Source organism: Schistocerca nitens, chromosome 3 (genome assembly GCF_023898315.1).
Source record: "Schistocerca nitens isolate TAMUIC-IGC-003100 chromosome 3, iqSchNite1.1, whole genome shotgun sequence".
Classification (NCBI taxonomy): Eukaryota; Metazoa; Arthropoda; class Insecta; order Orthoptera; family Acrididae; genus Schistocerca; species Schistocerca nitens.
Genome location: NC_064616.1, coordinates 62,636,897 through 62,781,075, shown reverse-complemented (window position 1 = coordinate 62,781,075; position 144,179 = coordinate 62,636,897). Strand labels below are relative to the sequence as shown.

Sequence of the window (144,179 nt, the reverse complement as noted above, 5' to 3'; positions counted from 1 at the left end):
CCGTGCGTGTGATCATTGCTTGTACAGCCCTCTCGCAGTGTCCGGAGCAAGTATGGTGGGTCTGACACACCGGTGTCAATGTGTTCTTTTTTCCATTTCCAGGAGTGTAGAAAACGTTACGTGAGGAAGGAAAAGGTGACCTGCAACAGCTTGAAGACGGGTAGTCAGGGAGATGTGTTGGCTATGAACGTCATCCTGTGTGAGCAGCATGACTCCTCCATGAGATGGAATGCCGACCTAAGTGGGGAGATCGAAACAGACGGGGAAGAGATGCAAAAGCTCAAAGCGGTCGTGAGGACGCAATTTTGTTTCCTGAAGGCAGAATACAAGGGCACTCTGTGATTCTAAAAGCAGCTATAAATCATCTTTATTGGATCGAAGGCCGCGAACGTTCCATTCGAGGAGTCATGATGAGGAAAAAATGAAGGGGTGTCAGCGTGCTAAAACTCGGTGCTGCAGGGCGCAGAGGCAGGAGGTCCTGCTCCATGAGGTCCACAGAAACATCGGCTTTTTGGTGCAGTCGATCTGCGGAGTCCAACGCAGAAAAACGGCAGTTGGTTCACCCCGGCGACATGGAGGCTGGCTGGGCGAAGGTATCACGTGGCGACACCGTCGAAGAGGATCTTCTAGTCGGCGAAGGAGGAGACCCTTTTCCTTTGGTGGACTACTTCGAGCCTTTCCGGTTAGAGGAAGGCCTCTTTAGTAACGCAGTCCCAGAAGTAGGATTGACAAAGTATTTTTGTTTCTTCGAAGTCCATATGCAATGATCGGCCACGGCTGATTTAATGGCCTGGCGAACACAAGCGCCATGCCGAATTATGCCAGGCCACTAAATCAGGCGTGGCCGACCATTGTATAAAGACTGGTCATACTATGGACTATGAAAAAACAAAAATACTCTGTCAATCCTCCTACTTCTGGGACTGCGTTACTAAAGAGGCAACCGAAATTGGACTACAGGACGATCTAATTAATAAAGACAGCGTCCTTCAACTTAGTCAGGCTTGAAACCGTGCACTCAGCCTGGAGAGAAAGATGCGGTCCTGGAGATCGAGGATCGCCCCCCACGACGGCAGCAGAGAGATCGCAGACCCCAGTTCAGACCCAGGCGCCGCTTCCCCCACCACCTCTAGTAGCCGCCGCGCCGGCCGCACCAGACACCAGGAGAGGAACGGTGGAGGGGGTAACGGCTAGTATATATAGGGCGCCGATAGGAACAGCACAGCATTCGTCAGGAACCACCTGAAGATGGCAGCATGTACGTCTGCCGAAATATTGTGGAGAAATTGCGACGCTACCCGGTCAGATACCTGAGAACTGTTCAAATTGGAAATACGCCGCGAAAACTTCAGATCGCAAAACATACACATGCTACTGTTTTTGGAAATTCAACCCCTAAGGAGAAGAAATAGAGGGTGAAAAGTTTTATGAAAATATTTCACTGCAAAAGCATTTTTAAGCTAAATCTTTGAAAATTGGTGTTTGGCTTCTCGGTTAGAGAGAAGAAAAGTACGTGTATCACTGTTTTTGGAAACTCTGCCTCTAAGGGTGTGAAATAGGGTCAGACTGATTCACTGACTCGTCAGTTCCAAGCCCAAAACGCTAAGGATAGAAACTTGAAGTTTGGATAGGGTGTGGATCTTATACTGTTGGCATCGTTTAAAAAGGGGTCATCCGAAATAGCGGATGAAAGGTTTTCTTAAAGTATGTCGGTATTGAGGGAGTTTTGAAGTTAGAACTACGAAAAGTTGTATTTGGTTTCTCAATAAGAAAATAAAAGAATATGTGTTTCAGCATTTTTTGGAAATTCAACCACTAAGAGGATAAAATAGTGGGTGAAAGGTTTTTTGAAAATAAATAGTTACTAAATAACTACTACAGGATTGTAAAGAGTGCATGTGTGACAATTGGTATTTCACTTCTCAGTCGGAAATAAAAAAAATTCCTATTTCAATGTTTCTAGAAATTCACCCGCTAAAGAAGTGCTACAGGGGATCAAAATTTTTAAGAAAATATTTCGTTGCATTAAAAAAACTTTAAAGCTAAGTTTGTGAAAATTTATGTTTTACTTCTCGGTTAGGTATAAAGAAACATTTGCTAGGGATGAAAGTTGCTACGAAAATATCTTCCACAAGAACGCAAAAGGCATGATTAACAAAAACTTCGGAATACAGCTACCAAAATCGCTTTTTGATCGGAAGTACATTCGGAAAAGACCATGCTTATGCGTGAAAAGAAGATGTTTCAGTTTGAGAGCAACATAAAAATTTGCTTAAATAAAGAGAAAAAGAATCTCTGTAGGCCATACAGTCTACGTGAGCGAAGCAGCGGGCACCTTATTTATAAATAAGGAACATCACCATAAACGTGGCGCGTTGCGTAGTAAGCGATTTGGGCTGGTTCGTATCCGAATTCTAAATCAGGGTAAGCGTCAGAACACGTGGCTACGTGTAGTTTGTAAATGACTCTGTATAATGTGGATCTTATGTGCGAGTAGTCCGCCTCCGTAACTGAGTGGTCAGTATAAATGAATGCTGATTTAATGCCATTCCATTCCATATCACATCCGCATGACGCCGCAACGCATAGGATGTCACGGCGACCGGTAGACATCGCTTGGGCCTTCACAGCCTTGCGAGGAGTCCATAGTGGTAGGTGCGAGTGATATTTATCTAACTAGAATAAGAACGAGATTACCTTCATTAATATGATTTTGCCATGTCATTGAATAGATCATCCCCTTTTTTACATCTGCCTTAGACAGACAACTTGTCACTAACATTATAGTTTTTATCTACAGTATACACAAGAAAAATTTAAATTATTCACGCAGGTTTGAGTAGTGCGTCATGTGAAAACGAATATTAAGGACAGAAAAATTTTCTCGAGTTATTATGGCTCTAGGATGTAGAAGAATATTCTGGAGTCTATACTCTCTTCGACAGTATTAAATGGCTAAAATGACGTTAGCCCGTGTATGTGTTGGTATTTTAATTGCAGATTTCAACCATGGTGTGGCGCGGTAATTAAATCGATGATAAATACATCCTGGTTTTCATTAAATTTTATCCAGTCTGACACACATTCCTTTAACGAGAAACCACTGTGCCAAACAGTTTTAAGGGTAAAAGTTAATTTTAAATTCATAGTAGTAGAAACAAAACCTTATTTTGTTCCTGTGTTTCCTATTAAAAGTATTATTTCAAAAAAGCCTTTCGTGCTCTCTTGAAATTATATTTTTCCCCATGCTACTGGTATGTTGTGCAGACAGATGTGAATTGTATGAACATCTGCAGACTACGATTGAATGTTAACATTTTCGTTTATACCACAACCTAGTCCAGCGTAATTTATCAGTTTCTGTGCGCAAAACTGTATCGCAAGATGCACGACAAAAATAAAGTATGGGAACATTGCATTGGTAGCCAAAGTGAGGATAAAACAGCATGTTCTTCCCAATTGTTCAGCGCCTGTTTGCCGCCTCGAGGTTTCTTAATCACACCAAAAGAAAGGAAGGAATAAACAAGCGAAAACGAAAATGAAACTCTTTCATTACTGCGATATCGACCAAGAAGCACTGATTTTGCTTCCGGTAGCGTTAAGAGAGATTCCGAATTATTCGTCTCGTTGTTAAATATGTGTTGAAAATATCTTATTTCCATGCTCGTATTTTGTCACATGTTTTAGAATTACTGCTGTTCTGGAAACAAAGTTCACAGTCGACGGCGCTGTGGGAGACCAGAAGTGTTGACAATTATTCAGTTATAGATTTACTATTTCACAGAACTGCATTATTATTCAAATGGTGTCCATTCGATCTAATGTATTTATCTCACCGTTCCACACATTCTCTGAAACAGTATTTAAATTCGTCAGAAACCGTCACACGTAGCGCTTCCAGAGGTTTTTGTTTCACGTTTTCTACATCTTGAAAAACTTGCATTTTACTCTCTCTACATTCTGGCAACTAGTAATCACAGGGTACTAGATTTAGTGAAGGTGAGTGTGAAACAATCATTTCGATTCAGGCCAAAAAATTCCTGTCAGTCAACGCTGTGTGACTGTTGAAAGTTGACTGCGGCTTTGTCAACCCCTATATTAAGAATAATTTCTAGTCTTTATCAATTATTTGTTCCCTAACGATCAAAGGGCACGTACACGACCATCGATTTTTAATATTTCTCACTTAGTCGAAAGCGGTTCGGTCATGTACTGTTGCTTTAAACATTTACAGAAGCTCTGATCACTTACGAAGCACATTCCTTACCACAGACACTAGCGACATATTTAAATAAATAATAAATGGATAATGCTAGTTAAGGGAAAACATTAAGAAGTAATCCTGTTGGATAACAAAGTGAGCTGCTACAGATGGGTTAATCTTGACTATATGTTAATTCAAATAATAACACACAAATTTATGTCCGAATGATGGTCTGTCATTGATTGTTAACTCACCACATTACTGATTTATGACAGCACATAATGATTATTCGTAGTGCAAGGAAAGCAGTCGCAGACAGTAATAAGTGCGGACTAAATGATTGGAGCCGAGCAACAAAATCACTAAACTTGCAGGAAAAATATCAAATTTCTTCAATGGCTGGTAACCGGGCTGTCAATCTGAGTTCATCAGCATACAGAGTTTCAAACCATTGTAGGTCCCGAACTACTGGATACAAAAATAGCTCTAAGTACGAAACGGCACACTTAAACCCAAGTGACTCTGTAGCAGCACAGTACCTTGACAACACCTGACCAATCCAGCCACACACTGACAAAAGAATTCCAGCTTTGGCTTGGTGTGTCGATTTTAAATCTTACAAGAGAATCGTTCAATCTGACATGTCGAAATGTACCTTGGAACTTCACACGTGACGAGTACACCGAAAGAAATGCACTGTCAAAATTTTAGCTGATAAGGCTCAGTGCAACTATTTTAAAAAAATTTAAAGTTACTCATTTGTGCCGCACGAAGAACTGCTTATAACAGCGGTTTGTACAGTCCTTCCGGCTTAGCTCGCGATTCGGCGAACAACCAAACGGAGCCGTGCCAGGAAGACGTAGCGCTGCGTAGTGCGGTACAGTGCACATAAGCGAATTTTAAGTACAGACACCACACCAAAAATGTTTCAGATCATTAATATTTTGAATAACAGGTGAACTGTCCCAGATGTAATTTGTTACGCAAGTGACCAGCAGAGGAAACAAAATCAAGGTAGCGCGTGACACTACATTAGAGACAACTTCCATCTGTCGGCACTTTAATTTGTTGATACTGAATATTTTACGACAGTTCCTGTAGCGCATTTCTTATGATGATTTCCGAATAATCCAATGTAGTCTTTCACGGCCGGTATTGTCTTCACTTAAAACTTCCCGGCTGATAGGCCATGGTCGACGTATAAACCTCTCCCCTGACGTTTCGTCTCCGACTGCGGGAGACATCCTCGGAGGTACAGCGGCGAACTGCCCTTTGCATTCTTTCAAATCGTCGAACCAATGCTGGCATATCCTCCCCGTAAAGGCGTTTGATTATACAGTGTGGGCTTTCACGGCCGGTATTGTCTTCACTTGAAACTTCCGGCCTGATAGGCCATGATCGACGTATAAAACTCTCCCCTGACGTTTCGTCTCCGACTGCGGGAGACATCCTCGGAGGTACAGCGGCGAACTGCCCTTTGCATTCTTTCAAATCGTCGAACCAATGCTGGCATATCCTCCCCGTAAAGGCGTTTGATTATACAGTGTGGACTTTCACGGCCGGTATTGTCTTCACTTAAAACTTCCGGCCTGATAGGCCGTGGTCGAAGTATAAAACTGAGCCCTGACGTTTCGTCTCCGACTGCGAGAGACATCCTCGGGGGTACAGCGGTGAACTGTTCGCCGCTGTACCTCCGAGGATGTCTCCCGCAGTCGGAGACGAAACTTAAGGGGACAATTTTATACTTCGACAACGGCCTACCATCCCGGAAGTTTTAAGTGAAGATTTCCGAATAATGTTTATTTTGCTAACAGTGAAACAGTTCCTTGTTTATTCCCTGTAATCGTCACGAAAACGCGAAGTGTGTACTGGACGGCGAAAGCAAACATCTTCCTTACACCAGGTACACCTGATGAAAGAAAACTTAATGCATTCAAGCACTTCGCAGTAATTACTAGTTTTATTTAGACAGCACAGGAATGGAGTAAGAAATGGTTTGGGCCGTTGCTCTCCATATTGTGCAGCGTACCAGGCATATTTGATCACATTCGTAAAGTGTGCTGATGCAGACTGACAGTGCACAACTGACTAAAGTTTAACAGTACTGTTATGCTGATAAACCTGAAATGACAAAGAGATAACGGAAATTATATTGCCCGACAATTTTCTGAAATATGCTTCAGACTGTTAAAAAAAATTTTATCTAGAGGCTGAATCACAGTCTTTGTTCCGGGTGGAATCCGTATTATGTTAACAGTCTTTTCGTCGTATCCAGGCAAAGAATCCAACAAAAGCAATGAATTACTTTCTGGAAATGGTAAGAAGACGTTTCAGGTGCAACACTGACAATTATTCTCTCCCATTTTTCCAGATTTTGCTCCATCGATTACAAGATTTTTTTCAAGTAAACAGTCCGTTTTTAAGTTTCTGGTCCTAATTCATCTTGATGTTGCTGAAAAAAGATATAAAGCTATGGAAACAGTGATCCATTGATAATTGTTGTAACTAACCTGTTACTACGGGTTATTACGTTATTATTGGGAATGTAAATACTTATTGCTTATGAAATTAACGTGAGAAGAGTAGGGTCGCCACCGACTCTAACCATACAACTAATCAAAGGTTTGGTTGAGTCGGAAAATAAATTAATTTGATCACAGACCAAAAACTCACAAAAATGCATACGTTGTGAGGTAGCTCATAGCGGATACGATGTAATTAATAGTATTGACCGTGCACTGTTCACGACAATCAAACATTTAAAATAAAATAGAAAATGCATGAACACTGCATAAGATCAGCTCCCAGCAACACACCTGAAAATAAGACTTAATCTAAAGCATTTGTTATGAAATACAAGGGGAGACTAATCACTGGACCCGTGCATAAGGAAACGCATTGGATGTGCTAACGGGAAAGCTACGAGGTGAGTGGCTTAGGTGCAAAAACGTAATCTCGGAACACAAGAGAAAATTGTAAATAAAATCATTTATTCCTAAGATAAGGATGTGAGGCATGTACACGATTCCTGATAACACGTGGTTTGTGGATACACAATTTCTAGGTATAGTGCCAAATTCCAACAATATCACATCACACAATCATGTTAACATTATCTAAAACAAACATGCGATCGGACAGTTAGTGATGCCGGTAGCCCAACCACTATAATGTTCTACCACGTGGTTGGCTCCCCACGGACGAAAGACACATAAAGCAAGGAAAATTTTCGAGAAGGCAAAGCTATAAATATTTAGAAAGGTGAAAGCTTATACAGGCACAGCTGAAGGCAAACAGACATTCATACAGAAGCGAGTGCTCACTTCTTATCGACACCTTTGTGTGGCGCTCTTCCGGCGGATCCAAGTCTGCTACAGAAATTTGCTAAAAGAAAAATCTGCCAAAGTTTTGCATTCCTTGCTGCGACAAGGCAAAGCAATCTTCCATATTTGAAAAGCGAGACCAAAAGCTAACAGCTCTCCCCTCGCCAAGTAACAGCGCGCCACGCGGTCAGTCAGACTCACCCTTCTTCGACTGGAGCACCGCTGTGGACGCTTCCCGTACCGGCGGCAGACTGCCTTCCCGCTTCTTCTCCAGCCTCTTCCACGCTCCGCGTGGTCCGGAAAACCCAAAGATGCCATTTCCGCCACCAACCTAACGCAGGTGGATTTCTCACAAGTAGCGAAAACCTCTTTGCCTACTTGACCACTACGCGAGTTGGCTATTCTGTACAACTGCTGCTGAATCTGTACGACTATCGCAGACTTTCTGCAGCAGACTACGCCACCGTCTAGCAACGTGACACACAACCACATTCATTCAATCACGCCACTATGAGAGTAAAGAGAAAAGAGAAACAAGGAAAAGAAAGAGAAATGGTAATGAAAATGGGCTACCGGACTAATGAAAGGTGGCTACAGGACCCTTTCATTGTGACTGGTATTGTTGTATACGGATGCCTAACAACGTTCATTAACTGCACAAGCGACTATCTCTCTTTTCGCTCGAAATGATGTAGTGCAGTTTGCACTAAACCTGACTGACTGGCTTTATACACATCATTTTAGGACATAAAAATGGTTCAAATGGTTCTAAGCACTATGGGACTAAACATCTGAGCTTCACAAGCTGCGACATCGTCGCGAAAAAGCACAGTGACCTTATTAAACATCTGAGGTCATCAGTCCCCTAGACTTAGACCTACTTAAACCTAACTAACTTAAGGACATCACACACATCCATGCCCGAGGCAGGATTCGAACCTGCGACCGTAGCAGCTGCGTGGTTCCACACTGAAGCGCCTGGAACCGCTCGACCACCACGGCCGGCGAACATAACAAGAAGTTCCGTCATCACGTCATCTACGAATTTCTCTATAGTATTATCTATTAATGACAACTCTTCTACACGTTTACTTGAGGTAAACTACGTAATTCTGCGACTTACTTTTCTGTATAACTTCCTGAATCTGTTTAACCAAGTCGGAAAAGCCTGGAAATCAGTTATGTTCATGTCACTTGCAAATCAGAGCACTCAGTCTTGTAGATCTTCCTCGGTAATCGTGCACTGACTCTCAAAAGCAACTGTAAATCTTTCGAATAGTTTGTCTTCCACACTTTTGCGAGTTTCATTTTCGCACATGCTTCGTGTAACTCTTTCTTCCGTTTATAAAATTTATGTTCAAATTTTACGAAACGGAACTGGCTTTGCACACTGCTTATGTATAAGCGTTTTCTCCTTCCTTCGTTTAACTAAAATATTTATAGCCTTTTCTTTCTCACTGAAAGATATTAGGCCCACTCTACAACAGTGGTTCCCAAACATTCTTAGACCATTACCCCTGAGTGCAGTCAGCTATTAGCTGTTATCTCCCACCCCCTTCCAACAAACACCCCTCCGCTGCCCCCAACATCATCAGTTTCAGTGTCTAACTAAACTTTCTTCGAACAACGATATTTTTAAAATGATGTTATTTAGTTCTTGAAGATGTTTAATTAAGCCAAGATCTAATGAGACGGCTAGTACTGCGTATGTCTCAGAACCTCATTTTTATATGGGTTGTTCTCAGTCAATGCACATCATAAATCCTGTTCCCAATCCATTGAGTTCGTTCTTCTCATTTCCATTGCTATCGTAGTCAAAATTATTCTTGGTTCGATGAACGCTCTGCCAGGCACTTAAATGTGATTTTCAGAATATCCACTCAAATGTAGATGTAGATACATTATATAATCAGTAATAGATTCTTGCACAATTGTGAAAATAGTAACGACCTTTTAAAAATAGCTTAGTTTCATGACAAACACTATCGAACCCTTTTGGGTTTTACCCCTCCGAAAATTTCCATTAATCCCTCAGGTGGTAATTACCCTCAGGATGGGAACCACTGCTCTACATGCTTTCTGTGGGCTGGGGGTAATTTATTTTTGTTCTGGACTTTTATTAGCACAGCAGTCATCGTTCGGATCACAAGTCATGGTATCGACCAAGTTATTTCTGGTTCCCTCTAACGATTCCACAATTTATAACGGGATGGCGACGTCATTCGAATGAATGTCCAAGAAATTAACTAGTAATGGAACATATGTAGGTCTTCAGGAAAAGAATGTGATTTCGACTGCATCCCACATTCTTCATATTTCATCTTTACAAGGCTGAAAACGTTAACTGGATTCCACAGTGCTGTGAAACTCTGCTACCTGCATGAAATCAGATGCTGTTAGTAAGCATATAAGAAGGAATCACCAAGAAAATTAATTCAGTTTTATCTCAATTATTAACAACTGGCGACAATGCAAATGCAACTAATAACTGTTATTCATGTTAGATGAATTGCAGATCCCACAGAATAGTAACTGTGAACAATTGTATTCAAGAAACTATCAACGGAAACTCAAATTCGCTTTACCAATTACGATAGTATTGTGCCGTGTTACCTGTGTACTGATGTGCCGCCAACCTAGGGTACATGCCCGCCGTGTTGCAGACGCGCTGTCTGCCACTGCTGCGGCAGGGGTGTACATTTCTCCAGCCTCCCGGCGAGCTAATTTGACAAATTTCAACATAAAAAACTAGCAATTTGTCCTGTCGGCTAAAATTTTGACATCTTGTTTTTTTTTGTATATTCTTCCTGCACAAAAAAAAAACATCAGGGCAGGTTTTGACATGTCGGATAGGACACTTCCCTTGTGAGCCACATGGACACTGCATTAGTCAGCACAGTGTCTTTCAATCTGACAGCCATTCATGAAATTTGTCTGTTTGTAACATTTACACATATACATATTAAATACCCTCGATTAAAATTTACGATTTCGTCTTACAGTGTTTTCTCTACATTTAACGTTAACAGTCTGCTTTATTTATATTTTTCGCCATATCCGGAGCTGTTGCGAAAGCTACTCAGTACTAAGTTTCCACACACATTGGTGCTGCAGTCCTGTGTTTGTCAAATGACAGTATTACCCATATAAAGACAACGAAACATCATTAAATAAACTTGTGGGTTGATGGGATAATATTATAGGATTGTCATTCTGGCAATAATGAAATGGGTACATGTGGATAAATAATCCCTCAGGCTCGCCTTTTCAGGTAATTCACTAAATAACTTATAACTGTTTGGTTATGTGTTTAACAGTAATAGAGACTCGTTCATTCCATAGCAGGCATCGAGAGTTTCATTAGGGCATGTCATATACTTGTATTGCATGTTCGTGTCATTACTTACGGATTTTATAAGCAATTTTAGTTTCAAATCTTAACGCATTCGTTAATAGTAGTCTCATAAACATGACAAGAATTTCAATGCGCTCGTCTCACTATCACAAATCCGACACAGTCTTCAGATTTTATGTAACTTGTCTATATATACGTAGTTTAGACGTTTTAGTGAACATATCAGGATTTAATTTTATGTATTCAATCATTTCACCATGTTGCTCGCTCAGTGAGCATGCCACGTCCTTGGGATTTCCAAGCCACCGGCTCGCTGTTATTTTACGTGCACCCAGAGCCGGACATACTTCAAGTCTTACCTCCGTCACCCGGCCGCTCTGCTCTACGTTCAGCCTGAGTCACCGTGCTGGACCACATTACTGCAACTTGCCAGCCACAGACGGTGGACCGAATGTATACACATATAATGCTTAGCAGACTCGTCGCTCTTAACGTCACAGTGGAGGTGTTGGCGTTTTGGAGGAACCAGTCCTTTGATCGCTATAGCGGTAGCGAATTTTCCTGCAGTGCCTCATTCAGCCACTTTAGCACGTAAATTTAGTAACATTGGTAGACATTCGTACCTTGGAGAACAAAATCGTGATGCACTATCCTCCTTTCAAAAAACAAACAAATGTAACTTCAACTTGTTTGTCATCTATTTCGTCTTTTTGAGTCGCGTTGTAGAAGTGTTCTTTCACTGGCTCCGTTGTTGCTCGGGTTCTGGCCAGAGAAAAGTTTTCTGTTGCTGATTCCCTGCCGGGAAACAGAACGTGTTCTGTCATGTCCGCAACTCCTAAAAGAAGTGGTTCGACATATCTGAACGGTGATTGGTAAGCTGGTTTAAAACGCAGTGTAACAGAAGCACTTCGTGAAAAATCCTTCGCCTACACGAAAGGCATTTTCGTTGTTTTTAGACCCCCTCCCGAAATAAACCTGGCGTTCCTTTCCTCCTGTAAAGCGAAATGTCGCGTTTGTTGGTACACTCGCAAGACGGAGTAAATTGCGGTATCAGGACATGGGATAATTCAGTAGGTATTTATTAGAGCGACTTAAGTTGAAAGATGGAGTCAGAAACCTCTGATTTACTAAACGTGATTTACTGGCTAAGTTGAAGGCACAACACAACTTTTTATTCCCTGGAGAGAGAGGGGAAGGTGAGGGAAGGAGGGAGGTGGGAGGGGGAAGGGAGGAGGAGGGGACAGAGAGAGAGAGAGAGAGTCAAGTGTTCATGGGAGTCACAAAGTGCGAATCGCTCGCACCAGTTGCACTGCTGTTGGGTTCTGTATATGTGTTGTGGATTGGAAGCCCCTCACATCGGCTTCCGGCTGCACTGTTGCTCGTGGACATCGGCACTAGCTCGAGGTCAATGTTTCAGCCTTCGCATCGTCTCTGCTTTCAATTTTGCGTCAATTATCCTTTTAAAGACACTCTGCTCAGCACTTAAGTCAATTACATACCTACAATTTAGGTAGGGAAAGTGTAGTGGACTGACAAGGCAGCCAGTCCACAGAGACGGGTAGCCGAGAGGGCACGCGTACACACACGCCGACTGGCGCGAAGTCTGGAACAGGATTCGTAATGAATGTGATAAAGAAAAGAACGTAGCTACTAGAACACTTAACTTTTATATCGTCCTTTGGTATACAGCAATCTTGATGAGACAAGTGAGACTACCTTGAGATACATGCAATGGTACAAATGGCGCCTTACTAGGTCGTAGCCATGGACTTAGCTGAAGGCTATTCTAACTGTCTCTCGGCAAATGAGAGTAAGGCTTCGTCAGTGTAGTCGCTAGCAACGTCGTCGTACAACTGGGCGAGTGCTAGTCAGTCTCTCGAGACCTGCCGTGTGGTGGCGCTCGGTCTGCGATCACTGCCAGTGGCGACACGCGGGTCCGACATGTACTAATGGACCGCGGCCGATTTAAGCTACCACCTAGCAAGTGTGGTGTCTGGCGGTGACACCACATTCCTCCCCCGCAAATCGGCGAACGGTCGTGTGATAAGGCTTCCGCCCGCCGTGGGGAGGACCCCATGTTGACGTATGCGATGAGGTGGGGAGCCTAACAACAGGCGAGGCTGTGCCACCCGCACCCTGCCATTCGGTCCGAGGGGAGCTAGGAAACGCCTGAAAACCTAGTCCAGGGTGCACGTCAACATGCGGTGTATGCGCCCGTAAGGAGACAGGAGGGGCCGAAGGGTCGACCTCCATTGCGTCGGGGTATCCGACGCGCGATGACGCCATGTGGTCCAGAGCGGGCAAGAGTTCCATGGAGGACAGCTGGTCACGGGAAGCGAGCGGCGGCGCGTGACCCAGGGAGGCGCTGGGCGGCTGCAGCGAAGCGTCCACTGCGGGCGGCGCCGGGGGCGGCTGCGGCGGCGGCGCGACGCCATGTGGCAAAATGGAAGGCATCGTCGGTAACACCTGGGGATGAGGCGAGCCAGTAGATGGGTCCCCAGGGCGCTGACCGGACGGCACCGTCGCTGAAAGCAGACGGGGAGCGGCAGAACCCGGGCGACGACAGAGACGCAGCTGATTGAGATGCCGACGCACCTCACCAGAGGCCCCCAAAACCAAATACATCGCGCGGCCGAGGCAGCGAAGAATGCGCCCTGCGAGCCAACGCCGTGAACCTCGATAGGTGCGATAGAAGACAACGTCGCCAGGAGCAAAAGCAGGAGTCTGCCGCTGCACAGGAACCTGATGTGGCGGATGCAGCAAAGACATCAAGGTTCGATGAGGACGACCGTGGAGCAACTCAGCCGGCGAGCGACCATCGCGAGGCTGAGAGCGATACGAGGACAAAAAGAGCAATAACGCGTCCTCCCGAGAATGCGACTCTTTCAACTTCAACATCTGTGACTTGAAAGTCCGGACCAATCGTTCAGCTGCACCGTTTGACTGAGGCGAAAACGGCGCGGATGTCAGATGTTGAATACCATTGGCCTTGCAGAATGACTGAAATTCTGCGGACATGAATTGTGGGCCATTGTCGGAAACAATAGTCTGCACACGTTCAATCACACCTCGCGATTCTAAGTCGTTTAATGTTCTGGCGACCTCATCACGCAATGCGTGGCGAACATTGCGCGCTCTGAAAAATTTCGGTTGCGCGTTTACTTTCAGTTCCAAATGAGCTTCATAGTTCTTAGCGCAACCAAGGCCCGGTGCAAAAATGTCTGCAAATTCGTCACATAGACGAGAAACACTGGCTGAAGGCACCGTCTGGTTCACTGATAGGACCTGATTGACTATAGACAAGTTAAACAACTGAAATAAATCTAAACCAAACAAGTTCACTGACGAAGAAGAACGAAGAACTTAAAATGACACAAGTTTTGTTTGTCCCCTGTATGTGGCAAGAAGAGTGCACTGTCCTAATACAGGGATAGCTTGTCCGGAATAACTCGTGAGCTGAACATTTGCGGCACGCAACGGAGGTGCGCCCAGTTGTTTGTACGTGGTGTGATTCAGCAATGAAACTGCAGCTCCGGTATCGAGCTGGAACGGTATTACTTGTCCGGCAAAGTCCAAATCTACAAAAAGTTTATTGTCCTGCTGACGACAAGAGCGACTGTTGCGTGCAACTGGAACAGACACTGGAACAGAATCACGTGCGACAGGACGGGACTTCCATCGACGTCGACGCACACTTTTTGTGGGACGAACACAGTCACCGTTAGCGAGAGGAACACTGGGCGGAGGGGCATGAACGACATGAATGTCCATGGGCAAAGGTTCACGAGCCGGAGTGTTCTTGGTTCGATGCCGGCGCGAAGCAAAGGGCCTGGGAAGGTTGCGATTGTCTGATCTGAGATTTTGCTGGCAAACACTTTGAACATGTCCTTTCCTGTTACAGAAAAAGCAAATAGCTTGGCGTGACGGGCAATTCTCACGCGAATGTCTAGTTGCACACCGCGGGCATGATTTCACTGCATTTGCTTGCTTGCACGGGACACGTGGCTGCGCGGACGTGCGCGAGGGCAGGTTAGCGTTCCGTGCAGCAGGCCCGGTGGGCCGGTTAATGTGACACACGGCTGGCGAAGTTGCAAATGATTCCTGAGCAAAGTCAAGTGTGTCTTGCCTATCTAATATGTCTATCACTTGCTGAAGGGAGGGATTAACTAGTTTCAAAATCTGTTCCCGTATGCGAACATCAGAAACGTTCTGTGCTATTGCATCACGCACCATAGTATCTGAACAAGGGAGTCCACAGTCACATTCAAATGCACAATCCCTAGTAAGTCCTTGCAAAGTTGCAACCCACTCCCTATTAGTCTGACCGGCCGTACGTTTTGTAAGAAAGAACGTATACCTTTTTGCAACGACATTGACTGTTTCCTTGAAATAGGCACCTAAAGCAGACAAAATTTCTTCGTATGACAGAGTTGCTACGTTGCGCCGGGGAAACAATTTCACTATCACACGGTAGGTGGACACACCTACACACGAAAGCAAAAACGGCTGCCGCTCATTACCTTGAATTCTGTTGGCGGCGAGATGAAATCCAAATTGTCGGGACCATTCTGTCCAAGACTCAACGGCTGCATCAAAGCTACGAAACGGGGGTGCAACTGCATGTTGTGGCTGCGGTAGCGGCGAAGCGGCGGCGGCCGCATCGGGTGGCAGTGCACGCTGACCCTGGACGAGCTGTCCCAGGGCATCCAATAATGCCTGCGTCTGCTGATTCTGCAAGCCATAAAATTCGGACAGTACATCTGGAGAATGTGGCGAAGCCATGACACAAGCAAATTAATACAATACGAACGCTAAAGTCCCTTTTGAGACTCGTCGCCAATGTAGTGGACTGACAAGGCAGCCAGTCCACAGAGACGGGTAGCCGAGAGGGCACGCGTACACACACGCCGACTGGCGCGAAGTCTGGAACAGGATTCGTAATGAATGTGATAAAGAAAAGAACGTAGCTACTAGAACACTTAACTTTTATATCGTCCTTTGGTATACAGCAATCTTGATAAGACAAGTGAGACTATCTTGAGATACGTGCAATGGTACAAATGGCGCCTTGCTAGGTCGTAGCCATGGACTTAGCTGAAGGCTATTGTAACTGTCTCTCGGCAAATGAGAGTAAGGCTTCGTCAGTGTAGTCGCTAGCAACGTCGTCGTACAACTGGGCGAGTGCTAGTCAGTCTCTCGAGACCTGCCGTGTGGTGGCGCTCGGTCTGCGATCACTGCCAGTGGCGACACGCGGGTCCGACATGTACTAATGGACCGCGGCCGATTTAAGCTACCACCTAGCAAGTGTGGTGTCTGGCGGTGACACCACAGAAAGCGTGAGAAAAGGTGTGTCAGCGACAGCTGGTGTTTTCTCATGTGATTTGCTTCCTTAGAACTTCTCGTAGCCAAGAACAGAATTTCTCATAAGCCGGAGATTTGGAGTCCAGCAAGGAGATAAAAGCATGTGTTGTCGAGGTGGATGGAAGGTGGTGGGCCTGCTAATCATTCCATTCAAGGATTGTTGAATGGTTCATTCTGCCAGGACACACTCTGGTGGAAGGTGAGATCATAACAATTCTTGAGCGTCTTTTACTTTCGAATATATTATATTTCTTTGAGAGAGAAAAGCTTATATCCCCAAATCATCACAGATTCTAAAAGTATCTCTCGTTGCGAAACACGACTTGCTTTCTCGCACAATATCCTTGCGAACGATAGGTGACGTGCGAAAGGCAGATCCCATAGTCCAAGACTTACGGGAAGCGTTTGACATAGTGCCACGTTCCAGGTTCCAGCGTACGGAACAGATATGTGATTAGCTCGAAATTTCTTGAGTATAGAAACGAGTGCGTTTTTCTCAAGGGCGAGTGTTCATTGGAGACAAAGGCACCATCATGAAATAAACGATCTGAAGAATAGTGCGAGCAGCAATCTGCCTCTGCTGATGAAGCTGTAGTGTACAGGAGAGTGCAGTTTTTAGTGACTGTAGGAGGATACGTAATGACTTGGACAGAGTTTCTATTTTTTATGATGAATAGCAGCTTGCTCTAAATCTGAACACATTTAAATTAATACAGATGAATAGGACAAACAGTATTGTCACGTCCGAATACAATATTAGTGTTGTGCTGCGTGACAGTCGTGTCGATTAAAAAATGCCAAGTGACATGAAATGGAACTAGCACGTAATGTCGTTTGTAAGGAAGGAGAAGGGTCAACTTTCATTTATTGGGAGAACCCTAGGAAAGTGTAGTACATATACAGGGTGTTTCGCAGTTCATGGTACACATTTCTAAAGGTTGTAGAGGGGATTTAGTAGATCAAGTTTTACATAGAAACCCATATCCGAAAACGGTTTGTTTCCGTTTTACAAGGAAAACAAGAGCTACTCAGTCGCTCACGAGATGTTATGGTAGGCTGTTATGGTAGGCTACCCACATTGATGAAGGGTACGATGACGTGATGTCACGTGATGTCCTCTGTTTCCATCTGCCTTTTCTTCATGCTTCCTGAAGATGCGTCAGTTGACATTACGGTGACTAGTACTGCAGTACACGTTCTCAGAGTACACCGATATGTTGTTAATTTTGGATAATGGTAGAGAAGCTTGACGTCTGTACCACGAGTACTTTCCAACTCGTGTGTCTCCATCTCATCCCATGTTTGCCAGGGCAGAACAACGGCTGCGCAAAAATGGGAAATTCATAAGTAATAGAGCAAACTGTGCTGCTCCACGACGGCGGCGCGCTGTCTTATTGGTAGACGAAGTGATTCGTAAACTGTGCTGCTCCACGACGGCGGCGCGCTGTCTTATTGGTAGACGAAGTGATTCGTGAGGTTGAAGATAACCAGCCGACGAGAGCTCGAGCCATTGCACGTGACTTAACATGTGTCTCACTCGTCTGTCTGACGTTTTCTGCGTGAACAGCAACTCAACCATATCACCCTCAATAGAAACGCGCCATGCTCCCGGCCGATTTTGTGCCACGTGTCAATTTATGTACTTGGTTTTCACACCACTGTATAGATTTTCCTCAGTTCTCGGGGCGAATTTTGTTCACCGACGCGCGGAATTTAACAGGAAACGTGTTTTGAACACTCAAAATAGCCACATTTGGGATCAAGAAAACCCCAAAGCCACGTGTACATGAAGATTTCAGCACACTGAGGGCATCAATGTCTAGGAAGGTATTTGTGACGGTGCCGTACATCGGCTTCCTCCTCCACACAGCGGGTACGAGGTAGTTGATTCTCCTCTAATATATGCTGGCAGAGTTTTTGGAAGATGTGCCATTCGACATTCGGCAAGAATTGTGGTTCCAGCCTGATGGCGCGGCAGTACATTTTGCAGTTCGCGTCTGAAACTATCTGAACGTAGTCTACGGGGACGGGTGATCGGTCGAGGTGGACCACATACTTGGCCACCAAGATCCCCAGATTTAAACCCTTTGGACTTTTCTTGTGGGGTCGCATGAAGAGTCCTGTTCACGAGACTCCAGTCCAGTCGGAGGAAGGTGGCTGAATCGAGGTACAGTGTGGCGGTGCGAGTCTGTTGCAGCACCAAATTTAGAAATGGAAACAGATATGGTGGGATGTCTGCCACCGATGTTCTAATAGGCATCAAGCACGTCGCATTGGTATTCCAGGTAACAATACTGCCGTCGAAGCCATCAAGATGGAAAAGTGCCGAGTGAGATTGGATTGTTTTGCAGCATATTTAATCTCTAGTCACATCGTGCATAATGTGCTCCAGATTGAGAGTTTTGTGAGTTCGCTGCCATGAAATCTGACTCCTGAATTGAAACAACAACGTAATGTTGTGTGTGGACAAGTTCTGTGGTGTGCTGATAAAGAAAGTGATGACACCCTTGCAAGAAACATGGGTCCACCACCGAGAAACAGAGAGAGCGAGTAAGCGCCATTCCACGTCAGCTAAACGAATACAGGTCTGAACAATGCAGTCAGCATGGTAAGTTATAATGTCATCCTTTTCGGGCGTACTACACTTCGCGTGAGTCCACAATCACTAGTGCATCACACTTAGACCTTCTAAAACATCATCCTCAGCGTGCATACAAATCGAATCAATGTCGATTTCTGCTTGCAGATGTTTTTCTGGAACATCACCATTGCGATAATTGAAGACCTGGACTTTTAATACCTTATCCGCCATACTTACTAAACCTTCCCCCGAACGATTACCGTATATTTGGAATACTGAGAAAAGCAATGAGTGCAAGAAGCTCCGTTGTGAGGAAGAGGTACTCAACCTGATGCACGAGTTGTTGCGCGGATTCCAAAAAAAAAATTTTCCCTCGAGAATTTAGGCCTTATATAAGAGCTAGTGAACGTTCATTAAGAGTTACAGAGATTACGTTGAAAACTGATATGGCTTTGGGGTGCGTGCTCAGAATACACGGTGGGCATTTATAAAACCGACAAACTGCAGGGACGGATACTTGACTGGAAAAGGAGGGGAAAAGGTCCTACGAACATGTGTCCGGAAATGCATCGTTGCAACGGCAGATTGTGCTGACAAATGAAAGTTCCTTTGCTCATATGCCATGTGTTTCTTGAGTATGGTAAGCTGTGTGATTGACGCAACGCACTGTAAGCAGCAGAATGGTTCGGTATTCCTGTCGGAACGAGGTGAGTCGGCGTGAAAACGGTCGAGAGCCAGTACGGCTATCCAAACCAAGTAGCCTCACAGACACCAACCATATCACACAACATTTCAAGCCCTCCTGGTGCATTTATGTGATCATGGGTCCTTTCAGTCACACGCAAATGCAGGGTGGCGGCGGACTGTGCGTACACCATATTTGGAGGTCCGAGTTCTACAGGATACTGAGAAAAACCCTAATACAAGTTCCAGACAAGTGGCCCGCCAACATGGTGTAAGTACGATTATGTGTATCCTGCGTGACAGCCGCTACTATCCCTGTCACCTTCAATGAGTGCAAGGACTATCAGCAGCGGATTTCTCTCTATGGGAAAGAGACCATCGCAATTATGGGACTTAAGTCATCAGTCCTTTCACCGACGAAGCAACCTTTAGCAGAATTGGCATCGTCAGTCCGCATAATCATGTATGGGCTACAGACAATACTCGAGGAATGGTTGAGGCACGTCATCAGCATCGGTTCAGCATCAATGTGTGGGCAGGGATTCTTGGCGACCACGTACTTGGTGCAGTTATCATCCCATAACGCCTCCAAGGAGACGTACCTGGTCTTCCTCTGGAATAAACAGCCTGGGATGCTTGAGAATTTGCGTTTGGTAGTACTAAAGTTATGCGGTTTCTGAATGACGGACCACTACTCATCTTGTGCATTACAGTTCGGCAAAACCTCAACATCATCCTCCCCGGACAATGGATAAGGCGCGAAAGCCCTGTAGCATAGCCTGTTAGATCATCGGACTTAAAACCTCTGGATTTTGTGCATGGGGGCATCTGAGAAGCCTTGAATATGCTCAGACAGTTCCTGGTGCACAGCTCCTTCAACAGCGTGTTCACGATGCCTGTGACACTATTAAGAGAGAGGCCGGAACGTGTGAAAGAGTGCGGCAGTCCATGATGCGACGTGTGAACACGTGCAATGCATGCCCTGGGGGCCACTTTGAACATCTGTTGTGAAATTGGAAATTTGAGTCGGCCGGTGTGGCCGTGCGGTTCTAGGCGCTTCAGTTTGGAACCGCGAGACCGCTATGGTCGCAGGTTCGAATACTGCCTCGGGCATGGATGTGTGTGATGTCCTTAGGTTAGTTAGGTTTAAGTAGTTCTAAGTTCTAGGGGACTGATGACCTCAGATGTTAAGTCCCATAGTGCTCAGAGCCATTTGAACCATTTTGGAAATTTGAGGTAAGGATTATGGGACCAAACTGCTGAGGTCATCGGTCTTTCGGTTTACGCACTTCTTAATCTAACTTAAACTAACTTATGCTAAGGACAACACACACACCCATGCCGGAGGGAGGACTCGAAACTCCGACGGGAGGAGACGCGCGAACCGTGACAAGACGCCGAAGACCGCACGGCTACCCCGCGCGACCATCTGTTGTGATGTGGAAGCAGTGCAGCTCTGTACTGTGTTCCGGAACGATTTGTTGTCGTTGCACGTACACCGTCCATTTCTGGACACATGTATGTAGGACCCTTTTTCCTCCATTTCCAGTTAGGATTCCGTCCCTGCAGTTTGTCGGTTTTATTGATGCTCATCCTGTATATGATATATAAAGATATTTACGGTTCTCGTTCGACTCATCTTCGTAGCACATTTATGAACTCTCTCCATAGCCTTCCGAAAAAAAAAATTCAAACCATATTAAAAAAATTTGGTGTGTAGTCGGTAAGGATTTAATTACGATACCATTGTAGCTTCTGGATGGAGTGTTTGGCAGATACAGCAAAATTATCACCGAATAGCTGGTATAAAATGTATGATTTTCCACATGTTGTGTTAATGTTTGCATTTATACTTCATAACAAGGTCATAACACGGTACTCATCTACATTCACTATACGTTATCGATCTCAAAAACGTATAAAAATCTAAACTCCAATGAATTGCGGAACATATTAAAAAATTGCGTATCGCAGATGATTAAATCCGGGAGAATTTCAATATGCAGGCGAAGCGGCTTCTATGTTACAAGAGATTGTGCCACCCCAGGGCGCCGAAAGGGGCTGCTGTAGGTCGAGCCTAGGGAAAAGACTATAAAATAGAAGTTTTTTCTTTATTGTTTAAACTAGAAGTAGGTCAAAAACTTAAAATATGAAGAAAATTGGCAAGTACAGAGAGCAAAGAGTGAAACAAAAGGCAAACATGCGGAGAACTTCAATTTAAAATAATTTCGTCCAGAGATTCCTTTATACAGGACATCCGCGACTGCTCAACAAAAATCTTAAGTTATTCCACAATACGTGGAGGTGTCACACTACCCTGCTAAACACGTGTGCTGGATAATGACCACGTATCACACGGTCTTGCTCACACGTCAGTCACCTAAGCCCAATAATGCTTTGACACATCCCAAAAAGATAGTTCTGTTGTTTAGCTATGATGAGCACTCCCCATACCCGTCACTATAGGCAAACACTGGAAAGAAATTCGTGATCAGGACGACCTGCGCTTATAGAGGAGTCATTGTGAAACCATTAGATACCATTCCTTCCTCTAAAATAATTCAAGGTAATAATTCAAACGTTTACTGACGTATACTCATTCGTGCAATCCAGGATCTTGGGACTTGTGATCAAAGGTGTACAGACAAAAAATCGCAACCGTTGTAAGGAATCTGCCAAGGCTCTTGCCCTTTTTCTAATTAGGCAGATCATTTTTCTTAAGAGGAACTCTTATTGCATAAAGGAATGACGTTGCTGCCAAGAATACTGAGCACTGAGAAGGCTCCCATTTTAACACAAGTGATACAAGAATTGCTGCATCCCAATCAACTGTCAGAATCTGAATGGTTCTCGTAGTCACAGAGACTAGTTGTTCCAAAACCTGTTTTCACAGTGCAAAACCTGCAGAAGTAGTTCAAATAATAATCTCTGCCTTTCCATCATAGCCGGCCGAAGTGGCCGTGCGGTTAAAGGCGCTGCAGTCTGGAACCGCAAGACCGCTACGGTCGCAGGTTCGAATCCTGCCTCGGGCATGGATGTTTGTGACGTCTTTAGGTTAGTTAGGTTTAACTAGTTCTAAGTTCTAGGGGACTAATGACCTCAGCAGTTGAGTCCCATAGTGCTCAGAGCCATTTGAACCTTTCCATCATACCTGTTTCTGGGTGGCATAAGCACTCGCTCGCTGCAACGAATTAGCACGTTCCCCTTTCCTACTATACATAGCAATGGTCATCATGATGTAAGTACTTTTTCTGGGAACATCGTTTCCATGCTAGAATAAACAATGCACGTCACATTGCGATAATGTTACTCCTTCGACATCGTGTAGAATGGCTAAACAGAATCGCGGTTCGTGTGAGAGGGAACGGGATAGAGGGAAAGAGAAAGAGAAAGAAGGAGAGAGAGATTCACATTAAATCGTATTTCAAAGGTGACAACTATTCACAGTACGTTTGCAAAACCTTATGAGTGTAATACACTCCTGGAAATTGAAATAAGAACACCGTGAATTCATTGTCCCAGGAAGGGGAAACTTTATTGACACATTCCTGGGGTCAGATACATCACATGATCACACTGACAGAACCACAGGCACATAGACACAGGCAACAGAGCATGCACAATGTCGGCACTAGTACAGTGTATATCCACCTTTCGCAGCAATGCAGGCTGCTATTCTCCCATGGAGACGATCGTAGAGATGCTGGATGTAGTCCTGTGGAACGGCTTGCCATGCCATTTCCACCTGGCGCCTCAGTTGGACCAGCGTTCGTGCTGGACGTGCAGACCGCGTGAGACGACGCTTCATCCAGTCCCAAACATGCTCAATGGGGGACAGATCCGGAGATCTTGCTGGCCAGGGTAGTTGACTTACACCTTCTAGAGCACGTTGGGTGGCACGGGATACATGCGGACGTGCATTGTCCTGTTGGAACAGCAAGTTCCCTTGCCGGTCTAGGAATGGTAGAACGATGGGTTCGATGACGGTTTGGATGTACCGTGCACTATTCAGTGTCCCCTCGACGATCACCAGTGGGGTACGGCCAGTGTAGGAGATCGCTCCCCACACCATGATGCCGGGTGTTGGCCCTGTGTGCCTCGGTCGTATGCAGTCCTGATTGTGGCGCTCACCTGCACGGCGCCAAACACGCATACGACCATCATTGGCACCAAGGCAGAAGCGACTCTCATCGCTGAAGACGACACGTCTCCATTCGTCCCTCCATTCACGCCTGTCGCGACACCACTGGAGGCGGGCTGCACGATGTTGGGGCGTGAGCGGAAGACGGCCTAACGGTGTGCGGGACCGTAGCCCAGCTTCATGGAGACGGTTGCGAATGGTCCTCGCCGATACCCCAGGAGCAACAGTGTCCCTAATTTGCTGGGAAGTGGCGGTGCGGTCCCCTACGGCACTGCGTAGGATCCTACGGTCTTGGCGTGCATCCGTGCGTCGCTGCGGTCCGGTCCCAGGTCGACGGGCACGTGCACCTTCCGCCGACCACTGGCGACAACATCGATGTACTGTGGAGACCTCACGCCCCACGTGTTGAGCAATTCGGCGGTACGTCCACCCGGCCTCCCGCATGCCCACTATACGCCCTCGCTCAAAGTCCGTCAACTGCACATACGGTTCACGTCCACGCTGTCGCGGCATGCTACCAGTGTTAAAGACTGCGATGGAGCTCCGTATGCCACGGCAAACTGGCTGACACTGACGGCGGCAGTGCACAAATGCTGCGCAGCTAGCGCCATTCGACGGCCAACACCGCGGTTCCTGGTGTGTCCGCCGTGCCGTGCGTGTGATCATTGCTTGTACAGCCCTCTCGCAGTGTCCGGAGCAAGTATGGTGGGTCTGACACACCGGTGTCAGTGTGTTCTTTTTTCCATTTCCAGGAGTGTATAACTGACTCAGAATTAATCGTGAAACAGGTACAGCCTTGCGACTCAGTGCTGAAATTAATGTGCACTAACGCTGTAAATTATTTTGGCGTTAGCAGTGAATTTTGAGGTGCGGCACTGACGTAATATTTACCACTGAAAAGGACTGAATGTGGCAATAAATTAGAGTTTTAATGCACTCTGCGGTTTGGTATGAAAAGCACTGGAGTCATAAAGCATTCAAAACAGTTATGAATTTATCGACGTTACTATGACATACGTTCCACTTGAAACTTGTAAAACTAAGACTACCATTTGTCAAAGTTACTCGACGAGTTGGATTTGCTTAATTATCTTGTAGCTGACTTTGTGAAATGTATCTAATCCTGACTACAGGGCGATTACAATGACTGTTTGTCTAAATCAAGAACCGAAGAATCGTACAGATGCACTGATGAACATGAGACCGTGAAGCCTATCATGATTCTGTACTACAAACTATCACTTGTCCTAATATGATGGAGCTCAAAGCAACACTCACCATAATCTTTGATATAATACGAGCTGGATGGAGATGCCGTGCCTCTCTGCCACGAAGTTCGACACTACGATTGGTCTGATGAGGACTCGAACAATGGACACCAGTCAGCTCCTTCAGTTGACAACATAGCCTGCAGAGCTCCGATCTGTTCAGTTCCAAGCCCCATGACGAAGTCACCATTTTCACCTCCATAGAAAGCTGATTACTCCCTTCTTCTCAACAAAACTCTACCACCAATCCTCTCTAGAGTCACTGCACCCAGCCAGTGATATAGCTGTTCCTTTAACAAACTACTCCTCCAAGAAAAGGCGAAATGTCAATAAACTGAATTTCCTCCCCTCTTTTCTAAGAAAGAAAAGAAATCTTTCCACTAATGGTTACGCCTTGCGGAAACCGTTTCCATCACACCAATTGGTGCTCTCTCAGTCAGCAGATAGGTCCGCATTACAGATCCTGGGAAATGCTAAAAAAAAAAAAAACTGTCCACGTGGACAGTCGCCGACTCTTCTGCAACTTCTGAAACTTTAGTACTTCAGTGCTGTTTTGCCATTCTTTTTAGAAGTCCAGGAGATCTTTATCTGCCAAAGTATTTCTCTTAGTATGATCCTTCGCCTACCTCTCGCTGACAGAGATCCATCCTCCAGAAGGAATGCTTTTAACTTGGCCATCTACCGTGAACCAGTGCAATAAATAGCCTCTGTACCACTACACCACTCACAAAAGCGATCTTCTGCCCACGAAGGCGAGGCAGTTCTACCTGCTACTCTCTTCCCCCATAGTTCTACGAAGGCCCACGTACCCTCAGCTTACCGGGAATTATCACACCGAGCCTCGCTAAAAGTCACCTGTCTCATATTCACAACACTTATTACTTCCAGAGCTCGCCTGTAAAAGCAAACTGATATAGCCAATACCATGTTCGAGTACACATCATTAAACGGACAAAATGAAATAAGCATATACACTAAAGAGCCAAAGAAACTGGTACACCTGCCTAATATCGTGTAATGCCCCCGCGAGCACGCCGATGTGCCACAACACGATGTGACACGGACTCGACTAATGTCTGACGTAGTGCCGGAGGGAATTGACGCCATGAATCCTGCACGCTGTCCATAAATCCGCAAGAGTACGAGGGGGTGGAGATCTCTTCCGAACAGCACGTTGCAAGGCACCCGGATATACAAAATTGTTAAGGCTTTCGTGGCCACTTGTTCACAAACTACCTATTGGCTTCTGTCTCGGGTTCTTGTTCAGAGAAGCTCTAGAAATACAAAAACACGCGAAAAGCTTCAACAAGAAAGAGGAAAGCCTTAAGGTAAACTGATCCTGGCTTCCCGTACTGCAGCGAACGACCGTCGCAGGCAGCAGGAGGAGAACCGCACCGGAAGTGACCGCGGAGAAGTCCTCGGGCGTTCGCGCGCCAGGTACATATAGTCTGCGGCCACGAGCTCGGCTCCAGTTCACCACAGGCAGTGGAGCGTGAAGCTTTGACAATGCCAGCCACTCGTGCTGGCGAAACGTCAGTAAAATCATTAGATGAACGTCGGCCTAAGAACCCGAGACAGAAGCCAATAGGCAGTTTGGCACCCAGATATGCTCAACAATGTTCATGGCTGGGAAATTTGGTGGCCAGTGGAAGTGTTTAAAGTCAGAAGAGTGTTCCTGCAGCCATTCTGTAGAAAATCTGGACGTGAGGGGTGACGCATTGTACTGCTGGCATTGCCCTCCCCCCCCCCCCCCACACCCCCCCAAAAAAAAGAACAAAAAAAAGGTTCAAATCGCTCTGAGTACTATGGGACTTAACATCTGAGGTCATCAGTCCCCTAGAGCTTGGAACTACTGAAACCTAACCAACCTAAGGACATCACACACATCCATGCCCAAGGCAGGATTCGAACCTGCGACCGTAGCAGTCACGCGGTTCCGGACTGAAGCGCCTAGAACCTCATGCCCACCGCGGCCGGCAACACCACGCTGAAACTCACTTAAATGTTGATAACCTACCACTGTAGCTGCAGTTACCGAACTATCAGACACTTGTTGTCTTATACAGGCGTTGCCGACTGCATCACCGTATTGTGCCTGTTTTGATATCTCTCTATTTGAATACTCATGACTATACCAGTATCTTTAGCGATTCAGTGTATAATCACTGCAATCTCATTAACCCCATTAAACTAACTCTACTCGCTTGCAGTCGGATTATTAATGGTAAGTGACAAGAGACATTAGTCTAAACGTATGCACACGTTAACCATAGTAGTTTGATTACACAATATATCAGAAGCACAGTGCTGACCCAATACTATTAGACAGGTGTATCCCTCTAGAGAATGTTCAGGTAAATATCTTTACTTTTACACGATTTTCTTGGATAAATTCTGAAACACAACGGGAGAGGTGGAATTGTGTATACTTCCGAAGCATTAATTGAGCTCTGTAGCAGGATGCGACATACAAACAGGTAGGTTATCAATGCCATTTAGCAATACCTATACGATTAATTTCAAATACATACTGAAGTGGACCATACCGGTAACTGGTTCATCAGCTCATGTGGTTTTCAACATATCCTTACATCGTCGTTGGGGTACTCTACTGGTGAGCAAAACGTAAGGACAAAAGTGAGGCGGCCGGTGTGGCCGCGCGGTTCTAGGCGCTTCAGTCTGGAACCGCGCGACCGCTACGGCCGCAGGTTCCAATCCTGCCTCGGGCATGGATGTGTGTGATGTCCTTAGGTTAGTTAGGTTTAAGTAGTTCTAAGTTCTGGGGAACTGATGGCCTCATCTGTAGAGTCCCATAATCCTCAGAGCCATTTGAACCATTTGACATTATGCGTCACTGCCAAGTAACATTACTCGATGAAACTTAGACCATACACGGAAAGACGTCCTACAGTATGGTTCAGAAAGTAGCTGAAATAAATACGCAATTGGAGGAACAGAAATGACACTTTTATTCAAAGATAATAATTACACTGAGTACCGCGGTTTATGATGAGCTTCTGGACATTAAAAATGCGGGACATGGTTCTTAAACGGTGTGTGATCACGGCGGACGGCAGTGCATACTCTGAAACGTGCTGGCCACAAGGTCGGAAAACAGTTCTTGTTGTAGGGCGTCCTCAATACGTCTCCTCAATGATTCGCACACGTGATCGATGAGATTTATGTTGGGTAAACGGGCAGCACGGTCCCTTCGCAGAATATTCTCTCGTTTCAAGGGTTCCTTCGTTTGCACTGTTCGATGCAGTCGAGCATTATCATCCTCAAAAGGAGCACATGTGGAAGGAGTACAGTGACTAGTGAGCGTTGCGGAATTAACGATTTGAAGGTCAGTACGCCCATGAAACATTATGCCTCCCCACACTATATGACCTGGACCACCATGTTCGAGAATGTTCCTGGGTGGATTACGGGCTCTCACCTCTCGTCATATGAGGGTACGTCCAGTATTGCCCAACACGATCGTTCTGGCGGTCCGGGTGTTATACTGTGAGGAGGTACATTGCTGCATTCACGTGCTGACCTACAAATCTTTGAACACGGTACACCCACAGGTCAACATAATTGTGACACTCTACTCCTTCCGCACGTTCGTGTTTTAAGGGATGCATTCGGACCTACCTTCATTGTTACGGATGATAAGGAGCGACCGCATAAAACAGCCCATGTGGAACAGTTCTTGGAAAGAGAGTATATTTCGCGAATGGACTGCCCTGCCCGTTCCTCCGACTTAAATCCCTTCGAGCACGAGTGAGATGCGTTGGGAAGACGTATCACAGCACGTCCACATGCACGAACTGTCAACCGCACTGATGGCGGAATGGAGCGCCCTGTTGGAACAGCCTTATGGCCAGCATAGGACCACGTTGCACAGCATGCCGTTCGTGGTGATCACACACCATTGTAAGAACCATGTTCCACCTTTTGTAATGTTCAAGGGACCATCATGAATCACTACGACCCCGGTGATAATTATTGTTCTCGAATAAAAGTGTTATTTCTGTATGTCTCGTTGCGTATTTCTTTCAGTTACCTTCTGTACTATACTGTAATAGCTATTTTCATGTATGGTAAAAGTTTTATCGAGCTGTGTAACCTTGCAGTGACACATCGTGCTAAACTTACTTCCATCTCGGTGTGTTCTGCCACGGATTCATTGGTGTATTGGTATGCTGACGTTATTCACAGCGTTCTGTGACGTATGGCAGAAAAGTACTCGTTTGAGATACTCTGTATCACATAACGAGTAGTATTATTAACAGTATAGTTGCCACCTGACTCGTCTACTCGCTTTTGTAATCGGATGTAGCCAAAAAAAAAAAAAAAAAAAAAAAACACCTGTTAGCCATAAGTAGGTGAGATCGGTGTCAATAAAGTGTGCTCTATGCACGCGCGTTTACATAAAAAAAAAAGAAAGTAGAATCTGTAAGTAAAAGACTGTGTTTATAGAGTCAAAAATGCCTTCCCTTTGCAAAATCTCTCGAAAAACTCATATGGCTGACATAACCTGTAAATTATTTCCTGCTCCGTCTTTCTTTAATGTGAAAATATGTGGGAATGAGAGAGTGCCACTTTCTGTGAATAGGGTGGACGTCTTCAAAATACGTACTTCAATTCCAACATTTTCCTGCTGATGAATTAGCGATGTGTGCAGGTGATTTTCTCCTCACCAAATATTTCTTTCTTCTTCAAAAAAATGCCTCTGAGCACTATGGGACTTAACTTCTGAGGTCATCAGTCCCCTAGAACTTAGAACTACTTAAACCTAACTAACCTAAGGACATCACACACATCTATGCCCGAGGCAGGATTCGAATCTGCGACCGTAGCGGTAAGAATACGATAAAATTAAAGACTTTGTAGCCTTTCTAAAACGCGTATGTGCTCGATTTATATTCTATTCATCAGGGATTTACTCTGGAAAAGAAAGCCGACAAACATGTGAGAAACATGTGATGACTAATTTGTATCTGAACGGCATCAGTCTGCCTGTCGAATTAACCAGCCTTATTCATAGCAGCACTAATAACGCTGGACTGAGCATTTCATTAATCAATGTCGCTATCAATTTCTTCTCCTGTGTTTATGGAACCTGAGTAAACGGTCTTCGCTAATGGCCTCGTTGAAAACAAAGACGCAGAACGTAAAAAGAGCCAAACAAAAGTAGCCGCACACTCGACAGACCGCAAGAGTGCAACAGTGTACTAAGCCTCTGTACCCTCAACAACCGCCAACGACTCCTAAAACATTTCAACGTTCGAGATGCGAATTGGGGTGCACTGGCATCTACTTAAGACCCATGGCAATGAAAAAAACTTGAAAATCGTTATTTTGCGCACGATCTGAGTACCAGGTGCAACAGAAGTAAAGAAACGAGGATTTCTTGTCACAATTAAGCTTCGAAATTGTTTTGCTGTCGTAGAGACACTACGATACCATATTAGCTGCTCACTATGCTCGTGCGTCGCCCACTAACATGTGTACAAGGTGCTGGAATAGAAAATGAGCAGAGGAGCAAGTGCTTTACTATAAATTAATCTGAGAACAATTGACGGCTTTTAAAATTGCTTCATTACTAGAGCTAGTACAATAAAAAGCGGTAAGAGGCTTTAGTGCGCAACATGCAAAGGCAATGGCACCAGGTAGAGAGATTTTTATTCCAACCTCAAGCACTGGCTCCACTTCCTCTCCATTATAAATTTTGTCGATTTTGTGTGTCTGTATCTATAAAATATATCAACAAAGTCCCACTGACAGATGAAAACAAGTTGGAAACAACGGAAAAATGAAATCCAGTAACAGCATAACAATATTATATGATTCACACCAAACATTCCTGAAAATCTAACTTAAATCAAGTCCATTATGGGGCGATTCATCTCGAACATCAACAACCAGTAATCACAAGACTGAAGACGATGTGTTGCCTTTACGTGTTACCTCACTCTGTTTATAAATTCATTTATCCAGTCTAGTGACAGATCCGACTGGCTAAGGCCGTTTTGCAGCTTATCGCACCAGTTCAGTCTATGTCAGCCAAGAGAAAGCGTTTTCTATAGCATTCGTGAGAGTTACAGTCATCGCCTTTACCAGACATTCCCTCTAAAAATGTGCACTAAACCCGCTTGTTTCCTACGTTGTATCTACTTCCTCGTCTGTGCGCTGCCTACATTCTCCCACATCTGTGGCAGACCGTAGGCCTCAGTATTTGCGACATCAACCTTCTGTCCCAGACATGGAGACTTTCAATAGAAATATTTAGTAAGTCACATTTCATTGCCGTAAAGTACAATTGGGGTACCGATGGTGCAGTAAATTGCAATCCTTCTGCTGTGGATCTCAGAATACCCATTCCCTGCATGTATCTTCTTTAATTAATGTCTAATTCATTGTGTATAATGGAATATGCTTCTAGAAATCTACATTTCTTCGCTAATTTGAAACATAGTCCGTGTGTAAACATCCGAGTTTTGCCTTGCCCCAGCCTTGACATCTGTTTTTATTTTGTCTTAGTTTAATTTATCTGTAAACAAACGTATGCAGTTGCTACGTAAGTAAGGTAGATTTTAGCAACACTTGTAAGATGGGCAAGAGCTAACGTACTAGCGCACTCTGTCTCGGCTGCAATATCTCAGATATTGCATGGGAAGAGGATTTTCACAAGAAACAGTGTGTATACCGACAAGAAGAACAACTGGTTGCCTATAAACGCAGTGCCGTGGCCGTATAACAACAACTTTTGAGCAGCCATTCTATCTAGACACCTGACGTGGCTATTTTTTGCGGGACCACCACCCTATACAGTGGTTGACCACTTCGTGTAGTGTTGGGGTTGAACTGTATTTAGTGAAAACATGGTGGCATAGATGAATTGCAGTAAATGTAAATACCGGCCGATGGTAGGGTACGCAACTGTGAAATTTACAAGATCTGGTAGATGCCTCTTGCTATGAAGGCATAGTTCACGTTGATAAAAATATTATATGGTGAAGGATTGGATGGAACGAAAATGGATCTCTGGTACATGAACCATTGCCTCTCAAAGGTGAACGGGTTAAAGCCGGTAACACTGCACAAAATATGAGCTAAGCTGAATTCACTTGTCGGAAAGCGTTGTCCACAGAATTTTCTGAGGAGTAAAAACATTTGTTCTTGTTTATTACCATGCGAAAGTTTAAAGAATAACTGGTGAATAACACGAACGTTCTCTGTATCATTCAGATAACAAAATACGTCACAAGAGCTATCAGTTGCGCAACAAAGTAATTTCGTCAGGATAATGGATGATGTCTTGAAAATAGGATAACTGAGGGATCTGAACCACAAACTGCAGTAACATAAAACCCATTCACCAGATTCAGTTCCTTCTGGCGTCACTATTTGCACATTGAATAAATATATGACTCGAAAAATGCAGGGTGTCCATAAATTATGTATACAGCTCAAGACTTTAATATTTTTAAAATTAACTGGATATTAACAAGTGGTTTGCAACATGTGATAAGATAACTGATTAAGTTTTGTTTCCTCATTCATACACATCAATGTGTGCACCCGTAAGTGGCACGGATAATTTCTGGTCGGTCTGTAGACGTACCATTCTAGATCTTCCCGGTGACATGTTCAGCTGCACTGTGAACGCGTCACTTCAAGTCCTGTAGGTCTCTAACCTTGTTTCGGCACACCAGATCCCTTGCAATCCCCCCCCCCCCCCAAGAAGAGGCCTAGCGGTGTGAGGTGAGGGAATCGTGGCGGATATCGAATCGTATGAATCATGTCACACATTCACTTTCTCCAGCGGCGTCCACATATTATTCAGTTCTGCATTAGAGTTCTATCACCTAGACGGTAAAAAGTCGTATCACATTTTGAAAATCATTTGTTAATATCTTGTATAGTTTCAAAGTTATTAAAGTCTTAAGTTGTAAAGATAAAATAAGGACACCCTGTATATTAATCCACTGAAGATATTCTGACATCTGGTGATACTTGAAGAGGTTGCGTTGTAAATCTCAGCGATGTAATCTGCTCGAAACGTGACGTAAAAGTGGACGATGAAAAAAAAAAAAAAACCTCACTGGTTAATTACTTTCTTGCCATCGTACGTTGATTGTTTATGTAACACTACAGCTGTCAGTTCACATAATGCACTTCCTATGAATACGACTCTCGCTTGGATATAAGTCGACTAGGCAGCCACGCAAAACATTTTATATTATCACTCTCCATTATATAATCTATCCAGCAGAATACACCAACATTCACATATATAGTATAGCTTCGTGTGGTGCTCCTCATTTCCAAATAGAGTAAAAGAGATGTTACAGTATTATATGAGCAATTTTCCCGTACTGACTAAGTATTTTAGTATTTCTTCCAGTAGTCAATAGTGGCAGCTCTACATCTATTGTCCACAAGCCACTTGATGACAGGTGCCTCTTAGTCCGAACAATGGCCCGGCACATTGGCTCCACGGGTCACCATTGGAGTTACGTACAGGTCTGAAAATGGTCTAGCTATGATTGATGCCGGTTACCAGAAAGATAAACACCATTTGTGATTTAGACTGCTTGTTTTTTCGGTACCTCATATAGCTGCCGCGATGCAAACAGATAACAGGAATGCTTAAAAAACTAACATGACACTTGCTCAGATGAACAGTACATCGGGTCGCGTCGAAGACTGACAATACCGCGTGGCCGTTTGTCGTTGCACTCGGCATTAAATCCTGAGTTTTCTGGAGTCGCGTCTCATAAAGTTACGTCACCAGGTACCCTGCGTCGCCACTATATGTCACATTGAACGAGTCGTGTTTAAATGATGGCGGCACTTACGAACGGACGAAAGCCGAGTGGAAACTCCCCTGTTATACCTCTGGTACTGAGGCAAAAACGTAACATCAAACTGCGGGAAATACTCTAGTAAACATGTTTTGAACTATTGTATCTTACTGTACCAATAATACATCTCCCTAGCGTTATTTACACTAACAATATATGGAGTTCAATATAGGGAACGTACAAAATATTTACACAGGTAGGCCTACGTATTCTGGTTTAAAACTTATTCAGGAGACAAATCCTGAACTAACAACAACGTAGACTACAAATTTACATACTTCAAGATTTGTTTTCCACATCAATGCAAGAAGTTAAACATGAAACACACATTACGCCAGATTAGATAAAACCGTACAATAAAAATTAATGTCTTAATTTAGACAATAAATCTGCATTAATGCTATGTCATGAATCTACAAACTTTATAATGGTCCAAATGGCTCTGAGCACTATGGGACTTAACATCTGAGGTCATCAGTCCCCTAGAACTTAGAACTACTTAAACCTAACTAACCTAAGGACATCACACACATCCATGTCCGAGGCAGGATTCGAACCTGCGACCATAGCGGTTGCGCGGTTCCAGACTGTAGGGCCTAGAACCTCTCGGCCACAACGGCCGGCTACAAATTTTATAGTGTAAAGTACTGTCGAGGCGATTTGTTCAGCAAAATTTGTTCATGCTAAGGCTTATTTGCAGTAAACAGTTCTGCAGCAACCAATTACAAATGCGCGAAAAACCGAATACGTCCTCAGCGCCAACAGTCAGCGGTAAATGTGAAACCGAAGCAAAACTTGGTAGTCTGGATCTTGATAAAACTGAGATTGAAACTTTTCGTCACCAGCAGTGACTAGGAGGTACGTCCTCCATAAAGTCCGGTAGTCGTATACACGAAATTTTCCATACTTGGTGGAATAAATGATGTTAACACAAACAATTAAGTCACGTAAAACATTGAGAAATAGTGTGAGCAGAGTGAAAAAAAAAACAAATATCATGACAGGTATCCCTCACGCAAGTCATCTAATAGAATGTAACACCGCACGTAAAAATTGAAAACGCTGGGTTGCATTTACAGAAAGATCTCATAGTCAACAGCAAAAGCTTTTTTTTCCTGGGTATTATATATGTGCTCTATTTACTGCTAAGGGTCACTAATTTTTTCGTTGTATAAAGAAATGAGCATACGAAATGCACCAGTATTATTGATGAAACGCTCTGGCAGATTAACCTGGTTTTAATCTATGATGAAGTTTCATTTCGGCACACAACCCGCTTCAGAGTGAAAGTTCATTGATGATTATGACTGATGTACAGGGTGTTTCAAAAATGACCGGTATATTTGAAACGGCAATACAAACTAAACGAGCAGCGATAGAAATACACCGTTTGTTGCAATATGCTTGGGACAACAGTACATTTTCAGGCAGACAAACTTTCGAAATTACAGTAGTTACAATTGTCAACAACAGATGGCGCTGCGGTCTGGGAAACTCTATAGTACGATATTTTCCACATATCCACCATGCGTAGCAATAATATGGCGTAGTCTCTGAATGAAATTACCCGAAACCTTTGACAACGTGTCTGGCGGAATGGCTTCACATGCAGATGAGATGTACTGCTTCAGCTGTTCAATTGTTTCTGGATTCTGGCGGTACACCTGGTCTTTCAAGTGTCCCCACAGAAAGAAGTCACAGGGGTTCATGTCTGGCGAATAGGGAGGCCAATCCACGCCGCCTCCTGTATGTTTCGGATAGCCCAAAGCAATCACACGATCATCGAAATATTCATTCAGGACATTAAAGACGTCGGCCGTGCGATGTGGCCGGGCACCATCTTGCATAAACCACGAGGTGTTCGCAGTGTCGTCTAAGGCAGTTTGTACCGCCACAAATTCACAAAGAATGTCCAGATAGCGTGATGCATTAATCGTTTCGGATCTGAAAAATGGGCCAATGATTCCTTTGGAAGAAATGGCGGCCCAGACCAGTACTTTTTGAGGATGCAGGGACGATGGGACTGCAACATGGGGCTTTTCGGTTCCCCATATGCGCCAGTTCTGTTTATTGACGAAGCCGTCCAGGTAAAAATAAGCTTCGTCAGTAAACCAAATGCTTCCCACATGCATATCGCCGTCATCAATCCTGTGCACTATATCGTTAGCGAATGTCTCTCGTGCAGCAATGGTAGCGGCGCTGAGGGGTTGCCGCGTTTGAATTTTGTATGGATAGAGGTGTAAACTCTGGCGCATGAGACGATACGTGGACGTTGGCGTCATTTGGACCGCAGCTGCAACACGGCGAACGGAAACCCGAGGCCGCTGTTGGATCACCTGCTGCACTAGCTGCGCGTTGCCCTCTGTGGTTGCCGTACGCGGCCTCCCTACCTTTCCAGCACGTTCATCCGTCACGTTCCCAGTCCGTTGAAATTTTGCAAACAGATCCTTTATTGTATCGCTTTTCGGTCCTTTGGTTACATTAAACCTCCGTTGAAAACTTCGTCGTGTTGCAACAACACTGTGTTCTAGGCGGTGGAATTCCAACACCAGAAAAATCCTCTGTTCTAAGGAATAAACCATGTTGTCTACAGCACACTTGCACGTTGTGAACAGCACACGCTTACAGCAGAAAGACGACGTACAGAATGGCGCATCCACAGACTGCGTTGTCTTCTATATCTTTCACATCACTTGCAGCGCCATCTGTTGCTGAAAATTGTAACTACTGTAATTTCGAAAGTTTGTCCGCCTGAAAATGTACTGTTGTCCCAAGCATATTGCAACAAACGGTGTATTTCTATCGCTGCTCGTTTAGTTTTTATTGCCGTTTCAAATATACCGGTCATTTTTGAAACACCCTGTATATAAGTCATTTCAAATATCTGTATCAAATTTTGTTTCATGTATCCCATAACCGGAAATAAAATTATGTTATTTTCATTAGACAATTGTGATTCAGTGTTTTTTATTACAATTTCCACGTGACAGAATATATAGAATTGAAATAGAATTTTTTTTTAAAGTTTGGTGTAAAGGGAGATTTAACACAAGACCATTACAATTTCAAGCTTCAACGCTATTCATTCAGCTAAGAATATCAACTTAGTTTTTAAGACTTGTTTTGTATTTACCAAAACTCAGAAACTATATCAATTTTAGAGGCAAATTCTTCGAGTTTCATTTCCTCTTTTGAAATTATGTCGCACAGTTTTAGTAAACTTACGCACAGGTGGAGACTTAAGATTTTTTTTCTTTATTGAATTTCGATTCCCCCCCCCCCCCCCAGAAGGGGGCGAGCTGGCAGCAGTGTAATATGCCGCTCTGCAGCCTACAGATGTTACCTACAGATGTTAAAAACATAATGAGGAGATAATAAAACAATAAAAATAGGCGACAAAACGGTGACTAGTTAAAACTGGAACATGGCGAAAAAGACTTCCAAATTCTGTAACTGTATGCATAGGAAACCGTGCATTGACGACCCACGAGGTCCCCTTGTCAGCTAAAAGTTTATACATACGCTCGCAGGCGTAAAATCTATACAACCTGCTGTATGACCAGGGTACAAATTTGACAATAACTCAAATACATTTCAGTTCTTTTCAACAGTCTGGAGAAGAACGATTCATTAAGTGCGCTTTCTAGTGGCAGTCCCTGACGCCACAAGCTGCGACCCCAGAAAGCTCAGGATTTAACGTTGCTACCTGTCCTGCATGGTTTACCACTGCCACCTCTTCTGACGAGGGTATCGTCTCGCGGAGGATGCTACGCCAGACATCGCCTGTCACCGCCGAACATGGAAGGCTTGTCACGACACGTAATGATACGTGTTTCAAGCTCACGTTTATAGCATACCTTTTAGATCCTGTGGTTGTTGAGGTCTTCAGTCCTGAGACTGGTTTGATGCAGCTCTCCATGCTACTGTGTCCTGTGCAAGCTTCTTCATCTCCCAGTACCTACAGCAACCTACATCCTTCTGAATCTGTTTAGTGTATTCATCTCTTGGTCTCCCTCTACGATTTTTACCCTCCACGCTGCCCTCCAATACTAAATTGGTGATCCCTTGATGCCTCAGAATATGTCCTACCAACCGATCCCTTCTTCTAGTCAAGTTGTGCCAAAAACATCTCTTCTCCCCAATCCTATTCAATACCTCCTCATGTGATCTACCCATCTAATCTTCAGCATTCTTCTGTAGCACCACATTTCGAAAGCTTCTATTCTCTTCTTGTCCAAACTATTTATCGTCCATGTTTCACTTCCATACATGGCTACACTCCATACAAATACTTTCAGAAATGACTTTCTGACACTTAGGTCTATACTCGATGTTTACAAATTTCTCTTCTTCAGAAACGCTTTCCTTCCCATTGCCAGTCTACATTTTATATCTTCTCTACTTCGACCATCATCAGTTATTTTGCTCCCCAAATAGCAAAACGCCTTTACTACTTTAAGTGTCTCATTTCCTAATCTAATTCCCTCAGCATCACTCGATTTAATTCGACTACATTCCAGTATCCTCGTTTTGCTTTTGTTGATGTTCATCTTATATCCTCCTTTCAAGACACTGTCCATTCCGTTCAACTGCTCTCTGACAGAATTAAAATGTCATCGGCGAACCTCAAAGTTTTTATTTCTTCTCCATGGATTTTAATACCTACTCCGAATTTTTCTTTTGTTTCCTTCACTGCTTGCTCAATATACAGACTGAACAACATCAGGGAGAGGCTACAACCCTGTCTCACTCCCTTCCCAACCACTGCTTCCCTTTCATGCCCCTCGACTCTTATAACTGCCATCTGGTTTCTGTACAAATTGTAAATAGCCTATCGCTCCCTGTATTTTACCCCTGCCACCTTCAGAATTTGAAAGAGTATATGTTTGAATATTTTTTGGTGAAATGTTTGAACGGAGCGAAACCAAGACTCCCTAGAAATTACACAATGGATTTTGCTCCGAATTTTCATGCTCCACAGAAGTGAGGAAAAACGGCAAATGAGGTATCAAATTGACCAGCTTCACTATTTTTGCAAAGAAAGATTTAATTGTTTGATGTGATTGAGATAATTAAGAGAAAAATACTTGGTGTTTGGAAATAAAATTGAAATATTTGGTGAACAGCCGCTGCTGGCTACTTAAATGAAGTGTCAAAATGTTTATCTCCGCGAGGATTAGGTACTTTTCGCATGAACAGTTACATTGGTGTGATATTTAACTGCCAAAAACCTTGAAAATAAAAAAATAAAAACTGTCAAATGTTTTTTGAATTGATTTGTCTAAGATTAAGAAATAAAATAGGTTAGAGAAACATTTGATTTGCCATTGAATGAGGCTCGAAATCATGTACAGCAAATGAGGTGCTGATGGGGAATTTAAAGTTCAACGTTTAGCCCAGAATTTTAAAGAGTGCTAGAGGTTATTTTTCTGATAAATTATGTAGCCTGTGCAGTCTACTGCTGCGTGGCCTTGAGACACTGTTCCTGTGTAAAGTTAAACATTGAACTCTAAATTCTCAAATGGCATCTCATTTCCTGTACATGAATTTGCGCATCATTTAAAGGCTCGTCATATGTTTGTCTAATATTTGTATTTTTTAAGTGTAGACAAACCACTTCCCAAAAGTTATGACCATTTACTTTTTCTTTTTTTATATTTTTTGTTCTGTCATTCCTTCCATAGATTGTAAGTGAAGCTGGAATTGCCGCTGAGTGGTCAGTGTTTTGACAGGAAACATCAGTCTTCGGTCCCAATATTGGTGGAAGACTTAGTGTTTATCTTGGCTGGGAGAGTGATAGAGGAGGTAATCAGCTTCGCGATTACTAGGGTCGTTCAATATGTAATGCCCCACTTTTTTTTTCTCAGTACATATTTTTTTGTTAAGAGTCAGAATTTGGTGACAATATACATCAACATGTCTTTTCCATGTCCTATTTTTCAATGTAGTCTCCATCACTTTCTATGGCCGTACGCCAGCGTTGTGGAAGAGCATGTATTCCTTGCTGGTAAAAACTCGTGCCCTGTAGGCAAAGCCATGTCTTCACTGCATGACTGACAGTCTCGTCATCTTCAAAGTGTGTTCCCCGTAGAGAATCTTTAAGCGGCCCAAAGAGATGGAAGTCCGAGAGTGCCAAGTCTGGACTGTATGGTAGATGAGGCAATTATATCCAACACAATTTGGCCATGTGTTCCCGGGTTCTCAGACTTGTGTGTGATCGTGCATTATCGTGTTGGAGTAAGATTTTTACTGTATTCTTGTCCGATCGAACAATCGGAAACGATTCTTGAGTTTGGAAAATGGAAATGGCTCCGAGCACTATGGGACTCAACATCTGAGGTCATCAGTCCCCTAGAACTTAGAACTACTTAAACCTAACTAACCTAAGGACATCACACACATCCATGCCCGAGGCAGGATTCGAGCCTGCGACCGTAGCAGTCACGCGGTTCCGGACTAAATTGCCTAGAACCGCACGGCCACTGCGGCCGGCATTCTTGAGTTTATTCAGGGTCTTCACGTATGCCTCTGAATTCGTGGTTGACCCTTTTGGCATCACGTCCACGAGAATGACGCCGTCACAATCCCAGAAGACTGCCATAATGACTTTTCCGGCAGAGAGGTTGTCTCGAATTTCTTCTTTTGTGGTGAATGAGGATGATGCTACTCCATGCACTGTCTTTTTGTTTCCGGCGCAAAGTCGTCCCGAGCGTGGCTGATCATGAAGCTCTGTTTCTGCATTTCCTGAGTCTGTAACTCTCTTTACCCATCGCCCAACTGTACTCCCATCAACTGCAGCATCGCCATACACTGCACACAAATGTTTATGGAAGTTTATGGATGTTTCTTTTTCTGCACACCAGAATTCAATAACAGCGTGCTGCTTGTAACGTGCGTCGTATGTAGACGCCATTTTGACGCAGTACTACGGCTCTCCCATCTCCCAGAACGGGTCGAAACTTCACCGGCGCAAAGAAAAAACACCGAATGTGTTGCACCAACAAGGACGTTTGTCTATGTATATTAACGACATTTTTAAAAAAAATGTGGGGCATTGCTTGTTGAACGACCCTAGTACAAAGGAGTTTTCTGAAGGCTAGCTCGCTTTTCCGTTTTCTTTATATGATATTGACGGCTGTATGTGTTGACCGCATCCAACTGCAGTACTGCAACCTTAACGAGAAATCTTACTCTGCGGCCGATCGGTAGAACAAAAATGTTCAAATGTGTGTGAATTCTTAAGGGACCAAACTGCTGAAGTCTTCGGTGCCTAAGCCTACACACTTCTTAGCCAACTTAAACTAACTTACGCTAAGGACAAGACACACACTCACATCCGAGGGAGGACCCGAACCTCCGACGGGGAGAGCCGCCGGGACCGTGACAAGACGCCCGAGACCAAGCGGCTACCCCGCGCGGCAATCGGTAGAACGAACTTCAATACTTATGATCACACGAACGAATTTACAGTGGCTAGCCAAATTGAGGTGCCCACCTTTGAATGCTGAATAACCATCTTCTGCAGAGCTGACCGCTGCGAGACGTCATTGAGATTGTGGTGGTTACCGACAAGGATGTAGTGCCATGCCGATTTCAGTGACGCCCCTGCTGCACTGGGTTTCTCGGTTAAGGGGGCATTGTGCGGACGCCCGATAGACGTGCTCACAAAGACTCTATTTGGTTTAAATTGGGGAGTTTGGTGCTCTTAATAACAGGACAATCAGTGCAAGCTATATTAAATACTGTCTGTCAGTTTATTAATCAATTGTTTGACAGAAGCTGCTTGTTGGTAGTATTTTATTTTACTGGACTAGTTTCGGGCATTTCCCATAACCAGCGGTATCTCCATTACACAAAAGACGCATATTTATTATAGTACTTTACTTACAGTTTATGTATCGGTGTTTTATGGATATGTTATTTTTCAATTAATTGTAATGTGACTTGCATCACACATAATGTTCACTAGCGTATGCCAATGGCAGTACTTCGTAATATTCATGTCAGGTATGACATCTGAGTGAGAGTTTTCAGTTGAATCTGCACACTGTGTTGCCTCTTACAATATTTTTGTATTTTGATTTTCGTCTATCGCGATTTTATACATAGTTAGGACAGTGCATTAACAAAATTCACCAGAAAGCATGGTGTCTTAGACCAATGGTTACCGACTGAGCAAAAATAAAACTTGCCTGCAAGAAAACTGGTATGCTGGCCTATTCAGGAAATAACTCAAGCCATACGGTTTAATACAGAGTATAACCTTCTAGCGGATCTTACATTTTGGCAAGCAAAAACTGGAGCTGAGTCATAGATATGCGAAAAATAGTACTATATTAATTCTTGGCTCAATGTACTATTTTGATTTTTTTGCGAATAGAGCTTCCATACGAGTGGCGTTCGACATATATACTTTTAACATATATCATACAAGTAATGAATAAGTAAACATGTAATACTTACTCAGAAGTATTGTATACCGATATAATTACTACTTATTGACACGTTGTAATTCTCTCAAAGACGGCAAATGTCGTGCAATAGCAGTTGAACAACATTGACATTATCTTGAGAAGAGGGTATAAGATGAATATCAACATAAGTAAAACAAGTGTAATGGAATGTTGACGAATTAAATCAGGCCATGCAGAGGGAATTATATTAGGAAATGAGACACAAGAAGTAAACGTTGAGACGTCGTAGGAATGACGATATAGGAAAGTTTGTGCGATATTGCAGTGCAACCGAAATACGATGTAAAGTTCCTTCGGACATGCATGTGTGTCCGAAGGAACTTTACATTGTAATTCGGATTACCACAGGCACTGCAATATTGTTTTTATCTGCCAACACCGGGCAAGCGATTTTCAAGTAAAATGTCTCTCATGTACGGGAATGTACATAATGGATGTACGAGTACAGGTTGTAGACGCATTGTTGACGACATAAGGACGTCTGGGTGTGGCCGTGAGCCGTGCACGGATAACCAGATCATATAAAGCGGGCAACCCGGGTTCGAGACCCGGTCCGGCACAAATTTTCGTTGTCGTCATTCCCTTATACAGCTGATGGTTGTTCCTATTCACAACTGCGAATAAATTTCACGTAACCCTGCGTATGCCAACATGATTTGATCAGTATTCTTAGGATCAATAATTAAGTAAATACATTCACGATTTGGTAACCAAACTTATTTCTGAGTCTAAGAGACGCGCTGTGACGTTGATACGCGTTTCACACTTACAGCATATGCTCCAACGAAGTAAAATCTTTGTACTCCAAATAACGCAATAAATCGTTGTACTGGTATAAGTCTTTTTCGATTTCCCACGTTATCACGATTTACTAACTTGGCGTTAACTGCATTTAGGCAAGCTCTTAAACGAAGCAGTCGTTTAGGGCGCACTGCACTTCATTTTGGGGTGTGAGTTACCTACCTTCCGCCGGCCGCTGGTGGCCGAGCGGTTCTGGCGCTACAGTCTGGAACCGCGCGACCGCTACGGTCGCAGGTTCGAATCCTGCCTCGGGCATGGATGTGTGTGTTGTCCTTAGGTTAGTTAGGTTTAAGTAGTTCTAAGTTCTAGGGGACTGATGACCAGAGATGTGAAGTCCCATAGTGCTCAGAGCCATTTGAACCATTTTTGAAACACTTTCTCCACGTACGCGTATACCATTATTACTCTACCACACAAGCACTGGGGTTACACTCGTCTGGTGCGAGACGTTCCCTTAGGGGTCCACTGAGAGCCGAACGGCACAATAACCCTGGGTTCGGTGTGGGGCGGCGATTGGGTGAGTTGACTGCTGTAGCCTGTTGTGGGGTTTTGTACCACTGAGGGCTACGGCGGAGACGAAGCCTCTCCGTCATTTCTAGGTCCCGGTTCAATACAATACAACACAATACAATCCTTGAGCCAAAGTAAGGAAACAACAAAAAATCTAATACAAAATGGACTCCACTGTTCTCTGTAAACAGTTTCTGCGCTACGTTATAATATATTTCTACATTTATTTCTTGTAAGGAATCCCCTCACGACAAATTCGCATATCTTATCGAGTCATGTTAGCACAATCGCACCTAATGTTGTTCGCATTTTGTAATATTGCTTGGAAGGATGAAAAACATGTAGAATAGCTAGAGGAAACGGGGTTGTAGTGATGTGATACAATATTATTAATTCCTTTTACTGACCTAACTTCCCTTTTTAATTAATTTTTAAGGGAACTGAGTGCTAAAATTTCAGAAAATGGTAACATTACGTGAAATCTCTCAGCTACTTCTCATAAACTGCTAGCAGTAGACTCAGAAAAGGAAAACCGTGGCACTTAACGTCTGTGCAGGCAGCCAGAACTGCCTATCGTGAAGTTAAATTGCAGTTCCACGCCAAGAGTCTCGACAGCCGGAAGGAAGTCTTCAGGCGCTACATTGTTCCTTCAAGATAATGACAACTCCACCACGGCTGCTAAACAAAGCGAACAATGATGCATTTTGTCGCAAGGATGACAAAACACGTAGGATTTTTCAGACACATGTTTAGGCAGTGTTTAGCTCTCTCCCTCGTCCTCTCAGAACCGACATTTCTTCGTAACAATAAGTGCACTGTCGAAGACAGGAAGAAATACAGAAAACAATATTTTCTTAATTTTGCTTGTTTAGGGCTAGCAACATGATATCCGTCAGATAATGATATGATTATTAGAAACATGCACCAGAAAGCTGCTTATAATAACTAACCTTTCTTCACGACAGGCTCTTTCGGCATTTTTGCCATTGTCAAGCACTTCTAGATAGATCTGAGGTCCACATTACGTCGTTAATGAACTGATTTACAACCGTAACTGTTTGAATAAGATGGTAAATAGCATACATATACTGAAATTAATACGATAATTATGGTTTGAGAGAATATAAGAAAAAAATGTTCTCATTCTTTTCCAGTTTGATGTTTATTATTATTTTTAAACAAACATGTTTCACTTATTCGTGTTAGGTATCATCAGTAGCCTATAAATGAAGTTATAATTGTATAACTGTAAGTATTTTGTTGTGGTGTATACTAGATGTAGCAAAAATGTACGGCAAAATTTCAGAACAAATTCTTCACACGTAGACAAAGAAATTATGTTATATGAATATGGAAACGGAAATTCCTTGTTTCCATGCCACAATGCGCTGTCCCCAACTCGTTAATCATGGGAAAGAGACATGAACACAACATTATAATCATGGGGAACATGCACACTTCGTGAATCGTTACGTTGTGCACCACCAGTGTTCGTTCTACACGTTCCTGTTCCCATGCGATGTGCGTCATTGCTTGTTTACAGGTAACAGCAACTGTTCCAGCAATCAGAACAACCGCTGCAAGCACACGGGTTACTACGTAGATCTAATGACAGACTCGGCTCGTGCAATGGCAGTGTACACAAACGCATAGACGGAAGCTGCCCATTTGATGTATGGATTAGCTGGCGGCTGCGGCGCTCGTGCTCAACGTTTGTACCGGGCGGGATTTCCAGGACGAAGGTGCCCGGACATGAAAACGTCTGGAGCTACTGATCTTCGACTTAAGAACCGTGGGGCACTTAAGCCTGATACTCACGACCGGCGGATGCCTAGAAGGACGAGGACACCGCAGTGGGAGGCGGCAGATCTTCATGTAGTTGACAACGACCCTAGTGTCAGTACAAGACATGTAGCTGCAACACTGAATGTTAACCACATGTGTTTCGGGCGAGTGTTACACGAGAACCAGCTGTATCCATACAATTTACAGCCTGTGCAGGTACTCGCAGTAGGTGATTTTCCTGCACGGGTACTCTCGTTCGACTGGTTTATTCAACAAAGTGTCGGTCCTAATTTTAGTGCAACGGTGCTATTCACAGATGTCCGCCCCCGGTAGCTGAGTGGTCAGCGCGACAGAATGTCAATCCAAACGGCCCGTGTTCGAATCCCGGCTGAGTTGGTGATTTTTCTCCGCTCAGGGACTTGGTATTGTGTTGTCCTAATCATCATCATTTCATCCCGATCGACGCACAAGTCGCCGAAGTGGCGTCAAATCGAAAGACTTGCACCCGGCGAACGGTCTACCTGACGGGAGGCCCTAGGCACACGACATTTACATTTACATTCACAGATGAGGCATCGTTTCAACGACATCAGATAGTACATTTTCCCAAACGGCGTATATGGCCAGAGGTCAGTTCTCGCGCAACTATTGAAGCAAGTCATCAACAAAGATTTTGTGTCAATGTTTGGGCTGGCATAGTTGGTGACTGGTAGGGCCTCAGTTTCTTGCACCCAGTCTCAACGGACAGTTACCATATTTTCGTAGAGAATGTTCTACCTGATCTGTCTGCAGATGTGCCTTTAGCTGAGCGAAAAAAACATATACTTCACGCACGATGAAGTACATCCTAATTTTAGTGATAATGTCCGTCTGCTTCTAAATAATAGGCTCGGTGACGGCTGGATAAGTAGAGATGCACTAATTGCTTGACCTCATTGCTCCCTGGACCTAAACCCACAGGACATTTATTTGTCGGGGCATTTGAGAGCTCTCGTGTGGGAAACCCCAGTACAAGACGTTCAGAGTCTCCGTGCCCGTATTATGGAAGGCTGTGAAACCACACGCAATACTCCAGGGAAACATCTGCGCATCCTAGATTCACTACGATGGCGTGTTGATGCATGTACCAACGCCCACGAAGTGCATTTTGAACATCTGTGACAAAGAGATGACTGTGGTATGCTGCTGCGTTATGTTCGTTTGTTTTCCCATGTTTAATGAGCTGGAAAAAATGAGTCGTAACATGGAAACAAAGCGATTCCAGACCCATGTGCATATAATTTCTTGGTCTTCGTGTGAGGAATGTTGCCTGCAATTTGTGCCGTACATTTTTTTCACACCCTATATAGTGTTTCCTGGTAGCAAATTTAGATTATATCTTACTATGGCGATACACAGTGAACGTTCCACAACAGAGTATCTGTAGTTAGACAGTTGTATCTCTTTATTTTTGTTGAATTCTAATGATGCCTAATATGAACAGGCAAGTCATGTTTCTGTAAAAAAATCAATCACACTGTTTATTCATGTGTACGTGGCGAACATAATCGGTGTATCAAAAGGACGGAAAATTGGGTTTAACGTCACGTCGACATCTAGGTTATTAGAGACGGATAGATGAATCGGCTTAGAATAAATGGCTGCAAATATTAACAATATAATTTTCAGATCATAAGAAATGCACTGCAATGATAGTCCACCAGAGAACCTTTTTACATATTTCTTTATTGTCATCTGTTCCAGACATCGCTCAGTTTCTAGTGGAACCTGAATATAAAAAAAAAAATGGTTCAAATGGCTCTGAGCACTATGGGACTTAACTTCTGAGGTCATCAGTCCCCTAGAACTTAGAATTACTAAAACCTAACTAACCTAAGGGCATCACACACATCCATGCCCGATGCACGATTCGAACCTGCGACCGTAGCGGTCGCGCGGTTCCAGACTGTAGCGCATAGAACCGCTCGGCCACCCCGGCCGGCCCTGAATATAATCAATGTGTTTTTAACACATATTTCTTTGTAGGCTGACGGAAAAAACCCAAAACCAAGGAGGAGTTGTGCGAGATAAACGAAAGTTGGTAGGCGTGTTTCTACAACGGAAAGATGTCTACTCAGAATTCGCGCCAGTAGCAGAAGAGTGGCGCTACAAACAAATCAGGTAATCTTTAAATACGGGCTATAACCGTCGTGAGAGTTAGTTACCCTTGAGATTAGACATGACGAGTTTATATGAGTTAAGAATGTCTTCAAGATGACAAAGAGGCCGTTACCAACAGCTCGGCGAGTTTGAGTGAGGTCGTGTAAGCTACGAGAAGCTGAATGTTCCTTTTCCTGATATTGCAAATGACTTAGCAGAAATTTAGCGACTGTACATGATTGCTGGCAGGGATGGTCACGAGAACATACGGACGCAAGAAAACCGGGCTTCGGCCGGCCACGTGGGGCTACCGAGAGGGAAGACCATCGTATTCAGCGTATGGCTCTGGCCCATCGTACTCCGTCTGCAGCAGCAATCCGAGCAGCAGTTGGCTCCACAGCGATACAACGAACCGTTACAGATCGATTACTTGGGAGAGCACCGATCTAGACGCCCTGTAGCATGTTTTCCTCTGACCCCAAACCACCGCCGTTTGCTTCTTCAGTGGTGTCATGTGAGAGCTCATTGAAGCGAGGAGTGTAGATCTGTTGTGTATTCCGATGAAAGCCGGTTCCGCTTAGATGCCAGTGATAGCCGTGTATTGGTTAGGAGGAGGCTAGGTGAGCGCCTTTAACAAACCTGTCTTCGGTCTAGAGCCGGCCGCGGTGGTCTCGCGGTTCTAGGCGCGCAGTCAGGAACCGTGCGACTGCTACGGTTGCAGGTTCGAATCCTGCCTCGGGCATGGATGTGTGTGATGTCCTTAGGTTAGTTAGGTTTAAGTAGTTCTAAGTTCTAGGGGACTAATGACCACAGCAGTTGAGTCCCATAGTGCTCAGAGCCATTTGAACCATTTTTTCGGTCTAGACACACTTGACCTACACTGGGAGTTAGAGTCTGGGATGCGATTTCATGACAGTAGGAGCACTCTCGTGATTATCTCCCGCACCCTGACTGCAAATCTGTACGTCAGTCTGGTGATTCGAGTCGTTGTACTGCCATTCATGAAAAGCATTCCAGGGGGTGTTTTCCAACAGGATAACGCTCGCCCCACATACCGCTGTTGTAACACAACATGCTCCACTGAGTATCGACATGTTGTCTTGTTCTGCTCGATCACCAGATCCGTTTCCAAACGAGCACGTATGGAACATCTTCGAACGACAACTCTAGCGTCATCCACACCCAGCATTAACAATCTCTGTATTGACCGAACAATGCAACACGCATGGAAGTCTAACCCAGCAACTGACTCCTAACATCTCTACGAGACAATGCATGCATATTCGCATGTCTACATTCAACATTCTGGTGGTTACACCGGTTATTGATCTACCAGCATTTCGGATTTGCAGTGGATTTCTCGCCCTTACATTAACCTCGCAACGGTAATCACTTAAATATATTGCGTAGCCAACGTACTCCAGAAATTTCAGTGTGAAAACATTTAAATGTGTAACATTTGGTTATATTATAATTTTTTATCTACACATTAATATCGTAAATACGTTTTTTCAAATATGATGTATTTTTCTTGTGTTATATTTGTTTATGGATTTTACACTATCGGTCTGCCGGGCGTGGTGGCCGAGCGGTTCTAGGCGCTTCAGTCCGGAACCGCGCGACTGCTACGGTCGCAAGTTCGAATCCTGCCTCGGGCATGGGTGTGTGTGATGTCCTTAAGTTAGTTAGGTTTATGTAGTTCTAAGTTCTAGGGGACTGATGACCTCAGATGTTAAGTCCCATAGTGCTCAGAGCCATTTTACACTATCGGTCTATTTGTCAGGAAAAAGGTTTGCCTTTAAATTTTTTTCTTTGATAAAATCTGTTTTTATCGTACGTAAAATTTAGGTTACTCTTTTTTCTGAATTATTTGTCATCGATAAAAATTTTGTCTAAGTTTTGGATGTATATTTTTATGTCTGATGTTTCGTTGTTTTTTCTTTTTCTTTTTTTTTTCTTATCGTGTGTAGATTTCTGTTTCGTCCAAGATGCTCAAGTAGCTTCCTTGTTCGGCTCTATGGAGAATGGAATGATTAGTGCCTATTTCTGCTGTAGAGTGTTGATTTTCCGAAGATGCATAGGACCATTTTAAGAAATCGTCCCGTCACTCGCCTTAAGCAAATTGAGGAAACCAGAATGGATGGGAGTCGAGTTGAAGATGATTCCTTCCGAACACACGTCCAGCTAGTTTGGTATACAGTTCTAACTGAGACAGTTTACACGACATCCGTCCCCTCACAGTAAAGTGGCATTGTCGCTCCAGAAAAAGAATCCAGCCCTAAAAAGTGCTAATGCAACCACGATACCCAAACATTACGACGCTCAGCTGCGGACCTGGCACACTTCAACAGCCTCTAAAAACTGAAAATAATTTATTGAGGGGAGCTCTAGGTATAAATGAATGCTGAAATGAATGCGTTTCTGAATAATTAGTTTTTGTGGAGATCTGTAGCTATACATCAGGGCAAAAATAATCTGCATTCTTGTGTTTCAAATGGTGTAATACGTATAAACAATTTCTCGATTGTGCTAACAGTAAGACGTCGTCGACTATGTCGACTAACGCTTCAAAGTCAAATCGGTGGCAGAAAGATTAATGAGCTTTTCCCTCGCAGAAATTGGGTCTTTGTTGTATTAGCCTTGACGAAGAGATTGGAAGGATAACTTATCATGTCCATGAAAACATAAATCTATTATAGTTCTACTTTTGTCGACCACGTGTGACTGCAGTAAATGACACTATACAGAAATAAATATTTTCCTGGTCACACTTTCGTAGAGAAACCTGTATCTGCATCTCTAGGTTCCTGGGGTTTTCAGTACTATCTTACTTTTACGTCATTATTCTTTAATTTGCGAAACGGTTTATAGAAATTAGTAATTATATCTAACAGATTTTGTATGTAAAACATAAGATGACACTGCAAGAAGTGCTGATGAGTGCTTAATATGAAAAGTTAATGTATTATCTACAGAAGTAGTAACTTATATTGCGTAATTTACTTCATACTACAGAAAGAAATATATGACAATGTTAAATTTATAGTGTATGAATTGGAACTGATAAAATAAGATATTACATTGTGCTTACTAAAATATACACTGCCTGACAAGTGACGCACCCAGGAGGGAAGGAGAAAACGAAACGGACCACGAATTGAGAGGGCAGTGGTTACAGCGTCCAGTCAAATTTATGAATAACTTGGCAGTATGAGCCAGACACCACCTCCGGCCTGAATACACGCACTAATTCTGTTGAGAAGGGTGTCATAAAGGCGTTGTATACTCAATCTGGCCAACAACTGTTGTAACTGATCCTCGCTGTGGTGTCACCGCTAGACACCACACTTGCTAGGTGGTAACTTAAATCGGCCGCGGTCCTGTAGTACATGTCGGACCCGCGTGTCGCCACTGTGTAATCGCAATCCTAGCGCCACCACATGGCAGGTCACAAGACACGGACATGACCTCGCCCCAGTTGGACGGACGACATAGCTTGCGACAAGACGTATCACGTCTTCCTCTCATTTGCCGAGAGACAGATTAAATAGCCTTCAGCTAGTCCATCGCTACTACCTAGCAAGGCGCCATGTGTATCATTGCTAATTGCTTACTACTATGCAAGAGATGTATTTCAACAAGAAGAACATCATTAAAAGTTAAGTAGATGACAATCTCTCTTCTTTTCTTTATAGTTTTTCATCCAGTCTCCTGTTTCAGAAATTACGCCCGTCTGCGTTAGTTTCGCGTGCACCTATCCACTCATTGTGTCGAGACCTTAGGGAATCGACACAACACTCGCTATCTTGGATACTGTCACTGGGACTGGGTTGACGTGAGAGCTGGTTCCCCACATGGTCAGACGGGGATCTTGCTGGCCCCAGGAGTATCTCAACATCACACACACAATTCGTAAGGACGCAGGCCATTTGTGGACGCGCACTGTTCTGTTGAGAAATAGCACCACGATAATGCTAAATGAAGGGCAACACTTGAAGACGTCCACGACGTATCAGTATGCCGTCAGACTTCCTCACTCACTACAAGCTTGACCTGAGGTCATACCCGATGGTTACCCACACAGTGTCGCCACAAGGTACACCGTTGTGTCTCTTCAAAATACTGCAAGAGTGGGACCTCCTCCCACGACTGCGCCATATTCGACACGATGATCATCCGAGGTTGAGCAGAACCGTGACTCGTAACTGAATGCACTGTGACACCATTCATCAGTAGTTCCCTGTCACGGCACCACTCCAAACGCAGCCGTCTCTGCTCTGTCGTCAATGACAGGCTATTCGTGCCAGTCTCCGACCAGACCATTTCAGAGAGTCCATTACGCGTTCTCGGATGATGGGCGCAGAAATAAAGAGGTTACGATGTACTTCTTGTACAATACGGCGATCCTTCTTTTTGATGGTCGGACGTGGCCGATCGGAAATTAGACGACGAGAATGCCTGCCCTATCGTCAGCATGCAGTTCGACATCGGGCCACTGCCACATCCAAATGCCCCAAAAATCTGGATATTTCACGATTCGACCATCCGACCAAAGGGAAGCCAACAATGAGGAGCCTTTCAAACTTTGTCAGGCGCTGAGAACGCTGTCCCGCACGAGTACGCGGAATCAATGCGTCCTTCATAATGATCACGCAACATCTGACATCGCGTTAAAGTGGTGTAAGTTTTTCAACTGTTTATTGCGTCTGTCAATAAAGTACATACATGGGCCATGTGTGCATCTATATTTTCTTAACATTTATTTCTTATTTTACTACACTACGCACTGATCAGCCAGAACATTATGACCACCTACCTGACAACCGGTATGTCCACTTTCGGCACGGTTAATAGCGGCGACGCGTCGTGGCATGGAAGCAATGTGGCCCTGGTAGGTCGCTCGACGGCACCACATAAGCACACACAGTTCAAGTAATTCCCGTAAACTACGAGGAGGGGCGCGATGAGCCCTGACGCGTTCACTCACACCCCAGACTTGTTCGATCGGGTTCAAATATGGCAAGTTACTGGTACGGGGCAGCACATCAATTGTAGCTGGCCACTATGTTCTTCAAACAACTCCATTACACACTTTCTTAAAAAATGCCAATGTCGTCGGGAAACATGATCGTCATGAATGGTTGTACGTGGTCTGCAACCAATGTACGATACACCTTGGCCGTTATGATGCCTTACAGGAGCTCCACTGGTCCCATGTATGCCCAATTCAATGTTCCCCAGAGTATAATGGGGCCGCTAACAGCTTGTCTCCGCCCCGCAGTACAGTTGACAAGGAGCTGTTCCTCTGGAAGACGACTCACTCGCGCCTTCCCATCGGCATGGTGAAGAAGGTGTCGGCATTCATCAAACCATGCAACGCTCTGTCATTGTGCCAACATCCCTTGCCGATGGTCACGTACCCATTTCAGTCGTAGTTGCCGATATCGTGGTGTTAACATTGGCACTTGCATGAGTCGTCGACTGCAGAGGCCCATCGTTAGGACTGTTCGGTGCACTGGGTGTTCAGATACACTTTTACTCTGCCCAACATTACAGTATGATGTTAGTTCCGCCACATTTCGCTGCCTGTCCTGTTTTACCAGTCTATCCAGCCTATGAACGCCCGATATCAGTAATGAGAAATGACAGCCCAACCCACGATGTCTGGACGTGGTTTAACCTTGGTTTCGCCACGTGCTGAAGACACTCACCACAACACTCCTTGAACATCCGACAAGTAGTACAATTTCCAAAATTCTCGTGCCGATCCTCCGGGCCATCACAATCTGCCCTCGGTCAATCTCAGACAGATCGCGTACCTTCCCTTTCGCGCACAGCCCGCTCTTTGAGTACAGGTTCCTTACACAAAAACAAGAAAAACTGTCGCGTAAACATGAACCCTAAAATGCATACGGCACCTTAACAGCTACGATCACTTGTTCATCACCGCTGCACGGTGACATCTCCTATATGGAACAAGTGGTCATAGCTCTTAAGGTACCGTATACATTTTAGACACCATGTTTACCAGACATTTTATTCTTGTTTTGGTGTGAGGAACCTGTCCCCAACGTTTGCAGAAATATTTTTGAAACGCCTTGTATAGAGTAACGTTGCTAATCGGTATGGAACTGGATCATGATACAAAATAAATAAAACGGAGGAAATGATATTAGTATTCAACGTACTATCCAAAAAATTTTAAGGACAGGGTGAATTGAACGATTCCAGCTCAGTGAAAACCTAGAAAACCTGATGGAACATTACCAAGAAACTTCTTGCACGATCTGTTCTTCAGCATTTACTGAATATTAGGGATCGTCCACAGGTATGGTTAAACGAAACGTTTAATGGACTTCAGTGCCGTAGACGTAGATGCGAAGTTATCTGGGGCAGTTATCACGAAATTGTTGAGTAGGTGTTCAAAGACCTTTCATAGTAATCTCTGGAAGATATATGACGTTCATCTCGTTTGACGGCGACAGAAAATGACATTTTTCTAATCTTTAGGGCCGTAAATGGTATGGAAGAAGCTAGTGAAAGAAACTGAACCGGTCCATGAGATGTGTACCGTGAACGTGTATTTTGAAATGACTTACATATGAGAAGGCTTATTCACGCAGTATTTCGCAAGAATCCACCAAAATTTAATCAAACGTCCCACGCCCATGAAATATCCGCACTCGGATTGCTGTACGTTTTCTGAAATGTCCATGTGAGGGTAATGCCCTCGAATGTAGGATCCTTTCGTCTAGACGTAATTACGGAATCCTACCCAACCCATGCTAAGAAATATAAAATTACATTGAGTCCCAAAGCACTGTATGAAGACTGTAACTTTTAAATGAATTTCTTTTTTTAATTATTTTACACGTCTAGTTCGGTAGAACCAAATTGAGGAGCAAATCTCCAAGATCATGAAACGTGTCAGTACATGAAATAACAACATACAAGTAATAACAAATAGAATAAAATGTTTATGAATCAAAAAAAGAGAAGCCATAAGTTTATGTAATCGCAAGTAATCGCAATCAGCAATATAAGACAGGAATCACCTTAATTTTTCAAGGAATTTCTCGACAGTATAGTAGGAGTACCCAAGAAAAAACTCCTTAGTTTCGATTTTAAAGCGCTTGGATTACTGCTAACGGTTTTGAATTCTTGTGGTAGCTTATTGAAAATAAATGGAGCAGTATACTGAACACCTTTCTGCACAAGAGTCAAGGAAGTGCGATCCAAACGCAGATTAGATCTCTACCTAATATTAACTGAGTGAAAATTGCAAATTTTTGGGAATGAGCTGATATTGTCAACAATGAATGACAGCAAAGAATATATATATTGAGAGGCGAGTGTCAGAATAACCAAACTAGTGAACAGGGGTCGACAAGAGGTTCGCGAACTGCACCACGTATTGCCCGAACCGTCCGTTTCTGAGCCAAAAATGTCCTTTGAGAATGGAAAGAGTTACCCCAAAATACACTACTGGCCATTAAAATTGCTGCGGCACGAAGATGACGTGCTACAGACGAGAAATTTAGCCGACAGGAAGAAGATGCTGTGATATGCCAATGATTAGCTTTTCAGAGCTTTCACACAAGGTTGGCGCCGGTGGCGACACCTACAACGTGCTGACATGAGGAAAGTTTCCAACCGATTTCTCATACACAAACATCAGTTGACCGGCGTTGCCTGGTAAAACGTTGTTGTGATGCCTCGTGTAAGGGGGAGAAATGCGTACCATCATGTTTCCGACTTCGATAAAGGTCGGATTGTAGCCTATCGCGATTGCGGTTTATCGTATCGCGACATTGACAATGACTGTTAGCAGAATATGGAATCGGTGGGTTCATGAGGGTAATACGGAACGCCGTGCTGGATCCCAACGGCATCGTATCACTAGCAGTTGAGATGACAGGCATCTTATTCGCATGGCTGTAACGGATCGTGCAGCCACGTCTCGATCCCCGAGTCAACAGATGGGGATGTTTGCAAGACAACAACCATCTGCACGAACAGTTTGACGACGTTTGCAGCAGCATGGACTATCAGCTCGGAGACCTGCGATGGTGTACTCAACGACGAACTTGGGTGCACGAATAGCAAAACGTCATTTTTTCGGATGAATCCAGGTTCTGTTTACAGCATCATGATGGTCGCATCCATGTTTGGCGACATCGCGGTGAACGCACATTGGAAGCATGTATTCCTCATCGCCACACTGGCGTATCACCCGGCGTGATGATATGGGGTGCCATTGGTTACACATCTCGGTCGCCTCTTGTTCGTACTGACGGCGCTTTGAACTCTGGATGTTACGTTTCAGATGTGTTACGACCCGTAGCTCTACCCTTCATTCGATCCCTGCGAAACCCTACATTTCAGCAGGATAACGCACGATCGCGTGTTGCAGGTCCTGTACGGGCCTTTCTGGATACAGAAAATGTTCGACCGCTGCCCTGGCCAGCACATTCTCCAGATCTCTCACCAATTGAAAACGTCAGGTCAATGGTGGCCGAGCAACTGGCTCGTCACAATACGCCAGTCACGACTCTTGATGAACTGTGGTATCGTGTTGAAGCTGCATAGGCAGCTGTACCTGTACACGCCATCCAAGCTCTGTTTGACTCAATGCCCAGGCGCATCAAGGCCGTTATTACGGCCTGAAGTGGTTGTTCTGGGTACTGATTTCGCAGCATCTACGCAGCCAAATTGCATGAAAATGTAATGACATGTCAGTTCTAGTATAATATATTTGTCCAATGAATACCCATAATCTGCATTTCTTCTTGGTGAAGCAATTTTAATGGCCAGTAATGTATAATACCATACTATAATGGTGGATGCTGAAGAAATAATACCATACATCAAAAGTCAGTGCAAATAAGCAAAGTAGATTAGTTTCCGTGTGTAAAGTAAGAGGTGAACCAGTTGTGAGCAACTCCCTGTATTCCGTAATGGTCCAACTTCTGGAGCAATATTTTGTAATCAACACAATCAAACGCCTTATTTAAATCAAAAAAAGATGCATAGCTTTCGAAACATTTTGTTTAATGCATCCAGTACCTCATAGAGAAAAGAGAATATAGCATTTTTAGTTGTTAAATCACTTCAAAACCCGAACTGTACATTTGATAGCAAATTATGTGAAATAAAATGGTTAATTATCCTCCCAAAAAATCTTTTCAATAACTTTAGCAAACACTTATGGCATTGAAATATGTCTAAAACTGTCTATATTATCTCTTTCTCCCTTTTTATGCAGCGGCTTTACTACTGAATGCTTAAATCTGTCGGGAAACTGATATTCTTAAAGGAAAAATTACAAATATGGCTAAATACACGGTTAACATGTGCAGCACAGTACTTCAATAGTTTTCTAGGCACTCCATCCTATCCATGAGAGTCCTTATGCTTCAGTGATTTAGTTACTGAATGAATCTCCCCCTTGTCTGTATCACAGAGGAGTATTTCAGGATCAGTCTCGGAAAGGCATTTTCCAAGAGAGTTAAATGATTGCCTCGTAGAAACTAAATCTTTATATAATTTACAAGCAATGCCCAGAAAGTTATTGTTAAATACTCTGCATATATCTGACTTACCAGTAACAGAAATATTTTTACTACGAACTGACTTTATATCGTCGACCTTGTGCTGCTTACCAGACACTTCCTTCACGACTGACCATATGTTTTTAATTTTATCCTATGAATTAGCTATTCTATTTCCGCACCGCATGCTCTTTGCCCTCCTAATCACATTTTTAAGCACCTTACAATAGTGCTTGTAGTGGGCTACTGTAGTCTGATTGTGACTACTTTCAACATTTTGATATATTTCTCGCTCTGTTCTACATGATATCCTTATCCCACTAGTCGGCCACCCAGGCTGACTTTCACTCACAGTACCCTGTTTAGAACGTTCTAATAGAAAGCAACTTTGAAAGAGCATGAGAAATGTGTTGAGGAAAGCTTTATATGTGTCATCTATGTTATCGGCACTATAAACATCCTACCACTCTTGTTCCTTAACGAGGTTTAAAAAATTCACTATTGTCGTTGGATTAGCTTTTCTACGTAGTTTGTAATTATATGCAACCTTTGTTTCAGTACAAAAACCTTTAAGTGTAAAAATTTCTGCATCATGGTCTGAAAGGCCATTCACCCTTTCACTAACAGATTGCCCATCTAGTAATGAAGAACGAATAAAAATATTATCTATGGCTGTGCTACTGTTCCCCTGAACCCTAGTTGAAAAAACACAGTTTGCATCTGATCATATGGCTTTAGGAGATCTAGCAACATCCTTTTTCTTGCAAAATCATATACAAAGCTAATATTGAAGTCACCACACATAACTAATTTTTGGTACTTTCTATAAAGTGAACTAAGAACTCTCTCTAGATTTAGCAGAAATGCTCTGAAGTCAGAATTATGGGACCTATAAATAACAACTAGACGTTTGGTTTCACTTAATTCAACTGCCCCCTTCACAACATTCAAATGCCTCTTCAGCGCAGTGCCGTGATAATCTACGGACTCAAATGGAATACTGTTTTTCTCGTGCATAGATACTGCCCCACTCCTCAAAGATCTCCTTGAAAAACAGCAAGTTAATCTGTGTCCTGGTAAACGAAGCCTCTGAATAGTCACATTATTTAAGTGGTGCTCCAGTATACCAATAATGTCAGAGTCAACATCTATAAACCCTTCACTAACTTTATCTTTAGTACCTCTTATATTTTCGTGGAATATGCTAATTACTTCTCTACTCTGACATCTGACCTTCTCTGAAGGTGATTCCCTTGTTAGAGGGGCTCCCCTCAAAAAATGGCTCTGAGCACTATGGGACTCAACTGCTGTGGTTATCAGTCCCCTAGGACTTAGAACTACTTAAACCTAACTAACCTAAGGACATCACACACATCCATGCCCGAGGCAGGATTCGAACCTGCGACCGTAGCAGTCGCACGGTTCCGGACTGCGCGCCTAGAACCGCGAGACCACCGCGGCCGGCGGGGCTCCCCTCAAGAAGATATAGCTATCAGCTGACTTCTATCTAAAAAAGGTGTAGCTCAAACACCATCTACTACAGGAATTTTCCCATGCATGATCCCACCACCGCCCACTACACTGTCACCGATAAGCTTTGCCAGCCTCCACTTCCCATACATATTGAGGTGCAGGCCGTGCCCATTAAAACCCCATCTATTGATAGACTCAAATGGCACGGCTGCAAAGTGAGCCATGCCGTCCGCAATCAAAACCTTCTTCAGCCTCATGTTAACACGCCTAACAGCAGCATAAATATAAGGCCGACCATGACGCCGAAACAGTTGCACGAAGTGCACGTCGGTGCCACCAGTCTGAGTAGCAGGTCCCCAGCTACATCATACCCTCAGTGCCTATCAATACTATTCCCGGCTTCATCTAGAATCACCACCTGATCCTCTTTCGTAAAATTCTCACTTAACTCCTCTATGTTAACTGTTACCTAAGCCAACCGGGCAATAGGCTTCAGAGTGCTGGTGACCTGGTACTCACTCCCCAGCACTTTCTGCAACTGCTGGCCCACACCTCTGCCGTGCGAACTACCTAGCAGCAGAACCTTCGACACACATGTATCTACGCGAGAACACAATTAACTTTTCGAATGGGCAAAAGAACTGTAAATTAGCAATGGTGGTTAAGGTATTGTCCTCTTATACGCAGCTGTAATAAAATATCTAATGAAACTTTTAAGAACCGTGGATTAAGAGACATTTGTGGACCTATTACGATGTGGAATGAGCATACGTTCATATGGAACTAACCGGGGCGTGTGCGTAGACAGTGAACACGAATTTATAATCCAACCTTAAAAATAAAGAAATGATGACGTAGTGGTGAGACAGATATGCAAAACAATATTTGTGATACAGTCATGACGGCAGGTGCAGTTGTGCAGCGACAGGACCACACTTAATGAATGGCACACATCTTGCTTCACTAAACATAATGTACTGAAAACCAGTTATCCCAGTCGGAGACGTCGATCATGAATACGCCGGCCTTTGTGGCCGAGCGGTTCTAGGCGCTTCAGTCTGGAACCGCGCTGCTGCTACGGTCGCAGGTTCGAATCCTGCCTCGGGCAGAGATGTGTGTTATGTCCTTAGGATGGTTAGGTTTAAGTAGTCCATAGTCTAGGGGACTGATGACCTGAGATGTTAAGCCATCTGATCATGAACACAGTTGTGCGTTAGACTGAGGGGGTACAGTAAAGAAGCGGGAAAACATGCAGATGGCGCTGAAACAGATTTCACACCATAACTATGTTTATAATAAAAATTCCAAAATTAATCCGCGGGAATATTAGAGATAAAGAACGTTAATGAAGAAATGAATACGACAAGACACACAAAAATTAAAAAGATTTAAAAGAAAAATTTGTATAATACACCAACAGACCGCGTGCACAGCAGTAGGCTATAGTAAGGGACGTAGAATAAAAAGAGGAGAAAGTAGAGTAAAATATGTGAGTAGGCCTATCACAACATAAACATTAATCCAACGATATGTCTGTTTGCCATTTAAAATGTAAAAATCAGAACCCCAAAAGTTTTATAAGCTTAAAAATATGACAGAAGTATAGCTACAGGAGAAAAAGCATCCATAAAAGAACTGACATTTAGAAAAAAAGGAGTGTCATAATAGCCAAAAATTTTACACAGGCCCGACCGGTAGTAATTTTAAATTCAGCGAACACCTGTTAAACAAAAAAGGCTATATAACGCGGCATTCAGCCTTTGCTGAGCATTTGAAGTCAACCAACCACCCACGCTCGATGATCATATTTTGCATTATGGCCAGAACAGCAACAAACTTTACATTCTGGAAGAACTGGAAATTTTCCAGCATATGTGCGCGGTTAGTGAATAACTGCTTAACGATCAGCTGAATAGTAAAATCCAGAACTACCTTGACGCCGTGATGTCAGTTTTTAAAATATTTACTTAGCCGATTTATTAGCTTTGGGTAGTTACATTTAAATCGTTTATACCTTGTCATTGTTATATGTATTTTTAGATGATACATTTCCTGCCCCTTTTTATGCCGAATGTCCCTTTGCTTATGTTACCCATTTAATTATGGGCACTTGCTTTTGTGCATTTATTTAGTTTCTTCCCTTGGGTACCCCTCCACATTTTTCTAAATGATGTCAATTCTTCTATGCCTGCTTTTCGTCCTGTAGACCCACTTACGCCATATTTTCAGTTTTCTATAATCCTTTACCCTTTTAATTTTACATTTTTAAGTGGGAAGTAGGTTTTTGTCGTTGTACTTAATGTTTATGCGATAATTCTCGCATATTTTACTCCACTTTCTCGTTTCTGTGTCCCGCATGACTTGCTATCGCATACTACTATGCGCGCAGCCTATTGGTGCGTTATATAAATGGGTTCCCTTTACATCATTTTAGTTTGTAATGTGTATTCCGTCGCATCCAGTACTTCATTTTGTTCTTTATCCATAATGCTTCTGCGGCTTCCTCTTGGAATTTTTATTCTAAACCTTACTCATGGTTTGAAAACTGTTTATGAGCGTCATCTGTATATCTTCCCACTACTTACCTCTCGATTATGTCCCATAAATGTTCGATGGGATTCATGTCGGTCGATCTGGGCAAAGCGTTCGTCGGAATCGTCCAGAATGTTCTTGAAACCAATCGCGGACTATTGTGGCCCGGTGGCATGGCCCATTGTTACCCACACAAATTCAATCGTTATTTGTGAACAAGAAGTCCATGAACGGCTTAAAACACTCTCCAAGTAGCAGAACATAACCATATATAGTCAATGATGGGTTCAGTTGGACCAGAGGACACAGTCCATTTCATGTGAACATAGCCTACACAGTTACGGAGTCACCGTCAGCTTGCCACGGCTCCGTGGGCTCTGCGCCACCCTCGAACCCTGCGATCAGCCATTACCAGCCGAAATCGGGACTCATCTGACCAGGCCACGATTTTCCAGTGTACGGTCCAACCGATATGGTCACGAGTCCAGGAGAGGATGGTTCAAATGGCTCTGAGCACTATGGGACTTAACATCTGTGGTCATCAGTCCCCTAGAACTTGGAACTACTTAAACCTAACTAACCTAAGGACATCACACACATCCATGCCCGAGGCAGGATTCGAACCTGCCACCGTAGCAGTCGCGCGGTTCCGGACTGAGCGCCCAGGAGAGGAGCCGCAGGCAATGTCGTGCAAGGGCACTTGCGTCGGTCGTCTGCTTCCATAGTCCATTAACGCCATATTTCGCCGCACTGGCATAACGCATACGTTTGTTGTACGTCCCATATTGATTTCTGCGGTTATTTTAAGCAGTTTTACTTGTCTGTTAGCGTTGACAACTGTACGCAAACGCGTCTGCTCTCGGTGGTTAAGTGAAGACTGGCGGCCACTGCATTGTCCGCGGTGAAAGGTAATGCCTGAAATTTGAATTTCTCGTCACACTCTTGACATCGTAAATTTCGGGATATTGAATTCGCTAACGATTTCCGGAATGGAATGCCCATGCGTCTCGTTCCATCTACCATTCCGCTTTCAAATTTTGTTAATTCGCGTCGTGCGGCCATAATCACGTCGGACACAGTTTCACACGAATCATCTGAGTACAAATGACAGCTCCGTCAATGCTTACGCGATACTACCGCCATTTGTATACGAGCATATCGCTATCCTATGACTTTTGCGACCTTAGCGTATGGACAGCAAATGTTACATTTATGACGTTTTAAGGCTGGTGGCTGTGCACTACTTTCGTGATAGCCACGGTGCTGTCTTTGAACAAGATATTGTCGCTCGTGGTCTTGTGGTTAGCACTGTTGACTCGACTGCGGAGTCCGGGACTCGATTCCCGGGCGGGTCGAACAATCATCCAAGATGGGGCCTCACGGCCAGTAGTGCCATATGCACATTTCACTTACATTTTGCCGGTGCCGTCCTGACCTCTATCAGAGTGTTCGACTATTTCCGTAGCGTCAAGTTATCCAGATGACTGAACCATTGAAAATGTCTGGCCGTGGGCTGTCACTGCGACTGATATATTCGGACGAAGAGTACAATCATCATTGAATGATGTACACATATCTGTCATCCGTGTTCAGTTCGACTTGATTTCAAGCCGTTTAGAGGTGTTGTTACTTCAAGAGGTAGCAGCTGTGTATACTAAATTTAGAAACCTGTACATTCTAAAACACCTTCAAATTTAGTTATGTATTCTTCCCAATATATCGTGTAGGCAGGACAAGTGAAATTTTGCTGCTTGCTGTCTCTAATGGCGTTGAAATTTTGATAGCCAGCGGTGTGTATTCTGACAGCTGGGTAGGTTGATATTGAAATAGCGACATAACCTCATTTAGGGCTGACTATGAAAGAGTGTGCTACGTGTTTCTAAATTTTGTGGAGTGTCTTGGTTCCCGGACTGACCCATTTTCTCCATCAGCCAGCCAACTGCAGAAGGTGTAATATTTTAGTGACTTCTGTACCATCACCTTAACGTATCTACGCCAAGTAGGATATTCTACGGGCGGGCAGCAATATAGAGATGGAACCGATTAGTTGCCTCGATAGGGGGCTGACATTAACCATAGACACGGTTCAGTCACATTAATGTGAGCACCGCCTATGTTCGACGTCAACGTGCAATAACACAATAACAGCTGACAGACTGCAGGTGGCAGCACTAGCAGTGGAAGGTATATAATGCGTGCCGGGGGCAAGCTGTAAATACCGTGGTTGTCGTAATGTGAAAATGGAGCGATTCATCTGACGTTCAGAAGGGCATCATTGGATTTCTAGACAGGGGTGCAAGCATTTCCGAAATGGCAAAGTTTGTAAACCATTCGCGTGCCGCCGTGGTTAGAGTATACGGTGCATGGCAAAATGACAACCGGTGCCATGGGGACAGTGATTCACCACACGCCATATACGACAGGGATGAACGACTGCTGCTGAGATGTGTATGGACGAATAGACGTACAACTGACGGGAAACTGACAGCCCAGATGAACCGAGGGGTTACCAGCAGCGTCTCCTCCACGACCGTTCGACCGCTCAGCGAACGTGCTGCGTACGGGCTTCAGCAGCAGGTGCCTGGTTCGTGCACCCATTTTGAGTGATAGTAATTGGCGGGGATGGCTGGAATTTGCACGCCAGCACCGCAACTGAAGGTCCACGGACAGGCGAACGGTGGCCTTTTCAGGTAAATCACGTTTCATTCATCGGACAGATGGTTGTAGTAGTGTACGGCGTGAAACATCTGAAAACAAAGATCCTGCAACAATTGTCGCAAGGGTCAGGACGGAGGAGGGAGTGTTGAGGTCGGGGGAATGTTTTCGTGGCATTCCTTGGGTGATCTCGTAATTGTGGAAGGCGCAATGGATCAACACAAATATACGTCAACCCTTAGGACATGTCCCCCCCCTACATGTAGTTTGTTCTTTCTTGGCACGATGACGTCTACCAAGGTAACAGTGGAGACTGGGAGCTGATTTAAAATGCCATAGTCAAATGCATTAGGTGCGACGGCTAGGTAAGACTTCGAGCCAGTCACACATGATGTAGAGAAAGAAGAAAAAATGTCACATTTTCATATAGTGTAACATGCTATGAAATGGTATAACAATCAACTGCCTAGAGAGTTACGTTTTCAGTTTGATTCGATTTAGTGTTGGAGAACGTTAGCATACTTTTGTTCTGTTTGTATGTTTATCTCGTCTTCACTCGCTGCATGTGATGTAGCATGCGATTCATTGTCTGTGTTTGTAGCTGTGTCGGTTACTATGTACTGCTGATGCGCAGTCTGTATTAACCTAGCGCATGGTCTATCCCCTTCGAATGCTGTTCCTCGAGAGCCTGGATATTCTTGTCTGTGGTCGACGTCGATGACCTTTCTTCTCGATCGACATCACCCATCTGTGCGGCCGTGGTCAAATTGTTAGCATAATTTCATTATGACTGGACGCGCATTGCAATTGATCCGTATACCGCCTGAATTTCCCAGTGAATCTGTGTGCTGTTTAGGCTTTTTGACCCGACGAATAGTACTACCGCGTACATTATCAGTAGTAATATTTTATGGCGTGCTTAATTGTAACTGACGTTGGTGATATGGACCATGAGTTAAGTAAAGTTGGCGCTTACCTCAAGGGCAGAGGGGTAAGTAGTGCTGCTATAGAAGGGTTAGTGGATGTGAGAGGGCTGAATGTTAATTGTTCGTCCTCCAGTGCTGACAGTTCACGGGCGTGCGCAACTGGTAGCGATCAGCTGCTATGGTATAAATTTTGACACGGATTTAGCATGGATTAGTGAATGCGCCTTATGGAGACGGCCAGCTTCAAATGCAGTACATATTTGTAACAAGGAGTAAGATTTAAAATTAAGGTTGTTCTAGTAATATGCCATGAATATAAGGAAATGACGTTAAAACATTTAGGAAACATTTATGATTGTGTCTCATGATGCATAATGCATTTAAATATTAGTACAATGACCGTTATTAACCAATTAATCATCCGCTCACAAAGGAGAACCCAAGAACACTTCGTCAGGCAATTAGAATGTCACAAATTACATTTACAGCAAAAGGTGAACGATAATTAAATATAACTGAGAATAAAGGCATATGTAGGTTAATTAACAAATTTGTGTAAAATAATTGTAATCTTCCTAGTGGTAAGCGCGTTGAAACATGGAGCGTATATAAAAGAGCTTATCAAAAACTGTTCGAAAGAAGCATGTTCGTAAAATAGTTAAAAACCCCTCTAATTTATTTTATGAGCATTATATGGAGTCATAGGAGCAAGGACGTACATATCATAATATACTACTAAAGAATCATCAATAAAGTAAGTTATAACGCTCCTAGTACATCTACAGATATGACTTGATCCTACGTCAAAATCATATGTGTCGCTAATGTATCCACTGTATAATGCTTCCGTTTTAGATGCTTGAAAATGACCTAAGGCCTCATTGTGCTATCGTACATGAAATTAAGAGAATGCCAGATGAAGGCATCACGAAATCACTCGGAAAAAAAATTGAAGTCGGTAAGGGAGGCAGTAATCGGAAACAGACGACATTCAACACGAAGTTTCCAGAATGCTGTCGACTTTTCAACTATTCGGACTTGGAGGTCAGCGGCAAACCTACCGTACCCTTGTCTACTGAGGACTCATAAAATACTAATTTATGTACGTTACCAATTAATAATAAGATCGGTACACAAGCGGTCAATGGTGCATCCGACAATGTCAGTATTGGCTCTTGAGCAAAACAGTTTGACGACCACTGCTCTGTAGAGTCCCAACAGCCAGGCGCCAAAGGTATCAGACAAAATCTCTCTGTTGCTTTCGGCACTATATGTCCACGTCTAGCCAACTGTGAGAGATCCTCGCCCTTGTCATGAGTAAGGGAAACGTCAGGGGTTGTTGTTTCCAAATCACCCCCGCTTAAGTTGATTTCACCCGTGTGTTGGAATGTGGACATACGAAGTAAACATGGTTAGCAAAAATATTTCATGTTGAGAAGATTTATGTCCATGGGCGTACCCAGCGAAGGGCAGGGGGGGGGGGGGGGGGTAGCTGCCCCCCCTTGAAGATATTCGCAGTTTTTCACTAGTTTACTGTTTTATTTAATAAGAAATGCTGCATGTTTTCTCGAATTGTACAAGTGCATTCTTGTATTTAAAATGTTTATTAAAAGCAGTTTTTGACTGGTTTACTGTTTCATTTAATAAGAAGTGCTGTATGTTGTCTCGAGTCCTTGTTTCCTGAGACTAGTATGACCTGCCCCCCCTAGTTCAGATCCTGCGTACGCCCTTGTTTATGTCCTTTAATTTGTTTACAATGCCTTCTTACTAACAGAAACTATTTGTAGTGCAGTTGTCTCCGCAAATTTTGGAGGTGTAGAACGTATAATAAATAAACAAATAAGAAATAAAAAGTCGTTAATGCAAGCGAAAAAAGGAAAAAAATAAAAAACAACAAAATGTCGTAGAGCGCTTGCCCGCGAGAGGTAAATGTCCCGTGTTCGAGTCTCGGTCTGGCAAAATAAAATAAATAGTTGGTATCAGCAGGCAGACTGTGTGAGACCTGTTCAGTGGAAAAATTTGAACGGCGAGGTTATAAGGCCACCATCATCGCTTTGTTACAGCCTTAGCGCTCAATACCTAGAGCTCCGCCCTCAGTCGAGTTATACGGCCGTCTCCATCGCTGCCGCTGAGCCATTATGAGAACAGCTTTCTACGAGGTGAGCCCGTCTCCTCATTACTCTCCCTTGCTGCATACTCCGTCATTTCCACCACGGTTAGGCCCTTCATAAAGCGATTCCAGTATGAGTAGCTGCTGTGGAACAACGTTCTGTCGTAAGCCGACGTGAGGAGCGAAATCCTTACTTATAAGCTCACGCTCTAATCAGAGGTGAAGCGAGATTTAAGGTCATTCGTTTCTTGGTACACGAGCGGCTTTGCACATGAGTGAATCGGTGAAGTGGTCAAGCTGAGATTTTTCAGGTCTCTGTGGCTGGTACAGAAGGATAATTTTTTACAGAGTAAATCGCCATTTGAGGGTGTATTATTATATTTATCTATTACACTATGCAGATTTAGGCTTTTATGCCATTATCGAGTACAACGCTAAAAGTTGTTAGACCATTATTAAGTCATATCTGTTAAGGCAGTCAAAAGCAGGTGGTTGTTTTCAGGTCTTGGACTGCCTTAACAGACATGACTTAATGATGGTCAAACAACTTTTAGCGCTGTACTCGATAATGCCATAAAAGCCGAAATATGGACAGCACAAGAAATAAATATAGTAATACACAGTCAAATGGCGGTTTCTTCTTTTAAAATCTTGGGTATTAGGCTGAAGATGTAGATACGGTGATGATAGGGAATTGAAACTCTGGGTTGGCTAACTGGTCTGGTTTTATTGCTTCGTCACTTGTCAGCAATGAACACGCAGAAGAGCATAGACATTGGTTTATTAGAACACAAATGAGGCTTTCTAGATTCTCCAATAAATTATCGGAACAAAAGGCCGCCCCGGACTATAACTTTAGTATGATTCGGGTACACACAGTAATGTATAGTACTACAAATCACGAATCGTCGTAACTGCCGTCTACTTCATATCTGCTGTGCAGCGAGCTACGTAAATTTAAGTATTAACTGTGTTTTTCTTATTTGTCACTTCTTTTTCCGTGTGTTTTTGCTTTTAGGAAGCTTTAATTTTCGAGTACTAGTAATAGTGTTCCATAGATTTCGTGTTTGTTTTGAATACAGTACAGAGACAGGTAGTGCTTATTTTCATTGTTTCCAACAAGAAGTGTCTAGTAACCACAGTTTAGTCAGTGAATTAGCAGTCTACTTAAAAGTTGATTAACTCTCTACAGTAAACTGTTGATCTCTTACGGATAGATAGGATGAGTGACTGCTGGGTACGAACGCAGGAGGAGCTGGCCACTGTTCGCGAACAGCTGAAAGGGCTAGTGGCCGCTGTCAGCCGTCTTCAGGCTGCTGCCTCGGAGTGTAGCGGCAGTGGGGAGTCTGGTGCGACAAATGGTAAACCCCAAGTGTTAAATGCTTCACCCACAGTCCCTGCTGTCGAGACATCTTCGCGGGTACCGGGCGCGGTTGGGTCACCCTCTCCCCAAAGGGAGTGGCGGGTTCAGCGGCGTTCGCGTCGCACGAGGCGGAGGGAGTGCCAAGCAAGATCGTAATAGATGGAAAAGAGCCGCCGTGGTACAACAATCGAGTTAGTAAACTGCTACGGAAGCAAAGGGAACTTCACAACAAACATAAACATAGCCAAAGCCTTGTAGACAAACAAAAATTACACGAAGCGAACTGTAGTGTGAGGAGTGCTATGCGAGAGGCCTTCAATGAATTCGAAAGTAAAGTTCTATGTACTGACTTGGCAGAAAGTCCTAAGAAATTTTGGTCTTATGTCAAAGTGGTAGGTGGATCGAAACAAAATATCCAGACACTCTGTGACCAAAATGGCACTGAAACAGAGGATGACAGACTAAAGGCCGAAATAACAAATGTCTTTTTCAAAAGCTGTTTCACAGAGGAAGACTGCACTGTAGTTCCTTCTCTAGATTGTCGCACAGATGACAAAATGGAAGATATCGAAACAGATGACAGAGGGATAGAAAAACAAATTAAAATCATTCAGAAGAGGAAAGGCGGCTGGACCTGATGAGATACCAGTTCGATTGTACACAGAGTACGCGAAGGAACTTTCCCCCCTTCTTGTAGCGGTGTACCGTAGGTCTCTAGAAGAGCGTAGGGGTCCAAAACATGGGATAAGGGCACAGGTCATCCCCGTTTTCAAGAAGGGTCGTCGAACAGATGTGAAGAACTATAGACCTATATCTCTAACGTCGATCAGTTGTAGAATTTTAGAACACGTATTATGTTCGAGTATAATGACTTTTCTGGGGACTAGAAATGTACACTGTAGGAATCAGCATGGGTTTCGAAAAAGACAATCGTGTGAAACCCAGCTCGCGGTATTCGTCCACGAGGCTCAGATGGCCATAGACACGGGTTCACAGGTAGATGCCGTGTTTCTTGACTTCAGCAAGGCGTTTGATACAGTTCCCCACAGTCGTTTAATGAAAAAAGTAAGAGCATATGAACTATCAGACCAATTGTGTGACTGGATTGAAGAGTTCCTAGATAACAGAACGCAGCATATCATTCTCAATGGTGAGAAGTCTTCCGAAGTAAGAGTGATTTCAGGTGTGCCGCAGGGGAGTGTCGTAGGACCGTTGCTATTCACAGTGTATATAAATGACTTTGTGGGTAACATCGGAAGTTCACTGAGGCTTTTTGCGGATGGTGCTGTAGTATATCGAGAGGTTTTAACAATGGAAAATTGTACTGAAATGCAGGAGGATCTGCAACGAATTCACGAATGGTGCAGGGAATGGCAATTGAATCTCAATGTAGACAGGTGTAATGTGCTGCGAATACATATAAAGAAAGATCCTTTATCATTTAGCAACAATATAGCAGGTCAGCAACTGGAAGCAGTTAATTCCATAAATTATCTGGGAGTGGGCATTAGGAGTGATTTAAAATCGAATGACCATATAAAATTAATCGTCGGTAAAGCAGATGCCAGACTGAGATTCATTGGAAGAATCCTATGGAAATGCAATCCGAAAACAAAGGAAGTAGGTTACAGTACACTTGTTCACCCACTGCTTGAATACTGCTCACCGGTGTGGGATCCGTAGCAGACAGGGTTGATAGAAGAGAGAGAGAAGATCCAACGGAGAGCAGCGCGCTTCGTTACAGGATCATTTAGTAATCGCGAAAGCGTTACGGAGATGATAGATAAACTCCAGTGGAAGACTCTACAAGAGAGACGTTCAGTAGCTCGGTATGGGCTTTTGTTGAAGTTTCGAGAACATACCTTCACCGAGGAGTCAAGCAGTATATTGCTCCCTCCTACGTATATCTCGCGAAGAGACCATGAGGATAAAATCAGAGATTAGAGCCCACATAGAGGCATACCGACAATCTTTCTTCCACGAACAATACGAGACTGGAATAGAAGGGAGAACCGATAGAGGTACTCAAAATACCCTCCGCCACACACCGTCAGGTGGCTTGCGGAGTACGGATGTAGATGTAGATGTAAAACTGTGGAAGTGCCAGATTCTTTTGCTGTTGTCGAACCCTTAGGTTCAAGTACTCGTCACAGTGCAAGTGGCATACTGACATAGTTACGTGTAGGGAAATGTACGATGTAAAACAATAATCCTAATCCAGAAGTACGTGCAGGCAAGCTCTGCACGTCTTTCTTAGTGTACGAGAATTAAGTGATGGCAATGCATACTCACATGGGATCCGGCGGTCATCTGAAGTTGGAACTCTCCTGATCGCTGGACTGTGCCTTGCTTGACGTTTGAGGGTCTGTACGTACGGCGTTTGAGACTGTTTGCTAGCATATGATACGTGCTTGCGTTGCTTTTTACGTCCAATTCGCGATCAGTGAGCGTGAAATCAGCGGTTTTCTAATACATTAGACCTCGTAATGGACAGCCGAAAGCGGCGTGCACTGTTCGTCTCTAAGTAAATTGCAAAGCTTACAGTTAATATTCATATTAAAATTATTATTTTTTCTTTTCCTGGCAACCCATCACGTTTCGGTATCTAGGTTTTGTTCTTGACGTGTGTGTGTGTGTGTGTGTGTGTGTGTGTGTGTGTGTGTGTGCGTGTGTTTCGGCTCCAGTGTATTGTATCATTTTATTTGAATGAATCCTTTATCCACAGCTGGGTGTTAAATACATTATACGGGAAAAAATAAAATAAACGACGCTTCACGAAGACATTATCTAACTGAGACGGAAATCTGTAGAAGTGATTTAGATGTACAGACAAATAACTGATTACAATTTAAGGAAAAATTTGATTGTATATTGAAGAGAAGACCTTCACAAATTGAGCAAGTCAATAACGCGTCGGTCCACCTCTGGCACTTATGCAAGCAGTTACTCTGCATGGCATCGATTGACTTGTTGGATGTGCTACTGCGGGATACCGTGCCAAATTCTATCCAGCTGGCGCGTTAGATTGTCAAAATCACGAGATGGTTGGAGGACCTTGCCCAGAATGCTCCAAACGTTCTCATTTGGGGAAATATTCGGCAACCTTTCTGGGAAAAGTAGGATTTGGTAAACACCAACAGAAACAGTTGACGTTCTCGACTTGTGCGAATGAGCGTTATATCGCTGAAATGTAAGCCCAGAATGGCTTACCGTGAATGGCGACAAAATGGGCTTACATTTCAGCAAGATAATGCCTGTCCGCACACGGCGAAAGTTTCTAATGCTTGTCTTTGTGCTTACCAAACCCTGCCTTGGCCAGTTAGGTCGCCGCATCTCTCGACCACCCAGTCGACTGGCGATGCCGCCCTATAGCAGGCGGACACTTGTTGCAGGGCGCGCCGTTCACGTGGCGCTGGGTGCGCGCGTGGTGCGCGGCGTGGTGGAGCTCCAGCCGCGAGGAGGAGTGCGCGCCCGACCTGGAGGACACGCCCAGCGACATGGGCTACGCCACGCCCGTCAGCGTCGAGACGCCGCTGCAGTCCAGCGTGTCGCGCTGCACCTCGCTCAACGTCATCCGAGACCCCTTCAGTGCGGTGCACACGCCCACGCGCCACGGCCACGCCCACGCCGGCCGCCTCGCCGCGCGCTCCGTCTCCAGCGACTCGGTGAGTATCGCCTTCCGCGCAGTCTTATCTTTCCTCTTCTGAATGGCTCGCTGCGGCCAACCGCTCTTTCGTCGCCTGAGCCAGTACCTCCGTTTCAAATTAGCCCTTGCACCCAACGTACTGAATTACTTGTACGTAATCTAATCTCCGTCTTATTCCGCTATTTGTGCCCTCTACTGCCAGCTGCCGTATTTACAGAAACCAGACTGCATTTATGAGTCAGTGTACATGACAAAAAAGCTGTAGCTGAGAAGGGAGTGAGACGGGTTGTAGCTTGTCCCCGATGTTTGTTGATCTGTATGTTGAGCAATCAGTCGAAGGAACACATGAAACATTTTGGTAATAATGGAAGTTCAGGGAGAAGAAATGACTTTTTTTCCTTATTTAGGGTCACTAGCATAATATATGTCTCATGATAACGTTATTATTAGAATAAAAGCACTCCGTCTTCAGGCCACAAGTGGCCCATCGGGACCATCCGACCGCCGTGTCATCCTCAATGAGGATGCGGATAGGAGGGGCATGTAGTCAGCACACCGCTCTCCCGGTCGTTATGATGGTTTTCTTTGACCGGAGCCGCTACTATTCGGTCTAGTAGCTCCTCAATTGGCATCACGAGACTGAGTGCACCCCTAAAAATGGCAACAGCGCATGGCGGCTGGATGGTCACCCATCCAAGCACCGGCCACGCCCGACAGTGCTTAACTTTGGTGATCTCACGGGAACCGGTGTATCCACTGCGGCAAAGCCATTGCCATTTATTATTAGAATAGGTGCACCGAAACAGTTGATTATAATAACTAATCTTCATTCACAACAGACGGTTGCGGCATTTATTGCCATTACAAGCACCTGCGATTACAGTTTTGCTGTGAACGTGTATAAAAGTGAATGTCATTTATATTAAGGTGACTATATTTTACTTATGTCTAGACTGATGTGACATCCATATTACGTCGTTAGTGAACTGTCTTATATCTGCCACTGTTTTAGTAAGGTGGTAAATAATGTAAATATATTGAAAATAAAATGTTAATTACTGTGTGACAGTGGTTTGGCAGTTCCACTCGTACAACCTTATACATATACAAAGATTATATAGATGATCAGTGATATTATTTTATTAACTAAAATTTGTTATTGTTGTCTTTGGTTGTTGCATATGTTAATTCGTTTTATTCATTTTCGTGTTATGAAAGTTCAATGAAGTTTTTGAGGTATTACTTGTGTCTATATTCTGTATGTTTGTTTAATATTTCTTGTGGGTATTTTCTCGTGTGTATATAGGTTTCCAGTTCTTCAAGAATCTTCATTTCAAAACCTTTTGTTATTCTCTACAGGATTTAGAGTGTACTTTAAATCGTATCACCAGTGTCGTTCTGAATCTTCAAACGTAGAATCAAGCTCGGCTGATTATTTTCGCTCTCTCTAGTGTGTTCGTTATATCTCACATTAAAATTTATTCCTGTTTGGATAATATAAAAGCTAATACAGTTGCCACATGTGATTTTATATTTGCGTGGGTTATCATATTTCGATGTTCTTGTGGTGGTGGAACGTAATTTTGTTGAAAAGTTGTTATTGGTTCGAAAGGCCACTTGAATATTTGTGCCTTTAAAAAGTTCATTAACTCTGTTGGAGAGTCGACCCAGGTAGACTACTGCTAAGTATCTTATTTTCTGCTTAGGTAATGTTCTGCACACAATACTAAAACGTCTTGCAATGAACATCCCTAGAGAACTGGAGAACACACGAGAAAATAACAGAAATTTAGACACACGTCCTACCTGAAAAATTTTATTGAAATTTTAGAGCACGAAAATGGCTAAATCGGAAGTAATACATGCAACAACCAAAGACAATCGTAAAAATAAAATCATATTCCTCTTCATCTTCAAAATCTTTGTAAAAATATAGCATCGTAGCACTGGAAATGTCAAACATCTGTCACTCCGTAATTAACGTTCTATGTTCAGTATATTATATTTCATCTTTTAACATTTTACTAAAACAAAGACAGTTTACTAACGACGTAATATGGAAGTTACATTAGTTTAGACGTGACTAGAATATAGTCACTTTAATATAAATGACATTCACATTTATACACGTTTTCACCAAAGTTGTAATCATAGGTATTTGACAATGGCGATAAATGCCAAAACATTCTGTCGTGAATGAAGATTAGTTATTATAAGCAGCTATTTTCGTGCATGTATTCTAATAATCATGTCGTTATCAGACAAAGAAATAAATCTTCGAGGTTTGCCAATGGTACTGTAATTCAGAGACGGCAAAGGAAATGGAAGATCGTTTGAATGGAACTGATGGTGTTATGAAAAGAGTTTATATGATAGTATCAATAAAACTAAAGCAAGAATAATTGAATGTAGTCTAATTAAATCAGCCAATATAAACGGAATTATATTAGGAAGCGAGACACTAAAGGTAACAGGTGTGTTTCACTATTTGGGCAGCAAAATTACCGGCGATTTTGCAAGTACAGTGGATGTTAAATGCAGACCTGTAATTACAAGACAAGCTTTCTCGGAAAAGAGAAATTTACTAACATCAAGTATAAATTTAAATGTTGGAAAGTATTTTGTGGAGGTCTGAAGTGTAGCCTTGTACGGACGTGGAACATGGGTGATAAATAGTTCAGACAAGAAGAGACTAGAGGATTCTGAAATGTAGTGCTTCAGGAGAATGCAGAAGATCAGATCGATAGGTTGGGTGATTAACGAAAGTACACTGAATCAAATTTCGAGCAACAGAAATTTATGACTAAACTTTGGTTGATAAAACATATCCTGCGACATAACGGAATTGTCAGTTTGGTATTGGAGGAAAGTGTGAGGGGGTAAACATTATTTATGGAGGCCTTAAAGCCATAGGAACATAATAGCATCGATGAAATTTCGTGTATCAAGGTCCACTGGGTTACTGTAGAAGATACGTTATGGAATTATTTATTCAGACAAGCTACTTTCGATTAATACTGGGAGGAGGATGAAAATAAATGTGGAGGAATATATTTTCATTTGGTATGAAGTAGTAAATGATAATTGTAAAGTAACATTGTCAGATGATGCAATGTATTATAGACAGAGACTACAGTAAGCAGATTCAGATGTATGTAGGTTGAAATAATTATTCAGAGATGAATAGACTTCAATAGGACACAGCAGAGTGGAAAGCTACATCAGACCTGTCTTCGAAATGAACACCTTAAGAACGACTACAAATGCGGCTGCTGCTACTACTGCTACTCCCTTCTGTAACGCATTGTGTTCTTTTGGTTAGTGTTTTCTATACACTCCTTTCACAGATCGTTACTTCTTATTGTTGTTGTTGTTGTGGTCTTCAGTCCTGAGACTGGTTTGATGCAGCTCTCCAAGCTACTCTATCCTGTGCAAGCTTCTTCATCTCCCAGTACCTACTGCAACCTACATCCTTCTGAATCTGCTTAGTGTATTCATCTCTTGGTCTCCCCCTACGATTTTTACCCTCCACGCTGCCCTCCAATACTAAATTGGTGATCCCTTGATGCCTCAGAACATGTCCTACCAACCGATCCCTTCTTCTGGTCAAGTTGTGCCACAAACTCCTCTTCTCCCCAATCCTATTCAGTACCTCCTCATTAGTTATGTGATCTACCCATCTAATCTTCAGCATTCTTCTGTAGCACCACATTTCGAAGGCTTCTATTCTCTTCTTGTCCAAACTATTTACCGTCCATGTTTCACTTCCATACATGGCTACACTCCATACAAATACTTTCAGAAATGACTTCCTGACACTTAAATCTATACTCGGTGTTAACAAATTTCTCTTCTTCAGAAACGCTTTCCTTGCCATTGCCAGTCTACATTTTATATCCTCCCTACTTCGACCATCATCAGTTATTTTGCTCCCCAAATAGCAAAACTCCTTTACTACTTTAAGTGTCTCATTTCCTAATCTAATACCCTCAACATCACCCGAATTAATTCGACTACATTCCATTATCCCTATTAGACGGCTTAATTTCCAGCGTCCTCCTGTAACAAGTAAACGCGAATGCTTAGTCAGTAATACATTTCTTTTGTCTTCGCATTCTTTCTTTGTCTGTGCTAGTCTGTTTATAACGTGCTCTTTGTTCACAAGTAGCAGAATTTCTTGAGTACCTGGACTCCAATATTGATATTAGGTTTGTCACTAATTTCATTTATTCTGCTCCTCAGTACATTCGGTTTTCTTTGATCCTAATACATACTTCGTTCTCAATAGATCATTCATTCCATTCAACAGGTTCATTAATTCTTCCTCACTTTTACTGAGAACAGCAATTTAATCAGCGAATCTTACGACTGATATACTGTCGTTCTGAAATTTAATCGTAGTTCTGGACTTTTCGTATATTTCCTTCTTTGCTTTTTAGATACATAGGTTGTACAGTTGATGATAGGGAAGAAAGACTGCATGCCTGCCTACTGCTCCTTTCAATCCGAGCACTTCTTTCTTGGTTTCCTATTCATGTTGTGCGGTCTTGACTCTTGTACACGTTGTTGATTGCTTTCCTATAATCTTGAGGGTTTCAAAAATATTCCATTTTACAGTGTCGGACGCTTTTTCTAGTTGGAGAAGTCCTATGAATGTGTCTTGGATCTTCTTAAGTCTGTTTCGTTTTTCTGATTCGTTTTATTTGCTAAAGCCCAATTAATCCTGCTGTAACTAATACTCAATTCTCTCTTCCATTGTTTTGCTTTTGTACTCATTAGTAATTTGGATACATAAACTGTCAAGTTTATTCTTTGACAGTTTCATACTTATCTTCCCTTGCCATTTCCGGGATCTCGTAGTCATTCTTGGAAAAAAAAAACTTGTCTTTCAGTCTGTCAGATAGGTTACTACCACGCCGTTAGCGTCGGGAGTCTTTCCTTGTTGGGAGTAAAAGAATGGAATCCACTGAGCGCTAAGGAGGCATAGTAGCTAGAAATACAAGCTGAAACGTTGTCTACCAGACGACAATAAGTCACAATTGCTCTTATTTTTCCACTCATCCCCCTTTATATTAATGAGCTTTGTCAAACGTTACGAAATCCGTTTCTTAATTGCCATATTACCTTTGTAGGTAGAGGGTGGCGCACGAAATGTGTCACCATTTTGTTTTGGAATAATCACATTACTGTTAAGACGAACGCAAAGGAACCTATACTACCATGGAAGACGTTCTGTGGAGAACTGTTGTAACTCAGCACATTTTCAATACGTCAATCAACCTGATTACAAACTTCCTTCACACGAACACTGATGTTAGCGATAATCCTGCGGTACATGTCTTCTATGATGTCACTGCAAGTCTGAAGAATAAGGCGTCTGATTTCCATTAAATAATGTGGACGTTTCAGGGAAATTGTTCCTTTAGGTACACCCAAACAAAGAAGTCATATAGGATGAGGTGTGGACTATTATTTGGGGGGGGGGGGGGGGGCAGAAATTGTTCACAATTGAAACGACCCAGAAACCAGAGTTAAATGAGCCGCATGTCGCTCATGAACGAAGTTGTTGCGGAGCATGCTCAAATAACGCGCACTGTTGACAGTTTGTTTAAAGAAAAAGGTCCGATATGTTCGTAACTGGAACGTGCGACCCACACTATAATCCTTGGAGCATGATGTTGTTCAGATTTTCCGTAGCCCAAAAGCATACATTTTGCCTGTTAACCACACCATCCAAATGAAAACTCGTCTCATCTGAAAACCAAACCTTGTTGAGAGTTTGCTGGCTGTCCTCCGGCCAGCGGGCGCACAGTGGTCTCTGCCGTTTGTTTTCTGCAGTGAGCTTCTGAATTGAGGTCATCTTGTACGGGCACTTCTGGAGCTCACTGTCAAGAGTCCGTTGAACGGAACGTCTAAATATGCCCTACTGCACTGTTGCCTTTCTCATCAATTTGCCAAGGCTTCTCTGTAGAGCAACTCGTACCACTTCAGCATCCTCGGGCGAGCAAACAAGCTTCGGCTGAGGTCGCTTCGCTTCAAACATTAATCCTCCTCATACAAACTGATAATACACCCTGTGAATGGTTCTTTTGTCAGGGGGCCCCCGCAAGTTAAACTGTCGTCGAAACCGCCTCTAAGGCGCAACAGGATTTTTTGTTTCGTGAAAAATTCACACAACTCCCGATAGCTACTGCATTGTTAGTCGTCCATTGTCAGCCATGTTGTAAACACTACTCTCCTAACAACGTTATCGTGAATGACAATTTATTTCGTAACTCATTGGCTTCTCCAAGCTCTACTGCTACTGCTGTTGAGACGCTCTGCAGCAGGACGGACACGGTGTGCCAGACTTCATTCGCGCTGTGCGTGTGGGCCTGGCCAGGCACTCGGCTTTGCTCAGTCCTTCTCGAAAGTACCCGGAATGGCGCAACATTTCATTAAGCATTACGGCATTGTTCACTCGGCACAGCTCCCTGAGTTCGGTAGAATCGCGGTGTCAGCGCTGTTTAATCTTAGCTATTTGTTCGTGATATGAACAGGACCTGTGGCTGTTTGCACAAAAAGAAGCAATCTAGCGATCTATCGAATGCTTTAAAATGAATGGGAATGACAGAAGAAGAGAGGTATGAGAATTTTCGTTACGCATAAGCGACGGATACTTCATATTTGCTATGAAACGACACTACAGTACCGTGCAGAAAGAATTTAAAGATTTAATTGACAATGAAAGAACAGAAATTGACAACGATCGACAGATGGGACTTATTGTACTGTCCCTCAAGAAACAGTTTGTGCTAAATTTGCAGGCTTAGAGCACGTGAAGAAATTGGTGGTACGAACAGTAAAATTTCTGAAGTCGCACGCATTATTCTATTCTCAGTTGCAACAGTTTTTAGTGGAGCTTAACGAAGAGCATAGAGACTTCACATATTACTACAAAGTACGTTGTTTAAGTCAAGGGGCATGTCTGGGACGATTTTTCTATTTAAAACTGGATTTAAAAATGGATTGCCGACATCGCATTTTAAGTAGATTTGACTACACAGTGCCCACGGTAAGACATTGCATAATTTCTTTCTGATTTGATGGGGATGAACTTAAAAAGAAAATCACTTTGCAGAAGGGACAAATTCTGACAAAGAAAGTCTGCCTAAGCTCACTGGCATTAAAGGAAATGCCAGGTCTGAAGAATTCATTGTCGTCCTGAACGATGTAAAAGGATAGTTTTATAAATATTTTGAAGAAACTGTTTGTCTTACATCTGTTATCGAGCCGTTTTGGAGACCTTTTGCAGTTTTAGTTGAAAGGGCCCCTGTGCAGGTGCGGAAGTAACTTACTAATCTGCAAAGCAGTTCCAGTTATAATAACAAACCTTTTTGTGTTCAACTGTCCAGAACATCTACAATGCTTTCCTCAGGTAGAGTTTTCAAGTCTCCATAATAAGGTCGCAAAAGTGCTGCAATATTTTGATCGACATATTTCTGTGAAAGACCTTTTTTCCTTTATTAAACTAAAATAAGTCACGATTACATGGCAACTTGAGTCCAAAACTCTGTGAAATTGTCTGTGTCTGTCTGTATGCTGACAGTCTGTGCCAGATAAGATATTATATCTTTAGCGCCAAAAATAAAAAGGGTGATACTGAAAATTTGTTTTCTTCGTGATCTTTGTTGTTGAAAAATGTTAAATATAAAGCCAAGCTATATGCAGTGCGTCTGCGTTGCCATTTAAATGCGACGCGTTCGCAGTTTTCCCCTCTTCACCCTCCACGCGCCCAGACAGTGTGGCGTGGCGGTGGGGGGCGAGGCTGAACGCTTTGGCCCTCGGGCCCTGGCACGGCCCTCGAACCGAAATCTTGGCCGCCCCTGCTCCACAGGATATCTATGATGACTCATATATTATGTACGAAACAAGCGGTGACACATTTCGCGTGCCATCCTGTAGTTGCACTGTCCTGATTAAGAGATGATTTTCGTCTTTATCATTACCCCCCCCCCCCACCCGTCCGACGTCCCATATTTACTCATACAATTCTTCCAGAGGGCTTGCGTATCCCAATCATTCGCCTGTAACTTTTTAACTCCGTGGGAGGCAATCAGTGATGATGATCCATTTCGTATTTCAGAAAACAGACATAACTGTTCTAGCGGATGAAATAGATTTTGCCTTTTTTATGTAGCGCCATCCACTTACATTCACTGCTTCAGTTTCAGTTTCGTTTCTGGCGTGAAGTGGTACACCATTATTAACAAACAGGCGTATACAGTCATCTGGATTATTTTTAAAACTCTGAAATATTGTCTACGGTTCTTGGTCGTCATACATCAGATGTGATACTCATTTTGGGAAAAGCTGCTGAGCAAAGTGGCACCGTGGAAACAGTTGAACTATTTCTGGGACGATGGTTGCTCCGATTTAAGTTTTGCACGGTTTTCATAAATCACTTAAGGATTCCCCACCTCTGCGAGAAGGCTAACCACAGGGCTAGTCGCGAAGGCACCAGTTGCAAGTCGTTCCCCACAATGATGGATGGGGTCTAGTATCTGCAGTGTCAAAGGTGACGCGTAACCATAGACTGGACTCCCATAATCTAAACGAGACTGGACCAGTGCTTTGTACAATCGCAGGAGAATAGAGCAGTCTGCACCCCAGGTGGTATTGCACAGACCTCTAAGAACATTGAGATGTAACCAGCACATCCTCTTGAGCTGTCGAAGATGAGGGAGCCATGTCAACCGGGCATCGAAGACCAGACCCAAAAAGCGATGGGTGGCCACCACCTCGAGGGATTGGCCGTCGAAGAACAGCTCAGGATGGGGATGGACTGTACGGCGACGGCAGAAATGCATGAGACACGACTTGGCCACCGAAAACTGAAAGCCATGGGAGAGAGCCCAAGATTGCGTTCAGTAGATTTCCCCCTGTAGACGGCGTTCTGCAGCACCCACGACAGAGGAAGTGACATAGATACAAAAATCGTCAGCATACAAAGAGGGCGACACTGTCGGCCCAGCAGCCGCCACCAGGGACGCTCAGCAAGGAACCCTGTGGAACCCCATTTTCTTGCTGATGGGAAGTGCTGCAGGAGGAACCAACTTTGACCCGGAAAGAGCGTCAAGAGAGAAAGTTATGGATAAAAACGGGCAGAGCGTCACGAAGGCCCCATTCGTGAAGGGTGGTGAGGACGTGGTTGTGCCAGGTGGTGTCGTACACTTTATGCAGGTCAAAGAAGACTGCAATGAGGTGTTGCCGATGGGCAAAAGCCGACCGGATAGCAGACTCCAGGTTGACCAAGTTATCCACTGTAGAGCGGTCACAGAAAAAAACACCTTGAGTCTATGACAAAATGTCGCGAGATTCAAGGATCAAAAACAGTCGCCGACTCACCAGCCATTCAAGGAGCTTACAGAGGGTGTTGGTAAGGCTAATTGGATGGTAGCTATCCAACTGAAGAGGTGGATTCTCAGGCTTAAGCACCGGAATAGCAATGGTTTCCTGCCACTGGGTAGGAAATACACCCTCACTCCACAGACAGTTCTAAAGGGTTGGTATATGACGGTGCCCAGCCACCGATTAGTGTTGGAACATTTGGTTATATATCCGATCCAGTCCAGGAGCCGTGTCGGGACAAAGGGCGAAGGCGCTGGTGAATTCCCACTCGCTAAATGAGGCATTATAAGGCTCCAAGCAGCGAGAAACGAAAGACAGTCGTTCCGAGCGCTCTTTCAGGAGGAGTGACGTAGGAAGATACTGTGTCGGTGCAGAAGCTTCAGCATAGTGTTGATCAAAATGCACTATGACAAATTCTGGATAGGTAAGGACAACACCATGCACATAAATTCCTGCAACGCCAGTGGGAGGACGATGGCCAAAAATTCGCCTGAGTTTCGCCCAGACTTGTGGAGAGGGGGTGTGCAGTCCTATGGCAGCCACCTATCGTTCCCAGCAAATCCGTTTCTGAAATTTGATTAGGTAAAGGGCCCGGGCGCGGAATCGTTTTAAAGACCAGAAGGAGAATAGTAGGGGGTTGCTGCTTGAAGCATTGAGGAGCGCGGCGGCGGACTTTTATGGCTGCAGCTATTTCCGGGGTCCACCAAGGGACCATCTTTGAAGGGGGGGGGGGAGGGGGACCGAGTAAGAAGGGATGGCTGAAACAGCTGCGGAAAGTATGGCGGCAGTCAAAGTCTGTGTATACTCATTAATATTACTGCGTAGTAGTACAGGGGGATGGTAGCAGAGGAGAAGGCACCCCAGTCAGACATGGCCCACCTGTGAGGGCGACAGAGCGAGATATACTGAAGGAAGGTCAAAACAATTGGGTAATGATCACTGTCACGTAAGTTATCGTGGACACCCCACTGAATGGAAGGAAGAAGGCCGGGACTGCAGATGGGTTGGTCAATGGCAGAGAAATTGCCGTATGCCACACTAAAGTGTGTGGGAGCGCCGGTGTTTAGGAGACAGAGGTCAAGCCCTGCCAGAACAGCTTCAACTGTCCTGCCCAGGGCAGTAGTCGTGTGACTATCCAAAAGAGGGTTGTGGGCATTAAAGTCCCCTATAAACAGGAAGGGAGAAGGGAGTTGTTGAAGAAGGGTGGTTAGGGAAAGGGATGTGGGCGGCCTGTCAGGCGGGAGGTAGAGATTACAGATTGTGATTGAAGTGGCCATATGGACTCTGACAGCAATTGCTTCCAGAGTGGTATTGGAGGGGAACCCATTTACTAACAATATCCTTGCGTACCAGGTGCGAAAAGCACCAGAAGCCCATAAGTGGCCAATTCGATTTCGAAAGAAAGTGTGGAACCCACGAAGGGTGGGTGAGTAAGAATTGACAAAATGGGTCTACTGGAGAGCAATGCAAGCCGCAGAGTAGCAGGAAATAAGGGGCTGCAACTCTGGGAGGTGACGCAAATAGCCATCACAATTCCACTGAAGGATTCTCAAACTGGAATCCAAATGGGAAGTGAATGGACTGGAGCCGGTCACACCACTGAGTCGCCATCCATCACCGCTAAAGATGGGGTAATCTCCATATAGGTGGGGTCAGACTCTATAGGTTCAATGGCTCGAGGAGGGAAAAGTGGCACCTCAGTGGGTACTGGAGGGGCCTTGTTCTTGTGTTTTTGCTTCTTCTCTTCTGATGGAAGAGTGAAGGTGTGGCAGAAGGTGTGGGGCGAATGGGAGTGGGGATGGGAAGAGGAGGGGGTAGGAGGGGAAATGGACATAACTGAAGCAAAAGTAGAAGTTATAGGCACGGGATGGAACAGGTCATACTTTCGACAAGCCACGGTGTAGGTAAGTCGATCTAAGGTCTTGTACTCCTGAATCCGTCGTTCTTTCATATACACTGGTCATGCCGGAGAGCGTGGGGAGGATGCTGTGCATTACAATTTACACACACTGGCGGGGGAGCACAGGCACTCCCCTCATGGAGGGGGCGCCCACAGTCACTGCAGAGGGGTTCATTGGTGCAGCGGGAAGGCGTGTCCAAACTATAAGCATTTAAAGCATCTCATCGGTCGTGGAATGTTAGGTTTTACATCACACCGTTACACCATCACCTTTACCTTCTCTGGGAGGATATCCCCCTCGAAGGCCAGGATAAAGGCGCCTGTATCCATGCTTTTGTTTTTAGGGGCTCGCTGTACGCGGCAGATAAATCGGACTCCTCGCTGCTCGAGGTTTTCACGGAGCTCCATGTCAGTTTGGAGAACATCCCAGTGGAAAATGATGCCCTGTACCGAGTTCAAAGATTGGTGGGGTGCGACGGAGACTGAGATGTCACTGAGATGGCCACAAGCACACAGGGCTTCAGATTGGGCAGCAGAAGGTGTATTTATGAGCAAAGAACCGGACCGCATTATACTCATGGATTCCACATCGCCATACTTATCTTCAATCATCTCCTCGAAAAACAAAGGCTTGGTGGTGGCAAAACTTTCACCATCCGTCCTGGTACAAACCAGGTACTGAGGGAAAGGTTTCAACCCAAGCCAGTGAGCATGACCCTCTTCCCAGGGGATGGACAGGGAGGGGAATGTCAAAGGATCAGAAGAAGGAGTGTCATGTCTCGTATCACTCTTAGAGACCGCCACATAATGGTCAGGATGTTGAAGCTTTTGTCGCTTCATGCGCAAAGCGTCTGCCCTAGTACCAGCCACTCCAACCAGGGGCTCGCCCCGTGGGCACAAACGAACCACAGCAAGGGCCATCTGGCACAGCGGCCATTGCCGGGAGTTCTGATGCCCCAAAGTGATGAGCATCGACTCCTTGGCACACACGAGGCGTTAACAGCTCAGGTAATAGCAATGTGATCCCAGTGTTGTCAGGGGGCTCAGCCAAGTGGGTACTTAACAGCCCCACCACACGGACTGGCTACCGTGCTGGTGACCTAGCAAGAAGGGGGGGCAGGGTGCATGAACGGAAAACGTTGGAAATGGAGGTCTACCCCAAGGGGACCAAAATCGCCGAAAAGGAGATGGAAACAGCAAACTAAACAATAGCACACACCAAAACAAAGCCAGGAGGATAGCCAGGCCGATATAAAGAATTCCACCAAGAGGGAAAGGAGGGGGCAGGGAGAAAGGAGCAAGGACAGGGAAGGAGAGGAACAGAGACGCTAATGCCGTCTGGGAAAAGGAAGGAGACTGCAATAGCTCGGGGCCTCGTGTGTGCCACACATGTACCCACAAAAGGGACTGTGGGCTCCCTGGGGGGAGAGGGGGGGGAGGTCATACGGACCAGGGGATTTATGGCAGGTGGAATTAGCAATAAAATCACATACTCCATCATCCTAAAAATCCGCTATAAACTCAACATTCTGTTCAGGCATTATAACCTCACCGATGGTCGCAAACCTATGAGCTTCAGATGGGGGAGGGAGGGGGGGGGGCACCGTATCTTCCGATACATACATCTGCTCATAGTATTAATGTAACGCTTGAGTCACCTCACCTTAAGTAGTCAACTGACGGTCATCATGTATGGGGTTAAGGAGGTAATAAGAGAGCGACAACGACGAGGGTGATTGGCGAAACAGGTGGCACAAGGATGTCAGTTCTTTGTTAATGAGAGAACGTGGCTTGTACTTTATCCTCAACATTTTCATCTGTTGCTTCTTTATGTGCAGCAACTTAGCCCTGATCAGCCGAACGTCTGTGATCCTCAGACGTGCTTCACCTGCTTTTGCATATAATTCACGAAGAACGGTATAATAAAAGTCACTCGTTTTCGTAAGGATCTCGCCCTTGCAGCACAATAACGTATCAGCGTTTTACGGATTCGCGGGTTTTCATTCTCAGACCTGCATCCCAATAAGGATGGGTAAAGCTATACCAAGCAGAGACAAACTCACACTCAGCACCAGTCACGGCATCAACGGACGCATCAGCAAGATGGGAAACGTTGAGCATCCACTGAACACGACATTATTTCATGGGTTGTCGGGCGAGGTTGACAGTCGCAGTAACAGTACAGTGATTAGCGAAAGGTGCAGGAATTACGTCAACTGCAAGAATCTGGTGACACGAAACGTCGGCCAAGTAAAACCTGTCGAGTCTGCTACTAGACGTTGCAATAAAAAAAATGATTTTTACCAACGTCGGAAATTTTCTTTCCAAAACATCTGTCAAACGCATCGTACGAACCAATTCACGGACATCACGGTTAAAATTAAGATGAAGGGACTGCTCAACGGGATGCAATACACAGTCACGCAAAAGATAACGGAGCTCCTCTTTGTAAAATTTCGAGGTGTCATCGTTTGACTCGTGCCAGATGCTGCATAAGGCACAACCAGAGCAAGGACAAAAAGACGACAACCAATTCCGTGGCCAGAATCAAGAACTTCAATGTCAGTGACAGGAATAACTTCACGAAAAATAGAGCAATATCCGTTGAATCTTCTGGCGCTACTTTAAAAAAAGGTCTGATATTCCGGAAGAGAATGGATGGAAAAGAATATTTTCTCCAAGAATATAATATCTACACTAGAATAATAAATAAATGTACGAAGAGCAGCGAGACCTAACTCAAATTCAATGCGATCGACATTCAAAGCAACAGGGGTGTGTGACTGAGTCATCTACCAAAGTGGGACAAAAGTAAAGTCCATGTGTGCCACATTCCGACCATCAATCCACTGCCGAGTAAGCAGACGACTCTGAGGGAGGGGAATCAGTCCCACGACCTGCAGAACTCTTACGCCGTGATTTCTTGCGCGAGACAGGGCGATCCGGTTGGACGCGGCCGTGAGACTAAATCGCCTCAGCAGCCGGAAGATTAGAGAGATCAAACGCAAGATCTGAATCCACCGGCGCTGGCCCAGGAAAAGTAGCCTGCTCCGCTGGGGGATTACCTTGCATCGCAGACAGGGACAGAACAACAGGCTCAGCAGACGACAAGATGGAAAAGAACCTGGGGCGACGCCTGCACTACGGGGTTCAACGGAGGATGCTCCGAACGTTGTGGAACTGAAGGGCCGTCGACAGAGGGCGACACGGAACACAGAGGATTTGCTGTCCGTCAGACTGCGATATCCCGATATCCTTGGGAGCGGGAGGAGGGGGAGGGGGGACAGATCAGACACGCTCGATCCCTGATGCGACTGCTTAAGATGCACGCACGCCAAAGACCAAACAAATGCTCGAATTCGCCGCCCCAACAGCCTCCACAGGAGGACAGGAGACTATTACGCAACCTGTATCACCAAGAGAGACACTTGATGCAGTAGGGGTTGACACGGGGGATTCCACATCGGACAGAGCTGAGGTCTCTTATGCTGCAACACCGGAGCATCGACACGGGGGACCACACGGCGCAGAATCCCTACGGTGGATAGAAACCTGTGTACTAGGAGGGTGCTCGTTAATTTTACGAAAAAGACAAAGCTCAGTGTCAAAATACGCGGTGCGAATCTGATGTGAAGTAATACAAATGTTTCAACTAACCAAGCATAAATTTCGAGGGGACGTAGCTGTTGATTACGGGTGGACTTTTCAAACGCAAATCTGACCGTACCTTTATGCTGAATCATCCTGGACACCACTGACACGAAAATAGCGGCCGAATCCGTCACCAAACAAAACACCACAAAAAAGAGTATTGCCCGACGACGATATTACTACACTTGTTCTCCCGTGCCCATTATCGCAGACACGTAGTGACGCTTCAGTAATCATGTACTGCAGTGACTAACGAGGAGAACGTGGCAAGTGCCGTAACGAGGTTTTCCAGAAACTTCGCTCAGTGGAAGACCGTTCAAAATAGACGAACACGTGCCCAGCTTATCCGTAGATACTCCACCGTTTTCGAGAAAACGATGGTCAAAGTTTCCGAGGTACTTTAAGTGCCTGTTAGCGAATAAATAGTTCAACCAAAGCGGTGGCACAGTTGTTAGCGTCGTCGCTGCAGAGTTTTGCACCCCGTGTTCGAAAGCCGATTATTATTTTTATTTTTGCTTTTCATTACTCTGCCCATGGCCGAAGAAGATTACTACACGAATGTTTCCAATGTATATTGAAGTTAAGTTGTCCTTATTTGTATAATAATTGTATGTCTGGTGAAGGAATTAAAAAAAATTAACGAATGACAAAATTATTTGAAATTGTTTTCAGTGAAATTCTTCTAGTGTGCTTGATTCATAATCAATTGCAAGCTGCAGTTTTCGGAAAAGTGATCCGTTATACTTGGTTTGCCACGACGTTATGGCCAACACGTGAAATCTTCAGCAATGTTAACGATATTTCTTTCCCGGATGAGATCCATACGAAGAAATGTCGCTGTGAGGAACCTGCCTTCGCGTGATGTTCGTAGTATTCGGTATTTCTATGTTTCTGCGATCGCTATCATCGACGGAAATACACCAAATATTCCTGAAACATAAGAATAAAATAATTGCTACAAGAATTGATATATGAATGAAACATAAGAATATGAGAATTTAAAGAGCCTGTGATCCCTGGAAATATACCACACACATATGTTATACAATAGATATGACACTTATTGTAAAATCCAGTTGTAGTTCTACAATTAGTATGACGCTTTTGTATCCCCTAACTTGATAAGAATCATTCTTGTCGTAACCTTCTATGGACATAGTTGAATAAATTAAATAAATAAACATTAATCAGTTTTCGAACACAGGGCACGAAAATGATAGTCCACTACATTAGCCATTGTGCCACCATTTGTTTGAGACAAACCAAAAGCAAAGGAAAAAAGACAAATATACTTGTTTATAGTCATAGAGCAACAGTTGTGTTATTTTTTATTCATTTATTAATTTTTTATTCATTTATTTACTTTTATTTTTATGTATATAGGAAGAACTAAAGGAGAAGACTTATAGTAAGCCCTGTTAAGTCGGCGGTGGAGAACTAAATGACGCTTCTGTCGCGTGTTACAGATTGAGGAGAAAAATAAAAACAGGATAGTAATAGAAAAGGCGTAAGTGCCGCATCATCCTGCGTGACGCCGGTCACCCGCCGTGTCTTCTCGTCTTAGTCTGTGTTGTTCCACGTTCGTTCGTTAAAGTTTATTATCAGTCATATCAGCTTCCCTCGCTGGGGACGTTCCAACTGCTGTGTGAATGGTGCAAGACACTCCGTAGGTAATTTAAAAAAAAGTTGATCGTGTTGTGGACGGTAAATAACGGTGTGGTACCGCTCATGGAGGTAACACCAGAAATCGAGAACGTGTTTGGGGTCGTCACGGTAGAGATATTTCATGACCTGGCCGCGGATCCTCAAGACTGCGTTTTCCGGAGCTCTGGGGTAGAACGCTACATCCAGTAGAAGAATCATGTATGCACCGATATGGAGCAGTGTTGCACGTATTGTATACGCTAAAATCTACCTCGCGGCATGTCGGGCAAGTGGGTAAATCCTCATGTGGATCTTATGAAGGCGTTCGTATGTCACATACTTCCTGTTGATAGCCACTTACTCCACAGCTTGTGCGTCAAAGTAAGGGGGGTTCTCAACACCACTGTCCACTGCGTATTTGGGTATTTGGATTCGATCATGTTGAGCCGGCGGGACCACTGTAGTTCAATGTAGAGTCGTTTCGCCGTCACCAAGAGCAGGGTCGCGGTCACTTGGTGTAGATAGCTGTGGCCCAAATAAAATCGCCTAAGGTGACTGAAGGGAGCCCAGAGGTCTCCTAACATAATCGGTGGGTCCAGAGAGGACGGTTCCATCGCTGTCAGTAACGTGTTCGTAAGCCTCAACGGGCATTTACGCCGCAGCTTTAGGTGGGTACTGATTAGAAGGCCACCATCCCGTAACAGACATTGACGAGCCCGGGGCTTTCTCTGTCCTTGGGTAGGGTGAGGGAATCGTATCTAATTTTAAACATCTTTTTGCTTACAAAGGAACAGTAACCGGCCATAATGCTATAAACCAGTGGGTGCATGATGAGAGAGTTTGTGCGACACGTGGTAGCCGCGACGCTAAGTACACATTGGCATAATGTGCTTGCTGTACGACAATGAGTGACCATAAGCTTCGATCCATTATGTGAGGTTCAATAGGCGCCTACAGCTGAGTGTTATCGTGCACCGGATGTCCCCTCATGCATTGTAGTGCGTCGATAAGCTGAAGGGGGGCAACACACTCTCGTGACAAACCCGACCCTATAGGCAGTGCGATCAACTTGTCAATATTAGTTTACTTCCCATTGCGGCTCTGTATATTGCAATCCAGGGCATGACCTCTGTCATGTCATCGGCTCCACGGACGACAAGCATTACATCGTCAGCATACACCGTGAATTTATAAGCTCAACTGGTATATTGGAGTCTTGTTAATTGCTGGTGCAGGCCACATGGCAAAGGTTCCAAGGCCAAAGCATAAAGCACTGTAAATAATGGACAGTCCTGGTTCACTGAACGGTTGATATGGAGGATACCCATCAGGTGGCCATTGACGAGTACCCGTGGCGGCGCCCGATGTAAGAGGCATTTGATCGCATCAATAAAGATATCTGGGAACTGCATATTGGATAGCGCTGCAGTGTGAGAGGTTTGGTCGACACGATCACACGCCTGACTAGAATTCAGTGAGGCCAGCCCGCATGCGAAGCGCTGGATCCATGCTAGGGAGATTAAGACCCTATATTTTCACAGAGCAGACCTGATATTGTATGAACCTCATAGGGAAGTTTAGTCTGTAGAGATGACGTGGCAGATTGAACATCGTATATGGTATGCTGGTATCTGTGTGAAAACTTACAAGTCACTATTAAGCATCGTCAAAGGTCGGTGGTCTTGTCTTCAGTTCTCACCTTTAGGTTTGTGTATTGACACTACAAGACCTCTTAGGAGAGCCTTAGATGGGTACATGTTGGGGACAGTAATTCTCTACAAATCTCAGTCCAACATGGTATCAAAAGCTGCTAGAAAGTCCTGTAAACCTCCAAGGGGAGGCCGTCGGGTTCTCGCGATTTGTTTGCAGCCCCTTTACAGATAGTGTCGTGAACTTCTTCTTTCGTCACATCCTGCAGTAAGTCTGCTGCCATGTCTGATGGAACCGTATCATGGAGAAATACAGAAACCTTGGTTACCGTCGTATGGTCTGCACACTCTGCCCCATAGAGCAGAGAAAAATGCATGTGTAAGGAGGTTCATACAATGTCCCGTTGCACCTATACAAGTTGGCCGTCGTCAATAACCGAGTTATGCACCAACACTCTTGTTCGCCTTTTACTCTCCAAGTTAACATGGTGCATCGAAGGTCATCCCTGAGGTACCACGTCATTACCTCGCACCGGTACACTGGAACCATGTAGCTGAAGGCTCACCAGGACGATGATCTTAGCTTTGGCGCAAGTGATCAGCAATGGGTAATCTGACAAGGATAACATGTAGTAACATTCTCGAAGGATAGTATAAAAAAAGTCGTCATTGTGCCATCTCCATGTTGTTGCATCCCTGCGATATGCCATTAGTGTCCACCAGAGAGCAGGCTCGGCACATTTCATCCACTAAGTTAATGCCGATCACAAGTGAGAACGACCGATGACGGCTTGGTCCACGTAGTCTCCACTACATACCTGTGAAGCGATTTGGTCCCTGTACATCTTCCAGGGGAGTCGAGTCCTCCACAGATCGAAGGGACAGAAAAAATGTTCGAATGTGTGTGAAATCTTATGGGACTTAACTGCTAAGGTCATCAGTCCTTAAGCTTACACACTACTTAACCTAAATTATCCTAAGGACAAACACACACACCCATGCCCGAAGGAGGACTCGAACCTCCGCCGGGACCAGCCGCACAGTCCATGACTGCAGCGCCTAAGACCGCTCTGCTAATCCCGCGCGGCGAAGGGACAGAGGGCTATTGAACATCTATATGTCATGTGATCGACGAAGGCCGTAGGCCATACTTCCGCGCCACTTATTGCCACCGTTACATTACATGTAATGTAAAACCGATCCATCCTGCTGGTAAGGTGGATGAATCCAGTGGTGTCACCAGATGTGTGTCACCACATATCGACCAAACAAAGATCCCGTATAAGGGCCTCGAGTTCCAGGCAAGGTGAACGGCACAGCAGCTGGTCGGTAGGTGCCTGTGTACAAATGAAGTCGCTAGCTATTACTATGTCATCCAGCCGACCCTGGCAGAGTTGCGCTATATCCTCTGTGAAAAAAAACGTCAGCGTTCTCTCCCTTGTCCTGAACCAGAAGGAGCGTAGAAGTCAACGAAATGCACGGCATTGACTATAACGGCCATGCCCATCATATTCAGGAGGTATCACATATTGGTGGCCGTCAAACCCTCCCATAGAACGGTGGCAACCCCGCTGTCAATGGGAGATGCGTGTGAGACACAATCCGTATATCCAGAACAGTATGGTGGACTTGACACATCTCCGTGGATATGACAACATCCTGTGCTGAGGAGCTCGTAAGACGACGCTGAAGGCACACAGACCTAACATGGAGTTCTTGTCCACAGTCGGAACACGTTCGTGGTTGGCCATCGTAGATGATGATGGCACGACATCCACCTACGTTCATGTACGATGGGACATGTTCCGAGAAGTCGATTTTCGACTGACGTACTCAGCTGTCTACTTCGCACGTTCAAAAGCTGGCCACTTTTCCGCCATATGACTGATGGAATTACAATATGGACGAAAAGCTGGCTTGACAACATCTTCCAGCACTTCAAAAGGAAGCTCAAATACTCGCAGCATGCATGAGCCAAGTCTCGCCTGGTCTACTGTGACAGCCCCATAATAACCGTCTGAGTGTTTGAACTTAGAAACATCAGCGTACTCATTGACCACGTGAGTGTACACGGCCCAGTTGTCATCTTTGCATAACCAATACTGGTCGTGATGGACAAATGTATGCTCACAATGAGCAATGGATCCATCCTGAGTTCGTCTCGAAGGTAATGCTCAACTATGAAAGCCTGTTGTCGGGTGTGGTCCAGTTGGAGAGTAATTTGTATCGTATCGTGCCTATAGGAATATGCCACTTCTTTATTTATTTACACGTCAAGTTCCGTAGGACCAAATTGAAGGGCAAATCTCTAAGGTCATGGAACGTGTCATTACATGAAATTGCAATACGAAAATAATAACAAATAAAAATAAAATGTTTATGAACCGGAAAAAGGCAGTCTATAAGTTTAAGTAAACGCAATCAACAATGCAACAAGAATGAGCTTCATTTTTCAAGGAACTCCTCGACAGAATAGAAGGAGTGACCCATGAGGAAACTCTTCAGTTTAGATTCGAAAGCGCGTGGATTACTGCTAAGATTTTTGAATTCGAGTGGTAGCTTATTGAAACTGGATGCAACAGTATACTGCACATCTTTCTGCACAAGAGGTAAGGAAGTCCGATCCAGATTCAGGTTTGATTTCTGCCTAGTATTAACTGAGTGAAAGCTACTTATTCATCGGAATAAGCTAATAGTGTTAACAAGAAATGACAGTAAGGAATATATATATCGAGAGGCCAATGTCAAAATACCCAGACTCATGAACAGGGGTCGACAAGAGGTTCGTGAACTTACACCACTTATTGCTCGTTTCTGAGCAAAAAATATCCTTTTAGAATGAAAGAGTTACCCCAAAATAAAATACCATACGACATAAGCGAATGAAAATAAGCAAAGTAGACTAATTTTCATGTCGAACGATCACTTACTTCAGATACCGTTCGAATAGTAAAAATGGCAGCGTTAGGTCTTTGACAAGATCCTGAACGTGGGCTTTCCACAACAGTTTACTATCTATCTGAACACAGAAATTTGAACTGTTCAGTTTCACTATTCATATGCACATTCTGCGAAATTAAAAAGTCAGGTTTAGTTGAACTGTGTATTAGAAACTGTAAAAACTGAGTCTTACTGTGATTTAGCGTTAGTTTATTTTCTACAAGCCATGAACTTAGGTCATGTACTACACTATTTGAAACCGAGCAAATGTTGCACACAACATCATTTACTACCAAGCTAGTCTCATCAGCAAACAGAAATACTTTAAAGTTACCTGTAATACTAGAGGGCATAACATTCATACAAATAAGGAACAGGAGTGGCCCCAACACTGATCCCTGGGGCACCCCACAATTGATTGTATCCCATTCAGACCCCACATCACAGTCAGTCTCAATGTTATGAATAAAGACATTTTGCCGTCTGTTGCTAAAGTAAGAGGTGAACCAATTGTGAGATACTCCCCGCATTCCGTAATGGTCTAACTTCTGGAGCAATATTTTGTGATCAACACAATCAAACGTCTTACTTAGCGTTCGAAACGTTTTTTTAATCCATCCAGTACCTCACACAGAAAAGAAAATATAGCATTTTCAGTTGTTAAACGACTTCTAAAGCCGAACTGTACATTTGACAACAAATCGTGTGATGTAAAATGATCAATTATCGTAACATACACAGCCTTCTCAATAACTTTAGCTAACACTGATGACATAGAAATAGGTCTAAAATTGTCTGCATTGTCCATTTGCCCCTTGCTGTGAAGCGGCTTCACTACTAAGTACTTAAGTCGTCCAGGAAACTTACCATGCCTAAAGGAAAAATTACAGATATGGCTAAACACAGGGCTAACATTTGCAGCACAGTACTTTAATACTCTGCTAGTCACTCCATCATAACCATGAGAGTCCTTAGTCTTCAGTGATTTAATTATAGACACAATCTCCCCCTTGTCTGTATCATAGAGAAGTATTTCAAACATCAATCTCGGAAAGGCATTTGCCAAGAAAGTTATATGATTACCTGTAGAATCTAAAGTTTTATTTAATTCACCAGCAATGCTCAGAAACTGATTGTTAAACACTGTACGTATATCTGATTGATCAGTAACAGAAATAGTTTTACTGCGAACTGACTTTATATTGTCGAGCTTGTGCTGCTGAACAGACACATCCTTCACAACTTCCCTAATGGTTTTACTTTTATCTTGTGAATCAGCTATTCTATTTGCATACCACATAGTCTTTGCCTTCCTAGTAACATTTTTAAGCACCTTACTATACTGTTTGTAATGGGCTACTGTAGCTTGATTGTGACTACTTCTAACATTTTGACATAATTCCCGCTTTGTTCTGTATGATGTACTTATCCCACTAGGCAGCCACCCGGGCTACCTATTACTTCTAGTATCCCGTTTAGAGCGTTCTAATGGAAAGCAACTCTCGAAGAGCATGACATATGTGTTAAGGAAAGCATTATATTTGTTATCTATGTTATCAGGACTATGAACATCCTGCCACTCTTGTTCCTTGACAAGGTTTAAAAAACTCTCTATTGTTCTTGGATTAATTTACCTATATAGTTTGTAATTACATGTGATATTTGAGTACAAAAGCCTTTTAGTGTTGATATTTGTGCAGCATGGTCTGAAAGACCATTCACCCTTTTAATAACAGAATGCCCATCTAGTAATGAAGAATGAATAAGAATATTGTTTATGGGTGTGCCTCTGTTCCCCTCTACCCTAGTTGGAAAATATAGTCCCGACATGGCCATATCCGATTTCCATCTGTTAACAAAAATTAAAGGAAATCTTCAAGGACTTCGCTGTCATACTGGTGAAGCGGTGCAAGCAGAGATGAGGTTGCGGATCCGTCATCTAGATAAAACGTTGAGGAGTGTCGATATCAACAAACTGGTCTGTCGTTGGGTGAAACGTGCTCGTCACCAGGATGACTATGCTGAGATATAAATATGTAGACATGAAGAATAATAGTATTAAATGTTAATTATGTTTGTTGTATTTAAAAGTCTTTAAGAGTTTCCACTTAAATTATTCTGAAGCATTACTTCTCAGCACGCCCTCGCACATAACGACAACATGTTAAATTATACTGGAAAATTGAATGTAAGAAGTATACAAATAACGAAATTTACAGAGGACTAATCTGCTTGTTCGTATATCGTAATGCGCAGCACGCTGGCTTGCCAGACGAGAATGTAGGCCACACCAGCATAGAAATCGTGCATCGGATTAACGAGTATAGCCGGTACACCGGTAAGCCTGAGTGTGGTTTTTAGGTGGTTTTCCCATGCTCGTTTATGCAGATGCTGGGGTGGTTCCCATTTTCCGGATCAAATATGTAGACATGAAGAATAATAGTGTTAAATGTTAATTATGTTTGTTGTATTTGAAAGTCTTTAAGAGTTTCCACTTAAATTATTCTGAAGCATTACTTCTCAGCACGCCCTCGCACATAACGACAACATGTTAAATTATACTGGAAAATTGAATGTAAGAAGTATACAAATAACGAAATTTACAGAGGACTAATCTGCTTGTTCGTATATCGTAATGCGCAGCACGCTGGCTTGCCAGACGAGAATGTAGGCCACACCAGCATAGAAATCGTGCATCGGATTAACGAGTATAGCCGGTACACCGGTAAGCCTGAGCGTGGTTTTTAGGTGGTTTTCCCATGCTCGTTTATGCAGATGCTGGGGTGGTTCCCATTTTCCGTATCAGAAAATACGGTACACAAGCAGTTAAAGTACGATCATAACTAGAACACAGTTTACACAATTCACAGACAGGTGGCGCACATGACATCCCTCCTTTTGGTAGCTGACGACTGAGTCGACAGGAAAGGAATCCGGTGTCAACGCTAAGTGAATTATATCTGTTAAAACCTGAGTAGCAGAAACTGGATAATCGCCAAGTAAAATAACAAGAAGACAAAAGATTAACTTCAAACACATTCATAAACACTGTTGTCGTACAAACCATCATTTAAGAATTAGTACGTACCCTTACCGTTTACGTACGTTGGACATGGGGCTACGGCACTAGAAGACCCCCTGCATGTTCCCGTGTTGATCCAACAACATCTTCATTTACGACTGGAGTGGAGTAGAGAAAATCGCGAACCGAAACATATCGCCGAGTCAGATGAATCACGTTTCTTGTTACACCAGATCAATACTCGAGCCCAGATACGCCATCATCCAGGAGAACGGCTCCTCAAAACTTGCTGCACTTCACGAACGCAGACCGGTCGGGTTAATGTTACGCTATGAGGGATGTGCACGTGAGATTTCATGGGACCCGTGGTACTAATCATATGCACCGTAACATCTGTGGACTAGTTGATTATTATTGTGAACTACCTCCATTAATTCATGCTGAAGTACCTACGGCGATGGCATCTTCTATGAGAATAACTGTCTCTGTTACAAATACAGAATCGTGCCACAGTTCTCTGAGGAGCGTGATAGCGAACTCACTTTGACGTCGCTTGATATGAAACCGATGGAACCCACCTGTAATGCCATCGGGCACCAGATCCAGGCCCACGAACCACCGTCCCGTAATTTACGGGAATTGCTTGACCTGTGCGTGCGCGTAGACATCCAGCATGTCGACGTAAAATGCAAGTAACACATAATATACAGGGTGTTTCACATTGTTTTGACGATTTCAAATTTCAATTATGCGCTGTAAAAACAAGATACAACGACGAGACGCCGTCTTTTAATACTGCAGAGTGCAAAGTTTCGTTCCGTGTACGAGTTGTGTGAGAAAAATAATGAGACTGAGAACACTATGAGCGATCTGGCAACACTGTGTTGTGCTACTTGCGTCAAAAATGGTTCAAATGGCTCTGAGCACTATGGGACTCAACTGCTGTGGTCATAAGTCCCCTAGAACTTAGAACTACTTAAACCTAACTAACCTAAGGACATCACACACATCCATGCCCGAGGCAGGATTCGAACCTGCGACCGTAGTGGTCGTGCGATTCCAGACTGTAGCGCCTTTAACCGCTCGGCCACTCCGGCCGGCGCTACTTGCGTCCATCCCTTCCAGACGCTCAGCCCGAGTTTCAGCACCATACAGCCATCACGTGAATTTTTAAAGCGCCGTCGGTGAAGTTGTGTTTTTGTTGCATCTTCAGTGAACATGTTATTTTTTAGAGTCCCGTCAGTGAAGTTGTCTTTTTGTTGTACGTTATGGAAATAGGACAGCGGAATTTAGAACAAAGTTATACCGTCAAGTTTTGTACTAAACGAGGTTATCTTCGAATGTAGGTTTTGAAATTTGAAACAAGCCTATGGAGAACATTCTCTATCAAGAGCACAAGTTTCCGATGACACAAATCATTTTTGGAAGGCCGAGAACACTTTGCAGATGAAACTCTGTCAAGCGAGACATTCAACTTCAAAAACCGACGGTAACCTTGAAAGTGTGCGTGCTCTTGTGAAATCAGACCGACGTTTAGCAACAAGGATGTTAATCGCTTTCACCCTACTTCTTCTTTTGACCGAACTTTTGCACATCCGAAAGATTTGTGCCAAAATGGTGCCGAAAAACCTCACAACTAAGCAGTAGGACTATCGAAGAAACGTTTGCGTTTATATTCTTGAGAGTGCTGCCAATGACCACAAATGATTCAGTCATGTGATCACAGGTGATGAATCCTGAATTTTTGACTACGGTCCTGAGACAATGCGGCAAAGTGAGAGTGACACACTGACACATCTCCTCGACTGAAAAATGCTTAATGAACAAATCAAATATCAAAACAACGCTGATTTGCATTTTTGACATTAGAGGTATCGTGCATAAAGAACTTGTAGCCCCAGAACACGCTGTCAACCAAGTATTTTACAAAGATGTCCTTCAAAGGCTCAGGAAAATGATGATTCAAATAAGACCAGGCCGGCCAGGGTGGCCGAACGGTACTAGGCGCTACAGTCTGGAACCGCGCGTTCGCTACGATCGCAGGTTCGCATCCTGCCTCGGGCATGGATGTGTGTGATGTCCTTAGGTTAGTTAGGTTTAGGTAGTTCTAAGTTCTAGGGGATGATGACCTCAGAAGTTAAGTCCCATCGTGCTCAGAGCCATTTGAAACATTTTTGAGTAAGACCGGAAAATTCAGACAAGTAGTTGTTGCATCATGATAACGCCCTATGCCACACGGCCACTCATCACGTAATTTTTCACCTCGAAAGGCATTCACGTTGTTCCACAGCCCCTATTCAACTGATACGAGTCCTTGTGATTTTTTCCCCGACACTGAAAAGTCTGTTAAAAGGACATCATTTTCGGACTCTGGAGAACATTGAAACGAATGTGACCGACAGGCCCTATCCTCGAATCCTTTCAGCGCTGTTACCAAGAACAACGATTCCGCGGGGGTATAGTTGCCGAAGGGTGCTACTTTGAGGGGGACAATACTATTGTTTGAAAAAATAAAATCGTTGTTACATAAAAGCTCAGTTTCGCTACTTCTCTCACAAACATCATACATATTGATGGGCCGGCCGGTGTGGCTGAGCGCTTCTAGGCGCTTCAGTCTGGAACCGCACGACCGTTACGGTCGCAGGTTCGAATCCTGCCTCTGGCATGGATGTGTGTGATGTCCTTAGGTTAGTTAGGTTTAAGTAGTTCTAAGTTCTAGGGGACCGATGACCTCAGATGCCCCATAGTGCTCAGAGCCATTTGAACCGTATTGATGGAGGCAACATCGTGCGTTTGCGGTGGAGGGCTATTTTCGCTACGACGAATCTGTCATGCGCGTGCGACGTGCGTTTCGTAAATATTTCAAGATTCAACTGCGATATCCAATTTCTGCTCATCAAACAATATTGAACTAGGTAAGAAACTTCCGTGCAACTGTCAGTGCATCGAATCGAAAGTCAACTGTCCTAACTCCCGAGCGCATCGAACGTGTGCATAGTAATTTACAGGCAAGCCCTCGTGGGTCGTTACGAACACTTGGTTCCAACAAGTCGGCGCGACATGCCACACATCCAACATGACCTTGCAAGTTCTCGGTGAAGCGTTTGGCAAGTCAAACGGGCTTTTGTCGAGTGGCCGCATCGCTCGCCTGTTTTAACCGTGCCAGACTTTTACCTATGGCGTTATTTGAAAGTGAAAGTGGACTCCGACCGGCAGAGAAGCTTGCAAGAGTTAAAATATCGAGTTCATATTGAAATTTCAAGAATTTCTCCTGCAGTTAGGAAAGATGTGTTCAAAAACTGGGTGAAACGCCTCGCTTATTCTGTAGCTGCGAATAGTCGTCATTTTTCCACTGCAGTATTTTATAAGTAAACGTGAATAGATGTTGTACCTTGGATAAATGTAGAACTTTATTCCGCTATTCGTTTACGTGTTATTAAAATCTGAAATCGTCAAAACATTGTGAAACACCCTTTATTATTCGTACATTACTTCTGACAGTAACCATACATTGCAATCAACTGTCGCAATTGTTGAATATTGTCTAATAACAAATACAATGCTGGGTTCGTGTTAAAAAAACTTAAAAGATTTTTTGCAAGGACATATCCTACTAAGTTCAGATGACGGAAATTAGAGACGTGTTAGAAAATCTAACATTCAACTTACAACCGATGATATGAGCGTTAACGCAGCGTTCGAGAAAAAAAATCTCTAGACGCAGACGAACGCAGGTTGAAGGTCAGTTGTAAAGATGGATAGCACCCGTATGCTGTTCCGTTGACCACGCCTCTCCGTCCTGAGTAGATGTACTCCTTTGCATGTTGCCTTTAATGAGTGAAACCAAAGGTGAGAATATTGGAGTACTGAGATCGAGCTACAAACTGACGTAATAGAAAAAAGGCTGCATTTTGGAATACAGCATCAGAATTAATTAAAAATAGAATTAGCAGACGGAGAGCTTGAGAATAATTCGTTTTGATTTTCTTTGAGTTAAATAACTCACGAAAGAAAGATTCATCTCTTCTCTTCTAAAATATCTTCGGAAAAATCCACACAGACATCTTACGGGCGATGTTTTATTCCCTACTTTCTTAGATGCTTCACCAAAAGTACACTCAATAGAGCTACTTTGCTAAAGTTATGCGATTGTTAAATATCATTGTTTCCATTAGTCAGCTGCTTACCATCGTAGGGTCTCATTAAATCTTCTATCAGTCCAAATGTTTCATTACACTCACGGAAGGAAGTGCCGTGTCGTGGCTCAATGTAAAAGCATTTTGTTCGGTATATCCAAATATTTTTCAGTGAATTTTAATGTGGGATAGAATCTCTGAAAATTCCTGAGTCGCTGTGTCCTCAATAGTAGTGGAAAAAAAATTTTGTAAGTATAAGGAACTCGAATATTCTGGATTTTGTGCTCTGGTGTATTTACCATTGCGAGTCCCGTCACAATGAGGAAACACTGCGTACCGTTCAAATCCTTGAGACGATTCAATCAATTTTTCTTAATCTTGTGGTACCAGGGGTGTTCAGTAAGTAATGTAACATACGTTTTTCTGAAAGCAGGTTGGTTTTATTTGCAATACCAAAATTGCTCACTCTCTTTGCTACAAAACCCTCTTTTTCAACATAATCTCCTTTCAATTCGACTGCCATACGCCACCTTACTGGGACAGCCTGTATGCACGCATGATACCACTCTGCTGATAAATAACCTCCCCATCATCCACGTACCCCTGCTTCTCGTTAAGTGCATCCTCCGCTGGGCCAAACAGATGGAGATTGGATGGTGCGAGGCCCGGGATGTAGGGTAAATGAGGAAGAACATTCCAATGAAGTTTTGTGGACTCCTCCCGGGTGTGCATGTTTCGTTCTTTTGCATTTTAGCGGCGACCAATACGATGAAGTCGTTTCTTCAGTTGCCTGATGGTAGCACAATACACTTCAGAGTTTATCGTTACGCGATGAGGGAGGCATCAAACAGAATAACCCTTCAGTTTCCCAGAAGACCGTCGCTACGACTTTACCGGCTCATGGTTCGGCTTTGAACTTTTCTTCTGGGGAGAGGTGGTGCAGCGGCGCTCCATGGATTGCCGTTTCCTTTCAGGTTCGAAGTGATGAATCCACGTATCAGTGCCTATGACGATACTCGACAAAAATTTATTACTCATCCACGTAACGCTCAGGCCATTCTTCACAGATGATCCTCCATCTCTCTTAATGGTTTTTATTAGTCGGCGAGGAACCCAGCGGAAAAACACCTTTGAGTACCCCACCCGGTGGACGTCTCTGTTGTCAGCACTACCAACAGATACGTACAGTTGAGCAGCAAGGTGTTTGCTAGTGACCTGTTGATCACCTCGAATGAGAGTTTCTGCTCGTTCCAACGCTGCTAGAGTCACAGCGGTGTGTGGCCGGTCGGCGCGCGGGAGATCCGACAGGTTTACGCAGTCTTGTAGTGACGATGACAGACGTCTCACCCAACGACTCATCGTGCTTTTGTTCACTGCCAGGTCTCCGTAGACATTCTGAAAGTGCACATGAATATCTGCGATGCTCTTGTTTTCCGCCAAAAGAAACTCAATGAAAGCTCTCTGCTTGGAACGCACCTCCGTGACAGAAGCTACACTCCTGGAAATTGAAATAAGAACACCGTGAATTCATTGTTCCAGGAAGGGGAAACTTTATTGACACATTCCTGGGGTCAGATACATCACATGATCACACTGACAGAACCACAGGCACATTGACACAGGCAACAGAGCATGCACAATGTCGGCACTAGTATAGTGTATATCCACCTTTCGCAGCAATGCAGGCTGCTATTCTCCCATGGAGACGATCGTAGAGATGCTGGATGTAGTCCTGTGGAACGGCTTGCCATGCCATTTCCACCTGGCGCCTCAGTCGGACCAGCGTTCGTGCTGGACGTGCAGACCGCGTGAGACGACGCTTCATCCAGTCCCAAACATGCTCAATGGGGGACAGATCCGGAGATCTTGCTGGCCAGGGTAGTTGACTTACACCTTCTAGAGCACGTTGGGTGGCACGGGATACATGCGGACGTGCATTGTCAACAGCAAGTTCCCTTGCCGGTCTAGGAATGGTATAACGATGGGTTCGATGACGGTTTGGATGTACCGTGCACTATTCAGTGTCCCCTCGACGATCACCAGTGGTGTACGGCCAGTGTAGGAGATCGCTCCCCACACCATGATGCCGGGTGTTGGCCCTGTGTGCCTCGGTCGTATGCAGTCCTGATTGTGGCGCTCACCTGCACGGCGCCAAACACGCATACGACCATCATTGGCACCAAGGCAGAAGCGACTCTCATCGCTGAAGACGACACGTCTCCATTCGTCCCTCCATTCACGCCTGTCGCGACACCACTGGAGGCGGGCTGCACGATGTTGGGGCGTGAGCGGAAGACGGCCTAACGGTGTGCGGGACCGTAGCCCAGCTTCATGGAGACGGTTGCGAATGGTCCTCGCCGATACCCCAGGAGCAACAGTGTCCCTAATTTGCTGGGAAGTGGCGGTGCGGTCCCCTACGGCACTGCGTAGGATCCTACGGTCTTGGCGTGCATCCGTGCGTCGCTGCGGTCCGGTCCCAGGTCGACGGGCACGTGCACCTTCCGCCGACCACTGGCGACAACATCGATGTACTGTGGAGACCTCACGCCCCACGTGTTGAGCAATTCGGCGGTACGTCCACCCGGCCTCCCGCATGCCCACTATACGCCCTCGCTCAAAGTCCGTCAACTGCACATACGGTTCACGTCCACGCTGTCGCGGCATGCTACCAGTGATGCGATGGAGCTCCGTATGCCACGGCAAACTGGCGGACACTGACGGCGGCGGTGCACAAATGCTGCGCAGCTAGCGCCATTCGACGGCCAACACCGCGGTTCCTGGTGTGTCCGCTGTGTCGTGCGTGTGATCATTGCTTGTACAGCCCTCTCACAGTGTCCGGAGCAAGTATGGTGGGTCTGACACACCGGTGTCAATGTGTTCTTTTTTCCATTTCCAGGAGTGTATTTTGAAGTCTACGTATTGCGCAGCCACCTATCGGACCTTTATGAAACTTCAGGGGCTTAAGCAGTAATATTCCGCGAAGCTCGACAACACACCCCGCATTTTTTCAATTACAACTGGCGGAGGAAAAAGCGTGTTCCTTTACTTATTGAATACCTCTCGTACTATAACAATTTGTTTTAATTTCATGCAGATAACTTTGTATACTTGTCAAATTATCCAACATTTAGTGGTTTTTCCGATTTTATTTGAATACTATATCTCCGCCACTGAACAAGAGCTTGCAAGGTATCTGAAACAGAAACAGAATGCGAGTGGGTAACTGCAGCGACTAATGCTGTCTACCCCTCGTCATCTGTACTCTTTTGAAATTCGATATTGCGATAGCATGCGTCAACGGGTTAGATCTGATTTTAGTTAGGAACGCTAGAAAAGAAACAGCTATCTAATCAGTGGGCTGTTGTCGCTAATACTGTATCAAGACTATACTCGCGATAAATAGCTTCAGAAAACACTACCTAATACATAAATTTTATTTTTAATGTTAACACATTTCTCTTTTTCAGTAACATTGTTTTTGCTATTTCAATGTTCGTTTAGTATTTCTCTACTTCATCTATTGTCTCTTATTCTGTCGCCCAAATACCAAAGTAATCTGCGACTTTTACAGTCTCATTTTTTAATCTAATCCCCCCAGTATCGCCTGATTCAGTTTGACTACATTCCATGACCTCTCTTTTACTTTTTTTGGTATTCGTATCATAATCTCTTTTCAAGACACTATCCATTCCATTCAACTGCTCTTACAAATTATCTGCCCCCTCTGACAGCGTTACAATGTCATCAAGAAACCAGAAAGTTTTTACGTCTTCTGTTTAAACTTTAACTCCCTTTCCAAACTTCTACTTGGTTTTTGTTACTGCGTGCTTAATGTACAGATACAATAACGTTGGGGATAAGGTACATCCCGTTCCACTCCCTTCTTAACTGTTGTGTCCCTTTCGTGTCCTTCGACAATTAATACTGCAGTCTGGATTCTGTGCAGCATTAGAAGACCTTTCGTTCTGTCCAGTTTATCCCCATTACCTTCAGAATTTCAAAGAGAGTTTCCCACTCAAAATTAACCAAAGCTTGCACTAAATCGACAAAAGTTACATACATAAGTTCATCTTCCTTCAGTCTGTTATCTAAGATAAGTCATAGGATCACTATTGCTGTACACGTAACTAATTTTCTCTGAAATCGAAATTAATCTTCCCCGAAATCCGCTTCTAGCTGTCTTTCCATTCTTTCGTAGGTAATCTGTGTCAGTGCTTTGCTTCCATGATGGATATGTCACAACAATCGTATTTGTGTGTTTAGCAGACATTCCAGAATCGCTGTAGGTTGGCGGAACCTTCTCGCTGTTTGAATTCTGGACATAATTCACAAACCTTAAATGGAACTACATAAAAAAATAAGTTCATTTCTTACATGAAAAACAATCTTCCGCTGCCAGACCAAATACACGGACGGGAAAAAGTGGCAACACGAAGAAGGAGTTGTGCGATATAAACGAAAGTTGATAGGAGTGATTCTACCTCCAAAAGAGGTCGTCTATTCCACTTTCCTGGCCGAGCGGTTCTGGCGCTACAGTCTGGAACCGCGCGACCGCTACGGTCGCAGGTTCGAATCCTGCCTCGGGCATGGATGTGTGTGTTGTCCTTAGGTTAGTTAGGTTTAAGTAGTTCTAAGTTCTAGGGGACTTATGACCTCAGCAGTTGAGTCCCATAGTGCTCAGAGCCATTTGAACCATTTTTTTATTCCACTTTCGCGCAAGAGTGGCGCTAGTAGTGCCACTATGAGAATGCAAATCGGGTTTGCTTTACATACACGCTGTAACGGCCGTAAGCGTTAGTTACCTTTGATATTGAATGTGGTGCGTTGGTGTTACTCAAGAATGCCTTTAAGGTGATGAAGACGCCATTATTAACACCTTATTGAGTTAGAAAGAGGTCGTATAATGGGGCTACGAGAAGTGGATGTTACTTTTGCGACCTTGCAGAAAGACTTGGCCGGAATGTAACAGCCGTACATGATTGTTGGCAGCGGTAGTCTCGAGAATGTACGGTCTCAAGGAAACCGGAGCGAAGGCCATCGTGTTCGGCATATGACTTTTTACATCGTACTGCACCTACAGTAGCAATCCGAGGAGCAGTCGGCACCACAGTGGCACAAGGAACCGTTACGAATTGATTACTCCAAAGACAGGCGACCTGCAAAGTACATTCCACTGACCCCAAACCACCGTCATTTGCGACTTCAGTGATGTGAAGCGAGAGTTCATTGAAGGGGAGGGGTGGAGATCTGTTGTGTTTTCTGATGAAAGCTGATTTTGCCTCCGTGCCAGTGTTGATAAAGTGTTCGCTAGAAGGGGGCCATTTGCGGGCCTGCAACAAACCTGTCTACATGCTAGACACACTCGACCTACGCCTGGAGGTATGGTCTGGGGTGCGATTTTGTATGACAACAGGAGCACTCGTGGTTATCCCACGCACCCTGACTGCGAATTTGTAGGCCAATCTGGTGATTCGGTCTGTTGCACTGTCATTCATGAACAGCATTCTTGGGGGTGTTTTATACCAGAACGATTCTCGCACACATACCACTGTTGTAACCGAATATGCTCTGCAGAGTGTTGACATGTTGTCTTGGCCTGCGTGATCACCGGATCTGTCTCCAATCGTGCACATATGAGACATCATCGGACGACAGCAGTCATCCACAAACAACATTAACCGGCCTTATATTGACCGACCAGGTGCAACAGGCATTGAACTCCTTCCCACAAAGCGAAATCCGTCACCTGTACTACACAATGCGAACACGTTTGCATGCTTGCATTCAACATTCTGGCGGTTAATGTACCAGCCTTTCACATTTTCAATGGCTTATCTCGCGCTTGCATTAAGTTGTGATCCTGCCATGTTAATAACTTAAATGTATTACCGAGACAAACGTACTCCAGAAATTTCGTTACGCTACGTTAATTACCTTTTGGTGTTGCAACTCTTTTTCATCAGTTTATTTTTCGTCTTGAATTTAATTAGAGACAATGAATCCTAATACAGGGAGAGAAAATATCTATTTATAAGGAAACTATTTTAAATATGTGTTCCAAGGAATGTACTGCTACTGAAGCTGTAGAAGGATAGATCCATAGGAAGCTATCATGTCCTCTGGCAGAAGGTCTACGTTGTGGTATTATACGAGTTCCTAAGCCCGGATTGTGGTCTCTGACAGGTAATGGGACATTATAAGGTCCGCTGCCCTGGCCAGGTGGCCCGGAAGGAGGAAGGACGTCGTGGCTCTGCGCAGCGGAGATAACGTCGCGGCGACATCAAAGGCGTGACCGCCCGCTGTGGGCCCACTCAATTCTCCGCTGCCGGTCTCTGCTGATACGCCTTCTCCTCCTAAGACACAGCATAGCCTTTGCCGCATAAACGCTGTATCTATTTCCTCGCAGCCAACGGAATTTTGTGACCGCAGCATCATAATCATTGTCAACAGCTTTTGTGTGTGCTGCTTAACGGCCTTTGTGCACGAAGGTTGTGGATGAGATAAACTGAAGTGTACGATAGAAGCCACCGGCCACGACATTTGAATCGCATAACGGCTTACTTGCAACTTCACTCATTCCCCGAGCTAAGCATGGCCCTACACTGCATTATAAAAAAGTGAAGCATCCAGAGGGCTAAGAAAAAACTAAATGAAACTTCATTTACAGGTTCAAGCACCGTATTTGCTTACAAACACATTTATTTTTGGAGAGGGTCCGCACTTGCGCAAACCACAATTTTATCTTTTCTTCTATTTCTCACATTAAGTTTCAGCATCGTCAGTGGGCTTTTATTTCGTATATATTAAAAACGACAAATGCCCTTTACTATTTATACACACATAATTTGAGTTTTTAAGGCAGTATTTACCATATGCTGCGGTTTCCTCGGTTTGTATGTTTTTTATTTCAGTTGTTTTCTTTCACAGTTTGTCCTAAGCTGCCATATAGAACTTAACAAAGAACAGTGATTTACTCCGAAATTGTACTGTTTGAAATGCTGTGGTTAGGCCTAACGAATTCTATGTAGAAGGTTGAAGGTTTTGTGTATGTTTGTGTGTGTGTGTGTGTGTGTGTGTGTGTGTGTGTGTGTGTGTGTGTTTTGCGTGGAAAAGAGGTTTTGGGAGTGTTTATGGGGTGGCCCTCTACCTTTGCCCTCAAAGAACTATCAGACAACACACACACACTGACACACCCACGTGCAGACACACACACACACACACACACACACACACACACACACACACACACACACATACAATCTTCTAAATAGAATTAGTTAATGTTGGATCTAATCATGGCACCACCCCAAATGCATTTGTGTTATGGTGTTAATGGCAGCCTACACAAGGGATGGTAATTCATTAGTCCAGTTGCTCTTAATCTCTGACCATCAGTAATAATAACACAGGATGCAGGGAGTCCATTACTTATCTCGGATGGCAAGCGCGGATGTGAAGGGGTTATGATGTACTTGGTTCATAATAAGGCGATCTTTCTTTGTGGTGGTTAGGAGTGCTCGCCTCGATCTTCGACAAGTATGCCTGCCCTCACTTTCCATTCAGTCCACCCCTGAGCCGCTGTCACACGCAAATACCCAACAAATCGGGACGCTACGTGAACCGTCCAGTAGTCCGTATGGAGACCCACAACGAGGTGCTGATAACGCTGTCTCACACGAGCGCACTACATCTGTGAGTCCCTCACAGTGGTCAGTCTCCATCTGACGCTGTCCACGCCCCTTATGTATCCTACCAAGATTGGCAATGACACTACACACGAACTACACTAACGCACCATGGTGGCCATTCCGCCTGTCTCAGAGAACTGTAACTCCAGTCGTTTCATATCTGCCGATGGTGTGCTGTTACAATGACCTCCGAAAATGTCTTTGGGGTACTTCACATGTTTTGACAAATACAGTTTATAACTAGCATATTGTGGTAGCGAAATATAGTCCATGTTGTATGTGCCGTCTGTGGTGTTCGACCATAATTGCAATTCGCTAGTCCCCAACTATTAATGCAGGATGGAAAAGAATATTGCGGGGATTCTATTACTTTTTATCGAAAGACAGGCACAGATGTGAAAGGGTTACGGTGTGTTTGGTGTACAATATGACGATGCCCCTTGTGGTGGTCGGACGTGGTAGACTGGAAGCTTGATGACGAAAATTCCTGTCCCTACGATCCCCTGCAGTTCACTATCAAACTACTGTCGCATCTGAGGACCCCACAGATCTGGATGCTACGTGAATCGTCCAGCGAGTCAAATGGAGACCCACAGTGAGGTTCCCTTAAAACTCTCATAACAGGTGATAATAACGCTGTCTCCGACGGGTACGCGGCATCTCCGTGCCATTTACAGTGATCACTCAACTTCTGTCGCTGTTCACGCCTCATTATACCCTACCAGACCTGCTAACAGCACTAAACACGAAAAACACTACTGCAATGTGGCAGCCATTCTTCCTGTGTCAGGTACACTGAAGCGCCAAAGAAACTGGTACAAGTTGGGTTGGGTTGTTTGGGGGAAGAGACCAAACAGCGAGGTCATCGGTCTCATCAGATTAGGGAAGGATGGGGAAGGAAGTCGGCCGGCCCCTTTCAAAGGAGCGATTTAGGGATATCACGGAACACCTAAATCAGGATGGCCGGACGCGGGATTGAACCGTCGTCCTCCCGAATGCGAGTCCAGTGTCTAACCACTGCGCCACCTCGCTCGGTCAAACTGGTATAGGCATGCGTATTCAAATACAGGGAGACGCAAACAGGCAGAATACGGCGCAGTGGTCGCCAACGCCTATGTAAGACAACAAGCGTCTGGGCGCCGTTGTTAGATCCGTTGCTGAGGCTAAAATGACAGGTTAAAAATGGCTCTGAGCACTATGGGACTTGACATCTGAGGTCATCAGTCCCCTAGAACTTAAACCTAACTAACCTAAGGACATCACACACATCCATGCCCGAGGCAGGATTCGAACCGGCGAACGTAGCGGTCGCACGGTTCCAGATTGAAGCGCCTAGAACCGCTCGGCCACACCGGCCGGCTACAATGACAGGTTATCAAGATTTAAGTCAGTCTGAACGTGGTGTTAAAGTCGGTGCACAACCGATGAGACACAGTATCTCCGAGGTAGCGATGAAGTGGGGATCTTCCAGTGCGATCATTTCGTGAGTGTACAGTGATTATCAGGAATCCGGTAAAACATCAAATCCCCGACATCGCTGCGGCCAGAAAAAGATCCTGCAAGAACGGGACCAAGAACGACTGAAGAGAATCGTTCAACGTGACAGAAGTGCAACCCTTCCGCAAATTGCTGCAGATTTCAATGCTGGAACATCAACGAGTGTCAGCGTGGGAACCAATCAACGAAGCTCATCGATATGGTCTTTCAGAGCTGAAGGCCCACTCGTGTACCATTGATGATTGAACGACACAAAGCTTTAGGCTTCGCCTGGCCTCGTCAACACTGGCATTGGACTGTTGATGACTAGAAACATGTAGCCTGGTCTCACGAGTCTCGTATCAAATTGTATAGAGCGGATGGACGTATACGGGTATGGAGACAACAGCATGAATCCATGCCACCCTGCATGTCAGCAGCGGACTGTTGAAGATGGTGGAGGCTGTGTAATGGTATGGGGCTTGTGCAGTTGGAGTGATATGAGACCCTCGATATGTCTAGACACGACTGAGACAGGTGACACATGCGTAAGTATCCTGTCTGGTCAGCTGCATCCATTCACGTCCATTGTGCGTTCCGAGGGACTTGCGCAATTCCAGCATGACAATGCGACACCCCACAGATCCAGAATTGCTACAGAGCGGCTTCCGCGGGCCACCAAACTCCCTAGTCATGAACATTGTTGAGCATATCTGGGATGCCTTGCAACGTGCTGTCCAGAAGAGATCTCCACCCACTCGTACTCTTACGGATTTATGGGGAGCCCCGCAGGATTCATGGTGTCAGTTCCCTCCGGCACTACTTCAGACATTAGTCGCGTCCATGCCACGTCGTGTTGCGGCACTTCTGTGTGGTCGCGGAGGCTGTACGCGATATTAGGTAGGTGTACCAGTTTTTTTGCCTCTTCAGCGTAATTGCAACACCCTCAGTTTGTGTATACGTCGATCGTGTGTTATGTGTGTGACGTTACTGTGTCATCCAACCATGTGTTCTGGATGTTTCACTTTTTATCTCGGGCATTGTATATGGGTCAATCATGCCAGAAATACTGACTCCGCAGGATGCTGGTATTCATGGAAAGCTATCAAAATAGACTTACTTTCTAATACAAGAATGCTCTGTAAAATAAATACTGGTTGCCATTAATGCCCCATCTCGGTAAGTACCAGTATGGCCTGACACTTTGCACTTGTTCTGAAGATGCCTGTAGACTAAAATGAGTAACATGTGCGAGTGCTTAACTAAAATATGATACATAATAACCTGTTATATAAGCAATTGCAGGTCCTTAGCATTCGCAGTCATTGCCTTTGGTCATCCTCTGACGTTCAACTGAATGCAAATACACACTAATGGAAAAAATCGCAACACCAAAAAATAATAAATGTAGGTTAATGAAATTTCGGGAATACATTTGTCTAGGTAACATATTTAAGTGATTAACATTGTAAGATCAAAGGTTAATGTAAGCACGAGATTAGCCATTACAAATGTGAAAGGCCGGTACTTGAATCACCGGCTTAACCTTCAGAATGTTGAATGCAAACATGCAAGCGTGCGTGAATTGTGTTGTACAGGTGCCGTATCTCAGTTGTGGGATTGAGTTCAGTGGGTGTTGCACTTCGTCGTTCAGTACAGGGACGGTTAATTCTGTTTGTGGGAGACGCTTGAGTTTTCGTCCTATGTGTGCTCCATTGGAGACAGATCTGGTGATCGAGCAGACCAAGGTAACATAACGACACTGTGTATAGCATGTTGGGTTACAACAGCCGTATGTGGGCGAGCGTCACCCTGTTGGAAAACACTCCTGGAATTCTGTCTGTGAATGACAGCAGGACGGATCGAATCACCAGACTGATGTACAGATTTGTAGTAAGAGTGCTTGGGATAACCACTAGTGGTGCTGCTCTCACACGAAATCGCATCCCAGACCATAACTCCAAGTGTAGGTCCAGTGTGTCAAGCACGTAGAAAGGTTGGTTGTAGGCCATGAACTGGCCTCGTTATAACCAACACACGCCCGTCTCTGGTACCGAGGCAGAACCAAGTTTCACCAGGAAACACGATAGACCTCCATCCTGTCCTCTAATAAGCTCTCGCTTTACACCACTGAAGTCGCAAATGGCGGTGGTTTGGATTCAGTGTAATGCACGCTACGGGGTGCCTGTTTTGGAGCTCGGAGCTGTCCTTGAAGTAACCTTTTTTTTAACACTTCTTTGTGTAGCTGTGGTGCCAACTGCTGCTCAGATAGCTGCTGCAGATGCAGTACGCTGCGCCAGAGCCATACGCCGAACAAGAAGGTCTTCCCTCCCGATAGTGACACGTGGCAGTCCGGAACCTGGTATTCTGGCGAATCGTACGCTCATGACCACCACTGCCAGCAGCGGTGGTCACGAGACCATGTACAATGGCGACATTCCCGCCAAGTCTTTCTGCGGTACCCCAGAAGGAACATTTAGCTTATCGTAGCTCCATTACACCACCTCGTTCAAACTCAGTGAAGTGTTGATAATAGCGTCTTGGTCGCTTTAAAGACATTCTTGACTAACATCAACTCAGCACGTCCAGTCTCAAAGGCAACTAACGCTCACGACCGTTACAGCGTATATTTAAAGCGAACCTGATCTACAACCTGATAGTGGCGTTAGTAGCAACATTGTTGTGCGACTGGCGAGAAATCTGAATAGACGTCATCTTTCAGATGTAGAAACACGTCTACCAACTTTCATTTATGTCACTCTACTCTCCCTACGTGGTCCAATGTTTTCCCGTCAATGTAGCTCTGGTACGTGCGTTTTTCTTAGGGGTAATTTCCTCATGGCAATAAAGGAAAATCATACAATTTAATGAATCTAGGGACTTCATATCAAGTTTTATGAACAAAATTCTGTGTCTGGCATTTTTTTTCTATCTGGTGAAATATTGCCAGCCCAGATGGAGACCGCTGCTCAAAAACCGGACTATCGGTTTCGGTCCGTAATGACCATCTTCAGGTCTGTAAAAGATAGGAAAACCAATGTATGTCTTAAACCGGGGACCTAGAAACGACGGAGAGATTTCGTCCCGCCGTAGCCCCCAGTGGTTCCCAACCCCGCAACAGGCAACTGCAGTCCACCCACCCCACCGCTGCCCCACACCGAACCCAGGGTTACTGTGAGGTTCGGCCCCAGTGGACCCTCTCAGGAACGTCTCATACCAGATGAGTGTGTGGTAGAATAATTATGGTGTACGCGTATGTGGAAACGGTGTTGCGCAGCAAAAGCCGACACAGTGTAACTGAGGCGGAATAAGGGGAACCAGCCAGCATTCACCGAGGAAAACCGCCTTAAAAACCATCCAGAGGCTGTCCGGCACACCGGACCTCGACGCCGATCCGCCGGGCGCTCGGAAACAGCGTATTAGACCGCGCGGCTAGCCGGGTGGGCATACGCTGATTTCATACATGTAGAAAAGACGAACTTAATAATCTGATGAAACGTAGCTGAGATTAAAACAAATATTATCTTAATATGATTAAGTCAAAGTGGTATCGTCAGAATATGTAAAAAAATTTGTTTGGCATCGTCGAACAGCTATAATAGTGCAAACAGACCGCTGTGTCGAGAGAAGCATAAAATGAATGGTGCTTCTGTTTACAGCAAACAGGTGTTGAGCTGCGACACAAAAACCTATTTGTGATGTAAGCTCATCCGTTGTCGCTGCTATATATGTATTTGACAAACATGTATGTAAAATCTAGTTAGGTTAAAACAGGTTAAAAATTATTCTAGAACTGAAATACATGAAAATTGTTTCAGTAATGCAATGAAATACATGAAAAACCATAAGTGTCATTATTTTTTTAGTTACTAAAGAGGAAATTGGGGAGTGAGAATATGTGGCGCCGAAAAACTGCGGTGGTAACTCTAGGTAACATTAATAATACACCCACGTATCAAGTTTAATGAGGTATTAAAACTGCATAAAGTAATATAACAAATAATAAAATGAGAGTCGATCGAACAAAAGTTAAGGCTTGAGGAATTTGATCAGCAACCTCTGTAGGAGTAGCCTCGGAATGCGGCATAGGCAAGTGCTGACCGTAGGAAGACAACCTCCAGGGCTTCTCATAATTTAAACAATGAAATTTTATACTTCCTTATCCACGGCTATTCCTCAACCCTTAAAACAATATAAAAAACTGTATGAATTTTGTCACGGTTACATATTCTGTCTTAACGTCAACACTGCACTGTAGCACTGGATACTGTATGCTCTGCCCGGAAACTGTTGAAGTGAGTTCAGTTTAGACGACGTTTGGTAAATCGAGGGACGTGGCTTGAATCTTATTACTTAAGCATGGGGTTACGTTGACCACCAAACTCCCATTTCTTATGCATTCATTAGGGAGTTTGAACGCAACTCAAAGCCGACAGGTAGCTTGCTCACATACATATTTTCGGAGCTTCAGGAATCACTGTGGTGGTTTTAACAGATTGTGAACACGCGAGAGATTTACACGCATGCATCCCATTAACTCATTGAAAGTTACATATACAGTCTATGGCAGACCTCGCAAATAATTCAGCTGGAATAGGAAGGACACAGGAGCAGGGCCATGGAGAAACCAGCGTAAGATGATGGGACCAGCATGGCAACCGAACCTCTCCCGAGCAGGGTACAAGTGTCGGAACCCTGTCAGTAAGCAGACACTTTTCTGAATCAAACTGTGTTGTACGACATACATCTATAGGTTCTACTTCAGCCTAGGTAGTTAACTTGTAACTCCTCAAAATCGTATGTTTGGTGCAGAAAATAATCAAATCTCTGGAGAGTTTTCTCTTTAAACAGATATTATGCGGAGAACGATAGATCCCGAAACTTTGATTACATTTTTTTTTAGATTACAGATGTACTTTAGTAAACCCACTTCCTGTAAAAAGTATGAAACGTGGCGGGTAGTAAAGACGAATGCTCATAGTAATGTATAAGGCAGATGGTTTTACATTTTAACAGATTTTATTGACCCAGAAACTGTGGATAACATAAGCATGACAAGAGACAATATGCATGTAACTGACTCACACAAGAGCGTGCTACATCACGAACTGCGAAACCAAGTTATTACACAGGAGGCTTTAGTAAACCTGTCGACGTTCTACAAAGCATTATTTGTTAAGAGCAGAACACTGAGTTTGTCAGCGAGACACAATGAGAAATATCGGAGACATTCGTCCTCAGATCTTCAAACAAAAATTGAATACTGAATACTAAATTCATTACGGAACAAATGTAATAAGTATTCCATTGTTCTGTTTTCTGAATTTCACCTATCACATAATTCTTCCTTCCAAGTGCTAAAAAACGATATTATCAAAATGAGTAAGGTAAATCAGTCCAGAGGACCTGTTGCGTAACTCGAATAGGTTAATATTATTTTCTGTGAAGTACCATATTTTATCAACGGCTGTGTGAATAATCACAGTCTTAACGTCACTCAGAACTGCCACTTACGAGGAGACTTCAAAAACTAGACTAACGTCCAAATAGGCCTTGAAGGCCGAACAGTACCGATCTGCGGCCGTATCGTCCTCAGCCCTCAGGCCTCATTGGCTGCTGATATGGAGGGGCATGTGGTCAGCACATCGGTTTCCTGGCCGTTGTCAGTTTTCGTGACAGGGACCGCCACTTCTTAGTCTAGTAGCTCCTCAATTGGCTTCACAAAGGCTCAGTGCACCCCGCTGCGCTCGGCAGACCGGAAGGTCATCCATCCAGGTGCTAGCCAAGCCCGACAGCGCCTCACTTCGGTGATTTTACGGGAATCGGTGTTACCACTGCGGCAAGGCCATTGGTATTTCAAAAATTAAGTTATACATTGCTTCGGCAGGCCATGTAACTTTTACTGAATCCTGCACTACGCTTCAAAGTGAGTCGAATAGAAGTCTAAACAACGGTCGGAAAGTTCTATCGATGGTTCAGTTCTTCGACGAGACACATCCGTTCCTTTGTCACGGAGCCATTCGGGAACCGCTGTGTGAACGTCCTCATCGTCGGAAGACCTGCAATTGCTGTGAATCAGTTCGTCAATTGCCTGGGTATCATCGCCTTTGATTGATGTCGGTGGCCTTCCTTCCCGATCAGCATCACCTACATGTGTGCGGCCTTGGTCAAATTGTTGGCAACATTTCACTACGATTGGACACTGCATTTAGTGCATCACCGTGAATCTTCGTGCAATTTAGATTTTTCTTCCGCAAGGATCACATTGTTCCACGTACTTATGTTTGGGGTATGTCTCAATTTGCCGCGCCATTTGACTACCACATTGTAATGCACTTCTTACACGTACCGCAGCAGAATCGTCTCTGCAGGAGATCGAGAATATGTACTCTCATCCGGCAAAGCACCACCGTCATTACGGAATGGTCTTTCCGTGCGACGACGTGTGTTACTCACTTTTTGAGATCTGCTCGCATACAGCTATTTTCTACTTCTTCTGAAAAAAAAAAATATCCGCTACTAATTACCTCAAATGTAGTAACCATTATAACATCTTTTTATTTTGATGGCTAGATGCGTTTTACCGTTTCAGTGTATTCATGCTTCAAGACAAATATACCATTTCTGTATATTGGTAGCAACATGTTCTAAAATTTATCATGGATGACTTTTCATCATGAACGAAAGATATGTGTTTTGATATGTTCTAATAGCGATGCCACAAAGATGTAAGTCGTATAGATGGGTATTGTTTGTCTTCGCCCACCAGTCAAGTAGCAGAAGGAACTTGTTCTCCTACACGTAGTGATTCATCACATAACTCAATATTTTTGTGTAAAGCTGTTTCAAGTTTTCCGATTCTGACGAAGTAATGCAAGTATTTCTATATTTTGCCGCGAAGTCATCGACCGTTTTCTGAATCCTCGGCTCCAAAGGACCGGTAATATCATGTAGACATACACGGAGTGTTGGCAATAATTTCCCAGGAAGACTTACAACATATTGCACTGTGTAAGATATGATTACTTTGTTCATATATCGGTTCATTTGCAATGTAATGTAAAAAACTGAAAATAAAAAAAAGTTTCGATATAGGGACCGGATCCCAAGACCCTCCGACAACCGTTCTGTACTCTTCCCGCTGCTTCAACCATTGCCTCGAAAGCGCTTTCCCTGTCTAGACGATGAATATCACCCTAGCACGTGTAAATCATCAACTTCAAAGTAACAAAATTATCTAGTTTTATACAGGATTTTCGGAAATTCCCGAAAACTCCTAGGATTCGGAAAGAGGAATGAGTAGCTAATCCTTTGAATTCGATCCCACGTCCGGAAACGTACCATTTCCGTACTACAACCAATTGATAACATGTTGGTAACGCGAACATTTTTAAAAGTAGTTGATTAGGCGTGATCCAGCACATCACATGTTTTACAGTTCCACTCATCAACAGCCAAAAGAATTGCTCCTGTACCTGTTACCGAGTTCTCTTCAACGTGATGCAGTACGGGAGCACGGCATGTGCTTTGAGCACCACAGTCACGTCTGCTGACGGCGAAGGTACCCTGTCTAGAAGCCGTTGCGTAATTGTGGTGAAACGGGTATGCAATGGAGTCGGACGTTGTGGAGAACGATCTTGATAAAGGCGACGAGCAGGTCTTCGATCACCGTGAGCCTCGCCATTCAGGAGGATCATGTTGGTGTACTGTGCAAACGCGTAATCAATCCGGTCACGGGTTCCTATTCAAAATACTACGTACTCACTGCCCTATACAAGTCGTACAAGTTTGTAGTGGAATTTCCGAACACCCTGTATACGATGTGCTCGTACAAGCGTTATGATCCCTCCCTGGTAACTTACTTCAGACTCAGATTTTCCTTTGCCTTTCCTTATCATGTCTTTAGTGACAATATTAATAAATGCAATAGACTAAACATTAGTTTAGTTTATTTGCAGTGCAGGTAACAAATTGAAAGTGAAAAAACAGTACCATATAGGGACTCGACCCCACCTATTTCCACATACCGTTCTGTACGCTTCACACTACGCCAACCGCTGTCTGGAATCTACGCTAATATAAACAGTTGATACACGGCCCGACCCGCGTCAGAAATGCTGTTTTCTCTAAACTCTCGGCAACCTGGAGCTCCCACTTCCGTCACTATCATTTCTGGCCAAGCCCTTCATACACCACACATTCTAATGAAATCGGTTTTGAGGAGCAGGCATGCTCCCCTTGGCAGTCTGACAGGCAAACCTACCCAAAGGATACACTTTGATTTTGATCTGTTTGGAATTTGTTGTAGTGTAGAGCAAAATAAAAGACAAAATATTTTTTATACCTTCCCATACGGCCGTTAACGGGCTGAAACACCCACTTCAAAAAATTTCGAATAGAAGTTCTATTGCTTTTAATGTACGTTAAAACGGTGCACCAATATTTGTCGAAATAGCCATTTTTTGATAGTTCACCGCCCCCCCCACCCCGCCCATTATTTTGTTTCTCATTTCGACATTTGACAAGAAGCAAAACGTATAGCATCGTTAATACCAAGTTTAATCATATATGGTGAAGTGGTGTTCCAAAGACGCATTTGGCAGAAGTCAGCCAGAAATATCTCCACATCTCTGCTCGTATATATCCACTTCAATGCCATTTGTTGTGTTGGATTGTTTAATAAGTATTTTCCAAATAAATATATTCTAAATGTATACTGCACATATATTTTTCTATACATATTTTTTCTTTTAATTTTGTTTATCTTTTAATCTTGTGTTTTATTTGTGTTTCCTTTTTACATTTTCCATATTTTTTCCAGTTGTAACATTTTCAGATTTAATTATTTTATATTTGAAATTCTTTTTACGTTATTGTAGCAACTTTGAAATAGTGTAGAATTGCTTGGGCCAAAAAGACCTGAATGCACTTCGATTTTGCGCAACGAGCACAGGTTCAAATGGCTCTGAGCACTATGGGACTTAACATCTGAGGTCATCAGTCCCCTAGAACTTAGAACTAATTAAACCTAGCCGGCCGAAGTGGCCGTGCGGTTAAATGCGCTGCAGTCTGGAACCGCAAGACCGCTACAGTCGCAGGTTCGAATCCTGCCTCGGGCATGGATGTTTGTGATGTCCTTAGGTTAGTTAGGTTTAACTAGTTCTAAGTTCTAGGGGACTAATGACCTCAGCAGTTGAGTCCCATAGTGCTCAGAGCCATTTTTTAATTAAACCTAACTAACCTACGGACATCACACACATCCATGCCCGAGGCAGGATTCGAACCTGCAACCGTAGCGGTCGCGCGGTTCAGGACTGTAGCGCCTAGAACCGCTCCACCACAACGGCCGGCAACGAGAACAGGGAAATTAAAAAAAAATGACGATTTCGACAGATCTGGGTGCACCGTTGTAACGTACATTAGAAACGACAGAACTATTTGAATTTTTTTTCATCTGTTGCCCTTTCAACGGTATTCGTTCAGAAATATTTAACTCAGGTATTTTCGAGGGGATGTTTCACCCCCTTAACGGCTGAGTGAGGTACTCACCCGACTTCTGGAGACACTTATTGCACCAAGCGAGTATGCCTATCAATCTGTTGTGCATATCAGGGAAAAAATTAATATCTCGCTAATAGTGTTATACATAATCGTGGAACAACAGCCAGTTTGAATTTACACTGAGGTGGCTAAATTCATTGTATACCTCCTAATATCGTGTCGGACCTCCTTTTTCCCAGCATGGTGCAGCAGCTCAGTGTTGCATTGACTCAACAAGTCGTTGGAATCCCCCTGCAGAAACACTGATCCATGCTGCCCCTATAACCATCCATAACTGCGAAAGTGTTGCAGGATTTTGTGCACGAACTGATCTATCGATTATGTCCCATAACTGTTCAATGGGATTCATGTCGAGCGATTTGGCTGGTCAAATCTTTCGCTCGGATTGTTCAGAACATTCTTCAAACCAATCGTGAACAATTGTGGCCCAGTGATATGAAATAGCTGTTTGGGAACACGGCTGCAAATGGTCTTCGAGTAGCCGAATATTACCATTTCCAGTAAGCGATCGGCTTAGTTAGGCCAGAGGACCCAGTCCATTTCATGCAACTACAGGACACACCATAATGGAGACACCACCAGTACCTTGCTGACAGCTTGGGTCCATGGTTTCGTGGGATCTGTACCACACTGTACCCTACCATCAGCTCTTACCAACTGAAATCGGTACTCATCTGACCAGACCACGGTTTTCCTGTCGTTCAGGTTCCAACCGATACGCTCACTTGCCCAGGAGAGGCGCTGCAGGCAATGTCGTGCTATTAGAAAGACACTCATGTCGGTCGTCTGCTGCCATAGTCCATTAACGCCAAATTTCGCCGCGCTGTCCTTAAGGATACGTCCGCCGTACGTCCCACATTGATTTCTACGATTATTTCACGTTGTGTTGCTTGTCTGTTAGCATTACGCAAACGACCCTGCTGTCAGTCGTTAAGTGAAGACCGTCAGCCACTACGTTGTCTTTGATGTGTGGTAACGCCAAAAATTTTGTACTCTCGACATACTCCTGACACTGTGGAACTCGGAATATTGAATTCCCTAAAGATTTCAGAAATGGAATTTCTCAAATTGTGCTGCCATTATCACGTCGGAAACCTTTTCACATGAATCACCTGAGTACCAATGACAGATCCGCCAATGCACTGCCCTTTTATACATTGTGTTCGCGATACTACTTCAGTTTGTATATGTGTCTATCGCTATCCCATGACTTTCGTCACATCAGTGTATTTACCAATGGAAACGAAGAAAAACTCAAAACAGTGCTTTTTATCAGGGAATAAAGTTGTATAGTAAGTTCCCCAAGTAAATGAAAAAGATTACTAAAATACGTCTTTTTAAAGAGCCAGGTAAAATGTACTTCATAAGTAATGCATACTTCATGACTAAATATTACTTAGACTCAGAATAATGATTAACAACGAAAGGTGATAGCTGCAACACCATGTAGCATTACAATTCATTATCACGACGAATTGCTTTTATAAGAAAATCGTGTACTAAGATCTATAATGCATGATAGTCACGTCACCTCATTCTCCTGTGCTCAACTTCTCACTAGTATGTTGACTCAGTTTTTCAGATAGACCGAAGGAAGGACACGAAGACGTGTATGGGGCATGGCAGCATGTTTACGGGCCTAGAGATTGTTTTCTTTAGAGACTGAAGGGAGTGCCAGAAGCAAAGCAGGATGTTCGTGGTCCTGGGTTCACCAGCGTCTGTGTGCGGGGATAAATAGTAATTATCGTGTGCAAATAGTGCAAAATGACAGAAAATTTATAACCGGAGGGAACAATAAAAAGATGAAGTGTGCAGCTGTTAAGACACCGACCTCGTATTCAGAAGAATGGAGTTTGTTCTGTACAGCGATCCTGGTTCATACACTCCTGGAAATTGAAATAAGAACACCGTGAATTCATTGTCCCAGGAAGGGGAAACTTTATTGACACATTCCTGGGGTCAGATACATCACACGATCACACTGACAGAACCACAGGCACATAGACACAGGCAACAGAGCATGCACAATGTCGGCACTAGTACAGTGTATATCCACCTTTCGCAGCAATGTAGGCTGCTATTCTCCCATGGAGACGATCGTAGAGATGCTGGATGTAGTCCTGTGGAACGGCAGGCCATGCCATTTCCACCTGGCACCTCAGTTGGACCAGCGTTCGTGCTGGACGTGCAGACCGCGTGAGACGACGCTTCATCCAGTCCCAAACATGCTCAATGGGGGACAGATCCGGAGATCTTGCTGGCCAGAGTAGTTGACTTGCACATTCTAGAGCACGTTGGGTGGCACGGGATACATGCGGACGTGCATTGTCCTGTTGGAACAGCAAGTTCCCTTGCCGGTCTAGGAATGGTAGAACGATGGGTTCGATGACGGTTTGGATGTACCGTGCACTATTCAGTGTCCCCTCGACGATCACCAGTGGTGTACGGCCAGTGTAGGAGATCGCTCCCCACACCATGATGCCGGGTGTTGGCCCTGTGTGCCTCGGTCGTATGCAGTCCTGATTGTGGCGCTCACCTGCACGGCGCCAAACACGCATACGACCATAATTGGCACCAAGGCAGAAGCGACTCTCATCGCTGAAGACGACACGTCTCCATTCGTCCCTCCATTCACGCCTGTCGCGACACCACTGGAGGCGGGCTGCACGATGTTGGGGCGTGAGCGGAAGACGGCCTAACGGTGTGCGGGACCGTAGCCCAGCTTCATGGAGACGGTTGCGAATGGTCCTCGCCGATACCCCAGGAGCAACAGTGTCCCTAATTTGCTGGGAAGTGGCGGTGCGGTCCCCTACGGCACTGCGTAGGATCCTACGGTCTTGGCGTGCATCCGTGCGTCGCTGCGGTCCGGTCCCAGGTCGACGGGCACGTGCACCTTCTGCCGACCACTGGCGACAACATCGATGTACTGTGGAGACCTCACGCCCCACGTGTTGAGCAATTCGGCGGTACGTCCACCCGGCCTCCCGCATGCCCACTATACGCCCTCGCTCAAAGTCCGTCAACTGCACATACGGTTCACGTCCACGCTGTCGCGGCATGCTACCAGTGTTAAAGACTGCGATGGAGCTCCGTATGCCACGGCAAACTGGCTGACACTGACGGCGGCGGTGCACAAATGCTGCGCAGCTAGCGCCATTCGACGGCCAACACCGCGGTTCCTGGTGTGTCCGCTGTGCCGTGCGTGTGATCATTGCTTGTACAGCCCTCTCGCAGTGTCCGGAGCAAGTATGGTGGGTCTGACACACCGGTGTCAATGTGTTCTTTTTTCCATTTCCAGGAGTGTATTTTCCGTGGTTTTGCGAAATCGTATCATACAATGCCAGGACGATTCTATCAGCAAGGCCACGGCCAGCCACCTGTCCTGTCCTCGTAAAACCGTACGCGGGTACATTGATGAGCAAAACTTAAAGACGAAAGTAGATTTGGGATAATGGCAGTGCCAAGCAGCATAGTTCGATGCAACTTGGACCATACATAAAAAGAGCTGCTACAGTAAAGCACAGAAGGCGTCTGACAGAAACGTGCAACAAGATGAACAGAAATGACATTTTTCTTCAAAGACAATAATCACACCGAAGTCGCCCGGACATTAAAAAAGGCGGGAAACGGTTCTCGATATAGTGTGTGATCACCACGGACGGCAGTGCATACTCTGCAACGTGCTCCCACGCTGGCGGCAGGCTGATAACGAGTCCTTGAGGTAGAGGGCTCCATTCCTTTATCAGCACTATTGAGAACTGCTGGGTGGTCATTGGTGCATGTGAGTGTGGCGTAGTACATCTCCCCAATACAGGCCACACTTGTTCGATGCGATTTAACTCGGAGGAACTTGCAAGCAAGTCCATTTGCCGACCGAATATACTCTCTTTCCAAGAGTTACTCCACCTGAGCAGGTCGATGCCGCCGCGCATCGTCATTCATGCAAATGAAGTCACGGACGAATGCTCACGTCGAAAGACGCATGTGGAGCACAGTGTCAAAATAACGTCGTCCTGCGGGTGTACCGTATTAAAGAATGTGGAGCTGAAATGGTTCAAACGGCTCTGAGCACTATGGGACTTAACTTCTGAGGTCATCAGTCCCCTAGAACTTGGAACTACTTAAACCTAACTAACCTAAGGACATCACACACAGGCATGCCCGAGGCAGGATTCGAACCTGCTACGGTAGCGATAGCGCGGTTCCAGACTGTAGCGCCTAGAACCGTTCGGCCACTCCGGCCGGTAAAAATGTGAAGCTCAGAAGGCCATTCGACATTATGCCCCCCCCCCCCACCACCACCACCACAACGCCTGTACCATCAAAATGATCAAGTTCGATAATGTTCCTAGGTGGCTTACGTGTTCCCAACTCTCGCCACATGAGAGAATGGAAGGATATTCGGCGAAAGGACTTGCCTGCCCCTTCTCCCGACTTAAATCTCATAGAGCACGCGCTGGATGTTTTGGGTAGGCGTATTTCAGCACGTCCATTGTACCAACAATCATCCAGCAGTTGTCAATCGCACTGCTGAAGGAATGGAACGCCATACCACAACAACTCCTTACTAGCTTATGGACAGTACGGGAGCACGTTGCAGTGCACGCATTGCCGTCTGTGGTAAACATATAACAGTGACCGGCCACTTGTAATGTCCAGTGGACCATCACAGATTTGTTCAAACCAATCGCGAACAGTTGCAGCCCAGTGGCAAGCCGCATTGTCATCAATAAGAAACCCATTGTTGTTTGGGAACATGACGTCCACGAATGGTTCCAAATGGTCTCCAAGTGGCCGAACATCCAGAGGACACAGTCCATTACATGTAAACACAGCCACCACCAGCTTGCACAGTGCCTTGCTTAGCTCCATGGCTTCGTGGGTTCTGCGCCACCTCTACCAACTGAAATCGGGACTCGTGTGACCAGGCCAAGGTTTTCTAGTCGTCTAGGGTTCAACCGATATGGTTACGAGCCCAGGAGAGGCTCTGCAGTCGTCATGCTGTTAGCAAGACCAGTCTCGTCGGTCTGCTACCATAGCTACCACGCTACCACGCTAAATTTCGCAGCACTGCCCTAACGGATACGTTCGTCATATGTCCCACATTCATATCTGTAGTTACACTCCTGGAAATTGAAATAAGAACACCGTGAATTCATTGTCCCAGGAAGGGGAAACTTTATTGACACATTCCTGGGGTCAGATACATCACATGATCACACTGACAGAACCACAGGCACATAGACACAGGCAACAGAGCATGCACAATGTCGGCACTAGTACAGTGTATATCCACCTTTCGCAGCAATGCAGGCTGCTATTCTCCCATGGAGACGATCGTAGAGATGCTGGATGTAGTCCTGTGGAACGGCTTGCCATGCCATTTCCACCTGGCGCCTCAGTTGGACCAGCGTTCGTGCTGGACGTGCAGACCGCGTGAGACGACGCTTCATCCAGTCCCAAACATGCTCAATGGGGGACAGATCCGGAGATCTTGCTGGCCAGGGTAGCTGACTTACACCTTCTAGAGCACGTTGGGTGGCACGGGATACATGCGGACGTGCATTGTCCTGTTGGAACAGCAAGCTCCCTTGCCGGTCTAGGAATGGTAGAACGATGGGTTCGATGACGGTTTGGATGTACCGTGCACTATTCAGTGTCCCCTCGACGATCACCAGTGGTGTACGGCCAGTGTAGGAGATCGCTCCCCACACCATGATGCCGGGTGTTGGCCCTGTGTGCTTCGGACGTATGCAGTCCTGATTGTCGCGCTCACCTGCACGGCGCCAAACACGCATACGACCATCATTGGCACCAAGGCAGAAGCGACTCTCATCGCTGAAGACGACACGTCTCCATTCGTCCCTCCATTCACGCCTGTCGCGACACAACTGGAGGCGGGCTGCACGATGTTGGGGCGTGAGCGGAAGACGGCCTAACGGTGTGCGGGACCGTAGCCCAGCTTCATGGAGACGGTTGCGAATGGTCCTCGCCGATACCCCAGGAGCAACAGTGTCCCTAATTTGCTGGGAAGTGGCGGTGCGGTCCCCTACGGCACTGTGTAGGATCCTACGGTCTTGGCGTGCATCCGTGCGTCGCTGCGGTCCGGTCCCAGGTCGACGGGTACGTGCACCTTCCGCCGACCACTGGCGACAACATCGATGTACTGTGGAGACCTCACGCCCCACGTGTTGAGCAATTCGGCGGTACGTCCACCCGGCCTCCCGCATGCCCACTATACGCCCTCGCTCAAAGTCCGTCAACTGCACATACGGTTCACGTCCACGCTGTGCTACCAGTGTTAAAGACTGCGATGGAGCTCCGTATGCCACGGCAAACTGGCTGACACTGACGGCGGCGGTGCACAAATGCTGCGCAGCTAGCGCCATTCGACGGCCAACACCGCGGTTCCTGGTGTGTCCGCTGTGCCGTGCGTGTGATCATTGCTTGTACAGCCCTCTCGCAGTGTCCGGAGCAAGTATGGTGGGTCTGACACACCGGTGTCAATGTGTTCTTTTTTCCATTTCCAGGAGTGTATTTCACGCAGTGTTGCATGTCTGTTATCTCTGACATCTCTAGGTAAACGTAGCTGCTCTTGGACGCCAAGTGCGTTGTCCGTGGTGAGTAGTAATGCCTAAAATGTGATATTCTCGACACACTGTTGACACTGTGGATGGTGGAATACTGAATTTCCTAACGATTTCCGAAACAGAATGTCCTTGTTAATTCCCGTCGTGTTTCTATTATCACGTCGGAAACCTTACCTCATTTATCACCTGAGCACAAATGACACCTTCGCCAATACACTGCCCTTTTATACCATGTGCACGTGGTAACCGACGACATCTGTATATGTCCATATCGCTATCCCGTAACTTTTGTCTCCTCAGTTTATATGATTGTGTGCTGATACCTGGTTGAATAAATAAATCATTCCTCGTGAACGCTTTCTACTAACAGCCCAACATCAATTTATTCGCCTTTTCTTACCTGTTGCTAAAGTTTCTAAAATTAAATAAATTCTTGTTCCGTTATTTCTTTATTTTTACCGTTACTATTTTTGCAGTATTATTTTCATCCCACACATTTCATAGATTCGTGTTTTTCCTGTTTTTCTCCTTTCGACGGATTCTATAGGTCGAAGCTTCCCAGCCGAATAAATATAAAATAAATAGCTGTCGAAAGCTGTTGCTGCTGTACCTGTTGTCAAAGAGGGTATTACTTAAGAGGCGGGACATATGTTGCAGGTTTACACGATCTTGATACGGCTGCCACCGGACTCGGCGAGCTGCGACTCGACGGCGGACCAGCCGTCCATCAAGATGATCGCGGACGACGGCAGCGGCGCGGCGGCGGCGGCCAGCGGCCTGGGCGGCGCGGGGGCGGCCGGCGCGCCGGGGGCGGCGGGGGCGGGCGCCGGGGCGGCGGCGGCGACGCTGACGCCGCTGCGGGGGCGGGCGGCGGCGGCGCGCGCCGACAGCGGCGACTACTCTCTGAGCCTGCACCCCGCGGGCGCCCCCACGGCCTTCCCGTCGCCCGCCGCGGCGCGCCGCCCGTCACACATGCCCGACATTCGCATTCCGCTCAACGCCAAGATCATCCCCAAGCAGCTGGCGCCCGGCTCCAAGGCGCTGCTCGCCAACGCGGGCCCCAAGCTGCAGCAGCACCCCAAGAAGAAGAAGAAGACGCAAGAGAAGAAGGCCGACAAGAAGGCGGCCAAGACGCTCTCCGCCATCCTGCTCACCTTCATCATCACGTGGACGCCGTACAACATTCTAGTCCTGCTCAAGCCTCTGACCGCTTGCACCGGGTGTATACCGGAAGAATTGTGGGATTTTTTCTACTACTTGTGTTACATCAACAGCACCATCAACCCCGTGTGCTACGCTCTCTGCAACGCGTCCTTTCGGCGCACCTACGTCCGTATTCTGACGTGTAAATGGCACAACCGCAACCGGTGCGCAATGAATCGCGGATTCTACAACTGATAGGAGCCGAACAGGGAGGCGCTCCAGATGCGCACTCCCGTTGCCAACAGACATTTTCCGTGAAGGAGTCGGCCGTGTGATCTGTTCCCACCGAGACGGATAATAAGAGTGGAAAACGCCTCCGACTTACCCACTCGCTCGTATTATCTGCGAATGGCTTTCATTGAGCAGTTACCGAAAGTGACACCAATTATCTTAGTACGACCAAATTGTACGCTGCGGAAGTTACACCGTGTCACACAAATGCGCATACGGACAAACTCCTGTGACGCGGAAGCACGGTCGTGGTACATGTCTGAAGGGAGCTGGTCATCAGAAACGCTTTCTGCAGTAGTTGCATATTAGAAGTGTGGTATTTTATCCGGACATTCGCAGAATAGTAAAAGGAGCGCTCCACATACCTACAGACCCTACGTAAAAAAAATCCTTTGTACGTTCTGTGTTGTTTGAATTTCGATCCGATCAACTTTAGATATTACCGCTCGTCATCTGCCTTGTCGTGGTTAAGACAATACTTTTAGATTTAGGCTCAACGTAGTACGTCGAATTTTTGTAACAAAACTAACGATGGCAAAACTATGTACTGAACATAACGATAGAGCTCTTTTAGCACACTCTGCGAGATCAGTAAGCTCAGCTTACGAACGTTGAAAATCTGATCCTTGTGAAATCGTTTTACAAAACATTTTTCAAGTAGGTACGAATATTATTTCAGAGCAGTATGTGATGCATCGTGCATATACATGTTTTAGACTGCAAATGAAAAAAAAATCCTATTCGAGACAATAGAATACCATACTTCTACTGCGAAATTAAAACACCAGTCTATCCAGTCAGATCTTCTCACCACGAAGTTATAATTTTCGAAAAGTGCAGTTCATTGTTGTAATTTCATTTTCAACAGATTTTAGCCCTGTAGCTTAGTGCTTACCTCTAAACCAGTTTACTGAATTTGTGCTAAATACATCGAGTAATTTTTTAAATTAAAAGTGCGCTATTATTTTCTAATATAAAATCGATGACTGTACTGTGACCGGAGATTTTCTCCTGAACGATGTGTATTGTGTATTGATAACCCATACTTCAAGATTGCAGCACACAATGCGAATATTGGTATGTTGTTCTTATTAACGTAGTCTAACATTGTGGATGCAATAATGTGGACTCATTTACGTTTACCAAAGTGAAGAGAAAATCTGTGCATTAATAAACCGAGTTGAACAGAGTGTTTGCGAAGTGAATTACGAGTAAAGACACTGGTGTGTGAGACAGTTTCCTTGTCCTTCTTTTTGACAAGACGTTAGGAGATTTTTCCCTCCCATAAAAACAAACGAAACACAGCTTTAATAAACAATTGTCAGACTGAGATATCTCAACAGATTCTGTGTATCCATCAGTAAGGGATTCACAGAAACCTTTTTTTTTATTGAAATTCTTGTTTCTTTTTCAACAATTCAGTTGTTACGGAGAAATGTACCGTATGAGCTTCCACTCAGTTTTGGTGTGTCTTATTTATTAACAGAGCTTTAGATGTGAACATTGACTTTTATTTTCAAACTTTAATATACTAAAACCTGGAAGATAAAGATCGATTTACAAACAAAGAATTTTGAATGTGTATACATGTGCCTCTTATTATGTAGGAGAGCCTTTTGATGTCAAAAGTAGGCATGCTTTCTTGGTGGTCTGAATATGAAATACATAGTAAATGTTCGCAGCTCTTTTAAAATTCATTTATTAATCAAATTTTAGAAAAAAAAGGCCATTGATATGTAATAGAGTAACTCAAAAGTTACAAGCTGTTAACAATTGATGTATTATAATTTACTTTAAAATTGTTCTAAAGTAATTCAGACCAGTGTGTGAGCCATTTTGCTGTGTACAAGTGATATAAGCAACAAATTAAGTCTTCAAAAGCATGACGGGTCATATTAATAATATATAGCATTTATGATACAATATAAAGTGACATATATAGATGTAAGCTGGTATATGTCTAATAAATCATGTGAAAATAAGGAAATTGTACAGAACTAATGTGACCATGATCAGAATTCCTATAATTATATGAAAACATATTTAAAAAATAGAAAACTATGTGCATATATCAAATACCATATGAATTACCCCATAAAATTTCATTATTACATTTACAAAGATCCCTGAATCAATGTACCAACATGTCCATTAGAGCATATGCACATCACCAAATTAGACACGAAATTAAACAGCCACAGAACCATAATCACACAAATTCTTATATGAAAAAGTTAACAAGTATTCTTATTCAGTATTTTTCACCATCAGTCAAATGGGAATTTCTAGATGTTGTGGTATTAAAAACTATCTAAACTCTTTTACTGGAACATTGAAGAAACAGTCTTGGATTGAGAAGTGTGAATTAATACTCACCTATAACAGTTCGATAAACTTTGGCTAAACATGTGCACAGATGTATTCAGTGGTTGCATTTGTAACATCCCATGAACAATTTCCTTACTTTTGAGCATGTTTATATTTTGGCTAGGATTAAATTGGATGTGTCTTATAACATAGGTGTTCCTCATAATCATAAAACATTAACATAATGCCCATGTCATGAAGGGGTGCATGCCTGAGTGTCAGTAAGTACAGGTTGTAAACATATGTTGAAGTACTGTAAAGAAAATCTGAATATATACATATTATGATCCAATGCCCTGCATAATATAAGGACCACACATCATTGATATGCAGACCTGAAGGATTTTTGTAATATTACTTTCAGTATCATAATAATGTCATTGTATTTTACATTGTCTTTCATATGTCATAACCAATAAATTCATGATGTTTTCAGACATTTGTAATATATATTTATTAAATGTCATTTAAAATTCTATGATCCCTTATCATCATATAATATATTGTATTTGTATTATCCATTTGATACCAATGTCATTGTTGTCTCTCTTGTTAGTTTTGCCACACAAGTAACATTTAATCAATAAATTTCTCTTTGCTGGCTGAGGCACTCACTTGGGAAAGGTAGTATATACCATCAATGAAATTTTTCGGGAAAAACAAAAACTATTTGTAGTGACTTTGACACTCAGTTTATTATTTCCCAACTCAAGAAGTCCAATTACTTAATATACCGTAATCTGAATTTTTAAGGATTAGTCATAGTGTGGTTGGTAAATTACTAGTTTGTACAGTACCAAAATAGAAAGCTCAACACAGTCAATACTCCTACATAAAACTCTTTTTTTCTAAACTGAAGTTTCCCTGTAAAATGTATTAAACTTTTCATCTACAAAAGTCCATCACTGATGCACTTTTTTGCCTCATTCACACTCAGTCATCCTCCTGGGGCTACAAACTGTGAAGATTGATGATGGCTTTGAATGAGTGATGTCTTTTGAATGTATTATATTGCTTCCAGACTGACTGAACGACTGGTTTTTATCATAGGGAAATCTCTTGAAATTCTAATCCAGCTGAGGGTGCAGATTTTAAGAGAAATCACATACAAAAGTTTATCAGTTTTTGCAGTTAAGTCAAAAAAGTCTTTAGGTTTCATGATAAGTACTTCACAGGGCGGAAGACTTCAACACTGCAAATCGTTTCAGCTACTTATTCTGACACCAGAAACCAAGAATTTTAATTCTGCAGTATCGACATATATTTTTGCAACTGCATCAGTCTTAACCAGTAACATCATCCGATTTTTATTCTTCTCTCCACAGTTATCTAACCATATTTGCAATTTTCGTTTCGTTGTGGTACAGGAGGAAAGAACTTCCAGCACACAAGAAGAGACCTGGTTCCACCAAGTCCGCCATTGCCCTTGTGCCGCAAGCACATGATACTGCATCCTGTGTGAAGACTTTGAGATCAAAAGTTATAATTTGAAAGTTTCCGAAAGTAAAATATGTTGGAATGTGTTAGTGTACGAATGAAAATAACTTGTTGCATGTCGATATTCAAAGTGGATGATGCACTCGAGGGCATACATGATTCGGTGTTGCCACAGTTCAGATTGCTTGTAGCCTTTTAGGCACTGTGAAGGTGTAGTTCACTACCATATCCAAGCAACATACGTGGCAACTTGTTTTGGGTGAAGTGGACTTCCAACCTTTTCCACAGAGGGTACAGGAGCTATTTAGCTGGAACCTTTTCAAGCTGCTCTAATTCCATTTGGCCTTCGCTGTTGGTCAAATATGCACGAATAAAAAAACGACTAGTGGCAGTTACTACCTTTCCTATGTCAATGCCTCAATTAATATACTTAAGTTTTCATAATTATATTCTGGAAAATTCCTAAGTAAAACAAATAACCAAACACCCTATGAGACTGGGTTTTTTATGCTCATAGGGAAACAATAAATACCATTTTCTGGGTGAAGATAAGTTTGATCTAAGAAACATGTAAGTCACTTTTCTGATGTTATTGAAGCAGTAGATTTTGTCTTATTTATATTGGGTATTACACTATCTAGCCATCAGATTATGAATCTTTTTTCTTTTACGATCTCAATTCATTTGACACCCCCGTTTGTCAGTTTCCATACAAACATCATATTTTCTATCGTAATTTATGGCAATGTATTCATCCATAAAAGAGTAGAAAGTGATTATTGCTCACTTTATATCTGTTTGAAACACTCTGATGTGTTCATTCCACTTCTGCATGTATCACCTGCAAAGATAATAATTATTTACAACTAATTTCAACGATTTTTTTAAATTTGAGGTGAAGGTTATCAGGGATGTATAATGTTTCATAACGCATTTCAGTAAAAACCTATTAAAAGTGTGTAGTTAATGTGAGCTAGGATCATATAACCCTCTTACTTTTTTTACTGTGACTGGGCTAAGACTCATTAAAGAACAGTTCTAAGGGAAAACAGCAGTTATCAGACATCAGTACTTTGAAATTTGTTTTTCAATGTTCTCAGTGTCATTAAGATGGTGTTTTCATAAGAAACTTGTTTGCTCTAGTGACTCACCTTAATGAATTTTAAATTTAGCTGGTAGTACAATATCAAACTCAGAACATATTATATTGAAATATAAGAATGAGGTATTAGTGTTCAGTTTAAAGAAGAAACTACAAGCAGTAGACTTTTAAACATCTGTTCTTATATATGCGGATACTTCTCCATTTTACTGAACCACTGTGTCTGCATAAAAAGTAATGTGAGAATGAGTGTGTGTCTGAACACATTTGTGTGTGGAGGGGGGCAGAGAGAGAGAGAGAGAGAGAGGAAAGAGAGAGGGGGGAGGGAGAGAGAACTAAACATGACTGTCCACAAGCTATGATACAATGTTTGAAATATGAACACACTTCTGATGTTGACCTGTTATTATATAACTCCATTCAAAGTATTAACTAATATTTAGTTTCATTTCATGAGATTCAACAAATATCTATATCACTTTATCAATTTATCTGTATTTCTGTAGGCTGTTCTCTGCATAAAGCAGATTTTCATGCTTATATAAATTTGTCTCTGACAATTTGTATTCTCATTTTTTCCTTACTCATTGTCAATTAACATAAAATAATTTCCATCATTTGGAATGAGAAAATGTGCTCCAACATGTAGGCTGAAATCAATATGTTATCTCGTTCTCTCAGTCTCTCTGTCTATCTGTCTGCCTGTCTCCCTCTCTGTCTGTCTCCATGCAACATCATTAACATTATTTAAATACTACCTCTAGAATTTTTAAGTTACCTGAAACCTGTACTACTACTGGATTCATTTAGTGCAGAATTGGCCATTATTAGAGTGGAGAAAAGGAAATGGAATATAGTAAAGCTTATCATACCAAGACTTGTGCATTTGTTCCTTTTTGGCTGGACTAGAAATTTATATTAAGACTAACATTACATATTAATCATTTTCATTATGAAGTTTTTGTATTATTCTGTGATGTCCGCATAATCACTGAAGCCAAAATTGGCAAGTTAATACTGCTACACTATGTAAGTTTCTCTGTAGCCTCCATAACTAACAAGACAGAGTACTTTGCATTCAAGAGTACAATACAATCGTCAACTTGTGCCATTTCATATTTCCATGAATTATGACCATCTGTACCAGCTGTGCAGCTGTGAATTTACGGAAAGTGTTTTTTATTACTCAAACATGGGATGCATACACCTGTAGAGAAGTGTTCCACAGCTCATAAAATCACTTAACAATACTTTTTTACTACAAAATGTCCTTTTCTATATAATGAAAGTAGAAGACTATATTGTTTCAAGTGGTCCATCACACATGTTCACAAATTCCTCATTGACAGATCTCATATTCCTCCATAAAGCTTATCAGTTTCAATATTTACTAAAATTCCGTTCATAGAAATCTGTTTATTATTATTTTTCTGTTACAAATTAATTTGCTTATACTAAAAATATTGTGTAGTGTTTATCAGACTTGCAGGAATCTACTTACTATTAATGTCATCTAAAATTAGGGAGAACTATTAATGCTGCTCGAAATTCTCTCTCGAAATTCTGCCCGAAAAATGTGAAAACATGAACAAATTCTTGGAGACACAATATTTCACTGTTTTTCATGTGTAAGGAGTACTGGTTTTGACAATTACATAAAACTTAACCAAACCTCTCCCTTTGTAGGATAAATAAAATTTCTGAAATGAATTTGTTTTCTCTAATTTGAGAATGTCATAATATTTTATTCAGATCATAATGATTGTAATGATAGCAGCATGTATATAGTCAGATTTCTTTAAAATCATGCCAATGTATTTGGGATATTTTGAAGGATTGCAATTTCAACTTTTAGTATACCTCATGTAATTTTTTATTGAGTACATAAATGACATTTTTACTAGGCATATACAAGATAAGAAACAATTTTTATATTTTTTGACAAGGTGCATATTCTACTTCATTCATATGACATTTTAAATAGTTATTAATCTGCATTTCCTTTGATTACATTTATTATGGATGAATATAAAAAATTCGAAACAGAACTTCAGTCCCCATCATTCCAAATGGATCACAAACTGGTTCACAACATGGCTTTCATAATTATTTATATCAATAACAACATGAATTCTGCTAGTCATACAGAAAAAGTAATGTAACATACCTTATTTCTATGATGTCTGAATATCTTCTGTTTGTCTTCCAAAAAGACACATATTTATTATGTGTTTATATCAACAGAGTCAAGTCCTATGCTCAGTTTTAGACACATTTGTAGATTTAGGCTACGACTCAGAAATTTGAAATATGTTTCTAAGTCTCCAACAACATAAATAAATAGTAAAATGTATGGACGAGATTTCTCTTCATCACATAATGCTATTAATTCCTCTAATCTACAATGGTTATTTTTGTTGTTAATGACTTCAGTTTTAAATCGCAACTTCAGTTGTCCAGTTGGACTAAGTGCTCTTTATCGTAATAAATCCTTCCACTTAGACAAAAACATTATCTTGCAGGTAACCTCAGCATTTTGTGTTTCATGCACGAAATATTACATGCTACAGACTATCATGTTTCATAAATTACTAAACACTCTTGACTGCAGCAGTAAACGAAAAGAAACTGTCTAACAATTAAAACTTCAAGCACCTGAGAAAACTCATACATGATATTAAGCACTAGTGGAACATACAGGTTAAAACATTTCTTTGATTTTATTTATAGCACGCTTCCTAAAAGCAGATAAAATTCCTATTTTCTTTATAGTAGGTAGTCAGTCGGTGTGAACAGATATACAGTTGGGTGAATTCTGTTTTATGGATGAATCTGCCAAATTTATATTGTGTTTCACTGGTAGACGTTTTCTGTGTTTCATTCATTTACTTATTATTGTAAACCACATTTACCCAGCAGTCAGTATCCACATATTCTCATGCCTTATTCATAGATCTCTTTTACTCATTTGAGAAAAAAATTCGGGTGTCTGAGTGATATACAGAAAATGAAAGAGTTACATATAAATCTAGCCAGACTCTTTGGAATCCCTTAAAAATTGCATAAGTTTATCTTATACATTGTATTGTAGTCTGTCTTGATTAAGTAAATTAACTATAATGTAGGTATTGATTTAATGTTATAAGCAAATCAACTATTAATCAGGCATGCCTTTATTGAAAAAGGTAACTGTGTATTCATTGTGTACACTGTAATTTTTATCGAAGACATGTTTGTGAGAAATGTTTTTCTCAATTTCCATTTGTGCTCAGTTTTTCCTTACATCAAAAATGTGAAAAAAAGTGTTTTTCATTTCATTATCAGTATAAAAATTAAATAAACGATATTAGGGAAGGGATAGACCACTTCTTATAGTAATGATGGCATGGTGAGTTACAGACATTCACGGTCAAAAGACTGTTATAATTTAGTTTTTGGTCAAAGCCTTCTTCAGAAAAGAGAATGCACAGACATTCACACAAGCAAGTACACCTCACACACACATTGCTCCACCTCTGGCATTTAGGACCAGTCTGAGCTGCTGGAGATGGCGGTCATGTGTGAGTAGTTCTTTCTTGTATGAGTATGTGTATTCTTTCTGAGGAAGGGTTTAGCTGATAGCTAAGTGTGTAACCGTGTTTTTGTTGCCTATCTGCAAGAGAGTGATTAGTGATCTTTTGCTTTCCTAATATTGTTGATATTCCCACCTGGAGTGCCTGTTGTTCAAAAATTAAATAATTATGTTTCCCTTGTTGTCTGAGAGATAAACTTATTTAATTTTAGTTTTTAAAACTGATGTTCTTCCACTACTGTAAAGCATATGGAAAGCACTTTGACAAAATTATTCTATATTAATTATTTTGAATATGTGAATATACTAAAATTCTGTAAGTTAACTTTTTGTGTTATTAGCAAGTAAGACATTTACATTTTGATTCACTGTCAAATACATTGTAACACTGAATAGCCATCTTTGAATTGTGAAGTATGTTAAATGTTTGCCTGCACAAAGGGAAAGGATGGTGTGCTATCACTATTAACACCCATTCTGTAAGTCAAAGATGGCTAAGTATTAATTACATTTTGTTGTTTGCCATGTACATTTTGTTCACAGTTCCCTTTTCTATATGAAGTCATGACTATTCAACCAAATATCAATTCCTCAGCAGGTGTAACTTGTGTGGCTGTTACCTGTTTAAACAATATAAGCTATATTACTTTTCAAAAGGATGTTGAATAAGGTGTGTTTGTGAAATCGCCTGAATGCGGATTATGTTTGTATGAGAGAGTGATAGGGAGACAAAATAAGAAAAAAAGGGAATAATGTGTGAATGTTCTTCCTGGAAAACGTGTAAAATCAATTTCACTGTGGTATTTAGAGTTTGCTGTACTGTTTTACAAGTCCTGGGTTTTGAAGCAAAACTTGGGAACCATTTATATGATAGTTCAGTGTGTATTCAAAGAAATAGAATAAAAAATACATGAACGACGCACATTAGGTACAACTTTTTGTAATATTTACTCCATATTATTATATTAAAGGAAAACAAAAAAAGAATAATAAATTTGTAAAATGATGTTAATAAAACTTTGTTTCTTAAAAAATCAAAGAAGCTAAAATAAATAAAAAGGACATTCTTATAATATTTGTATGTATAATATAACCTTACGGGTATCAAATACAGATGACTTATGATCCTTCCATGCAAAATGGGTTAATGACAACATTTTTTAACAAGATAAAAATTCTCTCAGACAACATATGAAATAATTCAACATTTATACTTTGCTAAAGACAACAAGAACACAAACAATATTATAATACAGCCACACTAACAATGAGAAGTATAACTACTAAATTAAATATAGAAATTAAAAAAGAAATCTCAGTTTTCTTCGATTTTATGTGAAACCACTTTCTGATCTACTACCAAAGTTTCTCATGGCTGCATGACACTTATGCATTGTATCATTGGAGATACCATGAGAATAATCCAACCATCTATTTTTAAAGTAGGTTTTTATTTTTAGGTACTGAAGTAATAATTATGAAGCTATTTTCTCTGGACAGTTACTATTCCAGTAACAGTATTCACAAAGGTAGTAACTGAAAATATGTTACTCTCTTTCCAGTTTTATGCATACCCATAACATGTATTCATTAAATGTAATACATGAAAGACAATGTATAGACTGCTAATAACAAACTGCAAATCCACAGATTGTCTAACAGTCCATAAATAGTAGTACGGTATTTGTTACATTTGATTTAAAAAAGGGATAGTGTTTTTATTTAAAATTATGGTCGAAAGCTATCTCAGTCTAGAGGTTCTTCTTTTCCCCAGTATGACTGTGTACAACTCATGTACTCAGGAATTTAGTACTAATATTTCTCTCTGGGTCAACAATAAATAAAGTAGCAAAGTGATGAAGAAAATATTAGACAGTTAAGTTATCAGAAGCTGATATTTGCTGTGCAAGGTAAATAAATTCATGGCACTTATTTAGTTATTTTTTCATTTTGTGTAACAGGCACAGTAATCTACTGTCATCATTTCTACTGCAGTAACAAAGTAAAAGTCATACATTACATATCTGAAATAAACAACACAAGAAGCCTTACACTCATACATAACTATGTTTAAATATCTGTTTCTTTTATCTGTATCATGTTTTCAGAGATACAATGTGTAAAAGTTTTTTTCATGTAATGTCAAACTATCATTGTATTTTACATTTTTCTCTGCATTAGGCAATGTAATATAATTTCTGCAAGAGGGAAAGCAAATAGTGTTCACAGGTAAGCAATACTTAAATTAGGCATTGATATTCCATACAATCTATGTAATATGTATATGACCATTGTTTGTGACTATCATAAATATGCTCTTTAGTGTACCTAATAAACGTATCTGGCATTATTCACAGCTTTAGTGAAGTGGCTTGGTACATAAATGTATTGTTTTCTTGTACGTATGTTAAGAATGTTTTATACCAAATACCACAAAAGTTATTAAAGAACTAAATAAAAACTGTTATCACTTCCATCCGTAATCACTTCATAGTCATAAAAATCGCTGTCATATTCCGAAAACCAGAACATAAATGACATTAATAAGATATTTTAGTGTCATAAAGGTGAACACGATTTTGATACTTGTATGGGGTAATCATGTTATTGCTTAGGTGTCAGCAGTAAAAAAATGGATAGCTTATTACCTCTGTTTGTCTTACAAACTTTCAATGAAGAACAAATTTAAGTATAATTCTGTAGGTTGTACTTCATTTATCCTACTTCAAAACTAGTTTCATTAGAGAATAGCATGGATGATTATTCCTTTTGGTGTAATATTTGGGCTTTATGATATTATTCCCAACTTGGATAGTTCACAGCAAATTCATCACTGGAGAAATATTCAATGAGACTGTTGTAGGTATCAATATAATTATTTACATCTCTACAGGAATATGAGTGTGCACCCCCAAGAAATGCTACTAATTTTCTGTTGTTCGAAGGATACTTTTTTGCAATATAAGGAGAAATACATTAATACATATAATCTGATGCCTTAGAGACAACAATTCTCACAGTAAAAGCTGCAAACAAAAATAACATTAGAATATCCAAATTTCGAATAACTTAGTCTAATTTATTTTCAGTATGTACACTAAAAACTCACAACATTCTATCCTGTTTACTTTGTTGTGTTCATTACTGTCCTTCTGAAAACATTAAACATTTAAAAAATATATGTGGAAGAATCACTTAGTTTATAAATTTAGAGCATACACATTTCGACAGATCTAAGTGTATGAGAGAAACTGTGTTTTTTGTTTCCTTTCTTTTATGTACTTTTTCTTATTCGAAAACAATGTTTGATATTAAGTGCATATAATAAGAAGTGCAAAAGGATTATATGCTTAAGACATGCCGGAGGCTCTTTGTCATTTTTCCCACAGTGGTCATGTTATGACACAATTAGAATTACTTGAAGTTTTTACCATGCAATTTTGCCATTCATTTTCTTAAATAAGAACTAACACACTCAAGTGTTGAATTTTCTATAAGATCTCTTAGACAGGTTTCTATGTTTGATAACACAATAAAGTGACCCGCAATATCAGCTGAGTAAGTTTCAGCATTTAACACTTTTATTACGTGAACAGTACTCTATAAACAAATATATCAGTAAATCCCTTCCCCAGAAAGGTAAATGATGAGTTGTGTGTGACAAATTACACCATAGGTAACAAAATTTCCGTAAATTAGCTGACGAGAAAATAGTATAAGTGGAGTGCTTGGTATCGTAGTTAGTGATAACACTAGAATCATACTTCTCTTATTAAGGGCTAGCAACAACATAATTCAATCTGGCTAGCAAAGATTCCATAGATTTACTTGTGATAATAAAATTATGTGTTAATGGGCTATAAGCCTTTAATGTGTTATGAAAATAATATCAAAACATACACATTTCTATACTTTTCTTTAATTTAGCATATTGCATTGTTTCTGGTATTTGACAAGAAGTCCTGAGAAACCATTTCACTATATTCTCTATACTTCTTTGATTTTTTCTGTAAATGTCTTGAACAATATTCTTAAAACCATCAGAAGAATACTTCTGAAAATATTTCTGTCATTTTTGAGCAGTTGAAAATTTGGCTCATTATCATACAATTATCTACAGTTGCTTTATCTATCTCTGTTTTAACAATATTCTTATCGATTTTTATTTTAGTGCCTGAGACATCAGTTTCCAGTAAGAGGTACACTATCTCGGAATTTTTAAACAAATTTCCTAGTATTTTGCCATTCTGTTCATCATTTTGAAGCATTTCCAGTTTGTTGATTATACTGTAGTTTTTATGTAGTGCTCTTCCTACTTCTGAAAGTCTTTAGTGTCAATAGTAACTGAAGGTTTCCCATAAGATTTTCTAGTTTCTCATTTCATTATTTTCTTGAGAAAACGTTTTTTGAGTGCCATGACATTCTTCAAAAGCTACTGATTACATTTAGTTCCATTAGGCTCACTATACTTGTCTGCCCTCTCCTGGAGTACTACTGTGTAGTGTGGGATCCACATCAGTTCGAATTGACGAAGGACATCGAACAGGTTCAAAGAAGGACAGCTTCTTTTGTATTATCGCGAAATAGGGGAGAGAGTGCCACAGACATGATACACGAATAGGGCTGGCAATCATTAAAACAAAGGAGTTTTTCTTTGTGGCGCATTTTCTCATGAGTTTTCTGCACCAGCTTTGTCCTCTTGTTGTGTATATATTTTCTTGGTGCCACCTACCCAGGGAGAAATGACCATCATAGTAAAATAAGAGAAATCAGAGCTAGCACAGAAAGACTTAGTGCTCGTTTTCCCCTTGCACTTTTGAGAACGGAATGGTTGAGAAATAGTTTGAAGGTAGTCCACTGAACCTTCTGCTGAGCGCTTAATTGTGAACTGCAGAGTAATCATATAGATCTATATGTAGATTCTAAACTTAATCCAACCTAAGACTATACAGTCTCGATACAGTCCATGCAAAACTACATACGAATATACTTTGTAACACTGCTTGCAGTTCACTCAACATTGGCCCCATCGTTATTAGCAGTTGAAAGGTACTACAAGACGGTTGGTCTTTAGAGACAAGAAGGAAATAAATTTTTGTGGCAGCATCCCACCTAAAAACGAAGAAATACTCAGAACGGAAAACAGTAAGGAAACAAAGATGATTTTACACTATTACTTAAAAATTAAGTTAAAATAATAGCACTTACTGGCATTTACCATGGAGTAATGAAGATGGCAAGGTAATGATTGTTTTTCAGACATTGTTGCTCCATAAACGAATGATGTTCTCAAACGTGCACTGTCCACTGCTGGGACCAGCGACAGAGGTTGAACGTTTGAGATTGGCAGCCTTTCCTGATACCAAAAAATTAAATAAATTACAACTACCCGAAGACAAGAAAATAAAAGTGTCAATAAGACAGTTATCATGAAAACTCATTGATTTCATACGTTTGTACTTAACATGTAGAAATCTGAACGTGTAGAAAATAATCTTCAAGTATTCTACTGAAGGCTGATTTCTTGATTGGAGGAGGAAAATAGAAAATCAGATACAAATTTAATGGTAAAAATAATTGAAATTATTGTCTCTGAGAATGTGAATTTGTGGAGTTAAGTGCACGGTGTAGTTCACTGGAATTTGCTTCCTGCTTATCCCCATAGTCAGGTAATAAGTTAGAAATACAAAAATAAAAGTAGTTCAGCATTTGATATAATTATAACGATTAATGATTTTTAATATTTTATTGAGAAAGTTATGTGTTCCAGGTTAACCAAGATGCTCTTCACTTGTAATTGCACATTCCAATGGAAATTACCAATGAACAAATTTGTTGGGCACCAGATGCGGCAGTTTCATTATGTTCTGTATACGACTATAAATATTTCAGTAAGTTTAAGAATTACTTATTGAGACAGTAGTTACTTCCATCACGATTGAAAGAAAAAAAATCTTATATTAGACTGACAAAGATTGATAGTAATATAGGATATAACTTGTAAAACTGAAGTCTCTGAATTCAACTTTTTACATTCATGTATTCGGAAGAGGGAAAGACATAAATATGGAGGACAGTCTCTTTTTACAGAGAAGATCAACCTGCTGCAGGTGCGTAACAAAGCAATAATAGACCAAACTGGCCATATGAAGCGGTCATTTGTGATTGTTCCAGTTCAAATTCTTTACACGTTATAACACACTTTAGCTGATACATTCATTTGTCTATTTTGCTATACCATATAGAGAATATTTCACTTAAGACTATATCAGCAAAGAAATGTCCTATTTTTTCACATTAAACAAACAACAAAGACTGTTAGGCGATTTATGTCTATGCAGCTATCTCAAAATTATCGTGAATGTGTAGCCCATTCCAGTTGTGGAACGTTGGAGCAGCAAATTCATGATGCCTTTGGCTCTGTTCAGATGCAGCCTGGTCGATGTGAGCGTGTGAGACAGAACATGTTACGGGCATACACGCATGTGTTGAGGCACATGGAAATCATTTGAAATACATACTGTAACTATGGCCACATGGTGCAGCGCATATTAGGCCGCAGTCTCTGTAACAGTGAATGACTGAATAAATGGTCCCTAGCATGGAAAACTTGCATTTTCGGACATACTGTAATTTCGTTAGCCTTTTTCCTCTGTATCCTCTCATCGATCAGTCTTTAGAATTTTCACACGGTGGGAAAAATCACCCTCTATACCGATAAAATCTCTCGAGCGTCCGGCTCCGATTTCATCAGCTCTTACCTTGTCATCGTGACCTCCAAACAAAATATATAATGAACGCACTTGGATCATTGCATAATTTTCCTCGACTGTTGTTTTTAAACACTTATCAAATAACATATATCTCCTGTCAGAGAATCAGAACACGTCCACACGATGTCTGTTATATTTTCGTATGAAGTAGAAACCGTAGAAGGAAACCGAGCTACAACAGATACGTTCCGTTAATGATGAAGAAAGGAAGAGGAGTCCACAAAACAGTCTCGAGTTGGTGATCTATATCGAATCAGAATTCGGACTGAAGACCACTACACGAACAACACTACAACCTTTTATGCCTCTGAATTCCTTCAGCCTCTTCTGGCACACCAAGCTGTTATGGATCGCTGATACTAGAATATTAGAATTCATATTCACTTCTAGTAATCGGTGCTCCTGGCGGATACACTATAGGTTTCTCAGAATCCCCCCCCAATAAAGTAGAGGGACAGGAAAGAGAAGCAGTGGTTGAGAAGGGAGCGAGACCGGGTTTTTGCCTATCTCCAATATTATTAGGTCTGCGCATTGAAGAAGCAAGGAGAAATTTGGAACGGAAATTAAAGTTCTGGTAGAAGAAATAAAAACACTGAAGTTTGGCGAAGTTTCCACTGGTGGCCGAACCGCACAATAACCCTGGGTTCGGCGTGGGGCGGCGGTGGGGTGGGAGGACTGCTGTGGCCTGTTGTGGGGTTGAGAACCATTGAGGGCTATGGCGGGACGAAGACTCTCCGTCGTTTCTAGGTCCCCGGTTTAATACACAATACACGGTACAACACCTTCTGCAATGGCTGTTCATTCCTGTATGTCAGTCCGTGAGGTCTGTCGGATCTTGGTTTAGTTGTAGCTGTTCCTTCGTATTTCTATTTCACAATTAAGTCAGTAACATTCGAACTGGGAGGCCTTAGAAAGGTTGAAGTGTCTTTGATGGCTTTATTACTTAGGTGGCATCAAATGAGTAGTCCACGTTCGAAGTCGATGAACTCTGCTGATAAACCCGTTTGTTGTTATTGTTTCTCTACTCATAACAGAATACTCGCCGCCTTCTTTAATACTGTCGGGTACTCCTCCTGACATCTAGTGGTCAATTATGCATTGCATGGGGGTGTCTGGCAAATTTTGATCAGAAATTGCACTTCCCGTACAGCGATGAAACATCTGTACATATTGAAAAATTAAAGCATACTTGGCAGATCCTTTATAGGAAATATATTTTTATATGTATGGTATCTGTTCTTCCAGACTCTTTCAGGTAGATCCGACAGAACTGACACCACACATGTAAAAATCGACTTATACGTGTTTTGGCGGTGAAATGTTATCTTCTGTGCAGCTGCACTCACTTGACGAACTCAGGTTCAGCTGAATAGCTGTGAGAAAGTAGGAGATAATGGGTGGAGGACACTAAATATGTATTGTGCCGCATGTGAGAATTTAGGCTAGTCAGCAGACGTGCTCGGGCGGCCGACGAAGTCTACCTTTGGCAGAGCAGCGGTTTGGATGGTGCTTACGCCACTGATGCACGTGTTGCACGGAGGTGTTTACACTTAGTGTGTAGCGGTGGACTGCACTAGTGCGTAATAGTATCATAAATCGACTCTGAAATTTAGTTTTTCTAACGAATATGCTCGTCTAAAGGCTAAAGAAACACAACCATTTATATGGGATGAGGTAAAAATTGATCCTGACGTCTTAGTGAGAATACATCTACCCATAGTCAGTAGCGTGATCTATGTCAAGCTCAGTGATGAGGCAGCATGTGACGAAGTACTACTCCAGCACCGACAAGTACTTCGTTTCTGTCATTTGAATGGGAATGTTGTAACAGTTACAGGTGAATACATCGGCATGGGGCTTCGAACGATCGGCGATCCGAGTCTCTGAGCTCCTGTTCGAAGTCCCAGAAAAATTCTAACCCATGTGGCTGAAAAAATGGTGAGTTTCGATAAATATCCTGTCCTCAATAGCATCAGACAGATATGGACCGAACTACTAAAATATGTTCCGTCTTACCTGTACATCGCTGGTTGTAGGGAAATTGTCTATGACGGACAACCACGAACGTGCTATGGGTGTGGAAAGGAGGGATATGTACTTTCCGAGTG

At 43.3% G+C, this 144,179-nt stretch overlaps 1 protein-coding gene across 1 annotated transcript; it reads left to right on the top strand.

Moving 5' to 3' along the window:
* Positions 1-59,162: 59,162 nt before the first annotated feature.
* LOC126249074 (muscarinic acetylcholine receptor DM1-like) lies at positions 59,163-126,785 on the top strand. The gene is made up of 3 exons (XM_049950726.1): positions 59,163-59,174; positions 71,487-71,759; positions 126,045-126,785. Exons 1-3 carry the CDS (start codon positions 59,163-59,165, stop codon positions 126,783-126,785), a joined length of 1,026 nt encoding a protein of 341 aa, XP_049806683.1.
* The last annotated feature ends 17,394 nt before the right edge of the window (positions 126,786-144,179 follow it).

What these genes read in the sequence shown, in the direction of transcription:
- LOC126249074 (XM_049950726.1), top strand. An exon ending in GCTCCGTCTCCAGCGACTCG is followed by an intron (nt 71,760 to 126,044) that starts GTGAGTATCGCC and finishes CATATGTTGCAG; the next exon opens with GTTTACACGATCTTGATACG.